This window comes from Sander vitreus, chromosome 4 (genome assembly GCF_031162955.1).
Source record: "Sander vitreus isolate 19-12246 chromosome 4, sanVit1, whole genome shotgun sequence".
Lineage (NCBI taxonomy): Eukaryota > Metazoa > Chordata > Actinopteri > Perciformes > Percidae > Sander > Sander vitreus.
In genome coordinates, this window is record NC_135858.1 from 18,713,236 (window position 1) to 18,857,414 (window position 144,179).

Here is a 144,179-nt window from a genome sequence, read left to right on the forward strand (position 1 = left end):
TCATTTCATATATTCCGACTTTCATTTCATATATTCCGACTTTCATTTCATATATTCCAACTTTCATTCAATATATTCAGACTTTCATTCAATATATTCAGACTTTCATTCCATATATTCAGACTTTTATTTGATATATTCAAGTGTCATTCCATGTATTCCAATTTCACACACACATATATATATATATATATATATATATATATACATACATCTTTAAATTGCTTGTTTTGTCTGACCAACAGTCCAAAACCCAAAGATATTCAGCTTGTCATCATATTAGACAAATAATAGAAACAAATCTACATATTTGAGAAGGTGGAGATATGGAGAAATGATGTTAACACTCAATCAATTACCTAAAGAGTTACCAATTATCTTCAGCATAGAATAGGCTAAATGTGTAGGTAAATATTGATAGTACCTTCCCATTCACAAATCCATGGGAGACTCCTCTGTCTTACCATTGTTTTGAAACAGGACAAGAGAAGACTAACAAACAAAATCTGGGTATTTAATACAGTATGTGGGCAATCATACTGTGACTCATACAATAACAACCAGCATGGCAGGCAATACACTTTTATGATGGCCTCATCATCCCATCCCATTTTCCACTCATAAACCTCTCTGTACACTGCTATGTCCCTTGTCTATTCTCTCAGTCCTTGTTCAAGAGTGATGGAGAGCTTCATCTAACTCCCCAAGGACAGCCATACGACTAATGGAAACACACACACACACACACACACACACACACACACACACAAGCCTGATAGTCTCACAAGAACTCGGACACCTACATCCGCATACACACTCTACCACACACAGAGCCAGCAGACAGGGAGACATCGTGTGACAGTTGGGGTGAACTCAGTCAAATTCTCTTTAGCTAAGCTTCCTGCATACCAAACCCAGAGGCAAGGGTAAGCAGAGGAGAAGGGGACATTGCACAAAGACAGATAGTGCAGGCAGTACATAAAACAGCAGCAAACACTCACTTCACCTATTTTCACTGAGGTTGTACCTCTTGGTGTCAAATATAGAGTTTTGTCAAAAAGATGAAGTAATGAATGAAGAATTTGTCTGTTCATGCCATATAGCTCAACATCCCTGCAACAGAAAAATCCCCTCTAAGGAGTTTATTTAAAATATATATTTTTTAAATATTTATGTCACCATATTTGTAATAATAAAACATCTGGTTTGGGCAGAAACTCAGTATTTCAAAAAGCAATAGGTAGTCACAGTATTACTGGGATTAATATGCAAAGTAGTCAAACAACCTGTGTCTTTAAAAACAGACAGACATTCTGTCATGTCCCCTATAGCATGTACAGTACATTGATTATATGACATGAAAATATGCTAGATTCGACGGACCCACGACCCTCTAAAGGGGGCCAGGGGGGATTTTTTTTTGTACATTTTAAAGTTAAACGCATCAATCTGGTGCACTTTGAGAGCAACATTAAGAGGCTAGATTTTAAGGTTACGACCGTAACCCTGGTTCTCTGATAGCATGAGTGAGGTATCTCACATATGGGGTACGCCTCCCCGCGTATCCCTCAGAAGCGCTTTCTCACTATGCCAGCCATGATTTAGCTGGCCACATCTGATGCGAGACGCACAAGGGGCAGTCCTCTATATAATCCACAGCGAAAGCATTTTCACAGCCACCTCCAATAAGGGTTTGAACGGTGGTCCCGATAAAGCTTCCAACACCAGTGGCAAATCCCATCCGGGAGACAACGATTTTGACACCAGGCGTAAGCGCCGCGCTCCACGCATGAAACGGCAGACCAGGGGATGCTGTCCCACCATCTTACCGTTTAAGCCCACAAGATATAGCAGCTAGATATACTTTAATCGTGGAGAATGCTTTTCCCTTTTCCAGGAGAGTTTGCAGGAACGTCAACACAATCCCCACTGAGCACTGAAAGGACACTTCCCCAGTACACGTGCACCAGTCTTCAAACACACACCACTTAGCTTCATACAAAGTACGCATGGTTGGAGCTCTTGCACTTTGAATAGTCATTATAACATTTTCAGGTAGACCACAAGCCATCAAGTTCAGCCCCTCACGGGCCAAGCCCAGAGGGCCAGGTGCTCTGGGTGGGGGTGAAAGATTTCCCCTTGTGCTTGAGACAGTAGGTCGATAAAATTTTTTGATTGTGTAGGAGTCAGTACACTTTTCTTTAAGTTGAATTTCAACCCCAGCAATGACAGATGTGTCATTAGGTGTTCGGTATGTGCGGCTGCCTCCTGCTGCGAGCCCGCATAGAACATATGGTGGCCATAGATTGCCGGTGATAGGTGATATTGTTTTGGATGAAGAGTCAAGAAAGTACGTCACTGTGAACACACATAAGGGGCTTTTCACATATACAAGGCTTTTGGAGTGAGTTCCAGCCCAGCCATCTTTCAGCGTACCATGGAGGGTGTACTGCAGGGAATCGAAAATGTGGCAGTATACCTTGATGACATCATTTTGACAGGAGAGAATGATAAAGATCACCTTCAGACATTGGACCAAGTGCTGCAACAATTGGAGAATGCTGGATTACGCTTGAAAAGAAGCAAGTGCCAGTTTATGAAGAAGGAAGTGACATTCTTAGGTCATCGGGTGGACAATACAGGGCTGCATCCACTGCCAGCGAAGATGAAAGCTGTGAAGGAGGCGCCCACGCCCACCTCAGTGACTGAACTCAAAGCTTATTTGGGATTGTTGAACTTTTACAACAACTTCCTACCAAATTTGTCCACAGTACTGGAACCTCTGCATAAACTGCTGAGAAAGGATGTACTGTGGTCTTGAGAAACAGAACAAGTCAAGGCTTTTGAACAGTCAAAAGAACTTTTGCAAGAAAGAACTGATTCTGTCATGTGATGCGTCTCCATACGGGGTGGGAGCGGTGCTAGCTCACCGCATGGCAGATGGAGAGGAGAAACCCATAGGGTTTGCATCAAGAACGCGTTCAGCTGCAGAAAAGAACTATTCCCAGCTAGATGAAGAGGGATTAGCTGTCATTTTTGGAGTACAGTATTTTCACAAGTATTTGTATGGAAGGAGATTTGTGATTTACACAGATCACAAACCATTGATGAGCTTATTCCATGAGATGAAAGCTGTACCACAGATGGCGTCACAGAGGATAATGAGCAGGATGGATGTGTGCTTTGGGGAGCTTGCATTGTGATACCAGAGAGGGGACGAGCTCTCATGATGGAACAGCTGCATCAGTCACACCCAGGGATGAGCCGCATGAAAGGACTGGCAAGGAGTTACATGTGGTGGCCTCAAATGGACACAGACATCGAGAACAAAGTCAAAGCATGCACCACATGCCAAGAAAACAGAAAGGCACCTGCATGTGCACTGCTCCACCCATGGGAGTGGCCTGAGAAACCTTGGAGAAGACTCCACATAGACTATGCAGGTCCTTTTATGGGTAAAATGTTTTTAGTGATTGTGGATGCACATCCAAAGTGGATAGATGTGTACCCAGTGACTTCCACTACATCGGCAGGAACAATCTCAGAAACAGCTCCAGCACACACGGTATCCCAGAGATGATTGTGTCTGACAACGCTCAGTATTTTGTTAGTGAACAAACCAAAGACTTTATGACACTAACGGCCTGGCCGAAAGAGCTGTACAAAGTTTCAAAGACCTCATGAAAAAGAGTACAGGTGATACACTGGAGACAAAGCTAAACAGAGCTTTATTCAGCTACCGCATCACTCCACTGTCAACAACTGGAGTGTCACCTGCTGAGATGATGATGGACAGGAAGTTGAGATGTACACTTGATCTCATACACCCTGACCTAAAGAAAAAGGTGGAAGCAAAACAAGCAAGCCAAAAAGCTCACCATGACAGACGTGCCAAGGTACGCAACTTTGTGGCAAGAGACTATTGTCTATACCAAAAACTATGGATGGGGACCTAAGTGGATACCAGGACTGATTTGGAGATTACAGGGCCAGTTTCCTACACAGTGTTGCTGGGAAATGGTAAAGTGGTAAGGTGACATGTAGATCAACTGTTCAGCAAGCTAGAGCAAGATGTGCCAGTTTCGATGCTGGAGCTCACAGATGAAGAGGTGTGTGCAGCACTACCACCAGTGACCAGCATAGAGACAAAGGACACAAATACTGTTCAGGTGGATGACACAGTTGTGACCATGGTGAAACATGACAAAGAGGGCACTGCACCTGGTGGTTCGCCAACTAAGGTGTTGATCCGACCTCACAGGAACAGGAGACCACCAGCTTTTATGAAGGACTTTGTAAACTGAGGGACATGTTAGTGATGCACATGTTGGTGATGCAAAGATGAGACATCATTTTGTGTAAAATGTACAGTAGATTTGCCAGATTTACCTAGCATCACGTTTTTCTTTTCGGGATAGTTGATTTGGGACTGAAATGTTCAAGGTGTCCAAGTTTATGTTTATGATGTGTTGTCGCAACAACGGACTGTGTTAGTAAACAGGTTTTGAGTAACAGAGTAGTTCCCATTTAAGGGGGGAGGGATGTTATGTAATGACTGTTGAATGCTATTGCATCCTAAGACCAGTAGGGGACTCCACTGTATTGGTTATAAGGAGTTTACAGAGAGTGGTGAGCGGCCGTAGACCGTAGAGTAAATATCCCATGTGGGTCATGTTGTAACATTCCCAAAGTGTTGCCTGCAATAAAGCTAGCTCGACAGACAATGAAGTGTCTGTTAATGGATATCTGAAGATATCACATAAATGAATAGAAAAAGGTGCATTTGGATCACACTGTCAGTACTCATATTTTCGATAAGAAGATTAACGTTATGTAGTTTGTCATCTAAGTTAACGTTTAGTGCAGTGAGGGGAAGCTAAACACCGTTTATCCAAACACCGGTGGAAAATCGACATAGCTTCCCCTTAACGTAAGCTAACGTATTTTTGACTAGATATAACATTACAAACATTATACATTACATTATACATAATTTTGTCATAATAAGCTGGAGAGGAGACTGTCAGCTAACGTTGTTAGCTAACACCTAACTTACGTTAACTTAGCTAACATTATTAAATTATCACGTTAATTATCAATAATAACTTCTTCAGTAACGCTATCCGTTTGCTGTCGTACATTGATGATGATAAAAGTGCGTCTTGACTAGTGGATAACTGCAGTGGATACTGTCTCGGATGGAGCTGTGAACTTTACAGTGCATGTCTCCTACCATGTCTGTGTGTGAGCGTGCACGCGTACAGCAGGGTCGGGTTTCTTCGTTGGTGTTTATTCGGGGTGGTGTAGGAAGCATTAGCATTGAACACAAGAGAGATATTTTGTTTAATATTTTCTCCTCGGATCTGCACAAATCACGTAGGTGACCCATTTTGATTTCAAAACGGCGAATTTTGAACGGCGAAATCTGGACAAAATGTTCAAAGGCTGAATGGCGGTGCAGAAACTGCAGAAAGGCTTGTGGCTCAGCACTTGTGGTGGTGCTGAAATATTAGTGAATGACCACGTTCCATTTTTTAACACCTCACAGCAAGTGCAAAGACAGGGGTTTTAGAAGGATGTAAAGAGTCTGGTGAGAGGTAATTGTATGTGTGAGTGGAGGACTAAGATTCACTGCTGAGACATCCAGGTCAAACAGAGCTTTTACTTTTTCTCCTCCCCACGTCAGTAACTGACTTTCTACAAAGAGATCAGTTAAGGTTACACATGGAAGGTGTGGTTGAAATGGCTAGCTCTCTACACCTGGCATTAAAATTAAAACAATTATATTCCTTTGCTTTATTTTATTTTTCATCCCAAATACAAATATAGATAAAAAAAACAAAACAGGTTTTGAGTAACAGAGTAGTTCCCATTTAAGGGGGGAGGGATGTTATGTAATGACTGTTGAATGCTATTGCATCCTAAGACCAGTAGGGGACTCCACTGTATTGGTTATAAGGAGTTTACAGAGAGTGGTGAGCGGCCGTAGACCGTAGAGTAAATATCCCATGTGGGTCATGTTGTAACATTCCCAAAGTGTTGCCTGCAATAAAGCTAGCTCGACAGACAATGAAGTGTCTGTTAATGGATATCTGAAGATATCACATAAATGAATAGAAAAAGGTGCATTTGGATCACACTGTCAGTACTCATATTTTCGATAAGAAGATTAACGTTATGTAGTTTGTCATCTAAGTTAACGTTTAGTGCAGTGAGGGGAAGCTAAACACCGTTTATCCAAACACCGGTGGAAAATCGACATAGCTTCCCCTTAACGTAAGCTAACGTATTTTGACTAGATATAACATTACAAACATTATACATTACATTATACATCATTTTGTCATAATAAGCTGGAGAGGAGACTGTCAGCTAACGTTGTTAGCTAACACCTAACTTACGTTAACTTAGCTAACATTATTAAATTATCACGTTAATTATCAATAATAACTTCTTCAGTAACGCTATCCGTTTGCTGTCGTACATTGATGATGATAAAAGTGCGTCTTGACTAGTGGATAACTGCAGTGGATACTGTCTCGGATGGAGCTGTGAACTTTACAGTGCATGTCTCCTACCATGTCTGTGTGTGAGCGTGCACGCGTACAGCAGGGTCGGGTTTCTTCGTTGGTGTTTATTCGGATTGGTGTAGGAAGCATTAGCATTGAACACAAGAGAGATATTTTGTTTAATATTTTCTCCTCGGATCTGCACAAATCACGTAGGTGACCCATTTTGATTTCAAAACGGCGAATTTTGAACGGCGAAATCTGGACAAAATGTTCAAAGGCTGAATGGCGGTGCAGAAACTGCAGAAAGGCTTGTGGCTCAGCACTTGTGGTGGTGCTGAAATATTAGTGAATGACCACGTTCCATTTTTAACACCTCACAGCAAGTGCAAAGACAGGGGTTTTAGAAGGATGTAAAGAGTCTGGTGAGAGGTAATTGTATGTGTGAGTGGAGGACTAAGATTCACTGCTGAGACATCCAGGTCAAACAGAGCTTTTACTTTTTCTCCTCCCCACGTCAGTAACTGACTTTCTACAAAGAGATCAGTTAAGGTTACACATGGAAGGTGTGGTTGAAATGGCTAGCTCTCTACACCTGGCATTAAAATTAAAACAATTATATTCCTTTGCTTTATTTTATTTTTCATCCCAAATACAAATATAGATAAAAAAAACAAAGTGTTAAGTGTTTGGATTTGTCACATGTTATTGCTAAGGTAATTCAATAATAATAATAATAATATAATTTGATTGCACTCAATTAAAAATAGCTAAATATCAAAGAATATATTTAAATCTGAAATCATTTATTTTCTTGTAACTACAGTCATGATAACATAGGGCTGTATTAATATTCTCGAAATGTGGAGATCCACATTTCTTTATTTTTTATTATTTTTTCCAAAGCATCTCTACATGTACAGTATAAAAGTCTAATTTCAACCACACAATTGCTGCAGGGGAAACCCATCACCTTGGGGATGGGGGTCTTTGTTCCTGATTGGCTGACCCCTGGGAGCAGAGCTAATTCTTAAAAACGTTAATATGATAATCTAACAAAGATGCCAGCTTCTGACATCTGTTCAGTGGGCAGGGTATTCACTGAGGTACAGACGGGAAAAGCTGGGCGTCCAAAGCCATTAATCTACGATTTTTTTTCTTTTTCATTAATCTCCTCTCCCTCTCTCCCACTCGACATATACACTCCCTCCTAAAAAGCTATATATCCAGTTCTTATTCCCCCATTTCCAGGGGAAATTAATGCCTGGTTGAGGTGAGGATGTGTGAGGATTAAGCTGTGGGGGAGGATTAATCAATCTTGCATGTCTATAAACTGGACAATTCACCATAGTTTATAAAAATACTAGAACATGCATATGAATAGATAAAGCAAATTGTATTTGAATGTAGTTCATTCATAGTTGAATATAATAGTCTTCCCAGCAAGACAGGACAACTTAAATTGTGTGATAAATACTCTTTTGTTGCAATGTCTTTTCATTATTTTCCTTATGAGCACTATTTACATAATTATCGTGTTAAATTAATTTTAAAACACGTTGTCAGATAAGGATTTTGACACTGTCACCAGACTATTTGCCCAGTATGACTATGACTTACTGGCTTTCGGAAAAAAAACAACCTAATGCTAATTTTCTCGAGGAAACTCGAACAGACGTCACTTAAAGGTTAAAGGTACTGTCTCTATACATCATATAACCCATTTCTGTTCGTTTGACATTAGCGGTGTCAGGTTTTCTGAGCCAGTGGCATGAGATAAAAACTCTAAACACACTATGATATGGGTCAATATTATTATAAAGGAACATCCACAAAGCAGATATCTGCCCTTAATATCTTCAGTCTCCTGTGTCGTATTCACACAACTAAATGTGCACTCTGACCTCCTTTTCTGATAGAGGACTGTAAAGGCCATTAGCAGCATACTAAACTAAGATGGTGAACATGGTGATCATTTCATCTGCTAAACATCCGCAGGTTAGCACTGTGATTGTGAGCATCTATAGGCCTTCACTTGGACTTTTAACAAAATTATTTCACCAACTAACAGCAACTTCTTAGTTGAGACGACTGCCATTGCAATACAAAAACGTAAACAGTAATATGTCCACTTGTTTGATAGTTCCAACTGAGATACACTTTGGCTTAACTGTCATCTGTAAAAGAAAAAAAAAATACCTTATCCCCACTGTGTTAGGAACCAGACCAAAGTTACATAATTGCTTTGGGTAAACACATGCTTTGCATTGTAGCCAGAAGCCCTTGTTTAACTGACACTGGAGTCATTAGGGTTTGTTTAAATAGGGAAAAGCATTTTCAAACTCATCTCTAGAGTATCCTAATGCTACTCACAGTTGACAGTGAACAGGTTTAAAAGAGTGTGTTCTGTACAGACAGAGTACAACACTTGGAAATGCGTCAATGTCACTGTACAATGCAATTAACAGAAAAAGTCACTGTGCTCACTACTTATGAATAAACACTAATGCACTTTTACACTTCAAACTCCATCTAAGATTAGATGTTTTAAAGTGGGGAACTTTTTAAGGACCATGTTTGGTTGAAAAAAAGGCAATTAATCAGAGCTACATTAGGTAGTTACATTGAACGATTACCAGCTCTCTCTCTACCGCCAGACATGACAGCGTAGACAGAAAGGAAGATGAAGAGGGAAATAAGAGAAGAGAAGACAAAGAGTGCTGACAGAGAGGCCCTGCTCTCCTTAACAGATCGTCTCTGACCTTGAATGGGAAAAAAGCTGAAGACAGATTATCTGAGTGCATGAAGTCCAACACCTCCACCAATGGTGGTGCCAGTGGTGTCTACAGTATTGTCTATTGCTTTCCGTCCATCTTTGTAGCTGAGAAATTAAAACCTTTTTTTTTTTAGATCAATTTTTTATTATTTTTATATTTTTGAACATACAGAACATACAAATACAAGTGAACAAGAACAAAAACCCTCGCCCACCCACCACCCTCTGTGGTCTCGAGGAAAACAAAAAAAACAAATAAGCAAAAAAAAACAAAAATCACACCTTGCTTAGTCATTCTCCTCTACTTTTTGTGATGCTGAGGTCATTAGGTCTGATATTTGTGCTGCTGCGCTTTTCCATAGGTCTATAGTTGATGATTTGGCTTTGTTAATCCTTGCTGTAGAGAGCTCAAGCATAACTATGTCTAGAAAATACGCCAATCACTGTTTTATACAAAGCGAGTGGGGGGGGGGGATTTTCTTGGTTGCGGTTGAGCCGGCTAGCCAAACTTTCCTCTGTCTCTCAAGCAAGTGTAATTTAGAGTCGTCATTAAGTAACAAAACAATCGGATCAGTAGGAATTCAACATCCTATCACATCAGATATTATTGATGTTGTTTTATTCCAGAACTCATGCACCTGTTCACACTCCCAGACCATGGGCAGAAAAGTTCCAGTTTGTTCAGGTTGACAAAACTTGCAATAGGGAGTGGGAATGACTTTAGAGACGGATCTCGTCTGAGGAGTCCAATATGTCCTATGACATATGTTGAAGTGGATCTGCTGGTGATTTGGGTTCTTGGAACAATGGGAAATGTTGTCCCAAACTGTCTCCCAATTAACTGCGTTCCCCTCAGGGCTCAGTTCTCCCTCCCATTTCCTTGCTATTGAGAGTTCTCCTATGGATGCTTGCATCAGTTTGGCATAGATCATGGACGCTAATCCTCTCACTGGCAAATCAAAAAAAAAAACATGTAATGACTAGGCGCGGCTCAAGACTGTTTCCCCATGGTACTCCATAACATTTTAGGGCTGATCTTAAGCGCAGATACAAGAAGAAGGATGTCCTGGGGACCTCAAAACTAGCTCTTAGATCTTCAAAACTCAACATACCTTTCTCATTGAATAGCTGGTTTACAGTATAAATGCCTCTGTCACTCCACTGCTTGCAAGCAAAGGGTTTGTTACCAGACATTGTGTATTGTGCCAAATTGGGGTGTTCAAATGCCACTTGTTGGTGAAGCATAGTTGCTCCTCCATCTGTTTAAAGTTAATCAATGTGTTGGTGATAATAGGGCCATAGGCTAGCATACACTTTTTTGGATATATTGCCTGCAAAGGCAAGGTCTTGCGGTCTTAGACTTCCAGTGAGGTTTTGCTCTATTTCTCTCCATGGGACTGTATTTGAGGGGTCCATCATTGAGACTATTGAGACTATGGCCATGGGATTCGCATATAAAGTATGCACCATGTCAATGAATTTGGCCCCCAAACCAAGTCTCTCCATTACTTGTTGGAAGGTTTTTGGCTTCTTCTATTACATGGAATAGTCTGCGTACATTGTCTGCAGCATGACGCTTGGGTATAAAACCTGATTGGTCGGGGTGGACTAGCTTCTCGATAAAGCGCTCTAAGCGGAGAGCCAGGACTTTGGAATAAAGCTTAATATCAGTCCCGATGAGGTTGATGGGCCTGTAATTTGAACAATCCGTAGGATCTTTGCCCTTCTTTGGCATAATGGAAATCAGCGCGGTGTTGGTTTGTTGGTGGAAAGTACCCTTCTCTATGGCTGAAGTTAAAGCTTGTAAAATGATAGGTCCTAATATGTCAAAATACTGTAGAAGAAGTTCTGATGGAATTCCATCCAACCCTTGTGTTTTCCCTTTTTTAACTGTTTTTAATGCTGATTTAAGTTCCCCGAACGTTATAGGTTGGCCCAGTTTTTCTTCCTCCTCTGGGTCAAGAAGAGGTAGGTGTAGTTTTTTTAGGAACTTCTGGCACTGCATCGGATCTGGGTTGCAGGAGGACTCATACAACTTTGAATAGAAGGACTGAAAAGTGGCGCTGATATCCTTAGGATTTGTTGAGATACCTCTGTCTGTGCGGATGCTGTTGATAGTAGCTCTGGATTCACTTTGTTTTAATTTCAGAGCAAGCAATTTGCTTGGTTTACAGCCGTTAAAATGGTAATTTTGCTTTACTCTGTGCATTATGAACTCAGCTCTCCTTCTTAGCAGATCATTCAGCTCTGTTCGACTTGTGACTAGAAGAGTATGTGTAGATTTACAAAAACAAGTCTTAAGAGATTGCTCTAACGATTTACAGCGTTCTTCCAACTCTGCTATTCTTGCCTCTCTTTTCCTCTTCAAATTGACCGCGAAGGAGGATGTAAAATCTCTAATAAATCCTTTAGTTGCCTGCTATGTATATGCAGGGTCAGAAACTGAGTTGGTATTAATTGATATAAATTCAGCCAGTTTGGTTCTAAATTCTGTATCAAAAGCTGTGTCCTGGAGAAGGGAATTATTAAAATGCCATCGTGTGATTGACCCCTGACCTATCCTGATTTAGAACTAGTACTGCGTTCATGTCTCCCCATATAATTAGTGAATATTCATTGAGAGAGAGCAATTCATTGGTTAGGCGTGGGAAAAAACTTTCATCATAAGTAGACGGTGCATATACCGAAACAAAGGCTATTTTCCTACTCCTTATTGTGGTACATATAAGAAATCCTGCCTGATAAGTCTTTACTGCTTTTGTCTACGGTGAGTGCGCATTTTCGTGACAGCAACACAATGGAGCCCTTGGTTTTGGTGTCGTCACTAGATGAGGCAGCAACCTTGAAGTATTTATTTTGTAGACAATTTATATCTCTTTTATGTAAATGTGACTCCTGTATATAAGCACCACGTCTATGTTTTTCCTTCTTAAATAGTCCAGGAATTTAACTTGTTTGATCGGCCCGTTTAGCCCCCTGATGTTGACTGAAAGGATTGAAAGCTCAGCCTCCTTCAAAATGTACACGCATACATGTCTCGAGTACCCTACCGGATTTTGCTGACAACTCTGTGGCAAAGGGTTGAACTGTTAGCTCTGAGCAAGGTGTGACAAAAACATAAAAAGTAAAATAAATCCCCTAACCCTCTGAGACCGCAGACCCCCTCCCCTATCTGTAAGATGCATGACCACATCAAAGTTTGCGCAAAACTCCAGCTCAAAACTGCACCTCCTGACTTAAGTCACAGGTTAATTGAAACAGGTCTAGTGAATTCTTATGTTAAACATGGACAATGTTATAAACACCTTAGAACTAGGTCTCAGCCAGCTATTAACTACTGAAGTGGGCTATGTGCAAAAACAATTTCTGGAATAAGCTGTGTGAAAAACACACCAATCTAGTTGGAGCAACAAGCAGACTATGAGATGAACAAACCACATCCCTCATGTTCTTTCAGTCTAGCTAAATGTTAACAAACATAGACTGTAAACTGACCAGCCAGTATTTATCATGTACTTTCAATCTGGTTAAGTGTCCCTTTAAAGCTTGTCTCCAAAACTTACATACCGTGTCCTCAGGATTTATCATGTTTTTGTTTTTTTTGGGGGGTTTCAGCCTGGTTAAATGTCCACAAAAACATAGACTGTAGACTGAGTAGCCAGCATTAATCATTTCTTACAGTCTGGTTAAATGTTCCTTCAAAGGTTGGTTCCAAAACCTACACACAGTGTCCTCCAGTCAAACTCGGTTCAGTAGCCCAAATACCGTTAGTCCACCGGTGCTGAGTCCTCCAGTCGCAGCCACGGCACCGAACACGGCACCGAACACGAAGTCCCATCGCCGCCCTCCAGTTCCTCTGTCGCTAACAGCCCGCGGTGCGGGATGGGCCGTACGTGCGGGGCGGGCTGTAAGTGCGGGGCGGGCCGTACGTGTGGCGCACCTTCCTCCACTTCCAATTCCACGGAGGGAGTGCAAACTCACTCCCTCCGTGGATCGCTCCCAGAGCGGTCAGGCGAATAAACGAGTCCGAGTTGCGTTCAGTGTGTAGCTCGTGTTGTGTCTCTTCAGGCACCCGAAGCCGCTGGATCGTGAATGTGATGCAGTCAGATTGCTCCGGCTCACATACCATAATTTCCTGCATCTCAGGTTCTGCCCCGATGTGTTGCTTCAAGGCATTAATTTCCACCAACAGTCCCTTCACTGCGTTGTAGATCACTGATTCAAGCACACTTAGCTGCTTCTCCAAGACCCGAGCGATTAAGTCCTCCATGTTAGAGAACGCGTTCACATCGGTTGCTCCGTTAGCTACCTCTCCATTAGCCACCACCATGCTAGCAACTTTCTCTTAACGAGTAGATAGTTTAGGCGACAACGAGACCTGCTTTTTCGTGTCTGCTGGCGTTTCACTGAGTCACCGTAATAACAGACAAAACGGTTTGGCGTCGAATAAAAAGTAATAGACCTGGCTATTTAATGAAATACGGAGGCGAGTGCAGGAGCTCTAGTCTCTTGCAACCATTGCGGGTGCTGGTCACGTGTTCTCCAGAAATTAAAACCTTATAGTCATTGCCATCCATCAGCCTTCTAAATTGTCAAGCAAATGACAAAAGTGAATATTGTTTAACATTTTACCCACAAATGATGTCACCTTTAGTGTAGTATGGAAAGGCAATGAGGAGTTCCCATTCGCTGGTGTCCAACATGTATGGGATTTACAGCCTGGTAGTAACACATACACTGTAGTGCTTAACCGTCATGTAATCTGAAATTTACAAATTATTTTACTATAGTTTGTCAAAAATAAAATTGATATGGGGTTAAATATCCAGTGAGATATGCAACACAAAAGTGAGCAAATGCTATACTTATCGCCCTTCCAAACATTTATTTGGGTCAGATCAGCAGCATCCACATCCAATACTGTATATTGAGCAGGATGGAGGATATATACTATAGGCCTAGACAATTAAACAAACATTGCAGTGCCAGCTTAGGCCAATAAGTGCAATTTAGAGAATGCCAGAAATGAATAATGACATGCATTATTCCCTAGAGGTGTCTTAAAATTTGATTACTGGCATGTCAGCACAGTGTTGCGGAGTAAGGTTTGGCTCCTTTGCACATAGATTTCAAGACAGGAGAAAAAAAACTGCTCTGGGTTGTTTGCATTTCTTTAAACCAATCACAATTTTCTTGGGCGGCGCTAAGCTCCGGACACAGAGATGATGGCTCTGCATGATGGTCTCGGGAAGGAACTTGTTTAGGTGGAACATTTGCACCCCGCAAAAGAAAATGGCACATACAATATTAAATGAAGTTAACTGCTGTTCACACAATACAGTAATATCAGCTATTTAAATTAGTTGGATACAAGGTTAAACGTAATTTACTCTTACCAGTGTATCACCGTGTGTATTTTGTCCATAACAAATCCCTGCCATCAGTCCCAAAATGTCCCAGTTAGAGAGTAAATGCCGTAAACATATTCTTTGTAAATCTTTACAATCATTCCCCTAAAGATCCAAGCAGACCTGCCTTGTTGCACAATCCACATTTTCTTAAAATCTTGCCATTTTCAGAGTGTAGTTACCTCTGAGGTTCTGGTTGTTGTTTCCCATAGCAAACAGAGTTTAAAAACGGCAACACAAAGAGCGAAAGGTGAGGGACATCCAGGGCGCCATTTTGTAAATGAGAAAGGAATAACAAATAAGGGGGTTTTGAATACTTTGTTAAGTCTTTTTTTTTTTCTCCACCCAAGAAAAAGCCAATGTTCCCCCTCAAAACAGCTCTAGTGCAGAAGTAGCAGACTAAAGAGGAGACAGCTCTATTTAGGCTACTGTGCTGAACGCTGACAAGAGAAAATTGCTGACAATGTGGCAACATCACTCACACAGTACTCTGAATTGTTGAGGACATTTGAATTTAGATTAAACATCTCAGTAAAGTCGACAAGACGACACGATAATATGGACTAAGAGAGAGTGAGAATACTGTCTTGAAAGAAGGCAGAGGTATGTAAAGGTATAAAACATATTTTCATAAAAAGTTTGAGCGTCTTAATTCTCAAATACTCTGATCCAATGATTGAATGTTTGGAAACTGCAATGATGGGAAAATAATCAGCCAAACAGTTTTTTCATCCTGTCAGTGAATAATTTAGTCTAAAGTTAATTGAGAAATGTGCTTAGAATTTGCTTTTGAATAGAAGAGGAAACAGAAATAAAAAAAGGAAGACTATTAATAATAATAATAATAATTATTATTATTATTATTATTATTATTATAATTATTATTATTATTATTATTAACAAGAACAGCAACACTAATAATTCACAAGGCTTTACAGAAAAAATTACTTGTAAAAGAAATATAACAGCTATGACAACACAGCATAAAAACACATTTCATGTAGTTTGTGTTTAACGGTGACTGTCACATTAATAGCAGTGTCAGCAAGATGTTGAGGAAAAGGGAAAGAGACAGAAATATATTGCAAACTAAGAGTAAATAAAGTTTTTTGTGTATGTTCATGTCTGTAAAAGACAAGAGAGAAAGCTCCACATTCTTACTTACTTTAACTGTTTACCGAGACACAGCTGGCTAACTCTGGTACTTTCTGTTAACTAATCACAGTCCTTGTCTGGTCTAAATTTTCAGTTACAATACAGTAAAGGATGAACCAGTGATGTAAGTAAGGGCAAAAATAAAATAAAAAAAGCATGAGACTTCTTACCAAATATACATCTACGGCTTGACCCAGGAGTCAATCAGCAGTTACCATCACCATGACAACATTTGATTGCAGCTGGAGACAAACAGCTGCAATCAACAACACAACAAACAGCTTTCCATTTTTACTGTTCTGACACATTCCACTGGTGAAAGAATTCCTGCCCTCAAAAAGTTCTTGTTGCTATGCAACTAATCTGCCTGGCACTAAGAAAATGCTAGCTCACATAGGCTACACAGAGTACAACCCCCCCTCCCCCCACACAGACACACACACACACACACACACACACACACACACACACACACACACACACACACACACACAAAATCTCACCAAGCAGCTCTTAGCCTACATCCTGTGCTTGTTAAACAAGATTGGGCTATTAAAGCAAGTAAGAACAAAACATCTTTACTCTGTATAGTTTCTGACTAAACAGGCGTTATGCATTACAGCGATTTTCATTCTCTCATGCTTAATGCTTTTACATTTAAACAGGCTAGAACAAATTCTATTGCATAGGGAAATACAAACTGGTACATGACAAAATGTCTCTGACTCTGTTCTTTGCTTCCTTTGTTTTAAAAAGCAAGATTATAAAGACATTTTTCACTGACACATTTAAGCATATGAGAAACTAAGAACAGTACTGTTATGTTAGATACAAATACAGTATATTAACATGCTTTAATTTTACAAATAATATTTCAAGAAGAAATGCAGATGGCTAACAATCCAAATAATTCTGCTACTTTGTTGTAATTATACTTTGATCTATGTTGGAGGACTATAATACACTATAACAACCGTGTTGCTACAAATAATAATAACTGTTAAAAAAAAAAACAGATAGAAAGACAGAAGGAAAGACAGGGACAAAGAGAAAGAGAGAGAGAGACACTAATCTTGAATGACACCTTCAAGGAAGTAATCAGACAAGAGCCCTTATCCTTTCAAGAAATAAAATGTATTACTCTGTCATTCGCCATTCCTATTTGAATGGAGGTCCTAAAAAGGAGTCCTGAATACTTACTCCTAGATAAAGGCTACAGCTGAAAAAGATTGGCCCTAATATACCATCTTGATACAATGTATGTTCGCCAGTTTAAAAAAAAAAAAAAAAGTCCATGCAATATACTTTGGCATCTGCATTCTGTCATTTTGATACTGCTTTACTTTATGAATCAAAGATGACCTCAAATCCTTTCCAGAAATGGGCTCAACAAGGCGAAGCTCTGACGATGAGCAACAGAATAAAGTGTCAGTAAATTTAAAAGAAAAAAAGTAAGATTAACTTCTAACTCCCTTCAATTGAGGAGAAGAGAGTCAGAGTAGATGATCAGGAAGTTTGTGATGAAGCAAATAATACCAACTTGTGCTGCCCAGGACACACACACACATACACACAGACACAAACACAGGCTATGCTTCTCTCACTCTCACTCTCCATCTCTTTTTCCTATTATCCGAATACACACACACTCATACAAAGTGACAGCAACTTGCTCACTCACTGCCTTTCCACTGCAGAGCTTTAGCCCATCTTTCTCACGGTCACACCAAGGGCATCCACTCCCTTGAAACAGTACAGCACAGCTCATCACAGGAGAAGAGAGGAGAGGGGAGGAGAGGAGAGGGGAGTAGGTCCCTTTAATGATTATCATCACTTGAAAATAAGGAGTACTATAAAAAGGTTCATTGTTTACCCACCTGTGTGAAAGAAACAACGTGCAAACCATGAAAATTGGTAATATGAAATTTAATGGAAGAGTGATGAAAATGGTACGGGTGAAGGAAGAAAGAAGATGAGATAACTGAAGGTGGTAAAAAGCAGAGAGAGCGCAGGACGTTGCTGGGTAATGGAGATGAGATGTTAATGTGCCTGCAAGTGATGCACTGCAGCAAACTGAGGGAAGATCGAGAAGTAGAAAGAGGGATAGGAGGTGGTATAGGAAGGGTAGATTAGAGGAAGAGGGAAGTGAGAAAGAAAAGAAGAAGAGAGGGAGGAGAAAAAAAGAAAGACAAGAAGATAAGCATTAGAAAAGGAGGGAAACAGAAAAAAGATGTTGAGATCGAAACTGATGACCTTGATTAGGCTGATGATGCAGCAAGATGCTTGAATAAACTAATTGCATGTCTTCTGGCTGTACTCTAAAAGGTATTATGTAAAGTATGTGTAGGATTTTCCTAAAAATAATTCATAGATTAATACAAAAGTAATCCCTCTCAATCATCACTTATGACCAACTAGTGTATAGCGGTGTCTGTATCTGCAGAGACCCTTCCCTCTGCCTGTATTTTCTTTGTTCTTATTATTTCGATGTGTGCAGGACGTTTATGGGCGTCAGCAAAGAGCCTTTAACAGTGTGCAAGATGTTGTTGGTTAATGGTCGATGGTGTTTTTTTGCCTCCAACGTCGCCTTCCAGGCAGCTAACCCTAACCTTAACCCTAAACATAACCATTGCCGCGCTGCCTGGAAGGCGACTTTGGGGGCAAAAAACACCAAACACCGTGCAAGGTGTGCAGCCTGTTCTCATTCCCAATACAGCCGCTTTGACATGCCCCTCAATATTTGATACCGACACACAAGGCACCCAGAGGAGACCACTGCTGTGTGTTGTTGACACACACACACACACACACACACACACTCATTCAGCGACAGGATTAAGCTATGCATTCATGCAAAATTCCATAATGCGGCATTTTTCACCAGAGGTGTGGATTTGTTTATTTGCACTTTAGAATTTAACCACTGTGAAACAATCAGAAAATACTAAGGGACGAGAAACAGAGCTCACGAGACAATACACGATATTGGGTTCACGAAAACCAGACAAGACTTTAACCCTATTTTAAAGAAAACTTCAGTGATGAAATATGACTGGAAAAAAGTCTTTTACTCAATCGAAAGTCACAAAATGAAAAACGAGCACTGTGAAAGGCTTTGTCACAAACTCAAATGAGTGGCCTCTCTCCTGTATAACTACTACTACTATGTCTGCAGACATAATAACTGTGGTGTAAGCTTCTTACTTCTAATTGAAGGTGTGTGACCTTCTAACTGAACTACTTTAGTTTCCTCAAATAAAAAATAAAAAGTTTTTTTTAGTCTTATTTTTTTAAGTGCCAATCATAATCAAAGTATTGCTCTCTCAGTAATCCAAGTGCAAACAGAAACTGACACTTTTTTTTCTTCAAGCATGATACACTACTCAGCCTAAGATATGATCATGTTCTTTTTCAGGAATATGAGCATGTCCACGTTCTCCCGCAGTAGTTGAACCAGTTTTTTGTACTTGAATTTGTCATTGTACAGCAGAGAGAGAGAAACAGCTTATTATACGATTGATTCACAGTGATTATGTTCTAAAACACAAATAAAAGATTCCACAGATGATTTTGTGGAGACAGATGCTCTTTTCTCTTCCTCTGCATTTTATTAATTGCAGCAGTAAACAAGGAAGAAAATACTTTAGTATTGATTTATGACCATTGTTTAATATCATTAAAAGTAAAGTTAAGATTAGCTGTCGGCTTCCCAACTCATTTGATTTGCGCGAGTCAGCGACACACTGACCTGCAGGCTGCAGACCTGTGTCTCGGGCGAGAGAGATGGGGAGAGAGAACGGCGGTACCCCCTAACGTTATAACGCTGGATTTCACAGGCAGCTTTTTTACAACTGCAACTCCGCTAACGCTCAGCAAAAGTTAACTCAGAGTCAACTTTGGAGAACAGGCGGGGGATCCTCAAACTGTGGTATAAGTACCACTGGTGGTACGCAAAGACCCTCTAGTAATGGTGTGTGATACTACAATATTTGGTATCGATCTGATACCAAGTAAATACAGGGCCAGTATCGCAGATACCAATACGATACCAATACTTTTTAAAAAATTAAGGTAAATGCATCATCAAATTGCTAAATCTGAATGAATTGTCATGACCTTTAAGTGGTTTTGTGATTTTAACTTTGGATTATTAATAAGTTAAAACCCAGGACAGAATTTTCATATGCTTGTATAAATTTGTTGTGTTACCACTTTATCTTACGGCCTTTTTACAAATTATACAGCTTGCCGTTGTTTCATTTTCGGCCTGAAAATATAGCCACACAGCACTCCTCTTCCTCTCTGCCATTCTTCTGCCGTCTCTGACCTGCTTGTGTGTGTGTACTGCTGGCCAGTTTAGCTGGTGATCATGTTAACTGGTGATATTTTAATAAAATCAGTGAATATTCAACAAGGCCCTGCATACTTTTTAAGAGCGTTCTGCTCTGCCTCCGCCCCTCGAGTGCCAAAGGTTCACATTTTCACAAAGTGTTTGTAAGTGAGACAAAATAATGGATATCGCTGAAAACATCACCAGCTTATGTGTAATACATGTCCGTTTAAGCATTATCCACACAAATACGACACATACTGTATGAACAGAAAAAAATAAAACGGAACAATGCACTACAGATCTAGCTGGGATTCGAACCTGTGGACAAAAAAAACTGACAGACCAGCTTCTACATCATCTATGCCACTAGACTACACACCACTGAAATATTTGTGTGACTTCTATCTATATATTGGACTTTTATTGGACTTTTAGTCTAAGTTAACACAGGTTAACATATGAGAGAAATATACGCCCATGTTAACTGGTGATATCACAATTTAACATGGGCAAATGCAAGCCTCAAAACAGTAAAGTAGGTTCATCTTTGCCTCACATACCAAAACCTAACTGATGTACAACAAACAGGCATGACCCCACTTAACACTTTATTCCGTTTTGGGGGTAAAAATGAACCACGTCAGTCATGCGCAAACGTGATCATTTATTCTTCTTCCGAATCCCAGCTAGATCTGCAGTGCGTTGTTTCGTTTTATTTTTTTCCGTTCATACAGTATGTATCGTATTTGTGTGGATAATGCTTAAACGGACATGTATTACACATAAAAAAACTGGTGATGTTTTCAGCGATATCCATTATTTTGTCTCACTTGCAAACACTTGCAGGCACTTACACAGACAGCAAGGTCGCCTCTTTGATGAAACCGCAGCAGTGCATACTGGAGAGAAACTGACACTAAAAAATCAGTCTTATTACACAGGTATTGATTAATATCAATACCAACGTTGGTATTGATATTATCGATATTTGGATTGTTCCGCCCACCACCACCCTCTGGTGGTACGTGGATGGATTAAAAAAAATAAAAATGAAATGAATTAATTTGAAAACATGATACTATAGAAATACATTTTGAATAATTATACTTTAACTATGATCAGTTAAAAGTAATAAACTGCAATATTTTTTGTTTCGATATCAGCCTGCTATGTAGTCACGTTTATGAACATCTATGATTACGAGCTGTGATGGCAAGATAGTAAGCTGAGGTAAAATGAATAGTTCAAAAACACGGCATTGCGGCTCCAAACAGGAACTATTAGGAAAAGAAGTGCGGATGAGGAGAATATTTTGAGCAGCCCGGTTGAAACTAGCGCAAGTGCTAGTCTCCACAGCACCTGCAACGCAAAATATTTTTGCCAATTTTTTATACAGTGAAAAGGCATGGATTCAAAGATACTCGCCAAAGCCCAAACGTGTTAAAGTCCAGCATAATGAAGACAGCGCTATCAAAAATATAAATTATTTAAATGCCATGAGTGTTCCATTGCGTGACACATCTTTCATGACCTCATAAAACTAAAACATCATCCCACACCCCAACAAGCAGCTCCCGCATAATGCCAATACTTAAAAAGAATGAACACCAGCATGCCTTTAACATCATGGCTATATTTAGCTATCTTTAGCAGTATAAGTAAGAACAGTGCAGAAAATATGTGCCACATTTAGCATATAGCATAAAGCATGCAAGTCTGGCCCAAAGCGAGCCAGGCTTTTCATTCACAGCTTTTTGTGTGAGTACGACATAAGAAGTAAGGTCTTTGTAGTATGGACCTTTCACATAAAATGTGAATGACTAACATCAGAACATGCTTTCAGTAGGGCTGGGCTGTATATCGACTTTTTTAATATAATAATATTAACGAGATATGGTATGAGACAATTCAGTTTATATCAATATAGTTTGATGTTGCATTACATGAACCAGAATTTGCCCAGGCGTCTGAGGTGAAACTGTCTCTGCCTTGCATTTCTCATAACTGAGTGAGTGTGCAGTACCCAGGTCAGACCCTCGTTGATGTGGACACCAAGGTACTTGAAGCTGTCCACCCTCCCCACCGAGGACCCGTTGATATTAAGGGTCCTCGGTGTCCTAGTTCCTTCCCTGCTTCTTCCCAAAGAAAAAAATGTATAAGGATAAAGTGAAAGCATGCAAAACACTATTTATATATGTACTGTACTGTAATATATTCATATATATATATGAATATCAGATAAAAACTGAAGAAGATACAATTAATTCACCATTATTTGGCAGCAACAGAGAAAAGTAAAATTCAGAGCTTTTCAAAGGTCCGAATCAAGGTGACTGAATGACAAGTCAATCCGGACACAGCCCAAAGTACCTCATGTTACGAATACAGTACGTTATGAAGTGTAACTTTTTCTATTTTGAAACACATTTTCTATTGATCTATATATTGTTGGTGCCGTTCAATATACAGTAGTGGTGTAACGGACCGTATCCGTGATCCGTAGGGAGGCCCCCCATGGCACGAATGTGAACCGCAGATTAAAGTTTAACCATCATAACGTGAAATAGTTTTAATTATTTTATATTACACTAAACTAATGATTAAAAAAAACTAATTATAACACTACTAATATATTAGTAAACATTATAAATCATAATTTCATTGTTAACAGTATAATACCTATTAACTAAAGTTTAATTAACTATCAATTTACCATTTATTAATAATGGTTAGTAAATTAAAGTGTTACCACATCTTTATAATAGCTTTGCTAAGAAGCTGCCAACATTCTACAAGTTACTTTAACCTACCACTCCACTGCATTATGAAAACCATATTACAGTGCATAAATTAAAAGTTAATGTAAAAAAATAAAGTTAAAGAGGCACTTACTCAGTAGTCAACTGCTTTTGGCCTCCTTTTGGTACTGGTTGCATCCTCATTTTGTCTTTGAATTGGCATAACTGATAGTCAGCCTGCGTGTACTGGTGACTAACCTGCCAGCTAATTGAATAAGTCAACTGACTATGGTACATATCTCCCGGCACCATCTCTGTACAAATAGAGATGAAATGACTTTCACAAACACACATAAAAACAACACACAACATGTATAAATGGCATACAGGGGGTTAGATTAGGAGGAATGCACTATGTGTGATTGACCTGGTTTAAATCGTAACCATTACATTCACTACTTTTTCTTTCTTTCAAAGGCAGGGCGCTCTCCATAGGTGTCCTATTAATTGTATACTATAAGAGAACAGTCAGCTAGAATAACCTCTCACATAAGGAAACAGGTGTAATTGTGTCTGATTCCAAAAAAGAGTATACTGTCAAGTACCATCAATAAGCTGCTGAGGGCCAATAATGTGGAACTTTCACATTATTGACTTATTTTAATGTAACCTTAAAAAATATTTTTTTGAAGCTGAATTTTCCTCAGGGGCATGGCCCAATTGATTAACACTTAATATTCAAATTATTTTAGGTCCCAATTAATTGCATGGTGCATTTGGGAATATGGACCTGCAGTATCTCAATTCAATTTCAATTCAATTTTATTTATAGTGTCAAATCATAACAGGAATTATCTCAGGACACTTTACAGATAAAGTAGGTCTAGACCACACTCTATAATTTACAAGGACCCAACAATTCCAGTGATTCCCCCAAGAGCATGCATGAATGCGTAAGTGCGACAGTGGCAAGGAAAAACTCCCTTTTAGGAAGAAACCTCGGACAGACCCAGGCTCTTGGTAGGCGGTGTCTGATGGTGCCGGTTGGGGGTATGATGAACAATGGCAATAATAGTCACAATAAAGATATTGTAATAGTTATAATAGTTCATGGTGTCGTAGAGCACAGCAGGGCGTAACAGGGCGTGGCAGGGCGTAGGGCATGACCACGGCGACAGCTGCCACCAACGTATCTCTGAAAGTACCTTTCCTACTTTCAATCAGACTATACCGCTTGGCTGGTACCATCAACATAGTGTATTAAGAGGATGTCTTCTCTACTGCCACGCTAAACCTTTTGCATTTTAACTAAGTTATTTTAAAGGACAATTCCAGCACAAAATGAACCTAGGGGTTAATAACATATGTAAATCACTATTTGATACCACTAACAAGGCTCGAAATAGCACCACACTTAAACGGTAGCATAATGAGGGTCCCTATATGTAAACCAAAGCATTGAGAACTTTGTAAGTGTACAGACAGTTTATTACAAAGATAGATTATAAAGACAGTAGCGTTAATGTTTACATGCGGCCGCCATCTTGGATAACAGTCATGACCAGTCGAACGACGAACGCCGTGCAACCAGTAACCAGTAACATAGCTCAAACACAGCCACGTCTGTGAGTCACAATTACAGCTACAAGCTAAATAATAATATGGTGCAGCCCTAGTGGTTATAATGACCAAACAGGCACTGGCACTCATGACTTATTTCACTCTGCTAATACAGAAAATTAAGTAATTTAAAACCAATAAATCCCTTATGTAAATTAAACTTTAAAGCAGAGCCACTGCTGGGGACAACTGCACAACGAATGCACAATGCAGAGACTCTACAGAGGCTCCTACTGTGAAATGTATGTGAAAGTACAAAAACAAGCACAACATAACATAACATAACGTTACAGCATGTTTATGGCAGTAAATTATATGAAATTCTTTGTCTGTGCACATGAAAATTTCAGAAGCTTTTCCTCTTCCCCCTCCTCTGCTCCTCGCTAACTTCCTCTTTCTCTACCATCATCCCATTATTCCAACATATCTCCTCTTTCTCCTCCTAGCTGCAATCATTACAAGAAGCTAATTAACTAAGTCCAATGACTGAACTGAGTAACCCCATGAGTGGACTGGAGCAGCTGGCTATTTTAGGAAAAGTTTGCTGTTAAGGCATCATAGAGATACTTTGCATAGTATGGACACAATCCCTCAGCCCCATCAGAAACAAAGACAGCTGGCAGAGAAGAATATCTGTGTCCCTGTATTTCTGTGAAGCAGGAACTCTGTGTGAGCTAGGGCATGCAGGTAGCTCCTCACTATGCTCTGTCCTGCACTGTTCTTTGGTGAACTGAGTGCGTGGGTTCATTGATTGTATCTCTCTCCTGGCACTTTAATGGTCGTGGTACACTCGTCTCTGGACCCAGCATTAGCATGGTCAAGTTATTTCCTCTCAGGGGCTATTTCCACTGACCGAACAGGATTTTTCCGTTCACTCCTTCAAACTTGTGAAAGAAAACGGCGAGCTGTATTTTTCCATTATTTCCTATACACTGCCTGGTGTATACAGGGAGCACATAAAAAAAAAATTAAGGCCATGAGATGAGGTTGAAAGCTCTGGAAATGTTCAGTGAGTGGCCCTTGTGCTAAGAATTTCTTTGTATAACTACTATTTCCCTACACATGGAGAGACAAAGAGAAAAGAAAAAAGACTTAAAGCTGAGGAGAAGTGAGGGTAAGTAATGAATAAACAGAAAGAACAAATAGAGAGGGAAAATCCAGGTGGGAGTTATCCATCAAGCAGCTTTTCCCCTGCAGTAAATGATGACTTGCTTGGGGTAATTCTACACACATTCACACACACTATCCACTGCAGATAATTGGTGCCATGAAAACTAGCCTGTCAGTCCACCTGAAGGCAGAAGTGCTCTCTTACACCCCGACCCCGCACCTCACCCCATCATCTTCCTGCCCTCCACCCCCATCTCTCAGGTTTATTTGGTGCTACACTTTTTGAGCTTCCTCAGTCCTTATACTACTTAAATCTGTCTTTAACCAATTACTTTTCATGGCACTCAATAAGAAAAGATGAGAATCCTAAGAAAATAAACCTGCCTGGCTACTTGTAGAGAATTAAAAGTATGTAAAATGCCATCCTAGACTAAATGTGAAAACTGAATGTTATTGCTTAATAGTTTCTGTAACTTAACACCTAGGATGAAAGAAAAAACACATCTGCAACAGATGCAATTAATTACATTTTGATTAAAGGTAACTCCTGTTGTTGTTCAGGAGCCCCCCTGCAGTATACCACTGGATTACAGTAAAAAAATTGCCATTGGATTACAAAGCCTTTAAACAGAACATATAGCCACATGATGTCTCCTTGAAGGCCACAGTAGTGTGCAGCAGGTGAGCTGTGCAGAACATTGTGCAGGCACAGGCAATGAATGAAGATGCATATTGTCAATCACATTGCAACTGTCTATATAGCGGCAATATGAGACTTACACACACATTTTGTGCCACACTTTACACCTTGAATACTGACGAGGCATAAAAAGCAGAAACAAAACTCAGCTCGGGAATTTAAATTGGCCAAAATAAAGTCCATTGGCCATAGACTCAGCTATTTGCCACTTGCCAATGTATTCATACTATCATCCAACTGTGGTGTGCACTTAGTCATGTATGCACGTGTGTGTGTGTGTGTGTGTGTGTGTGTGTGTGTGTGTGTGTGTGTGAGAGAGTGTGTTCAAACCTCTCAGGAGACTTTCCAGTCCCTTCATGTTGTCACAGGGTTTGGCACTGGTCTTGTTTCTCCAGATGTTCCCACCATCCTGTCTCTCTCTCTCTCTCTCTTTTAATGTCTGCCTTCTCTCTGACTTTCCATTTTTAGGGATGAGAAACTCACTTTTAAACTTTCCATGTCTTGCTGTCTGCTTCCTCTGTCAATTGGGAGCACAACCATTGGCCAATCCCACCCCCCCTCCCGTTCCTTTGTAAGTGATGAGTAGGATAAATGTTTTCCCTGCAGAAAATATTTACCTAACTGCAGCATTTATCTATTTAAACCCATGTCAAGCATGGTGTGTTTGCAGAAAAGAAAAAGAAAAATGTCACGAACAAAGATTAAAAAGAAAGGGGCACTAAAACAAGAAATGACATATTGGATTTTTTTAACACCGCAGTCTTAAGATAGCTTGTTGGTAATATGCAGTTGTGTTTTAAAGAAAGGCTATCAAGGGCAAACTTGATCTTTGTACAGGCTCTCAAGACTTTCATACACTGACTATGTCATAACAGTCCAAATATTATATTCCACAAAGTCACTTAGAAGCCAGACTCTTATCATTGCTTTTGGACCACTAATAAAAAACTAATATACTCTTGAACCTCATGTTTCTTTCCACACCATCGTCTCTAGAGCAGTGCTGATTATTGAGCCAATTTCAAAGGCAGTCTGATACATTGAGGCATATAGTGACGTTGAATATTACCACAGTAGTTACAGGAAATATCAAGTGGAACCATATTAAAGGATTACAAAAACTTAAGTACTTCACTACATGTCAAGTGTAGTGTAACTGCTTCCAACTAATCCCTTTGTGCCTTCTCCATAGTGGCAAAACCAGACTCTGAAATTCAACAGAAATGCCATTGTTTCAAAAGGATTTACTTACAGTGAAACAGCAGAGAGAGGAAAATGTGGTGGTGGTGGTGCTAGGTACCGTTTCCCCAGGTATCCCTTTTGGTGCTGATGATAGTTGTAGTAGCAGGGTGGCCTGTCCAAGACTAAATATAACCTAGAGAGCTTGTAGCAGGAGCAGACAGCAGGCCGAATTGGGCTTTTCCACGCCACATGGACAGTGTATTTGCCATAGGCCAACTCATTCTGAACGGCTGGAAAACTGCACTGCACGGGGAAATACAGGAACAAGAAGCTTCACACTAGGGCTCTGTCCCTAGAACAAATGAAGGGAGGGAGGGAGGGAGGGAAGGAGGGAGGGAGAGATGAAGGAAGAGAGAGGGAGGCAGGGAGGGACTGAGCTGGGTATATACTGTATGAGTATATATAGGATCTGCTAGCATGACCTCTTATAATCAGAGTACTCACTGACATACACATAGCCAGAGCCTTTGGTCAATTTGGAAAAATACTGATATTGATAAATCATCAACTTTGCACTCAAAGGGATTCCTCTTGTTCTGCAAAAGATGAGTATATGCTTGGTTTGCATTTGTAGTGAGCTTCATTCGAAAATTGGACAAAAATATAGAGCAAGAGAGCGTTACAGACAGTAAGCCCTTTTTCCATACACGTGCTGGCTTTGGCTTGACTCGGTTTTGACTCAGCGTGCCAGCCCATCACGGCAGGGACTTGCATCTCCATTGTAACAGGTGTAACCACTTGAAGGTGTGTCTTTAACTGTAACTCGCTTGTCTTGAGTTGGTGGCGTTTAAAAGCAGCGGGCTGATCCATTTCTGTGACTAGTGGTCAAAGTAGCGGCTGTAAAACGGTGGATAAACACATCTCATTTCCTAAATATTATCACAATAAAAGTCCGCTGTTATTTAGTTAGTTATTTAGTTTAGTTAGTATTATGAAGCAGCATAATCAGTAAATGTTGGGTTTTCATAAGCAGTAACTCAACACAACTCCTATACAGCTAAAAGTGAACATTAAACAGTAAAATAAAGCAGATATTTGAAAGTACAAACTAACAGTTCACAAAGGACAAACTTTGTCGGGCGCGGTTTGGCCCGACTCCGGAGATGGTCCATCTTGGGCGCGACTTGGCACATTTAAACTGGTAATGGAAACGCAAATCAGCATGGCATGGTTTGACTCGGCGCACCCAAAAGGTGCAGTTAGTCTCTAAATTAAAAAATGCAAATACTATGCATTTTTCATAAAGAGAGGACAAGTTACAGCCGAGGTTGCACTTTTGGAGATAGTAGGATGGCAACCTTCTCACAGCAGGGTGGTGACAGTCCCTGCCAAAATGTGTTTTTTTCTATTTAAATGTGGGAATGTGATGGGAATCAGTCCCATCTGTTAATTAGGACACACTCTTACACTTTATTTCAGACCAACAGAGTACCGCTGGTCCAACCCGTATTGACGGCTGGTCCGATGGATGATGTCATCGTCCATCGGTGAAGACGGCCATCCTGATGTCACGACAGACATAATGATGTCCCTCCACCCTACACCCACACCAACACCGGGCACAGATTGCTTTTGCGAGTGCAACTGCAGGTGGACACTCAGGCTGTCACTCTGTTCCCAAAATCATCAGATTGGATAGTTGTTATTGTGTATTGCCTCTGGACAGCATGCACCCAAGAGATAGAAAGACAGAGAGAGGGAGTGTGTGAGTGTGTGTGAGAGAGAGAGAGAGAGAGAGAGAGAGAGAGAGAGAGAGAGAGAGAGAGAGAGAGAGAGAGGTACATGTACTGGAACAATTACGAACAACACACTTTTTTACTGTATAGAACGCACTAATTTCTAGCGAAACAACGTCACAATGTCATGATTGTGTGTTTCTGTTAGTGTTTCCTGTTTTATTGTACAAATCAATTCGATATACCAACTTGACCACAAAACAACATGTGACGACATTACGCACAGGTTTGCATTCGCTTTAAAGCCATTGGATGGAAACACACTTTCACCGGCTTTATTCACATGAGTTTTTTTTTAACCAAACTTCAGATAATTTGATTGACAAGTGGATGGAAACAGTAGATAGGAGACACAGACAGGCCAATACAGACATGCAGCGAGAGCGCACTGGGACCAAGATGCCTGAATATTGAATAAATTCATATCAAATTTGAAAATGATGTCATTGTCCATCGTGATGTTTCACTGTGGGCATCGTCATATGCCTATTCGGTAGACATTGCCCAACCCTAATTATAAATTTATTTGTCATTTCATTAAAATACCAAACATTGGCTAGTTACAGCTTCACAAAGGTGAGGATTAACTTGCTTTTTTAGTTGCCTCCACCAGAGTTAATTACTTACCTGATTATGGACACTTTGAAGGGCATTAACCCGCTTAGCCCATGGTCAATTGCCAAATAATCATTTTAAGAACATTCATTTATATGTTCACACGTTTGCAATCAAATTCTAAAGTTTTTTCAAACAACAACTTTATTTTTCAAACAGTGTTTCCCTGGTAACACGGGACAGCATAGCTGTGGTGATTATATCACAGCTACGAAACCAATCAGATTGCTTAATTTGAGCTACCTGTTTAATGATATAACTTAAACAATTGATTAATTTATTTTTATCAACTATGGTACACCTGCAGTACAGCAAGTCAATTGGAAGTGAATGGTTTACTAGCTCTTAGTAGATAGTAGGTTGTTGTTTATTTTGAGAGATTGCAGGCGACCAAGTGTTTACAGAAGGATGGTTATGAATGTAGCATTTTGGGTTCAAGTTGCTTGACTGCCTGAGAAATACAAGGGAAAGGGAAATTAATGTGAGCTAGTCTACGCTTCCACCTCTACCACTACAGCTGTTTAGGTTCCCTTGAGCATAGCAGGTAAACACCTGTTCCCATGAGGAAGGCAGTTGCCAGAAGAGTGTTGTTGGGCTGGGAAGCTAAGGATGTTTAGACACGCAAAGAGCCTCGAGCAGATCCTAAAGTGAAACGTCATTTCTTCCATTTCTATGTCCTGGCGGGGAGTTTGGGCATTTAAAGGCCCAGTGAAAAGAAATGTGTGGGCAGGGTATCATTTTGAGAAGGATTATTTTCATAATCAGTTGAGAATGACATAAAATGCAGACGTTTCATCTACTCAATCTCAACTCAATTATTTAATAACAGTTCAGTTTGAGAGTTCATTTTTGACCTTGGAAGTAGTAGTTTGACAAAGATTATTTGAACTTAAGGTCCACTTAACAAAACTTTCATCCACATCTCATAAGGTTTTTCATGAGAACTGAGCAAACTAAACAAAAAGCACAGCAAAAAGCCAGTGAATGGACATTGTGTTAGGATCATTTTGTGTGGAAAATAACTGTAATTTACATGTTCAAAAAGATTACTGAGTGGGACTTTAAGGATCTGAAGGTGGATAACTTGTTAATTTGGAAATACCTCAACACATTCATTTTTCGTGAAGTAATCAGAGTTTTGAAACATTCTTCAATTCAAAGTAAAATAAAAGTTTGTTTCACCATTTGTTTTTTTTGTTTTCTATAGCTCTCTTTCTCTCTTACACTCTCAAAATAATGAATCCCTATCAGTGGAAGAGAAAGTATTTGGCCTTGTAAACAACCAGCTGTGGGGGGAGCCACAAGGATAATCTTGTTAGACAATTTCCCCTGAACAATTGTGCGTGCATGAGCAAGAGTGTTATATTCTTTTACTTATGCATGCACACACACACACACACACACACACACACACACACACACACACACACACACACACACACACACACACACACACACACACACACACACACACAGTGCTTAAAATCCAAGCAGAAAAGGATGACACATGTGGCAGAGTGGAGGTCTTCCCATGCCCCCCCCTGCCCTTTCTGTTGGACTTGGACATCTCCCACAGGCTGAGCTGTAAATAGTCAGTACCCCCAAAACCTTCACACACAAACACAGATACATTCACAAATACATATACCCCTGCGTGCGTGCGCATGCGCGCACACGCACACACACACACACGCACACACACACACACACACACACACACACACACACACACACACACACACACACACACACACAGAGAACTATACTTAGATGCCTACTCTGGCCTGCCTCCATATATTCAAACCTCTCCCCACAGTGAGATGGAGCACATCAGCTTGACTCTTTAAACAGAGACAAAGCTACATATTCTCTCTCACTACAGGAAGATTACAATTGAAATGAACGTGAAATAGTACAACTTAAGACAGTTCTGCAAACATTGGCCTGCTTACGTTTGATAAAGTACAGCAACACAGAGGATTTCACCACATACAGGGCAGCTTCCAGCCTCGCTGGGAAGCTCATGGAACATCTGTAACTGTTAACGTCCAAACAGATCACAGTAATAATTTATGTCAGGAGGCAATACCTCAGAACAGAAACAAGGTTTTATTGAACTATTTGTCAGAAGCGAGCCACTTCAAAGATTGCACAGTAAATTTACTGTGTTAAAATACTGCAATAGCCAATCTAGAGTCAATTAATGTAATTTTAGATGTTAGTTTGTTTTGCTCTTCAGGTGGGTGTAATTGTTACCGTTGGCTGTAGACTAGGTACGGTGGAAAGATGTGTACACATGCAAACACACTAACTCACACAGACACTGCGATGTCTTGACATATGATCAGATCCCTGCAGCCAAAAAGCACTCCAAAAATCAAGAGGCAGTGAAGAAATAATTTGTCTGCTCGAAGTTGGGACATGAATGTTACAGTAAACTGCTTACATCATGCATCCTCTTACTGCAGCACCCACTGCAGCTAAACACTTTTCAAATGAACTTTAGTAGAAGTGAGGCAGAAGCTTGCAAAGTCAAACAATCAAATGACTGATTGACAATTAGGCATAGATTGGCCATCGGGAGTAACAGGAGATTTCCCGGTGGGCCGGTCTATTTTTGTGGGCTGAACTCCAGTTTGATCGGCTCATAAAGAGAAGAGAGATCACATCATTGGCCCACTTGTGTGTCTTTCATATGAACACTGGCCATTCACATCCTTGGTCTTTGACTGACAGGCCCACAGAGAGGAGAAAGATCACATGATTGGCCCACTGGTTTGTCTCTCATCTGAACACTAGCTAATCACATCCCACTATGGCCCACTTCCATCCTACCATAGAGAGGGAGCACATTTAAGTCATGTCCCCACCGGTGTCGAAAATAACACCACAAAGTGCCGGTAGCTAGCTAAAAACACGAGATTTAAGCATGTCAAATGATTACTTTAGCACCCTTTCTCTACCAGAGAGGACAAGTTAGCTGTTAGTAAGCAAATGTTGGTTATGTATAAGCAAGCTAAGGCACTTGCAAACATGCACATTCTGATTTATCCACATTCCACTATAACACAAGCTGCATACTGTTTACAAAATGCTGATGACAGCCATGTTCCACCCTCAACTTTTAGCCAGTACATTATCATACTATCTTACTTACCACTCAGCTAAATGAGAGTATTAGGGGCTGATATGCAGGGTTCAAAATTAACTTTTTGTCCACCAGCCAAATGGCTAGTGAATGTTAAATGTGAATGTTCTTTTTCTTGGCTGGTGAGTTAAGCAAATCTACCAGCCACTTGCACCATTCACCAGCATTTGGCTGGTAAATGGTGCTAATGTTGAACCCTGCTGGTATGTACATATGTTGAAGGGGATTGCAAGGACGGTTGGTGTCCGGCCAATTGTGGTGGGCTGGTCTGGGTCTCAAAAGTCCAGGGCTGATTTTTTTTTTTACCCCAGTCCAGCCCTGTTGACAATCACTTATGTAATTTGGTATTTGAGAAGACTGAGCTGAGGTCTGGGTCTGTCCGAGGTTTCTTCCCGAAAGGGAGTTTTACCTCGCCACTGTTGCAATAGCTACCGCTAATGCTTGCTCTTGAGGGAATTATTGTAATTGTTGGGGCTTTGTAAATTATAGAGTGTGGTCAAGTCCTACTCTATCTGTAAAGTGTCTCGAGATAACTCTTGTTATGATTTGATACTATAAATAAAACTGAATTGAAATTGAATTGAATTGAACCCCTCCATTTTACGTGAAATCTGCTCATACTGACAGCAGGTCCTAAGTGTGTTACCTAATCCGACAAAACAAATGTCAAGTGTCACATGCAATTGCAACATTTCGAACACCCTCTCTCTGAAAGGTTACATACTGCACAGCAGTGGCGGTTTATGGCACGGGCGAAGCGGGCAGCAGCCCAGGTCGCATTTTTTTATGACTCATGGGGGGGCAGCACGAGCACTTAAAAAAAATCCTCGAAGCGGTTTTCTACTGTATTATCTATCATTTCACCGTGGCAAATTGGCAAACTTGCGCCCCTGCTTGCTGAGAAGGTGCCGTGCGCACCCTGCACAGAGAAGCTGTGTGAGAAGGGGAAAGGGGAGGGGGGAGCAGGGGACAGTTCACCTCTGGGTCGAACGGGTTGCTAGGCATAGGCGCCGATACCGTTGGTGCTCCGCAAATACTGAGCACCCACGAAGCTGATCGCGGTTATGTGTCAGTTAAACTTTTCATCTCAATCCTATCCTGAGTTGAAAGAGCCTTGCCTACTTTTTGACTACTTTTTTTTTTTATAGGGCGTGCACCCGTGAGCATTCAATAAGGGAGCAGATTTCATACAATAACATCATTGATGATTTTGCATCAAGGAAGGCCAGAAAGGTCAGGTTTTAGTTTTAGTTTGTGTTTTCTGTTCTTAGTGCAACAGTTAGATTCTCTTTAGTGTTTTCACATTTGTGTGATGAAGGATTTGTGCTATTTAGAATAGGCCTATTTATTCTATATTTTATTTGTATATTATTCTTAATATGTTATATTATTGTTGCTCTCTGCTATTGTTACAATTTTTATATATCTGATTATATATATTTTTGGCACATTTATTTATATTTTTATTATAACAACATAAATGAAAGAGAAAATTATATTACTCAATTGCACAAATCTTTCATTAGAACATTTGAAAAACACACTTAAGAGAATCCAGTTATTTAATTATTGCAATTACAACAGGAAACATACTTTTTAAGTTGCACAATCTCCACCTCCAACATTTTCAAAAGACAATAAACACAATTCTGCACAAAATATGACAGTGTAAGTTATCAGAACTTAAAAAAAGGTTGTTTTTTTTCTGTATTCTTTCTGTCACTGCATTAAATTCAATTCAATTTGACGTTGCTGAAATCCACATCAGAATAACTACATAACCTCCTAGATTTACGAGAGTAACAAGTTAACATGAACTTAGTTATCATATTTAGTATTTGGTTGCAAATCCTTTGTATCAAAGATTCTCTATAACTAAGATACCGCATTACCAGCTGCACGATGATAAAAAACAGTACACACTTCCTGTCTCCTAAATGGGCGTGGCCTCATTTGAAAGTGTAGTGAACCGTCGTATGGATGGGTGAAAAGTTAGATTTGTATCATTTATTATTTTCTTTTGCTAACATTAGATATTTACACATCTAAAAGCCATATTTAGCATCACAAAATTTTGTTTTGTTACGGCGTTCAGGAATGTTAGTTAGCGTACAGTATCTGTGTTGCCAGATCTCGCAAGAGTTTGTTCCTGAGACAGAAACAGGTCTCAAACTCCTGATTTGTTCTACTGAAAAATGCGCGTCAGAATGTTCGGGAGATACATATGTGACCTCAGTCCAATATTTGCCTTGGTGATTATGGGGCGAAATAATTGGTCATAATCAATGTTCACGTTCACTTCTCTTATTGGAATCAATAGACCTCCGCTAGTCTAGTCTCCTAGATAGGCGTGGCAGTGGAGAAACCCATTTGACAGATACAGGAAAGTACTCTGAGTTGGGGTGTCTCAGTTCTTAACCATCTCTGTTTGAATTCAGCTTCTGCATAGTTGGTTGCAAATGCCTTAAAATGTACAACCTGTAGATATCAGGCAACATTTGGTCTCTTCCTTGATGATACTATACCAAGCTTGTACTGCAGTTATCTTCCCTTTTTGTTTTTTTGGCTGAGGGTTGATTTCAGTCTGGTCTTCTGTAAATGAAAAAATGTTTGTTGGATTGAAGTCAGGAGAAGAAAATGTTATTGTTAGACTATAAAAAGTATAAAAATAGCCTTTTATGTATGTTTAGGATTACTGTCCTGCTGAATTGCTTTAAATGGGGGTAATGTGTAAAAAGAATATGGAATCTAACAGCGCACACTGGACCGAAGTAGGGACAACCCTGACTTGCATCTATTTTGAGTTATTCAATTTGTTCTTCCACTGAGCATTTACCAATTAGCTATCCCTTTCACAAACATGATGTGCAGTCCCACAATGCAACTTAAAAATGTTCCACTCTTTTTTATGCCACACAGACATGCACAGTGAATTCTGGGGGAGTGTAACACAGAACAGCAAGTCAGGAGGAAGGAACTCAGGAGGTACCTGCTGTGCCTCATTCGTGGCAGGAATTTTAAGCCTAGGAGTATGAAAATTCCTAAAAACAATGCATGTATAAAACATATACAGAAATGTATGATACTAAGAGCATTTGAAAGTAATATATAGACGGATTTCTATTTAATTACAAGTTAGTTAATTACAAGTTTGTCACTTACATTGTTATAAAGCGCAACTGCTCAGAAATGAAATCCTGCAAGTTCCTTCAGTCTTACTGAAGGCTTTGTTGAGCAAAAGGTTTAACCTGAATGCACCCAATACACACAGCTCACTGTAAGCTCTCTAATGTGCAGTTTACCCTGGAGTCTAGATTATTTAACTGCAAGTGCTGAAAGTCCACTTTTGCCAAGACTCAGAAATCAGGCAAGTCGACCCAGCATGGTCAACAATAGCCTAATTAGACATTTTTTACATAATAAGGTAAACAGTAGCACAAAGCTGAATTGGGTAATAAAAGCTAATTAAAATGTGGCTGTTTATTTAAGGGTAAAGTGCAATCTGGCAGTTACACTTGAAGGGCACTGTTGGCAAGAAGCACTATCAGCCTTTCTAGATGGCTATTAACATAACTGCAGTCGATTTACAGGTCGAACAGCCAAATATTTTAGAGGCAGTACTGCTAACATAAAAATGGTAAAACTAACACATAACAGTTGTTAGGCTTTGGTGTGCTGCTAATTTAAAAATGTGTCCTTCACAGAATGATGGTTGCATGTATCCAGTGAACACAAATACAGAATAAGAGACAGAAGCTGCTTCAGTGTATCCTATCCATTGCATTAAAGCGGGGCTGGCGGTAGTAGAGCAGTCGCCTACCAATCGGAAGGTCGGTGGTTTGATCCCTGGCCCCTGCAGTCTACCGTACATGTCAAAGGGCAAAATACTGAATCCTTGATTGTTCCCGATGCTGCGCCATCGGTGTGTAAATCTGAGTGAATGTTCATGTGATGAAGCAGGTGGCAGTGTATGAATGTGTATGTGAATGGGGTGAATGCCTGTAGTGTAAAGCGCTTTGAGTGGTCGTTAAGACTAGAAAAGCGTTATTTACAGTAAATGCAGTGCATTACCAGTACCATTGATAAAGATGATTTTATAAAATACAAAGAGGAAACTGACATGTACACATTATAAGTATAAAAACCAAGCATAACAACCAAACACTAAAACGATTTAGAAACAGATATGAAATACTGTAGCTGTGATCTCAAGTTTTTTACTGAACAGCCAAAACAATGATGCCCTTATCATTGTGAGTTTACACCATGGAAAAGATGCATTCAATCAAGCTACTGAGCGATATGGAGAGAGGAGGAGGATGAAGGGGAGAGAGAACACACATACAACAAACATAATGAGAGACTGATTTTTCATCCATCTGTCCAGAGATTCTGTGAGGACCATAATGCATGCAATAGTGTTTTTGATTGTAAAGTGAGAATTGGTCATGGTTAAATCAATTCTAACACTGTGCCATGATATGCAAATGACAGACAGAAGGAACACTGAATCTGCAGCAGTAATTAACCATCCTAAATGGCTCATTAGAATTCATGATTTCATTAGCTAATTAAGTATTTAATGTGCGGATGCTTGTGTAAACATAATTAAATAGTTTTTTTAGTTTTACTTAAATGCTGAATTGACAGGATTGTCTACTTTTGGCCAAATTTCTACAGCTGGAACAATCGCTCTACCAACCTTCATTTGGGAACTATACTACCTCTGTAAGACAGGAGACTCACATAATAAGATGTCACCTCTTACTATGTTGCAAACAAAGTAATTTTGTACGATAGGGCTGCACAATATGAGGGAAATATGCGATAACATTGTTGAATATGGCGATAACGATATTACTTGCGATAAATTAATAGATATTACAGTGTACTATCGTATTAGTTTAAAACTAATGAAAGGAAATAATTTACAACATTTTTCTATTGAACATTAAATTAAATCACTTCAAAATAGAAAGACAGTTACATTTTAATGTGCAGTTTTCTACTGATATTTTCTTTCAACTAATAAAAATTGTCTATTTGCAATACGTTGCAGCCTTTTGCGATGTGTATATTGCGCAAGTTGATATTGCAATGACGATAAATGATATATTGTGCAGCCCTAATGTACGCATTATTAATTGACAGTGTACAAAAAACAACAAAAGAAACAGGCATCTAAATTAAATATTTGGAAGTGCAGTAACTACAGTACTTCATTATGAGGCAACTATGCAAAGCCTAGTCCACCTTTCTTCTCACTTCAAAATAAGTGGTTTAAATACTGTAATGTGTTAAACAAAAGGCTTGTCTAAAATCAGTCACATTGTTCACAGGGTTGCATCCAACCCCCTCCACTGTAAAGCTGTGTGTGGCAGAGAGGCTGTGTCTCCAAATCTCATGACAATATTTCTACTGAAACTGATAACGATGAAAAAGTTAATTCTTATCCAAATAGGAAACTGGAGAGGGTGGGGATCTACCAGCCTACCATAACTACTATACACTCTGTTAAGGGTAAAACAGACAGGCAGTTCTCTATTATGACGTTAGATAGAATGACTAAGAATCTGTTCTGTAACTACTTTTACTGTCTGGTCACCACAGTAGAGTTTTGTTAAATTTGACTACCTGTTTGATGTTTGCTGTTTGCTTATAAAGATGAGGAGCAAAAGAAATACTAGAGACTAGCAAAAAAATCGATTCACATTCGAATCGCGATTCAAGCTCTACCGATTCAAAATCGATTCATAGAATTCCAAAAATCGATTTATATATTTTTTTTAATTGTATGTCTACTGCAATCACATGGGGACAGTAACTACATTTACATACTGTGAATCGGTTTTTTTAATCGTGACATTTTCTGAATCATGCACCCCTACTAGAGACCCTAAAGGTGCATTTGTCATGGGGCCTCAAGTGAAACACTGCAACATCCTAAATGTCAACAAAGTGTACAATGAACTGCAACTACAAAAATAAGAGACTGTTTCTAATATAAAACCCTTTAGATTATATTTTGAGATGAACATATTTCTTCTTTGTGTGCAGCTGTGCATGCTCTTTTTACTGTATGTATCATTAATGTGGAGTGTGCCATCTTGATTTACATTGGTTCACCTTGGACACTATGACTGCTGACAACTGTAACACTTAACCTTGCACACAGAAAAAGAAAACACAAATACTGAGCCACAACTGGTGACAGTTACACCTACTGTACAGTAGTGCCTGAAATTCATTTCTCATAATAAATGGTAAATGCCATGGGTTCTTTTAACCCCAGAGGTGTGAAGTTAGCTACCATCAGAAAGTCTACAACAATTATCGTAAGCATACGGTTCACATAATCTAAATGTATACTTATCTAATCTTATGATTTACAGGGTAAATAAAGTAAATGTCAGCCAAAAAGACAGGTAAGCATCGATTGTATCCCTAATTACATCTTGGGCCACATTTAAAAACAGTTTTACGGGATTGCGCCTGCTTGTCGCATCGCCTGTCAAACTGCCCGCGCCCCCCTATCATCCTGCTCGCCTCTCATTAAAAATGAATTACTAGGCGCGTCAATCGCTTCTCGTCTGAAAAGACCTTTGAGTGCTACCCTTATAACAAAGTCCATAAAAGGTATGACCAATCAGTCTGTTTAGGCAGTAGCGTGTGTGTCGTGTATGGTCACGTGAGTATCAAGAGTGTAGAGGGTTTCACAGCATGCAGACATTAAGAGGAGGTTGTACAAAGTAGATTTTGTAACCTAATCACTAGTTATTATATTACACCCATCGTAAATGTCATTGTTTATAAGGGCATACAAAATGTATTGTTTTAATAAGAATTTGTATTTTTCTTATTTATTGTTCTATTTGTTTAATTTCTACTGTTGAGCAAAGCAAACATGTCTATTTTAAAAAGATTATTTTTTGTTATTCAATTTTGTAAAAGATTAGGTTATTTAAAAAAAAAAGTATTGCACATGTTTTGTGCTTGTTTGTATGTTCAAGTTGAGAAATAGCCTATACATTTCAAAAAGTTTGTATTTGTGCATTTTCCCTGATAGGCTAATCAAGCAAGTAGATTCATGATACCATTATATCGCAATCACAGTACTGTTAATCATAATCGCAATATGACTTTTTCTCCAAATCTAACAGCCCTAAGGTAAATACTCTTGCTTTGGTAGGGAATCTCCAGAGAAGTCAGGTAAGATTTCTGAAGTATTTCTGATTCACCATTTAGCCTAGCCAGCTAACAATAGCTCAGCGTTCATGCTTCTTGCAGGCGGCACACAAGTGGGCTTTATCGTTATTTAAGTCAAAACCATGATTGGTTTCCCCATAACCTACCTTCTCCCGTTCAGTGCGGTGGTCTAGGCTATACGATGCACACACACACACACACACACACACACACACACACACATATAGCCTATACACATCCATGTATTGATGTCAAATCCAAGACAGAAATTAACTTATGCTACATTTTAGTTTTCACAGTGTTTCCCATACATAGACTAATTCGTGGCGTTGCGCCGCACTATCAACACCTGCCGCCGCACATTGCATTTCGTTATTTTTATTTTTTTAACGCTATTTAAAACACGCAGCTTATTCATTCAGCTGCATTTCCTGTCCCTTCCCTCCTCCGTCTCTCTGTCACTTGCGTCTTGCTCACACACACACACACACACACACACACACACACACACACACACACACACACACACACACACACACACACACACACACACACACAGCCCCTCCCCCCGTGCACACAGCGTCTGTCTCCATGACAGGAGAAACAGGAGAAGACGGCTGGCGAAATTCATAAGTTTACGAAAGGTCTCTCGTGAACACCTTTACATAATCACACATTAAAAAGTGCTATAAAAATATTTTATATTTTGAATACAATGTTGTCAGTGTGTTAATGTTGGAGTCCCGACCCGACTCTTAGCAAACAAGCGATTGCGCCTGCTTTAGAAAGTGAACTAGTCGCAAGTTTGCAGTAAAATGCAGTTGGGTTGTCGAGGTCAAAACACTATATAGCAGCTGTGAATCAAATAAACTTATTATGAAAAATGTTATGTCATTTTTTTACTCTTACACTGAAAAATGCACGTGTTGAGGATGAGGACCAGCCTGAACCGGGGGTATCAGTCTGAAACAGAGCTGAACAGTCCGACCAGTGTAATTAGTTATGTTATTAATTTGTTTACAATATTTTCAGCCAGTGCTGCTAAATCATAAAGACAGGGTCAGGGAGAAAAATAGATAGATTTGTTAGGCATTGAAGAAAGAGTAGGAGAGGAGGACAGCATCCAACATCGTGTCCTCCTCAGTTTTTGATACTTGATTGTATGAAAATAAGTAGGCTACCCCCCCCCCCCCGCCACAAATTGCCTTCTAATCTGTGAGAAACACTGTTTCAACATATTGTGTTCTCATCAGCAACTACCTCATAGCTCCAAATGTGATCACATTCATGTAAAGCCCTAGCCAGGGCTACACCGCCTACCTGAGTGGCGCTTGTGCAACAACGGCCATGTTAACAGGTTAAAGCAGCCATGTAGCCCATGTGCAGTCACGGGCTTAAATTAAACACTCTATTATTGACGGTTATTATCAAAGGGCAAACTCAATGTAGAAAGATGGGGCTGCCAGCAGCAACGCTGTCTGTGTGGACACCATACGCGAGCCGCAGCAGTTCAGCGAGGTAGCCGTCATGCACAGGTAGAGTAGGCGGTGTGTTTTGGGCTTTACCCTTTAATGCATGGTGTCCACTATGGGCATATTACAATGTATTCTGTGTCATAGCCGCTATAAACATTTTCCAAAAATATTATAAGTGTATTGACATTAATGCATGGCGACGCCGCACTGTTGTCTCATGATGTCACACAACTATGTGACTTTTCAGTTAAGTGCAGTGAGGACAATCGGCAGAGACTGAGGCTGACCAAGTCATTGCAGCTGCCCGAGGCTACAGATAAATACTCATACTTTCCTATTTACTCTACAGTAACAGTGTTTAATCATGCCAGAGATGGAAACATTATTTTTTTTTTCATCCAGATGATTAGAGGCGTTTTTGAGGATTCTGGAAATACCTTCAAAACAGCAGTAACATACATAAGAGGCACACACTGAGGCTACTGACTAACTGAATCCTACTGCTCTCAGTGGAAAATATAAAGAACTGAAAATAGGTCACCCTATTATATCATCAACCACTCATTATGTCTTCAAACTATAATATTAAGAAAGAAGATGCACCATGTTGCATGTGCAGCATTCATCTCCACAGATAAGTGGAAAGTAAAACAGTAATTGGTTGCATGTACCACAATCCAACCTGCATCCAACCCCAATGTTCCACTGCATACCTGCGGCAGAATGCACGTTTCTGTGGCAACGACAGCAGACAGAATGGGTAGCAACAGTGTGTCAATGCTGCCGACGCATCTCACTACGGATGCCAGGGCATCTCTTATCACAGACTCCTCATCTGACAGCAGTTTCCTACCTAACAACCAGGACATACTAAACTAACTAACTAAAAAACAAAGGCAAACACTAGAATGTGAAGGAATATCCCACCCACACTAACTGGAAATGTGAGTGATCTTTTGCCAAATCGGAAGCGTGTCCTACCTGTTTCTGCTGTTCCATGAGGGAGAGGAGGAGGAGCAGCAGCAGGCGCATCAGGATGAAGATAGATGCCGCATTTAGAAGATCAGGAGATAACGGAAAGCGAGCTGTAGCAGAAACGTGGTGCTGCTGCTCCCTAGCTCGTTCAGTACAGCTTCTATACTGTATGCAGGCGAGGAGCACCATTGTTGCGCAATATTATCTTAACTGAATCCTCTTTTTCCGAAAAGCTTCTAACCAGTGATGTTATTAAAGTAGGGCTAACCATGAATTCGGTTATTATGGAGGCAAACATAGCTAACGTGACCTGTAACTTACATCATCATTACATCGCGTTGACAACTGACTTTAACTTAGGCATTAACGTTATAGACGCTAAGCCCGCCTTAAACAGTATAACTACTTCAACGAAGCATTAGCGTTAACTTAGTCTGACATTGCCAGACCTATCTCCACTGTAGCGTAGCGTTAGCTAACTAATTGCAGTACAGGTGTATGGTAATGAATTCCAACAAGTTGCTTTATCCATTCACCTTTTAATAACAACCACAATAAACTACCGTCCCGCATTGCATTATCATCTGCATTAACGTGTAGATATATTGTTAGCTTGCTAGCATTTCGTTTTCTCAACAATAACTCCAAGCCAAACTTTGAAAACAACACTTTTCGGAGTTAGAAGAAGAAGAAGAAGAAGAAGAGTGCTTGTTGTGTTGAATGCATTGACTGGAAGACAAAAAACACATTAAGATTAATAAAGATAAATTAATTGTACTTAAAATCCGTATTTGTAAAATCCTAATATCCCAGGTGACAATTTTTGGTTGCGGGAACGTTCCCTGAAGGTTAGTTTTTGGTTCCCATGGAAAGTTGCAACTAAAAACTAACGTTCCCTAAACGCCAGGAAAACTTTCCATGGGAACCAAAAACTAACCTTCAGGGAACGTTCGTTTTTGGTTGCGGGAACGTTCCCTGAAGGTTAGTTTTTGGTTCCCATGGAAAGTTTTCCTGGCGTTTAGGGAACATTAGTTTTTGGTTACATCGACCGTTCTCAGAACGTTCGCCTAACGTTGCAACCTTTAGAGAATGTTCCCCTACCGTTGTAACCTTTAGAGAACGTTCCCCTACCGTTGTAACCTTTAGAGAACGTTCCCCTAACGTTATTTTTTACATTCCCCTAACCTTTAAATAACTAACAACTGTGGTACCAATTTTATTATTAGTTTAAACTGTCTGTACATAAGCAGGAATGAATTATTATATATTGGCAGGAATGAATGAACAGGCAAACTTGATGGGATTTAAAACTTTAATATAAAATTAACAAAATACAAAAAATATAAAAGGCCTAAAAAAATAATATAACAATCAGAAACTATACAAATAAGAAAAGAGAGTGCAAATGTAGTGTGCAAAGATGCATATTGGAATGATAATGTAATGAATTATTATATATTAGCATATTAACACATACCTGCAAACTCAGAAGTGCTGAAAAAGGTGACACATCTCTGTAATAACAATAACAGGAATTTACTGGTGAAATAAGTTAACGACAATAAAAAACACTGGATGGGAAAAGGGTATTTTACAATTAGTTTGAATGCAGCACGAGGTTGGCGAGGAGAGGCTGAGTCTGTGTTGTTTTTCAGACAGCGGCAGCTACAGTTATTATGGAGGCAAACATAGCTAACGTGACCTGTAACTTACATCATCATTACATCGCGTTGACAACTGACTTTAACTTAGGCATTAACGTTATAGACGCTAAGCCCGCCTTAAGACATCATCATTACATCGCGTTGACAACTGGTCAGTCCTCTAAAGTGAAATACAGTCACACGTTTACACCGTTTAGCTGTCAGCATTTTAACCGTGTTTACTCCAGCTGCTAGCTAACGATAGGCTAACGTTACCTGCTGTCAAGTGTAGCGTTAACTAGCGTCCCGTGCGGCGATGTTTCTGTTGCCTCTAACGTCCGTTTTCGGAGAATCAGAGAGAAGCGCGGGCATTTAAGAGGCACCTAAATAAGGCACCGAAATCCGCGTTGCTATTCGGTCCGGACGATAACGGTCGTTAAGGCACCGGTGCCGTATTAGTACCGGGTCTCGGACCCCCCGTCCAAATAAAAACTCTTCGGATCTACACGATTCACGTGGATGACATTTTCCCATTCAAAACGGCGATTTTCACCGAAAAGCGACTAGTTTGCAGGTATGTTAACAAATACAATTGCTTTAATAAAAAAATACAATCTGCAAGATGGATGGAAAAAATACAAAAAAAATAAAGAAATAGAGCTCCATGGTTTGGCTTATAGTCCTTCTCAGCTAGCCTAAAAAGAAAGAAACAAAAGTTTTATATGTCATACTAAGAATCAACACGTTGACAAAAGCAAGACTAGTTGCCTTACTAACAACTCTGTTTTTTCACATCATATAGAAGCATTTCATTGTACCGTCTGTGTGGGGCAAACTTCAGCGCTTGCCCGATCAAGTCCTCCACGTCTGCTGCAGTCAGCGTGGGGAAGTTCTTCTGGGAGGCCGCTAGAGTAGAAGTCAAAATGAAGCAAGGTTACAAGTCAAATTAAAACCTCTTATCAGCCAAGCTAAGCATAATACTGTGAACAATAAAATAACACCTGCCTGTTATAACCCTGCATATAGTCAGGTCCTCAAAGGCCTTCTTTGCCTTTCTTCCCCGCAGGCTATGCTCTTTCAGCACATTATTAGTTGCCACTCGCCGTAGCATGCGTCGGACTGTAGTACCTGTGGTCGAACCTCCAAGCGTTGTCAGGAAAAGTTGCTGTAAAACATTTAGAAATACAAATTATACATGTGGAACAAAGTGGAGAGCTTGTACAATCTCATTTTGTAAGAGAAGTCAGTTATGTTATGATGATATTTGAATTCATGCAATGATATAGTGTTAATCTTAGGGCACTTAATTACCATTTTTATCCTCCTCTCCGGGTTGACCCAGACTCCGGTCAAACTCCTCCAGCTCGGTGACTGTCGAGCAGGGCGACACCAACATGTCCTCGCCTGGAGCAGAGGGAGGGGACTGGGAGGTCCTTAACAGCATGAGCAGCTCATCCAGCTTCTCATCCATCTTCTCCTCAAATGCATTCATCCGCTGTGTCAGGCAGGCAATGGATGTCCTCACGGCTATGGAAAAAATTATGGTGTTAGTTTTAGTTGTTATACATTACAACTAATTACAATTACAACTTAAGTGAGTCTTACCTCTCATTTCCGTCTCCCTCTGTGTGACGACTCACCTCCCTCTGTGTGATGAGGTCTGTTGTTTACAACAACAAAAAAAGTTATGTTACTCTCAAGTTCCTTGTCATGAAATTGTATTTAATTGGAAATGGAAAATTCAAAGCCACTGTACCGTCAACCGGGTCCCAAGAAGTGGCAGGCCGAGCTTGCGTCACAATAGACCCATCCAGCTCTGGGCGACCGGCAGGTTTCCTGTACGGCAAAAAAAGTAAATATGAATATAGGTCAGTTCATTTATGGTAGGTTTCTTGCACATGCCATTGCAAAAGATGAACCTATGCTGTTACATTATACAATCGCTAAAAAAAACCAAAACAAAAAACACTTACATGCAGGTGGTGGAGGCAGTAACATCTGCTGACCTGAAAAAGGGCAGGAAGGGACAAACGCATCAGAACAGTCACGTGATATGCATCAGGTTGAATTTCAGTAGTTCCATGGTAGGAAATATGACTCTGGTTTCTTAAATGCATGCATAAATGTTAACTTAGGACAGGGCTTCCAGACACACGCTCCGTCCTGGAATGCTTTCTTGCTTGTGGAATGGATTCATCTGAAATAAAAGACCATACAATTTGTACTGATTGCAAAAAGAATATTTGAAGTGTAAATAATAATACCTAGTCTGTACTTAAGGTCTTACCATGATTATCTAAATAAACGATGGATGTATTTAGACAACCAAGGAGATGTAATCATTATGTCGTGCTAGGTTAGCCTGCAGTTTCGTGAATAGAGCTTCTCTTAATACATCCATGGCTTTATCTCTCATCCACGTTACAGGCTTTACAGCATACAGCCCTCGGATGTAGCTAGATAATACCATGGATGTATTAATAGAACCCGTGGTGAATTACAGCCTCCAATTTGGACGTGCATTCAGTGAGTCCGACTGAGTTCAGCTCGACTCGCTGTATAACGCCTGCAACCATGTCGGAGCTTTCTTTAAGTTGTTTACCAAAATCTCTCACCTTGTTGTCCAGGTTCCTTATGGTGGCTAAAACATCACTAGCGATGGGGCTAGCAGCGCTCGCAGCATAGCTAGCTGTGGAAAGCTAACTTGTTTTCCCGCGTTAGCATACAGGCTAGCAGTCTTGAGCGGAGAAAAGTCTTTACTGTTGACCGCCGACAATGTCTTTCTTGGTATCTTCGTCCTACCTTGCATTATAACACCGTCGGTGAAGTATAGTCAGCATATGTTTTAGTCAATGGCAGTATTTCAGTTCGAATTTGGGACCAAATGAATGGATCTTTTGTCTGCCCTGTTTGCCAGGTGTGTACCGGTGTTTTATACGGAAGTCAGGACAGGACTTGAATCGGTCACCTGAAAGCAGAGGCTACTGGCGTGGGGGTGTAACGGTTGGATTTGTACACTGAACTGAGCCACTTGTTAGAAGTGAAATGTGAAATGAAAGAAGTGTATTTTCTTAGTTGTGAAAAACTTTCTATTGATAGATTCTTGTTTTAAGTATTTTCACATAATACAGTTAAAAAAACGAAATCAAGCACAAAAGTATTGTTTTTAACAAAATTGTTATCAGCCTAAAAATAAATATATTCTCTTGCTATGTTGTTTATCTTACTTTTTAAGATTTTTTTTGAGTGAATCTAAATCAAGTGATTGCAAACCTTTTATATGCTACTTCAAAAACTTAAATGGAGCTGGTATAAATAAACATTTTCAAAATCGCACTCAGAACAACCAAAAACAACCAAATGGGAACGTTGTGTGGAGGTAGGCTACAGTGCAACCACAGGAGAACGTTTCAGTTGGTTGGTTCCCTTAACGTTTAGGGAACGTTATAACCATGAGGGAACGTTCCCTTAATGTTAGTTTTTGGTCTGGTTCGAACTAACCTTTAGGGATCCAGAAACTAACGTTCCCTAAACGTTCTGTGTTAGTGGGGGTATGCCTACTATATAAAACTGGATATATTGTCTATTTTTGTTTTCTTTTTTTTTTTACATAAACACAATTATTTTCATAATAGATACCAATTACTTTTTTGTAAACCATTGTGACCACAATGTGTACAGTTCAAAAATAAGCTCGTCGTTGCTTTCCTATGAAACGGCAGCACTGTTTTTGTAATGACCTAAGATTTGGTATTTTGGGCATTTTGGTAGTCTAGTGCCATTTCTTCTTACTTAGCCCAAATATATGCTGATACAAATATATCTGCAATACGCTTATTGGACAGCCTAATGTGTAATACAAGAAAAGCAACAAAATATGTCACTTTTGGCATTTTATGTGGCACAGAGGTCACATTATGTGGACCCCTGGTCATAGAGATATTCTGGGCAATGTGGACATACTGGCCAAACAAGCTGTTAAAAGAGAAAATGCACTGCAGATGTCAATATTGCACTTTCAAAGACAGAGGGATAGGGTATAGTGTATTATTTTTGGGGCTTTTTTGCCTTTAATTGATAGGACAGCTGTAGACAGTAAAGGGGGTAGAGGGGGGACCTGCAGCAAAGGGCCACGGATTAGAATCAAACCCAGGCCACTGCGGTAAGGACTGAGCCTTGGTACATGGGGCGCATGCTCAACCAGGTGAGCTACCAGGGTGCCCCGTATTGTGTAGTTTGTAAGGCAATAAATGTACATCCTCCAAACTTCACTTTGACAGCTATTTGCAAGACAGCCTTATAGAGACAGCTGGTTCATTAAAAGCTGGGAAAACCGAGCTTGGGTGTTTTTCCCCTCCACTATTGTAATGGTTTTCTAAATTTTAGAATGCCATAAATGGTTATACTTGTACGACATTGGGTGTCAGGTTAATTTCTGTCAGATCACAGACCTTTTACAACCAAAACAACATACATGCCTATTTCTTTCACTCTCTCTATTGTGCTTGCTTGTTTGAGGTAGTATTTGCTTCGGTCATTCTGCAGTGGGCAACATGCAGGGCGCTGAAAATTGATTTACTGGCAGAGATTTAGAATTTTCCATTACACAGCACACGTGTTGCCAGGGTGGGTTGGTTGGAAACGGACCTTATTGGGCTATGTATTCCTAAAACCACTCTGTCTTTGTGTCAAAACTTTTGTTCTTTGCCCGCTGTCACTGCAGCACACTGTAATGAGTTGTGTTGTCCATTATTAGAGATAGATGACAGGTTCATGTTCACTTCACCCATACTGAATACTGTATTTCTGTGATGTCTATCAGCAGATGGGTCGCTGACCTGCTCTCTTACCCGGGCCAGGGTGTGCAGAAGTACAAATTGAGCAGCAAGAGCAGATGGGAGCGAGACGGATGAGAGGAGGATGATACAAGAGCTGTGTGCTTAATATTTAACCAGTGAAGCAGCATGTTGCTCCGCCCAGGGGGGTGGGGAGGGGGGGTATAAATAAAAGCATCACACTGAAGTGACACCGATTAAGTGTTGGGGAGACTACACTTTTACTCTACAGTATTTCCAATGACAAGTAGTTTACATGTAATGTTGTGCTGGTACCAAGGGTGTAGCAGCCTGTAGTAAGCAAATGTTAAAAATGTAAATAACAATATTAGTATAGTATAACATTAATAGTGTATTTATGTGTTATGCAAATTAGTAGTAAATTGTGCCGTAAAGATCCAAGGAGAAGAGAGGAACTGCAGCAGCGCCCCCAATTGAGAGATACCTGAACTGCCAACAAGCAGTCCCCCCTTCTGGCCCCTTCATTAATCAACACACAGAGGACTAATCGCAATATTGGCCACACCGCACCTTTGTATTCTTGTCAAAAGTTCTGTTAACATTTTTATAGTTTTTAAGTGACTGAATTCAAATCATGTCTACAGCGAATCCCCTGTTCAGACATGCTGCTACAACTAAAAACTAGAACTGAGGCACCGTTACAACAAATGGAGCTGAATGACCCAGTGGATGATTAATTATTTTATCCATGGCCAGCTTCTTACTGGGTCAGCCACAGCCTGAACATAATATTAAACAGTAGCTTTTCATCACTCAAACCTAAAACTAGAAAGAGCACAGTGCACACTATCAGTTGAAACTAAGAATCCTCAGGTCACTTAGAATAAGATCCTCTAGTTAGGGAAAATAGTACCATCATGTGGTATTTTTACATTGGGTAAAATATTGATTTGCTGCTTTGTTGAGGCTGATTTATTCAGAAACCAGGAAAACCTAGGACCAGTGTCAAGTGGCCTCATTTCTACCAGTAAACGACAATTCATCTTCTCACAGTAGCTTCTTTTTCAACATGAATTTTGACAAGTCTAAATTATTTTACAAAAGGAAAAACTGGCTGTTCAGTTGTACTGCACACATTATTTTGAAGGGATTGTTCGACATTTTGGAAAATACGCTTTTTCACTTTCTAGCCGAGTTAGGTGAGAAGATAGATACCACTCTGCAGATTGAGAGTGGTATTGATCTTCTCATCTAACTCTCGGCAAGAAAGCGAATAATCAAACCAAATTGTCAAACTATTCCTTTAAATTAATTTACTGCCGCTGAAGGCATATTTAACCCCTTTGTTGTATTTGTTCCTTGACCTTGAAGTTAAAGTACCATGAGTCAGTCAAAATGGCTCAGGCAACCAGATGAAAAAAGGCACACACATTTTTTCATATCTGCAGCTAAGTCAGTCACAGACTTGATGTGTCCCATGTCATACAGAGGTTTGAGTGAGCAGTAAGAAAGAAAAAAAAAAACATGCTGATTATTAGTCACCTTTGATTTATTCAATTTGCCACTTAATATAGTACATTATAGATTTCTTTCTCTTTTTATTAGAGAACCTTTTTGTCCTTAAGGTACAGCAGCCCGGAAATCCATTTCACCTTTTAAATGCCTTTACAATAGTCAAATCCTCAATGCAATGAACAGAGCAGGTTTATCTGTGAAATTCAAAAGTGTGTATAAGCACAATAGGCCAAATTGGTTCCCCGATTATGAACCACAGCAATAATTACTCTGGACTAAGCTCACCTCAAGTAAGCCTTGAAGAGAAGTAGCTTGCATAATTTTTAGCATTAGCATAATAAAGACAAAACATCCATTGGTTATACTGATGGCTAGACAGGTCCCTGCAATCTTTATTTTGGCATTTCTTTCCCTCCTTCAGACAATTCCCAATTTCCATGAGCACACTTATACATCTATCAGGCGGGTCTATTCAACTGTTGTGTATGAACAATCATTCTGTTCTTGAAGCGCATCAACTTTCTAGTGTAGATATTATGCAAATCTCCTCTCCTTCCAGAATAAATATAGCCTAGCAACTGTCACTTATAATTGGTGACAAATTAAAGACCGTACGAGGGAAAGAAACTGTCTCAGGGACAACAGTACTGTAAGTCTTGGCTAAATATGATGAATAATAAGAGCTATCCTCACATCTTGGAATACATTGCAATACAAATCTCAAGAACTCTTTCGGCAGGCTCATTTTGTGCCTGAAGACGTCTTCACATATTTCAAGACATGGGTGATAGTGACTCTATGGATTAACAGTTGTAAACTTCACAGACAAGCCTGCATTGCATCAGGATTTCCAAAAAAACATCTAAACAAATGACATAAATCCACTGTGCATCAAAGGGGTTATTGGTGGGATTTTACTGGTAAAAAACTTAATTCAGGGAACCTGTGAGACATCTAAGACAAATGTTCCAAAAGAGGTCTTCTCTGGATTTATGCTTCGGCAGTTGTTGGAAGAACTCTCACAAACAGAGTTTTGGTGTCTAATGATTTTACTGATGAATCAGCTGGCAGCTCTGAAAAGCATAGAGAAACAAACAGTTACAAAGTATGTTTGTTTATATTTATGGCTAAAATTAAATGCGGAAAAACATTTAAGCAATCACAAAAGAAAAGTTTTTTTTAAAACACTCCAAAGATCTTAAGCTGCTCAAATTGGGAGGTCAGCTTAGTTTATTTAAATGAGATCATTAAAAAAAGATACAAAAATATGAAGAAAAAAACACTTCTGAAAGGAATGTGCTGCAAAGTTTTCACTATAATGCACAACTTTACTGCATCCAAATTGTGCCAGCATACCATAGCCAGTTACTCACTGACCTGTTTATGGAGCTAAATCAGGGCCAAATGTTTTGGTAATTTGAAAAAAATATATATAGTTGAAAAACTAAAGCTTGAAATTGAAAATTTAAGTTTTGGTCTAAAACCTTAAAAAATAAAGCCATGTATTCAAACTAAAAATAAGTGTACCAATTTTTCTTTCAGTTTGAATAAAATTTAGATTAAATTCTGGAATTATTTTGAATAAATTATTCATTTTCATTTTTCACTATTATATTTGTTTTCAGTTCCACATTTCATGTTTTCAGATTCAAAACTTATATTTTTTTTTAACGGCTTCAAATCTTTTTTTCAGTTTCAGATCAGTTTTTTTCAGTTTCAGACTTTTGGCCCCGATTTTGCGTAGGGGGCGTGGCTTCAACTCAGAGGGGCGTGGAATTATGAGTGACAGCCTAACAAAGAAGGCAGAAGACTCCTCAGTCATGTTGCCTTCAGGAAATTGTGTTACTGCGAGAACTATGACTGAATGCTTTCTATCCACCATATACATGTGATTTTTACTAAACAAACTGATGCTAGTGACAAAGTTCCATTTCAAAAACTGTTTTGGACAACACGTGGTACCAATTACACTATAAGAGCAATAAACTGTGCCAGATTGTGCAGTTCAGCAGGAACAATGATTTCTCCCACTTCCACGTACGACTTTGAATGTATGCACCACAGTATTCACTCGGCTGTCAGCATGGCATCCGCTCCGCCAAGGCAACCCTGGCGCCAGCGCACAGGTAAGACGTGAAAGATATTAGCATTTTTGAATAGATACTTTGGGACATTATCCCCGCAGTGGCATTTTTTTGTCATTAACACATAAAGGGAAAATAGGTGGACAGCTGGACAAAGGTGGAAATGAAGTATCGATAGCACTAAAGTTAGCATTAACTAATGTCAGCTTCACACTAGCTGGTGTTTTTACACTAATTTCAGTGTCCAGCTCAAGTTTTTGGACTTTAACGTGTAGTGTCTTTGTTAACCTCTGTTTGTCAGAATGACAAAAAAATCACATGTATATGGTGGATAGAAAGCATTCAGTCATAGTTCTTGCAGTAACACAATTTCCTGAAGGCAACATGACTGAGGAGAGTCTTCTGCCTTCTTTGTTAGGCTGTCACTCATAATTCCACGCCCCTCTGAGTTGAAGCCACGCCCCCTACGCAAAATCAGGGCCAAAAGTCTGAAACTGAAAAAAAGAGTTGAAGCCATAAAAAAATAAGTTTTGAATCTGAAAACATGAAATGTGGAACTGAAAACATATATAAAAGTGAAAAATGAAAATTAACAATTTATTCAAAATAATTTTATTCAAACTGAAAGAAAAATTGGTACACTTATTTTTAGTTTGCATACATGGTTTTATTTTTCAAGTTTTAGACCAAAACTTAAATATTCAATTTCAAGCTTTAGTTTTTCAACTATATATATATTTTTTCAAATTAACAAAACATTTGGCCCTGATTTAGCTCCATACCTGTTCACTTATGGATAACAAGACATCTGACCTTCCTCTAGCATGTAATTCATTTTAAATGTAACCTATGTTGCAGGCCACAGAACTGAAATGCATGTTGGTAAAGTATAAGTGATATTTATAGTATCTCAAGATTCAAGATGTTTATTGTTATTCAAGTAAAGACGTGTGAATTGCTTCTGCTGAGACAACACTCTCACAGCATACGCAGCTACAAAGTTACTGTCACTTGCATGTTTTGCATGTGGGCCCCAATTTGTGAAGTAAATCTTATATTTGTCTTTGACCGCAAAAAACATTTAAATAAATAATATGGCTTTATTAGCTTAAGCTGATTTTAACAAACTGAGATTAAAAAAAAACATTTGCCAGCTGACAGAAGTAGACATTTTTCTCTTAGCCAGGAATTAAAACATAATAAAAAACCCACTCTCTAAACTACTTTTATTATCAATGACATGAGATGATGAAGGTAAGAACTATCAAATCAGATTTTCCCCTCACCGCCGATAATTAATTGCCTTAAAATCCGTTTAAAAGTCTTCTAAGTGGATGCTAAAGTCAATATGATAGCCATCATCTTTTCCTCTTACCCTCAGTGAGGTCCTGGTCCAGGTAGAGTTTGAGCCGTCTGCCGCGGAGGCCGAAAACTTTGGCAGCCTCAGATAGCAGGCCTGAGTAGTCGAGCCCATTTTGGCCCACTGGGTTCACCACCAGGAGGGTGCCCACCTCTCCTGTCTGGCCCTCTGAAGGAGATAGGAAGAGTGTTGCAGAAAAATGAACCAGACAGACTTTATTTCCTTTACAAATTAAGAAATGATTGGCTTGTTAGTGAAGCTTGTTTACAAGTCCTGGAAAGGTAACAATCCTAAGCCATGGGAAAAGGGAAGAAGACAGAGAGAAGGAATGATAAATCAAAAAGAAAGGTAGAGAGAGGGAGCCAGGCTGATCAATTGATAGAAGTAGGGTCAAAGGGGCAAGGTGAGGGGTTTGAGTGTGAATGACTTAAAGGATAAAACTGGATTATGGTACATTGCCTTCAGTATAATGAACAGAGTGGAACACACAATGAGTGTATTTGGAGGTGGAAAATAACTAAGCACATTTATTTAACAGCTACAGTTCCTAGTTGCTGTACAGATTCAGATTTTATACACAAAACATATGATCAACCTGTAAAATATGAAGATTAAAGGAATAGTTTGACATTTTGGGAAAAACACATTCTATTTTTTTCCCGTATGGTAAATATAATAGACTAAAAACAGCTGGCAGAGATGGAAGCATAGATCTAGAGCAAGAAAGCAAAATAAACAATCAATCAATCAATACATCAATCTTTTTTCCAAGTGGGAATTTGTTTTGAGGCCAGATGACACAGTGAACAGTGAAACAACAGGCATACAATAATTATTTTCCCCAATGTCTAACTATTCCTTTAAATTTAGCTCCATCTTAAACATGAATGCAGGAGTTTAATTTGTGATTTCTGTATAGTGGTATTGCTAATATAACTTATATAATATAACTTCAGTAAAAGATCGCAGTATTTTTTCCACTTAGAACTATTGAGAAATGTACAGTGTCTGGGTCAGACTGTGATCAGTGCGTCTAAAGCAAAGGGTCTGATCTGTTGGAGCTATGATGCTCCATGCATTAAGTTAAATAAAGCTTTTGTAAAAGATTTATTGATTATAATTCAAAAGAGTAATGGCAGCCTTATAACAGCGAGAAGGACTGAAGGACTTATCATCTGTGCATGGCTGTATGTACAGTAAATGTGTGTGTGTGTGTGTGTGTGTGTGTGTGTGTGTGTGTGTGTGTGAGAATATCTCACCAGCTGGTTGTGCATTGCAGAGCAGCAGGTTTACATAAGGACACAGGAGGGTGTCGGTGGTGGGGCCAGGGGAGGAAGAGCCTGAAGTCACTGACAAAGTTTTACCGCTCAAAGCCTGAAGGTCCATTTTGCTAGTCAACTCTGTAATAAACACACAAATGCACACACAAGCACACAGAGGAGTTTTAGAATTTCATCTGGGTTACTATGGAGGCGCTAAACTGAGTAAATCATCAGACAAAGTAGCATTACAGTTGTAGCTAGCTAACTTTGATAGGGTTAGCTCGTCGGCTTAAATGCTTAACCTACATTTGCAGGAGTTTATTCAATGATGCTACACCAGTTATACTGTATATCATTGAGAACATTTTACAGGCTCCATAGTTAACTACAATCATTAAAAAAAATGCTACAACAGTAAAGGTTAGTTACTTTAGTCTTTACATGAGGATGTAGCAAGAAGGTGGCTGTAGATGACCCACAGTCACTCAAATAATATGAGATGGCAGATGTTTCTACCATAACAGTGATTCGTTGCATTTAAGTCTTTCTGAGGGGCCAGAACCAGTTCTCACCAGTCCCGCCGTTGAAGAATCTGAGCTGGGTGTTATTTGTTCCAAAGATGCCGCTGCACATTCTCTTCAGCTTGTCCAAGTCAAGTCGGTTATCCCCTTTGGGGTTCTCCAACAGCACCACCCCCTCTGAACAAGAAACCAGTCGGACAGGAATTGCAGATAAGATAAGGAAGAATGGTGTGGTACATATCCTATTATCTCCACTATAAGCAGATGTTCAATTTCCCCAAAAATGTAAAATAACCTAAAAGCAACTTCTATTGACAGATAAACGGTTTAACGACCAACCCATGTGCTACCTTGTTCTTTGTTGTTGACCTTCACCCTGACGTTCACATAGGTGCAAGCTGGTCCATTTAGAGGAGGCCGAGGGGCGGAAGATCCCTTTACTATGGTTAACTCCAAGTCTGAGCCCTTCAGCTGCAACAACAACAAAAAATTGTATAAAAAAAAAAGTATTACTAGAGTATGACATAGGCAAAGAGAGAAAGACGTGCTGACTTTTTATGTTCTTTAAACTAAAAATCTAATTGTGACTTGTAACACACATATTCAGAGTGGTAATATAGGAACCACTTAGAGGAAACTTTTGGTATCACTCACACTTACACATTGTCTGTTACCAGCATGTTTCAAAAATGTTGAAAGGCTGTGGTACACAACAAGCTGCCTGTTAAACTGAACTTGTATCATAGTACAGCGAACAATTATCCTGCTTGCCCTGAAGTGTCCTGTCATACCTGAGTCTTTTCTTCTATGATGACGCTGGCAGTCTTGGGGACAGGAAAGGGCAACAGTGGAGCCTTGGTGGTAGCCAGGATAAAGTCAGTGTGAGCCTGGATCACAGAGCCCAAGTACTCCCCCTCTGGCTGGCAGCGGTAGTACACAGTTATCTCATCTGATGGCACCAAATGACCCTGTGAGACAAGAGATTGAGAGACAGGTCGTGGGTTTTCATATGTAAACAAATACCAAGCACAGCATTTTTCAGAAACAAAGTAGTAAAAAAAAAAAAAAGAAAAGACAAAAAGATTCACCAGCAAAATAGCTAAAATACATCAGGAACCATAAGTGAGGAAATATGCTAATAGTACTGCTTGAATAGCTCTTCAAACAACGATGCACCATAATAGAAAAACCTGTTATCTGATTAAAACAAATGATTGCCAAGGAGGACGCAAAGAATCACAATTTCGCGACAAGTTATTCCTGTCAAAGCTTTTTTCTCCTCTATAAGAAAATAATATCGGGAAGACACAATCACCTGCAAGAAAGAAGGGAGGATGGGATGAACAAAATGGAAGGGTGGCCAAAAAAAGAGAGGGTGGGGATTAAAAAAGTCAGGAACAAATAAAGGCAGTAGAGAAAATGGGAGATTTTTTTTGGAAGCCTGTCTATTTTGGCATTGTGTGCTGACAGCTTCCTCTAACCTTGACACATTCAAACACATTGATCTTATCCTAATCTGCAGTGTGCACAGCCATACACACATATATTGACTGTATAGTACACACACACACACACACACACACACACACACACACACACACACACTCTGCAGTATGTAGCTCAAGGGCAGAGAATAGCATTAGCTAGATACATGAGCAGTCAATCAATATGGGAAGGTTTATAGGCTTTTCCTGCCAAGTCAAGGTACTGACCGCACCTAGCACAGTGTGTGTGTGTGTGTGTGTGTGTGTGTGTGTGTGTGGGGGGGGTCAGAACAACAGAGATCTTCAGTTTGTGAGCAGTCCAATAACAAAAAGGAACTGCTGACCTCTGTTTCTAACACACAAATATCCACGCAAACACTGATAAAGACTTGCATGCACACCCACAAACTACTACCAAACATGTCAAAGAATTGTTAAAAATTAATTCCCATCCCCGGGGTGGAAAATTCCTAACAGATCTCAGTTTGAAATAACTGGAGGAATTTAGCCTGGCCGAAAGCCAGTGCACACCACTGCTATAGGGGGACGGAAAAAACAGTTTGTTGCTTGTGAAAACAAGGGGCTGTTGGCTAATCCGTCTTTACTCCCCAAACCACTTCAAAGCTCCAACATTAGAATCTGAAAGGGGCCAGACTGTAATTAAGCTTCCATTAAGCCTGCCTTATGATGGAGAAACTTCTAACTGTGACGCTGCAGTGGAAAGATTTCAAAACTGCCCTGACAAAATTAGCATGGGACATAAAGAGGAAGGGGGGAGCACAGGGTGATCAAAGGGGGGGAAATGTAACAAAATAATACAGCAAATTTTCTATGCTTGGTCTACATTGTAGGGCTGCAACTAACGATTATTTTCATTTCAATAAATCAATTCGAAGTTTAGTCTATAAAATGTCAGAAAAGAGTAAAAAATCTTTTCCTACAGCACAACACAATCAAATTATCAAATCATCAAATCATACTTTTTTGTCTGGCCGATGGTCCAGTATGGAACCCCGAAACTGACAAGTCAAAAATATAACTGAATGCACCAATAAATGATCATAATGATAATTAAAATGGAGTGTGAAAAGTGATATGAAACTTTATACTCTACAATTCCACTTTATAACTTAAAATAAAATTATTATTATTATTATTATTTGACTCCTCTATTTCGCTTTCATTAGCAAAAAGATTTTTTCCACATGTTCCAATGCATAAATAATAATGAGATGGGTGGACACATTTAATGAATCACTCAAACGATACATTTAAATCTTTTAACTCTACTATATTGATCAAAATATATGAGGAGGAAGGGGTGTGTGGTAAAGATATTTTTAAGGGTATTTTGTCTTCCAGAACAACTCCTCAAACTGCCTCAGCGGCATGTTATGCTCGACCTGGCACAGCCCTGATTACATGGGTTGGCAAACGGTTTAATATGTCATATCCTATTCATTAGACACTGGATTGTAAAATTCACTAGTAGTGTGTTATGTGTCACTCTAGTAGTGCTCCTGAAATAATTGTCCCACCTTCTTGCGTAGTTTCTGAATGCGGTTGATGACCTCTCGGGCAACGCCTTCATCCATCATGGACTGGTCCGGGGTGACATCCAGCAGCACCAGGACCTAAAGGACAAGGACAGGGTTTTAAGCTACATATTGAACTGATCATAAAAGTGATCACAGACCTGATGTTTCCAAAGACTAATGGCACCAATAAAAACAATGATAGTTACATTTTAAAGTGCAGTTTACTACTGATGCTCTCTTTCAACTCCAAAAATCCCCGAGTGCAGTATATCGCAATCATTCGTGATGTGTTTATCGCGCAAGTTGACACAGAAAAAAGTTGCGACGCCGATAACTTTTTTTTAGATATTGTGCAGCACTACTTAATTTTCATAACCTCATATTCGTACGTCATATATGTTATCCTTTATATAAAGTGTTTAAATACCAAATGTATGGATTCCTGATGATTAATCACTAGCAATCATTAAATAAAATACCAATTTCAATAGGGTTCTGACAAATAAGTAGGGGCAAACCAGGATGATTCAGTATGTATTTGAGCACAAATATACATGTTTTCATCAGGACATTAAGTTTTAATATTTGGACAAAGAAAAGTATTTTTTACTCCATACTTTATTTTGAAATTATTTAAAATTCTTTTATCAATCAACTAAGTATGTAAATTAGCCAATTCTAGGCTGGCACACTAAACACGAAAAACCTTGTTGACTTCCGAGCCATAATGATGAAGTTAAGGTATGAATTAAATATTTTTCTGTTACTGTAACAACAAACTGCACTGTGTGCTCCTGGCAGCAACACTTTAATGTTGACAGGTTGTACTCTAATCACGTACAGCCCACAATTATTGCAATATGCATTTGACAGAATAGTAGCAGAGAGTGACAGAATTTCACATGGCATAAAGACCTTCGAGTTTACTGTAGTCACTGAGTAACCAGACTCGGTCAGACCAGCACTACAAACAACACAGTTAAAAAGGCCGGGTCAAATCCAGAGAGCAACATTCATGAGATAAATCTGCCTTACATTTATATTTATGTAAAAGTAATAAAAAAATAACCAACCAACCAAGCACCAATAATGACAATATTGTAGTTTGTGTGAGTCGCTAAAGTGAAATGAGTATCATGCTGTGTAAGGCTAAGCTGCTGCCTGCCCCGAACACTTTACCAAGGGAAGGAGGGAAAGGGATGACAGGGTGACAGAGAAAAGTACACGAAAGCAAATGAAAAAAAGAATATGAGAGAGAAAGAACAGAGAAACAGAGAGATGGGAGCTGGAAAGTCAGTGCGAGCGAGTGAGAGTAGCAGAGAGAATTAAAAAGCCAGCTCAGTAAACTGGTATTAAGGTGCAGCCATGTGGTGTGTATACAGTTGGAGGAGCACTGATTAGAGAGGGCCTGTGGGAAACACATACATGCTGGTTTCCACTTAGCTGTGAAATTATTTCATACATCAAGCTTGCACAGTAAAGACAAATAAATGCATTTACAGTATACAGCAGCTTGGTGCAGGACCAGCAGCGGAGAAGCATTTATGTTTTTTAAATCAGGTTACATTACACTTTGCAGCTCAATCTATAGTATAGTAATGTAGCAGTAAGGAGAGAGGGTACTCTGTGTGAGTATGTGTGTGTATTTCTATACCTTTTGATGTGTTTTAACAAGTGACTAAAATTTGCAAATTATTCATTACCCTTTGTGTAATAAGAGTACACAAATGACCTGTCAATAATGACAAGGTATGTGAGATACTATCCACAAGCATTGGTGCAGCAAGTTTAAGAAAAGATAGATACAAAATATTTTATAGTTAAGAGAATAATGTAATAATAATAATAGTAATAATTTAAAACATCAAACCAACTAGACAAACTAAAATCAAAATATATTTCTTCAAAATAACGGGATGCGGGCCCCTGGTTAGCTCACTTGGTAGAGCTGGCATCCAACGCAGCGGCCGCAGGTTCGACTCCGTTCCCCTTCTCTCTCCCCTTTCAAGTCTAAATTGTCCTATCCAAATAAAGGCCTAAAAATGGCCAAAAAAATAATCTTTAAAAAAAGAAAATAAAAAATAAATAAAAGGATGCGACTGCTACCAGGTCCCAGGAACAGCATCACATTTTGGGTAATACGTTTATTCTCTTTCTTGCTGAGAGTTAGATGAAAACGATATCACCCTCATGCCTGTACTCTAAATACAGAGTTTCTGCAGGTTTTACCAAGTCAAATTTAAGACTTTTTAAGATATTTTTAAGACCACTATGAATGAAATTTAAGACCTATATCACAACGTAAAAAAAAAGAAAAGAAAGTAAACATCAGATGTCAGAGTCCGGAAACATCGTCTGAAACAATTCCCCGATTTCCTAATTCGCATTATAGGACTGGTGTCTCGTCACCGTGTGGAGAACCCAGAGCATCTCCGCTCTTAGAGTTGGCTCTGATCCAAAAGTGATACAATGGTCGCTTACGGAGTTGCGGAGCTGCTGTGTGGTTCTCGCCTAGGCAGTCTCAATCGCCCCCTGGTGGCTGGCTGCAGTATATGTCATAAATCCCACCCACTCCATGTTAGTGGATGGGACATGGGCCAAACTAAAAAGTCAAAGAACACGTCTCTTTCCTCAATGACGGTTTCGGTCATTTTAGGTAGTTCTGATCTCGCTGATGTTTGTTCAAATGTTCATTTTTCTGATAAGTTTGTTTTTTATTAGTTATTTGATGCTATAAAAACAGAGTGAAACGTCATGATTGACAGCTGTGATTGACTCACGATTGGTTGGGCGGGTGTATGGGTGGGACTTTCCACCACCCAATCACTCTGGCACTCAAGTCTATGCTCTGGGTCAAGAAAATAACCCCCTTGTAAATCCACAACGAGATGTTGCTACACTTCGGTTGTTGTACAGAATAAACAAGATTTTGTGTTATTTAATAAGCTTTAGCGGTAGCTTCTCATTTCCCATACAGATATAAGAGTGGAATCGATATTCTCATCTAACTCTCAGCAAGAAAGCATATAAGCGTATTTCCAAAATGTCAAACTATTGCTTTAATAAAAGGTTGTTTTTATAGTCTCTTAAAAACTGGCACTTAGAAATAAAAATGCATTATTAAAGAGAAGAACTTTCTTGTTAAACTTTTGTTAGACTCTTCCCATTTTCTGTACAAAATTGAACAGAAACTGGCACACACACATTTATGTCTAAAACTTTGCAGAGAAATCATATTTTTTTGATCTTCCACTTTTCACAGTGGAGGCCCATCTATTCTTAAGCAGTCCTGTCAGGAGGAGCCCAATATTGTCTTGCAAACACACTACACACTTTATTCCTTTACAGGGAAGCTATGTTTGTCCACAAAATCATTTTTTATACCTGTGCATCAGAGTGTGCTTCATACTGTGCTGCTGAGCCAGAGCTTTGGTCAAAGGTGTACATGAGCCTCAGGTCCTCCTCATGAAGCTCATGACCATCCACCTTAATGGATCCTTAGTTAACCAAAACAATATGAATTAGTCAGTTGTGGTAATTAACCTAAACATATAAACAGTGTTATATGGCAGCATACTATAACATTGATCAGTTCATAGAAAAACAGTGTACATATGCTGTTCATGTGGAACTCCACACCATGGAACCCTATTGTGTCTCATCATAATCAGACTGTATAGCTAAACAACTATACATTATACAGTCCATACAAAATTCACCAGGGGGCCAGGAGAAAATGAGTCAAACCATATTTGATATACACTCATTAAAAGAGTTTGCAACCACAAGATTTTCCTCTTGGATTGGGATACTCTCAGCAACGATCATGTAGGACAAAATGATGTGGTAGAGCCTACACGAAAAATGGTTTGCTACAAAGTCAGTTGGATGTTGAGTGACATGTCTGAACTGTGTGGAACTGGTAACATTTTACCACTTCAGATCACTCACGTCAGATCACTTACGTCACTAAATTATAATTAAAGTAAATAATATAATAATTAAACTAGACACGTATAACACTCATTTTCAGATGTGTTCCTGTGAAAATCTTAAATACCACCAGTAAGCTGAGAGGATGAAAATAATTTATATTGATGCCCATTATGATTAAATCAATGCTGACTGACAACAGACTTTAATGCAAATGTGATGATGAACTATTTAGTGCCCCACTATTCTCCTTATTAAATTTGAATGAATTGCCAACTAATTGTGTGAAATGTGTCTTTATTTTGCTGTTCCGTCTCTTGAGAAGGATTCTAGAAATGGTTTTAATTACATCCTATCATGCTGAATAAAGTGCTCTCTTAACTCGCATGCAGGCCGAGGCTTTGTTTTGAATTAGCTGGGGTCTGGACCAGTGTTTGCTTGCATTTTTGAGATTCCTTACATTGCAGTCTTCCTGGTCACATTCACACGATATCTGAGCTTTAAAATAATACAGCCAATCCAATCTAGTCAGGTTTATATTTCCAATTTGCCAGTGGCAGCAATTACCCACATCTGTGTTCTGACTAAGAACCGTGACCGTGTTCTCCTCTCCTCTTTACTTCTCCACACCCAGAGGCTGGGTGAAACAGTCACTCCGTTTCTCTCTAATCCTAGATTTCCATGCTTTGATTTCCTGTGTCCCTCCCAGCTTCTTTGCTCTTTCCCCCCTTTTCTCTTAACCTCTTTTCTTCTTCCCTGTCAAAATGATGGGATCAAAAGGTAATGGTAAGGAATAATGAGTAATACAACCAATGGCCATGAACGCACAATCAGTTTCTAGCCAAACTGCCACCCTTCAAGGCTAAAAAGGGTTTTTGAAAAGCTAGAAATTGCTCAAAAGGTTAAAAGTGGACTCTCAACTGCTGGTGTATGCTGGTAGCTTTCTGTAGATAAATTATTTCAGAGACTGCTTCACAGACAGTAGAGTACCTTCCACCAACTGACTGATTTGTTAACAGATGTTTATTTTGTTTTTTTATTCCAACTTTTTTTCCATCCTTTCTCCTGATTTTGTTACCCTGGAACAGAGCCAGGCTAACCGTTTCCCCCCTGCTTCCACTCTGTCTCTGTGCTAAGATACTCAAACTGCCTGCTAGCTGTAGCTTAATACTGTGTTGAACCATTCCTTTTAAACAAAAACACAGTTAAGCATCTTAAAAGCAGGGTTTGTACAGTACACACAAATATTACAGTGCATCTCACCTGTGATCACAAGTCAGTGAAATGTTACTTGGTACCGCTGTGCACATTTTCATCTGTGTGTTACCTTTCTCCATAATTCTTTACCACCCTGTACCACAACTATCGCTTTCCTGCCATCGCTCATCCTTCTTTCCTACCAATTGGCTAGACTTCAAACATCTGAGTGATTGGAAATGTTAAGTTCCCACAGCCCAGCTGACCTCCACTGATTCCTTCCCCAGAGACTCTAGGGCCTCTCTTCGTCTTTCTATAATTGGAGAGACAAGATACCTTGCACTGCTTTGATCGGTACTCAAACTCTGATTATAGTTATAGAGGGGTTAGGGTTCGCTTTCTGAGGATAAACTGGCCGTCTGTCTGTACTCAACTTCATTGAAAGGATTCATAGTAGAGTTTTTGGTGAAAGAAATATGATTTAAACACAGCAATTGTGTAGTTGTGTGTACATCCTAACACTAACCTACTTCTCTTTACTAATTAACTATTTGGTAAACAAAAGTCGTTGGTATGTGTGTTCATGTGTATACAGAACACAAGTACTTGGTGAAAAATGAATACAAAAAAGATTTCTGGGATGTAATTTCCTTTGCATGAGTGGAATTTTTTAAAATCACAGATTTTTTTGCACACACAACCAGACAGCCACAAACAGCAATACCTGTCTTCTGGAAGGCCTCTAGCTGTTCGCTGGTGAGCTCCTTGATAGAAGCAGTGATAGCTTTGAAGGCCCCCTTTAGTCTCTTGCCCAGCACCATGTGGTCTGGCTCGGCTCTCAGACGGATGCTGTACTTGTCCTTGTCTGTTGACATCGTCAACTTTCGCACATTAAGCTCCTGGAGGATGGAAAAAAAGAGACAGCCTATGTCTTAAAAAACAAGTCACCGTCTTGTAGCTTCCTGTGTTAATATCCCAAGTATACTGATGAGTGCCAGTCACCAGGGTTATTACAGTTGATAAAAACAAGTAATTCAAAAAAATGAAACAAATCAACTAAAATGAAACTAATGTGCAATGCAAAACTAACCAAAGTGAAATTAAATGATGCATAAAATTACGTTATGATAATGAATGTTAAGTGATCCAACTGAATTTGTTCAGTACTTTACAATGCTCGTCCTGCACCCAACATATCTCCACCCCAACCAAATGCAATGTAAGACTTAACATATATGTCAGTTACATTAACACTGTTTGCATTTATTAAACTGTGATTCTGATTCAGCATTCCTAACTATTGTTATCCTGTTCTTTATTAGTGGGAATGCTGTTCAATAGCATTCCAACTATTGTTATCCTGTTCTTTATTAGTGGGAATGCTGATTCAGTAGCATTCCAACTATTGTTATTCTGTTTGGCCATTTTTATTATTCCGTACATTTTTTGGCTCTCCGTAACTTCTGCATACGTTCGGCTATTAAAACCATTCAACTTTTAAAATGTTCAGCTCTTTCAGCTAATGATGGGACTTCAACGTTTTTTCTACTATTTATACTTTTTAAAATATTAAGCTTTTTAACACTTTTTTTTTAACATTGAAGTCAATGAGAGCATGCTTCAAATCCTTAAAATCTTCTTCCGCTCCCAAAATGTTCAGCTCCTTCATACTTTCACCTACAGACGCCAAACAAACTTTAAAGTGTTCACAAAATATTCAGCTATCCGGCTATTCAGTTTGATATCTTTTACAGTTTTTGTGAAAAAGCTGTTTAAGTTTAGTGATCATTTCAGGATTTTTTTTGCGTTTATAATGAGTGTGTATTGCGCGAGCTAGAGTTGATGATGTCATAGCCAGAGCACCGAGCCTTGAAAAAATTTTATATTTATTTTATAAATTATTTATAAATTGCTCTCACGCCTACAATATCTACTTGTCATACACAATTTATACATCAAAACATAGGTATTTTTGTCTAGTTTCAGGCAATGTGCTCAGTTTTGTGATACGCCTTTTACTTTTGGCTCGTTGAGCTTCCAAATGACAAGAGTCCCACACCTTCCTCCATTCGCTGCCCTGTTTAACATTCTCCACATTTCCGAGCGAAATGCAGAGCAAACCACTTTTTAAATCGCTGATATGCCCACATTTTTAAGTTTATCCACATGAATTTTATACCGATACGTTCACAAAGGCCTTGTGGTGCTCAGGATGACGTCATTTAACTACCCCTTATCGTTTTGGCAGTCTGAACCTTTATTTGAGAGCTTGCTGTCAGTGTCTTTGAAAGCTGCTGTGTGGCACAGGTGGCAGTTTGTGTGCATGTGGCACAAACATGCACACACACGCACACACACACACACACACACACATATATGCACACACACACACACACACACACACACACACACACACACAGAGAGAGACACACACACGCACGCGCGCACACACACACACACACACACACACACATACACACACACTGGGTCTCACTCATTAGCATCAGCAGGTGTGGTAATTACAGATCAAAGATTAACACAATAGTAGCAATTGGAAGTCCCTTCTCTCTTACCTCTTGTTCAGCCCCCTTCTTTTCACGCAATATATTTCACTTCTCATCTCAGCTAGATTGATGCTTTTTCGATCTGTGCAAGTATTTCTTCTTTCAGCCTTTTCAGACAATTCATTTCAACTTTCATCTTTGACAGTATTACAGTTCAGCTTCAAGCTTTTCTAACAATATATTTTAGCTCTTCACTTAGGTAATGCAGTTTCACTTCCAACTCTGGCAATTTTCCAGATTTTTCAGCAGTGCAGTGCAATGCATTTGAGCTTTAATATTTTTCATACAATTTGTTTCATATTTCTGCATTTGTGACTTCAGTTAGAAAATAAACTCAGACCTCAGAATGTTCGACATCTTTTGTCATTATTCAATTTAAAGCCAACAGTTCAGTTTAGCAAGCTTTTAACTTTTTAAGGAAATTCATACTTATTAAAACGATTTAAACTTTTTCAACTATTATCACTACTTCAACTTCTTCTTACGGATTTAAGCTATTCATCCAGTTTAGCTTTAGCAATTCAGCTATTCAGCATTCCCATGCATTTTCTGCAGGAAATGCATTTTCTAGTACTGTATCTGAAGTCTCTTTCCTGAAATTTAGCCTTGGTGCAGAATTACAGCCACTACGAGCCAGTCCCTAAGCTTTCCTTAGGATGTGCAATTTCTGTCTGTAGCTTTAAATGCTATTTAGGAGGAGGCGGGGCAACGTGGAGGGTGGGGGTGTGGCCTTGACCAGCTTGTGGCCACGGTTGTAGCTCTATTGCCTCATGGGCGGGCCAAATTCTCTGGGCAGCTGTGGGTGGCAGGCAAAGCAGAGAAAGAGGAGGTAACCTTTCCCCTTATGGCAACATAAAGGGAAGATTCCAGATCGGTCCATCTGAGGTTCATTTTCCCAAAGGCAGAGCAGGATACCCAGGGCTTGGTTTACACCTATCACCATTTCTAGCCACTGGGGGACCATAGGCAGGCTAGGGGAACTCATATTAATGTTAAAAAACTTCATAAAGTGAAATGTTCATGCCATGGGACCTTTAATGTTGATGGTATCCGCTTCTCTATACATTGGAAAAAGCAATTCTGAGGGGTCTCAAGTTAAGCTAAATGCTTTGTCACATCCTGTAGGAGTCAAATTAAAAACTGTAATTGCTCCAGACGTGCTGAAAGAGACAATCAAAAAATGTATTTCACTCAGAGAGCAAGTCAGCCATGAAATCAACCAGTCAGTGCCCGATCCGTGCACATTCAAGTAGTGGTAAAATAAATGTACCAGTTAAATAACTATAATTACAGAATAATACGCTTTTAAATGCTCAGCTCAACTGAAACTACATCAATAGTAAGAGAGATTGAAGGTTCTTCCCTGGGCTGCAGGACATAGAATTTCTCTCAATTCTGATCAAATAAACCTTGTTTACTGGAGGGAAGCTAGAAACCAAAAATGAAAGATAAGAAGTGGCTCAAACTAAGATTAAGCTTGTGGGATCCAACAGGAGGGTGCACCAGAAGCCTTTCTCCACGTAATTCTCAATCTCTATATGTTGTGTCAATTTCCCTGGTCAGTAGCATATGGGAACAAGAAGGAATCAATTTTCCATCTAAGACGCATCAGTCATTTCTCAGTTTGGGATCTAGTAAAACTTCACATGGCTATAGCGGTAACAAAAGTAGCAACATTTCCAGCAACATCTGAAAGGTTGAAGCTTACTTAAGAGCATAGCGGTTATCAGAGTCAGCTGTAGAACAGCACTGACTTCTTGAGTTTTGTTGGTGACAAAGACAAAGGGATAATGCCAGTTTAATGGCTTCCTGCACTAAAAGGCTATGACAATTAGTCTGTCTACTGTCTGAGTATTTGTTATTCCTGTTTCTTGGACAGCACCTAAATAGGCCAGACAAACTTTTGTAATTTATTTGCACTCTCCGTTACATAACCATACACTGATGATGGTACTTGACAAAAATGACACTTAACATTGGAAACACCCAGTCCTTGACTATATGATTTTGTTTTCATATAGTAAAACACACAGCACGTTACCTGGAAAGTTAAACAAACAAAGGCAACGACTCAGTAACGTTGGCCGGCTCTATATTTGAAACGAGAGCTAGAAAAGCTGCATGTGTAATGATGCATATTATTGTGACTATGAAGTACACAAACACATTCACATTATTATAATGTTTCCGTGTGCTGGAGGAATCTATATTTGATGAAGAGTTTGCATGTGTGGCAAATGGGAGTATATCAAAAGGTATCTGCTCCACCCCCTTTTTAAATGAACCGAGCACAGACATTTTTATTACAGCTGAGGATTAAAAATTCTATCCCATCTATCAAGTCAAAAAAAACGGTTTTGGAGTGTCAACAAGGTTCTAGAGGATGTTTTTCCTTTAACTTAGACATTTATTTGCACTGATCAAAGCATAGTAAACAGAGAAAAATAAAAACACTTAAAGGAAAGATGAGAAGAAGATGCACCTCTCATCTTGAAGCAGAGCACTGGTAAAATAACACTTCACCAAGCCGACTTCAAGACAGATTACCACACACTACAACCAATGAGCACTCTTGGTTTACTTACTTCCAGGATGTATTTCTGCAGGGACTGAATGTCTTCCAGAGCCTCTGGGTCCTGATGAATAACTACCACCTCCTTTAATGGGTACTGAAACACAAACCAACATTACAGTGGGTCAATAGCTCCAGCCAGTGTCAGTTGTCAGTGCTTTTTGGTGGACAAACTGTCTGTGCTGCAATTGCTTGTTACTAAATCGGCCGACCTCGCTACATCTGCAATTATCTAATATCATGCCGATATATAGTATGTTTCCTTGAGTTTTATTTCACTGTACCTCTTACACTTTGAGTAAAATTAATGATTCACCTTAACGGGAAGGGTCTTCCTGTCTCGGATCACTCGGCCCAGCTCAATCACAGACTGCATCTGAGAGACAGCACTCTCAATGCGCTTGTCAATTACCCTCTCCCTGAAAAACAGAAACACGAATAAAGAAAATCCAAGAATCACCACATCATAAGTAGCGTCACACGTCATACACCAAACGCAGTAGCACGGACCTGCCGATGCGCATTCAACCTGTGTTTGACCCGTTTATAGGAGTCAACTCTGTCAGAGAATCCAGTCTGCAGTGTAGTTCATTCACTTGACTGATACACCAGGGAATTGTACAGCAACATTGGGCTTTACGATCAAAGAAAGTTCATATACGCATGCTCCCTCTCTCTCCCTCTCTCTTTCTTTCTTGATGGAGGCACTCAAAAAAAGGTTGAAAAGTGCAGTAAAATTTATGTTTTGCAGTATTTATTTAACATATGCGTAAAGGCATCTAAAGTAAGCTTTGTGTTGGAGTCTGTGTTATTCTAAATTTTGACACCAAGGTTTCCGTTTTTACTGCATTAATAATAATCAGTATCGACCCTGAAAAAATGTAATCTATTGATCCTTAGTCACAATGCCATGGTATGAGCGTTTGAATAACCATAACTCTGCAGTTTGGGTCATACAGGAGAGAACTTTGTTTTTCTTTTCTTTTTTATCAGAAACTCTATACCATGTGAGACTTTAGAAATTGCAATGGGTGCCACCTGAACGCACTGCCTTCTTATAATAAGTGAATTTAGGGGGATGAGAGGAACATCTTTCAAAACAACCCACATTCTTACGAGAATCATTCTGTATGCTGTAAAATACTGTACAATTTCAAGGCACACTTAGAGGACGCAGGTGCATTTCTGCCATAACTCACAGCCAGCAATCGTCATTCTGGTTAATCATTGGTTTAGAAATTCAAATTGCTATTCTATTGAGGAAAATGAATAATAGAGGGTGACAAGGACAGTACCACACGTCTAACTAAATACAGAGTTCAGAACCACCAGTGCCAGAGTTTAACTTAGGAGCATCCACTAATAAAGTACACTGAGACTTCCACCCCTGAATCCAAATTAGAGCTGCACAGCCACTGATAATCACACATAATTGCGATATTAGCCCTAACTGTCTGCAGGAACACAGACGCTGTGTGTGTTTTTGTGTGTGTGCACAATGCTTGTTCACTCGAGCAGTCTGCTTCTCCATGTGTGCACACAACAGTGGAGTAAAATGAGAGTGGAGAGGACTCCAGGGACAGCCAATCATTTAATGAGCTGATTGAGGAGCAGCTCTTCCCACCGCCTGATTGGTGTATGACCTTTGGGAGGGGGGTGAAGTACTCCCATTCGACAGGCGGAAGGACAAGCGGCTAATAAAGCAGTAGCACTGAGTGTTGCCAGAGTGACAGGGGAGATTATATGAACCATTACACAAACTTCTTTTCCTTACGCTAAATCAAATGGATATTTAATCATGTCCGAACTTCTTTGTAGTTAAAGATGATGCAATTAAGTTTGGGCAATTAGAAATTCCTCCCAGGCATTACAAAATTAATTGAATTAATTAATTGAATTGAATGAATGAAATTATCATATTTTTTTTAGCAATATCCTTATGCAGTGCTGACATTTAAAAACAGGCCCTGTGCAGTTTTGTGTGGGTATTTCTCTGCTAAAAGTACACAAACACTTCTCTTAATCTATTATCACTCACTAGAGAAGGGATCAACAGTTTTACCCCAAAAAAATGCAAACAGGGTTAGGCTGCTTTAAGAGAAGATAGCAGTGAACTTGAGGAAGGCTGTGCACAATGATTTCAATGTCTCTCTCTATAACAGATGACCTGGTTGTTGCTTGGAACTAACATGGTACCAATGTGGAAAATGCATCATCTGTGATTAACTTTTATCACCCAGAAACAAAGAGCCTTACATTTGACTCATGAACAGAAAATCTGGTCAGAAACTAATCAACCGCAAATCTTTGTCTACGGTACCAATCAATCTCAAGAAATAACATTACTAAATATTAAAATGGAAAATTCAATCAGAGGGGTGGTGTATCTTCAGAATGAAGAGGATAAATGGTTAATACACAAAAGGAACAGCTGCTGTAAAGCCATACTGTTATCTAGAAACTACTGTGGACTCTTGAGCTTCAAAAGCTTCTACTCTGAGGAGTTCAGAGTGTGATATGATTGGGTAAGGCCAGGCACTCTGGCTGAAACTGATTAGGCTCTGGATCAGCAGTGGATATCCTGTGAGAACACAAGGGGGTTTGCTGTGTGAGCTGCAGGGTGACTCTGTGGGAAGAGCAGCAGTTTTTAAACCAGATGACCTCGAAAGGTTCTCTGTTTTCCCGACATTTGATGTGAATTGTGCGTATGTCGATTTTTATTATTATTATTACTGTAAAGTGCTGCTCTAAATAATTACTGCAACGCGAAAGTACGATGGGATGATCAATCAATGTCACCTTTTGAGCTCAATCAGATCCTGATGCATGGCATTCCCTGATCAATTTTTATTTCTAGAATATGTAGCATTTACTGAGTGAATTAGCGCCTCTGCTCGTTTTCCCTAAAGCTTCATACATTTCACAAAAGTGTAATGGTTTCTTCTAACGTTAGCATAGGCGACCTGTATTTCAGGTGAGGCAGCAGGCGTCTCGACACTGTGGGAAACTCTGTTTAAAGAGTACGTACATCCTCAATTTCTGCCTTGCTCTTTTCAGCCAAAATATATAAAAGGTGTGCAGAGCGGCTGGGGGAAAACAGGTGACACATTGACCATCACAATCGCTTTCAGCTACTTTTAGCCAATATCGATAGCTACAACTCTGAGGGCACTTTTTTCCTATATTCGTCTTTAATATAAGTCGCATAAAGCAGTCGATGTCTGTAGAATTGTAACTTGATTTAAGGACTTTTCCAACCTGACTTGGGGCAGCATGAGATAGTGGATGCTGCTGCTGTCCTTCTCTTCAACAGAGGCGGGGTCGATGAGGTGACATAGATTCTGGTACATCATCTCTGTAATGAAGGGTGTAAAGGGAGCCTGAGGGGAAGAAGGGAAGAAAGCAAGTAGACATGAGAGAAAAGGAAAGAGAAAAAGATTATTATATGTTCTGTAATGTAGTTAATTTACATTTTCTGACATAAAGGTCTAAAAGTCAGAAGCAGCTGTAAAATCAGCATAAAAAACACATTATTACTGTAGGTTTTTTTTCCCTCAAATGGTGCAAAAGTTCAAAAACAATTGTGCCAGAGTGAGGTTGCTTCTAATGTAATCCTCTTCCATTTCTACTATGGCTAATTCATTTGTGTAGCTCACAGCTGATACTTATTGATCGGGGTTAGGCTAACTGGCTCTTAGTGTGCATCCCGCCTCACATGCAAACATCTTCAATGTGTTATAAATAAAAACTCCTACTGCTCATGCATAATTCATAGCCATGCGCACACACACACACACACACACACACACACACACACACACACACACACCAGCATTATTTCTTTGTGTCTTGCATACACAAAAGCAAAACCTCACCACAAGAAATGTCCCCCATACAATCTCTTTTCTCTCTCGGTCTCAAACACACTCACACAGAGAAACAGTATGACTCACCATCAGCCTGCACATGGAGAACAGAACACTGAAGAGGGTTTCCAGCGCCCACAGGCAGTCCTCAGTGCCACTCTCTCCCTACAAAGTACACACACACACACACACACACACACACACACACACACACACACACACACACACACACACACACACACACACACACAGTCAGTCAGTCAGTCCCCTTGGAACAGTGAAAAGATAAAAGTGCCTCAGCACACATCAGCGAATGTATCCACAATTCCCTTCAACCAAATGTTGACTAGGAGGGCCACAAACGGATTGCTATAAAATGTCCACAGAAGGAGGCTATGATGAAGAGACTTGGTGATAGCTTAAATTACTGTTTCCATTAATCAAATGAATAATTGATGTGCCTGACAACAAAACAACAACAAAAGAAAGATGTAGCCGTTATCTCACCTTTAGACGGCGTCTGTTGGTCCTCACATACCAGTTGGTGAGCATGTCCACAAACTTGACCAGGCGAGGCACGACGGTGTACAAGCGGTAAGCTGCAACAAGAAACTGTCACTTTATTTACACTGAATGTAGAAACAACATGAACAGGTTACCAGATGGGATGGATTTTAAGATATGAAGTAGTTATCTTCTTTGCCACTTTCAAAGTCAAGTGATGATACATGTGCGTGTGTTTTGAGGATGCCTGTCTCACCGTCCATCTCAGCCTTGAAGAACTGGATGAGGGACTGTGTGAAGGACTGAATCCATTTGTCCATGATGTTGTCACTCTGCTTTGCGGTGTTTTCATTGTACAGGAACTCAATGTCATCCTCCTGACACACACACACAGTTAAACAAAGGATTAACACAAAATATCATTTTTAACAAAGTTTTTTTAGATACTGTGTGTGTGTGTGTGTGTGTGTGTGTGTGTGTGTGTGTGTGTGTGTGTGTGTGATGTTGTTTGACATATTATTGTTTTTGAGCTCTTACATATATGTTGCTCACTGGAAAAACTGTTATTGATATAGTTATGAAATAGTTGACTGCTTCGCTGAACAACTATCACATATGACCCATTGTCTGATGGCCAAGTGCCTGAAATGACTTGATGTTAAGATTTCATTTATACAATCTTCAAAAACTAATATCTGGTGTTTTTAATGGATTTTTTTCAATCTGAACCCAAATACCCAGCCATTATCCGTTAACCAATCCCATAGTGACGTTAGGGGAAGGAATTACTGCATTTCACGGCACTAACAAAAAATAATTTTCTATTTGTACCAATAATGAACTGATATAATGATAGTAACAATCTGCTATACTATCAAGCAGTGCTGTGTTTTTAAGACCAGGAATAGCTAAAGGAACATAGGAGTTGTGGAAGGAATGAGCTTTTTATTCTGTTCATTACCTTCTGTAACCTTTGAACGTTCTGCACCAGGAAGCGATAAGCATTGTACCACGGCAGGAAGACATCCTTCAACACATCTCGCACACCCTCCTCTTTGAAACGCAGATTCTCTGCTCTCACTACAGGAGAGTTGATGAGGTATAATCTACAAAGAGATACAGTGAAGGAGTTGGTGAGTGTGGCAGGACGAGTCAGAGCATACAGTGTGTACATACACAGGTAATAACTTAAATGTGTGCATAGATGTGTATGAGTGAGTAAGGGTTTGTATTAAGTACCAGCCTTTGAGCTTCAGTATGTTGCTCATACAGATACAGAGACGGTTAAAATCCGGTGTAGATATGGTTAAAACCCTGATCAAAATGTCTTGCAACAGTCCAAGGCAAACACTACTCTTAATATTATATTATATTATATAGCACTACAAAAAAAACACTTATCGGACACCATTAAAGGAAAGCTGCTAGTCCGGCTGCATTTTGTTATTCAACTGTCAAACTTATCCGAAATTGATTAGCTCCACCAATTTGTCGAAATGTCCACCTTGAAAATGTTCTAAACACATTTGTGGGCCAAAACCTAATTTTACATACAGCATCTCAGTGCAAATTAATCTCTTCTCTTTATTAAAGCCCAAAAAATACAGCGTTGACATGACAATAACAGAAATTCAGAATAATCCGTATCAATAGAACAGTTTGTGGCAGGCATCAGCACACTGGGTTAGAGTGGTTGGAAAAGGTTTTGATGATGATTCTGGAAGCAAGCTAACATGATGCAACTTCCTGCAATAGGCCCTGCGCAATTTTAATAGAAGCAACTATTACAGATACATTGAAATAAAAGGCAGAATAGACAGAACAATCAGTTGGTTAAATACTTTTGGGCACCTCAGAATGAGCCAACATGAAGAGTCATTGAAAAAACTTCAACAAAAAAACCTCACAGTCTATACTGGTTCAGTTTCAAGCTAATGTATATCAAAATACTTACAGAGCTCACTGTACCATAATAGCTATACTGTGACTGAAGTTTCAAGGCAAAGTTTCTCTCTTTAATTCTGCAGCTCTCTCTTCTTCAGTATATATGTGAGCATATGGCGCAACTGCATAGTGCTTTATTCATTAGGCCATATGGCCATGGCATTCTCACTGCTCAGGGCAAATGAGTGAATGTACGAGGAGAAACAATGTGTGTATGAATGTGTATGTACAGTATGCGTGTGTCTATAGTGTTTGTAGGACAAAGCCTAGCTAAGCGTGAATATCGATTCAAACCTTTTTTTAAACCATGCCTGCTAATTACATAAGGTAGACTAACCCACAGAACCCTGCCACCGGCACACAGGCATTCATGCTTCAGAAACACACACACACTTATTCACATTCAAGCACAGAGCTGACCTGAGGGCATCAGCTCCATAGTCCTGCACTATCAGTCTTGGATCTGGGTAGTTCTTCTTGCGCTTGCTCATCTTTTGTCCATCGCTGCAGGAATGAGACAAGCAAAGGCATCAATGCACATACACACGCATGCATGCACATAAGTGTACGTTGGAAACCATGCACTTGGTATTCAAATTAGTCAAGTCCTTCCAGGTCAGCAGGCTTGTGAGCACAGCGCTGCATTGAGACCCCGGGGCTGAGGACAAGTAGCCCTATTGTAGAGCAGCTCTAAGGGCTAAATGTTACAGCCCACATACCACACTGATCATAAGCAACTGCAGAAAAAATAGGAGTTTATAGGCAGGTGAAGGGAGAAGAAAAGGAATATAAAAATGGTAGTAAACAGGAGGGCAAACCGTGGATTAGTGGAGGCAAGGAAAAATTAGGTCTCAGAATTGAGTATGAAATTGACTGACTGACTGTGTTTTTCTTACCGTCAACCAATCTCATTAAAGACAAAAAACAAAAATGGCTTCTGCTATGAGTATTACCTGTGAAGTCACAGCCTGATTGAAAAATTGGAAAGTATCGAGAGACACGTTGGTTTTAATCATTTCACAGCACTTCTTGACAATAAGAAAAACATAGACCAGCCTTAATCTTTAACAAAAATAAATTTTATTTGCAAATTAAAGAAAGATATGAAAGACGGGTTGGTTAATAAGTCTGTACTCACCTAGCAAGTACCAATCCGTTTACAATGACATTCTTGAAGGGCGGTTTGCCAAACAGCGCTGTGGAGAGCACCAACAGGGTGTAGAACCTACAGTAGGATACAAAGAGATAATACACAAGGTCCATCTTTGATATCTTCCTCAATCCTACAAACAAACAAACTAATTTAATCGATTCATTTTTAATCCGCCATTTGCCATTATTTAATCATTATCCATTTAATTTAAACTAGAAGTACTGCGGTGTAAGTCTCCGCCAACCAGTTGTTGCAGTTTAAATTCTCGTCAATCCAGACTCATAAAATATATGTAATGAAGACTTTGAGGCAATTTAATAAAAGGTATTAAGTGTATTTTTTGGCAAAACATGGATGCTTTGCACACATCTTCAACCCGGCCATGGCTGTCGCCTGCGGAGGCATAAAAATGATAGAACACACTCATCTGGCTGATTGTATCTGTGTCCATCCATTCACGCTCTACTCTTGTCAATTCCCTCAATGAACTCAGCAGGAAAGGGCTCTATGTCAACATTCCTCCTCTGTCAACCTCTTTCCATCTATCCATTCATCCACAGCTTACCATCCCCTCGTCTGGTCAATGCCTTCAGCGATGAATTCTGCTGGAAAAGTGTCCTCAAACTCCTTCCTGTTTTCAAAGGGGTAGTGGGCCTGGGCGTAAGGCATGCTGCCGCTCTCAAACCAGCAGTCAAACACCTCTGTGACCCTCCGCAACACGCCCTTACCACACCGTGACGGGATTGTCAGACTGTCGATGCTGGGCAGAGAAAGTGTGAACAGAAAGAGGGAAAGAAAGAGAAAGGAGGTACAATTGTTTAGAAAAACAGAAGTAATAACAATTTGACCAGTCTGGTTTTATTATTGCCATGGGGAACGTTTTAAACATTTTGTTTGCTTCATGGGTCTATAGGCTTTTTGGCTGCAGTCCAAAACAACGATTTTAAAATCCTTCACCCCTGGGAACAAGTTTTAAGAAAAGAACAGTGGTGCTAACATTCTGCTGACACCCACTAGAATAAACCCGGTTATTGCTTTGGGTCATAAGCTTCAGACACAAGGATATGGATTAATTTACTCCATATAGCTACTCACTCAGATTCAGCCCAAGAACAAAATCATTGTTTCTACAGTAAAGTTATAGATGAACCTGGCTGTAGTAACTACAAAGTATTAATTAACCTGTGAGAGGTGCCCACTAAAACTACATTAAATGCATGTGTATGGAAAGTTCCCTCAGTTGTATGAATAGAAAAACAACAAAACATTAACATATATTATATCAGAAATTTGATTAGCACACATTTACCCTTTTCCCCTCCAGCAACAACCTGCTACACATTTCTAGAAATATTAGGCCAATGAAGGGCAGATTACACCTTTAGTAACCTGCTGTTGGCCACTAAAGCTGCTCCGCTTAAGTACTCTGCTACTAGGCCTATTGAGGAAAGGGGGAGCGTTAAGCAGGAATATTCCAAAAAGAAATGCACTGCAGTACACTTTGAGTAGTTTATTATGTCTTTTTAGTGTGTGTTATTAAGATTTTGATTAAACGTTCGCAATGCGGGCAGGGCCATTATCTCTGGGAGCTGGCCACTTCACACCTTATAAATGGGATGTTATAGTCTGTCCATTTAGTTGTTAGAGATCCATACATAATTTGTATTTAGTAAAGTTCAAACCACTGCACACTTTTTCAAACTGCTACATAGCTAATCAGTTATTCTTTAATTACATGAGTTGCTTTTTAATCTTGAAGATTGCATGAATCATTTTCATGACTCTTCCAAGTCTTCCAGACATGTACAGGCACCCTGTAAACACAGACCAAACACAGAAGCAGGACAAAGGTGACCTCTTCCTCCCGCATCAATTAAAGATTGCCAACCCCATTGAAGTGATTAACGGTAAATAGCGGATGAAGAGCATAAGAGTAAAGTGATCTGTTCCACAGCACACGTCTGGTTCAGGCAGACAGGACATTAGAGTGGCAGAGGGCAGATTTTTCATGGACAAAGTCATACATCGACAAGCAGAGACACCATGTCATAAAGTTGTCATCTCATGTCCACCGATGTACACACATATAGCCTGTGAATCTGAGGGTTTCACACTACCACAGCAGACCTACACCACTGAGTACATGCTCAGGTGGTGGCTGGCTGATTATCTCTGTGTTTGATCAGTGACTCACTTCTCCCGATGCAGATCAGTTACTTTGACTCCGGTCAGTTCTTCCAGTTCAGCCATGGACCCTACACACACCACCTGATGAACAAGCGCGCGCACACACACACACACACACACACACAGCTTGAGTGAGCATTGTCACAAAACAGCATTCACATTTGCAAGTTTCCTGAAGACAAAAATGTATGATTTTTGCTGAAATTATAAGTCGATAATCAATTAGTTGATTGTTAGTTGACCACCAACACTTTTATATCATAAAATAACAAATTAACTGTTTAAATCACCAAGCAAAAACACCAAACATTTCCTGGCTCCAGCTTCTCAAAATGTGAGCATTTGTTGCTTTTCACTGTTTTGTATCGTTGGACTGTTGGCCCAACAATACAAGCAATTTGAAAATTCTACAATTGATCAGTTAATTTAAAAAAAATAATTAACATTGCAGCCTGTATATAGATTATTGGTTGATGGTATGTGTTTATGTTGAATAAAATTAGTATTAGTAATTTTTAAAACAAATATCAATATCAGTGTTGGCCTCAAAAATGTCATCGGTCAGGCTACACTTTGCAATGAGTAAGTAAAATGGATTAGTGTGTACAATGATATATGTATATGCAACCTTTTACAATGTTGTGGACAAATGCAATTTTGTATTTGCCAGTGTAAACTAGGCAACTTAACCCCTTTATTTCGCACAGTTCCTTTTATTTGAGGGAATTTATGACATTTTGTTTTATTGTATTTTATTTGCAAAGGACCATGTGGAATAATAAACACGTTACCATTTTAATGTATTTCATTAAGCTAATGATGAGAAAATGTGCAGATTAAACAAATGAGATACATGTTTATCAGTGAGCTTTAGAGGTGATGGTAGGTGGATTTTGTTACATTTGGACAGAGCCAGGCTAGCTGTTTCCCGTTTCCAGTCTTTGTGTTAACCTAAACTAACAGGCTGCTGGTGGTAGTTTCATATTTACTGTACACGTAAGAGTGGTATTTATCTTTTCATCTAACTCTTGGCAAAAAGCATATTTCCAAATATGTCAAACTATTACTTTAAACCCACAGAAATTGTAGCCAGTTGTACCCTAATTTAAAGTTATTTGTCATAAAAGTAGTACTACTTCAACACACTTTCTGAGTAACTTTATCTTAGAAAGTATGGAAAAGTGTGTTATCTGGTCTCCTCAGAGAGTCAACCTGTAGGCTCTGCTCTAATTTTACCACAGCAGCACCAGGTAACATGGCCCAGATACAGCCCGATACACCACCATCAGATACACAAGAAGACAGAGTAAAAGAAACATATCCAGAAAAGACAGGTACAGAAAGTGAAAGCGCCAAAAGAAACATACTGAGAGATAAAAATCATACTGCCACATACAGACTGACACCCTCGTTTACAGCTTTAGTTTTGGGTGTGTGATTTGCTGCTGAGGGGTGTGTGAAAGAGGCACAAGGGAGCATGAGTATTCTGGAAACAGTCACAATGCTATTTCCAGCAAGCAGGTCACTGGATGTCCCTCTTTCAGACAGGGGACCAACACTTCATTTTTCAAATGCTCAAACAACCCAATTCTGAGATCTCTATTCAGTTCAGTCTACTTCACACAGTCGGCCGGGTTTGGCAATGAACATCCATAACCAGACAAACCTTCATACAGTTTGGCTGGCTTCTCCACTGTATGCTTCTTTTTCCTTCTTCCATTTATTTTCCTCCCCCTCTTTTCATCTCTCACTTATCTCTCTTCACCGACTAATTTATTCTGACCCCTTTCCTCCTCCCACTATTTTTCGTGTCTTCCTTCCTTTCCTTCCCCCGATCGCTGTTTGTCTTAAGGACCTTTGAAGTCACCTTAACCGGCACGAAGAGCAACCAAACACATTTGGGTTCATGTTTATTTGCTGTTTACATTAATGAATCATTCATGTGTTGAGTAGACAATGGTGCCTGAGGGGAGCTGACTCTGACTGCAGTACGGAGTCAAGCTACACTCTGGTTTGACACCATGGTCACCTCACTCTGCCACGCCAGAAAGGCTCTTCTACACAAGCCTCCAAACAAACAAAGAGAGTGTCAAAATGAGGTCAGTGTGAAAGAATTTCACTCTGCCAATTTATGAAAAGAGTTGGATTTCTGAACCCCTGCAGCAAACCAATATTCCTTTGGAAAGACATAAGACATGTTTCCCAAACTAATTTCTATGGTAAATAAAAGCGAGAGTTATGGAGGGTTCAACTTTTCAATTATGCCAAGATTGATTTGTGAGTGCTGCCAACGCTAAGAAAAGAGTAATTGGTATAGTAGTTGGTATTTGGTCATGACCCAGACAAATTGTGTCGCCTCCGCAGAGTACAAAGACACATTAGAATCATTAAGTACTCTATTAAAGGTGCTCTAAGCGATGTTGGGTGATGTCACTTCTTGTTGACGTACGAAGTATTTTCAAACAAAACGGAGGCTAGCTCGCCCCTCCCTCCTCCTCATCCCGTCCCCTCCCCCTCCCTTTTAACACTAACCCCCCAATCCCCACCCCCAAATCCTTCTTGTCGGTTATTGGCTGGAACACTGTTTGTTATGTTTCGTGGTGCAGGTTGGCGGTTTGTTTTTGTTGCCATTTGTGGAGCCTGGGCTGTCTACAAAGTTTTTTTAATTTTTATTTTACTGTGTGTTCAGGGGACAGGCAGCTAGCAGATAGTGAGGAGATGTTTGCTGTATGTGACAAAAAATGTTGTAGCCTAAAAAAACGTGTGACATCGCTTAGAGCACATTCAAAGCACAACAAGTGCTTATGTGTGTGTTTTTCTGACCTCCTCAAAGTCGTCGCTGACCCAGAGAGGGATCGGCGTTCCCCAGTAACGGTTCCTGGAAATCGCCCAGTCTCGTGCGTCTCTCAGCCAGTTCCCGAAACGCTTCTCACGCACAAACTCTGGAACCCTGCAGAGACAGACATTATGGTGTGTGTTCTGGTATCAGTTATTCTTTTAAAATATAGAACATCCTTTCAACCACAAAGAGATTCAAGTCTGCATGTAGGATAGAGGTCTACTTGAAATGACACAAGGATATTGCCATTTTTAAACCTCCTTTAACAGCCATTTACAACCCTTTAATCAAGGTTTCTGTGGGGTTCACCAAGTTAAATTGAAGACTTTCTAAAACCTTTTCAACACCACATAGAATGCAATTTAATAGCCGTTTCACTGTCAGTAGGAACAATATGGCCTTGCATTATTTATTATTATATCTAATTTGTTCTGTACTTACCAGCAGTATACTAATAATTCCTAATGATATAATACATTAATTAGGGCTGGGCGATATGGAGAAAATCGGATATCACGATATTCGTGGCCAAATACCTCGATATCGATGTTGCGGCGATATTGTAGGGTTGACAATTGGTGCTTTAACAAAATATCTTCACACTTAGATTTTAGATAAATAATCATCAGTAATGTGGACATAATGTCTAAGTGGGGAAAAGGCAAATAATAGAACAGCTAGAACAGTCTGGTAAGTTCAGAAAAGTACATCGCTTTACTGTAATGCAGCCTTTAAAACCAGTAAAAGACAACACTTATGTCATATCATGATATTACGATATCCAAAATCTAAGACGATATCTAGTCTCATATCACGATATCGATATAATATCGATATATTGCCCAGCCCTAACATTAACTTAACGCAACCTGGACTCGGATAAGCATTACAAATAGATAAATAGGCATAGATAGATGTATTAACCAATTAAAAGTGATTTATTCATTTAGGTTCATGCCAAATGAATGAGCTTCCTAGATACTATAGCTGGCAGTAGTGACAGTGTTTGCTCCAAGTCTGAAACAAAAAAAAGACTCCCACAGTCCCACAATCCCTAATGTTTCCCAACAGCCTGGAATCTGACACAAACCCATTTTGTAACTGACGTTACAAGCAAACAAAAGAAAATATTTCAGACTTTTGATAATCAAATTTAAGATTTAATGAATACCTTCTAAGGCCTTTTTCCAAAAATGAAGTGCTTTGTAAGACCTGCAGATGCACTGCTAATTTAATGTGCAATACATTTCCTCGCAACAAGAGCAGGCATTATTATGATGTACATTAATCTTCCTTATTCCTATTGAGGTGGCTTATTTTCCTCTTCCTCCTCGTTTTAGCCCTAAAAATAAAATTGTGCTGCTAGTTGCTAGCTACTTTTTATGAAGCTCAACTGCAAAGGTTAACATTCCCTTCAAGGCATCTTCTTCCTCTGCACCCCATTTCTGCTCTCCCCTTTTCCCATTTTGCATCGACCGATATCTAGCTTTAATCCCCTATCTCACAATCTTTTCCCTTTCCTCTCATTTTTTCTGCCGCCCTCTCTTGCTGTGCCAGGCAGTGTTGCTCAGGAGAACAGAGCAGGGGGGGTATAAATTGTCGCCAGGATCCATGCACTAAGCAACGAGTTCATCAATTCCCATTTGTAGAAGGCATTTCTATTTAGGCCCCTAATATATCAATTTAATGATTTCTTTTTTCTGCTGCTGCTGCTCACCAGTCCCCTTGAACACTCCTCCATCCCTCTCCCTCCCACTCTTGCTTCATGCTAAATGTAGAATTTAAAGTGTGCTGTCTTGTGCTTGACACACACAGAAGAGCCATTTAACATTTACAAGCTTCTTTTATAAGTCAGAGACACTAGGGATGGATACAAGAGGGAGACAGCGGAACAGAGGTTGTGGATATTGAGCGTGTGCATGATTAAAAAAAAAGTTAAGGAGGACAGGAAAATTAGCAAAACAGAGGGAAGAAAAAGAAAAACTGATTAAGGACAACATGCAACTAATAGGGCAATTGACTGTTCGATAAACCCCTTCTCCTGAACACTGATTGTCCAATCAAGGCTTAGTAACTGTAACTATGCACGGCAGGTCTGTCAGGCTTTGGATTCATCCACATGTTGAAGCAGTGTGCACAGGCCTGTAGTGAGAGTGACACTCGTATATGAAGAGTTTGGTTGGTTTCTTTTTTCAACCCTCTCTAAAACCAAAAATACAAGAACAAAAGTGTTGGGTTAAATTGTGTGTCTGTCCGCCCGAAAGTTAGCTGCAAATGTTAACATGTCTGGCTAACTAGCTTACTCAAATCTGTTAGCGACAGTTGTCATTTCAGCCGACAGAATTGACAGTTGCCTGCTAGAAATGAGAAGCCTACTTTTGTGTACCACCGTCTGAAAACAAGGACCAGTCATTGTAGGACCACCTAAAGGTCACTTAACACCAAAATCTTTTCTCACTTATGGTCAAGAAACTACGTTCTGAAATTAGGCGCCGCTATGACCGAGCTTCCTGCACCTTGGGCCTCAAAAGAGACCAGCTCCCCCTGCGAGCACTCATTAATTTGGTCCTTAATTTATTCAGACAGACAGACATCTGGAGAAATCAGTCTGAACTTGCTCAAAATTAGCCTGAGTCTACCCACCGCACCATTTGAGGAAAAAGAAATAAAATGAACAAATCACTTTGAGAATATAGTAACGAGTTCTTTGCTTTCTGAAGGATTAATGTTGGAGAATAAGCTTAATTAGAAAGCTGCATAAGAGCATCACCCTCACTGTGCAGCCAAACAGACACAGGGAGGAAATATGTGTGTAAAATGTGTAATGTTCTGACGTAATATTTACTATTATATATTATACAGCTAAACGTATCATCAAAAAGTATAATTAATTAATGCCTTCTACTCTAGAGCTGAAACGATTGGTCGATTAGAAATGTGATCAGTAACAATTTAGACAAGTCATTGTTTAAGAAAAATTTACAAATTCATTGGTTCAAGCTTCTCACGTGAATATTTGCTGGTTTTCTTAGTTTTCTATAAAAGAAAAATGTAATATATTTGGGTTTTGGAGCTTAAATCAGACAAAAGATGTCACCTTGGGCTCTGAGAACCTGTGATGGGCATTTCTTGCTAACTGATTAGTAGGGAAAAAAAATAAAAGGCTGATTAATCAATAAAATGATCCAATTCTACTGAGAAAACACAATACAACATACTGTAAATTACTTCAATATACATATGGACATGGTCGTCCTGTATTAAATGAATCACTTATATCCCACAGATAACAAATATAGCCTTTAAAGTAGTGTGTGCGTTTGTGCTGGTCTGTGTACATGTCTCTCTGTGCATGCGTCTTTACCTTCCTAGCGGCTACTCATTCATCTCAGTTTGACAGTCCCATTACCAGAGGCAGCTACTGTGGCTCAGAAAGGAGCACTGGGAGCACCAGGGTAATACCACTTAGCAAAGCCATCATGCTGACGCTTTCTTTTGCTCCACGTTCTGCCTTTACAATTAGCCTCATGCTAATGTTTTATCCCCATTTAATGGCTACAAATACAAACGAATTGCATTTTAAATCCAATATCTTCAACTTTAAAATTGCTATGCCCAGTAATACAAAGCTGTCCTACAGAGACAAACAACTTGACGTGGTCGTGCAGAGTCGCAGCTGTGATTGTTTTGGGACTGCGAATGCGGTTCGTCTTGTCTTGAAATATTTTAGACCACTTGACACTTAAAGCTGCCAATTCACTGTCACTTAGCATCAAGCTAGTTATCACCCATCTCAAAAAACAGCTTACCAGTAGCATTTGCTGTTGTTCTCCAGTAGTTTATCAACCATGTGCTCCACTCGAACAAACCAACTGGGAACGGCTTTGTAGATCAGGGGCGTGTCAGACCTAATGGTACATAAACACATTACATAAAACACAAGGCCTAACATACTGACTTAAAAGAAAGTTAAGAAAAAATAATATTCCAAAGAATTGATGGAAATTGCATTTCTAAGACGAATCATAATTCATGAAGCAAGCCCTTTGTTTTAAAGTTGGACTTTAACAATTGCCATTTACTTATGCATATTGTGTATTTTGTTATACATTTGTCCTGCTGATATGCTGTATTGACCACTGAATACAAACTGGGCTGGTTCAGTGGCAGTGTTTTTTAGCCACGCTAGCAGCATGGCTCCAGGAATGTCGCTCGGCCAGGCAGTCCACCACTTTGCTTTTTACCGCAGACTGAAATATCTGAACTATTGGTCATTCATGGTGCAGAGACTAATTCCTAATGATTTTGGTGACCCCCTTTCCTTTCATCTAGTGCCATCATCAGGTCACAATTTAAATGTGTCCAAATATCTGCAAAACCAACGACATTTCCATCAGTCTCAGAGAGACCAGCATGGCTGTGGACAAAAAGCTATTCTTTCTCAAGCGCAGAAAAACAGCGGAAAATATGATCCAAATCAGGGGGGGAACGGATCTGCATGTGCCTAAATAATAATAATAATAATAATAATAATAATGTGGATACTTGACTATGTGTGTCGCCTTGCTCTCATTTATTGGCATTGTGAAGAGACCACAAAACTTCTAATGTCGTCTTGTGCTGATGCTGAAGAAAGAGGCATGGAAGTACCTCAAACCTCTGCATTTTAACACTGTACTGTACGCTAAACTGTACATTATGTCCTCCAACACTAAATAAGGCTGCCTGTACAGAAGTAGAAAATATCTATATATATTTAAATATAATATATATTTAATGTATACAGGCCTAACATCTGTGATCTCTAACCCTGATCTGCAGCAGGTAACCATTGTTTTAAGGGTCCATGGTGGAAGACAGAGTGAAGCTGTTAGTTTAAGGGAGTTGTTAAGGAGCCACTTTAAGGCTGCGTTCAGACAGGGACACAGCGATCCAGCGATTTGCCACAGGGTTGTGTCGCGGGGGGAGTGACAATGAAACGGACCATTTCTTTGGCATCCTGTTGTGTTCTTTAACCTCCCAATGTAGCACAAGTAGACTTTATACATATTTCACAACTACTGTTTTCCGCCAGATCGTTTCGAGATCTCAACGTTTCCGACCGCACTTGAAGGCAGCTTCACGGAGAAAGAGAGAAAGAAAAGAGACGAGGAAGACAGATCGACTGTGCTTGGTTGTTTCAGCTTTTACACAAACTCCTGGACAGTTCGGTGCTTTTCTTTTGTGTTTTAAAACTTTCTTGTTGCAGCGATAGAGGCAGTGATGTTTCCCAGTTTACCGTACGGGATCCTCACACCGCCTCGAAATCGAGTGATAAGTCTGACCGCCGGTTACATGATTGGCCACCGCAGCGTGACGTGGGGTTGCGTTTCTCCAAAAGTTGAGTCGGTCTCAACTTTTCACCTCAGGCCTGCTGCGCTTTTTTGCCTGTCCCGCCTGTGGTAAACCCGGTCAAGCCCCACTGCAGCATAAACGCACTAGCCCCATTGAAAATGAATGGAAGGACTTGTGTTTCTGCCGTCGCAAAATAGGGTAAATTAAAAAAAATAATTGCTTTTTTTTTTTTTCTTTTAATAGCTAGATAGAGCATCAGGTAAATTGGAGTAGTATTTTAAACTGTCTGTTTAGTTTACCTTATTGGATTGTGAATTGTGTCTATGATAAATTAGTTATTTGTTTTATTATTCTTTTATTCATTATATAATAAAGAATTCAATTCATTCATTCATTCATTGTTTGTCTCACCTCCAGCAGAAGGGGTAACTATGTTTGAAACTGCTGGCATTGACGAGGCGACCCTTCTCCTTCAGCCACTTGATAATATTCTTGTCGGCATCCTATAAAAAACACCAGAAGAAAAGACATGATTTACAAAATGCAGCGTTAAAGAGTAACGTAAAACTAGGCTGAAAAAGTGGTGTTTTACAGTTCTCTGTGGTTAAACTTCCCATGCGGTTGGGTGTGGTCAGAAGTGTGCAGTGTTGCACCTATTACTACACCCAGCTGTGATGTCATAGTGTACTGAAACACCCTTGAGTACACATGTACATCATTGCTGCAAGGTGAGAAGTTAAAGCAAGGGAGGTCAGTCAGCAAAAACAAGATGTTAAGTTGTTTAAACATGTCAAGTCTTCTTTTTACCATCTTTTTCACATAATATTAACTAACCCTAACCCAGAAATGAACAGAATTTTAACAGTGTTTAATTTAAAAACATTGTTAACACTTACACTCTTAAACATTTGTCCTTTACATATTGTTTTGTAAAACTCGTCGAAGAAAATCATGTATATTCATAATGTGCATATGGCTAGAGCTTTGAAAAAGAAAAGAAAAATTATTACTAAGTTAACATTTTTTATTTTTCATATTATGTTCTCCTTCAGGTAGGTAAGCACTGGATCCTTGAATGCACCATGGCTTTATGCTTCCCTCATTCATGTATGATAAATACCACCAAAAAGGAAGGAATTGTCCGCTTTGGCATCTGGCTCCTTGTTTACGGCAAACAATCTAATATCCAATCAGCCCTGTGCCTTATTACGCACAGCGCAATTCACAGGAAGCTCATAAATATAACTTTTCAGCAAGGTGTTTGGCAGACTGTTGGTCGTGACCTCTTTTTAGAGAGAGAGGTTTTAAAACTTCCTCAGCCAGGAGTACATTTTGTTATGCCCAGACCAAGGCTCATTAAAACATGAAAGAACACCTGTGATGTGGAGATTCATTGGAACTTTGCCTGCAACCAAATGAGAAAATGTCACCAGCTGGCCAATTTAGTATAAACAAGGGTTATTCAATATATTTACTTGATTACTCACACATATTTGTGACTGCATAGCATAATTACGCAGTAATGTTTCCAGATCCAAAACAGTCAGTTTCTTAATTTGAACCATCCCAGCTAAACCACCGGACCCAGCCTGCCTAGCAACCTAAGGCTGGATTTACACAGCAATTGTATGCCTTAGTGGCACATTTAGTATTTAGAAGTTATATACAGGGTAAAGCAAAATACTAAAATTATTATTATTTACTGGGCCTGACTCAGAAAAAAACTAATTTTCATTAGATTTATTGTTTTGTAAGTTATAATAAGGGTAAGAGAAGGTAAAGAGAGACATAGATAGAGAGCAGACGGAGAAGAGGCAAAGTAGACCAGGAAGTAAAGACACGTCATTAAAGAGTACAATAGGCAGATCACAAGTGTAAAGAAAATCATCAATGCATTATTTTGTATGCACTCACTTCAATCTTTATTAAGTAACAGTTGGTCAACATTAGAATAAATGGTCAATGGTTGTGTCTTGTCGAAAGATTTGGAATAATCAGGGGGTACTGTAAAGACCAAGCAAAACACTGATGATATCGGTTCTGCTGTGTTTAGGTTGAGATGGGACACATCACAGCAGGACAAAGGTGTTTTTTTTGTAAAGGGGTGAAATGGGATCCTAAAGTTGGCTCAAGAGAAGCAGTGCCCGCGAAAAGTGAGCAGATGTAGCAAAGGAAAGTGAAACAAATGGTGAAAGATGTAGTGGGGTTGATTTGGCAAAAAAGGGAATTTTGCAAGGGTGTTGTAGGAAAAGGAGTATAGGAAAAGAAGGAGCAACTAAGGAGACCAAAGGCCCACAAAAGGTGGGAGAGCTGGTTAGGAAAGGAGGAGGACAGGGTTGTTTTGAGAAAATTATGTAAGATTTGAAGTACGAAGGACTGGGAGAAATAGGGAGGCAAGCAGACACTGTAAGCAAAGACGTAAGGATAATGGGGTCAGGGTGTGGCAGGGTAAGCAATAGGTTAAGAAGGGCTGAGTATCAAACCTCAATACTTCTGTAACACAGAGTGCCCCTAACTGTCGAGTACAGAAAGCTGGTATCAAATGTTTGGTCAGATTCGTAATCTTGTTTGCTTATTTATTTGATCAGACACTTTCTGATTTGAATCCAAATTTTGGAGGGAATGAATGCCTTCAAGCCAGCCTTTCACTATAGTAGGCATGCGTTTTCCCCTCAGTTTATTACAATTTTAGAATATTATATTTACATACCGTGTTTAGACAACATTTTAAATTTTATAGCATTGTCCCAGTTTGTTAATTGAAAAAAAAGTTTTGTAGATAAAACATATTTCTCAAAGTCAGTATCATTTTAGCATCTGTACTGAAACTCAGGTGTCAAACCGGCACTGGTGTCGAAACATTCCAAACAATACCCAGCCCCTTAGAGTAAGAAGGGTAAAGGGGAAGAATCGGGTAAGATAGGGAAGCATTCTCCACAATGCTCTGCTGGTCTTCTCTGTGGCTGCTTTGGACTCTCCTCTCATCCTGGATATTTAGACATCTTTGGCAATTCCAAGCCTATGCTCCTCTCCTTCCAGCAGCTTCCTGTAGGTGGCGATCTCCGCATCCAGCTTGAGCTTAATGTGCAGCAGTTCCTGGTAGTCTTGGAGATACTTGGTCATCTCTAATTTGGTTTCGCAGAGCTGGGCCTCCAACTGAGCAATGACACCCTCGAGGCTCCCCACCTTATCCATGTGGGACATCTCCATGTCCTCCAGCTGCTGCTCAAGGGCTGCGTTGCGAGCCCTCATCCCGTCAATCTGGTTCTGCAGCTCTGTCACTTGGTTGTGGAAGGTCGTGATCTCGTCTTTCATGGTTTTCATTTGCTCTTCATGTTTGCCAGCATGCTCCTTGAGGGTGTCAAACTTGCTCTTGTACCACTTCTCAGCTTCCTGGACGTTGCGGGCTGCGACAGATTCTATCTCTGCACGCATGTTGCGCAGATAAGCAGCCAGGTCAGGCCGATCGCCATCCAGCTCCGCGGTAATCTTTGCGTCCTCAATCTGCTTCATGAGGTCAGCCACCTCTTCATCATGCAGCTTCTTGAGGAACTCTATCTCGGCCACTAGTTGCTCTATACGCTTCTCCAGCTCAGCCTTCTGCAGAGTGGCACTGTCAACATCCTGGCGAAACTCCCTCAGGATCATCTCCGCCTCTTCTTTGAGTGCTAGCTCCTCCTCCAGCTTTAGTCTCCAAACTTCAACCTCTTCTTCAATGTAGCCTCGTTCGATATCAGCTACTCCCTTCTCATTAGTCAGGGTCTCAATCAGCTCCCGCACCTCTTTAAACTTGAGCTCATATTCTTCTCCGATGCCTGTGGGGCCTCCCTTGTAGCGGCCCTGCAGTGCAGCTAGCTCAGCTTGAAGAGCGGCATTTCTCTGCTCTAGTGCCTGGACCTTCTCGATGTACCCTGCAAACTTGACATTGAGTTCCTGCATCTCCTCTTTCTCGTTGGCATGCTGCTGGTGGATCTCTGTGCCCAACTCAACAGCAGTGCTGCGATAACCAGCGCGTCCACGGCTGTCATAGGAGGATCCACGGCACCGGGAAGGTGACGGGCTCTGAACCCTTACTCTGCCGCTGGAGCCGCTAACCTGCAGACTCTTCTGGGTGTAAGATGCAGCTCTCATGTTGTGTAAAATACTGGGTTTGTTTTTTCAGTTTACAGAGGAACAGCTGCTCTCTCGGCTTCTCTTTGTGTGTAGCCCACTTCGCGACTGACGCTCCCTCAGATCACCTCCGAGTTTTTATGCGGCAATAAAGAATGTCTCAGACAGCCATGAAACTCACGCTTGGTTTTAACATATTTCAAAAGTGGATTATGACAGACTTTCAGAGAACTGTGGCTGCATGCTCCTTATTAGCTAACGCTGTACTGTTACTGACCAAGCGGGTCAAGTCCACTCCCTGGCATTTGAGCCAGGATGTGAAATAGTGATGAGATCATGTTTGACTGCTATTTTTCACTCACTATCCACTTAGGATGGTAATACAGTTGGGTGTGCCAGGGAGGGCACCCAGTACACTGGTAAACAGTGAAAAGGTGCTTTGGCAGCAGGTTTTCCTACACAACTTTGTAAAACTGCTCTGACGCGGATTCCCTTAACTCTCTCCACATCATTGTCAATTGACAATGTCAAACTCATGCACCTAATGAAATAATGTAAAATTACATGTGAAAACATTATAAAAATGTAATATTCTCATCTCAGTTACCACATTATAAAAACCATTAAAACTATGACCAAAATTAAAGGGCATGTTTCAGTTCAACTGTTCAGAATGAAAGAGGAAATAAATCATTATAGAAAGATGTGTTCTCCAGAGATATAAAAAGAGGAAATGGAGAGGAATAGCAGAGTGAGTGCTCAGAAAGCAGTAAATGAAATGCTGAATTAACACAGCTATCAATATCGTTGAGGGTTTTTAATATTGTGTATCAGTGGCTCTTACCACAGGTGGAAACCCAAAATGTCTGCTAACCTATTCTACATATAAATGTCTAATGTGTCACTCACTTTGACGTACTGTCCCGCAAAGTCAGTGACCTCTGAAGTGAAGCAGCCCGAGGCGTCGACAGGGCAGATAGGAGCCTGGTCCCTCTGGATGATCTTGTATTCGGTGCACACCCTGTGATCATCCTACAGAGGGAATAATACAGTTGAAAAGGCTTAGTGAGTGAAGGCATTTGTAAAAAAAATTGTCATCTATGAAAATAAACTTAATTCCTTTGGGGTTGGGACTGTTTGTTGGACAAAACAAGCAGTTTGAAATCTCAGCTTGGTCTTTAGGAAATTATGGACATTTTTGACAATTTTCTGGCATTTTATAGATCTAACAATTAATCAATTGAGAAAATAATCGCCCGGTTAATTAATAATGAAAATAACTGTTAGTTGCTGCGCTAATTAAAACAAAGTCATGTACACTAGCCATTTACTACATCCAGAGTTTGTAAGTAATGAAGTTACATTATCTTGATACAGTGACCATTTATTTCAAGCGGTCGCTGAAAATAAGTAATTGTCTAACCCCTTCGGCAGCCAGTTTCACTTGTTTAAAGATATGTTATGACTCCATATTTAAGTCATTGCTGGGCTGGATACTTTTTGCAGTGTTGAAAGAAGCACTACTGGCATGTGACAGCTATGCATGAAAGATTGGACTACTGTCCAGCAGCTGTAAATGTATTTTGTATTCAAACACCCTGTCAAGATCCAAGACAGATGGTTTACAGGGTCATTTCACATCCAGTCATAACAACATAAAATTTGAAAAATGTACTTTGGCAGCGCATTTCTTCTCACTATATCTTCAGAGGAAATGCATTTGTGTTCATATCAAAGTAAATGTGATCACTAAATAACAAAACTGTTGCCAAATAAAAATAAAAAAAACATTTAAATGCAAATGTATGTGGGATGTTTATGTGAAAGGTTTATTTTACAGCCCCATATGGAGTGAGCTGCAGTGAAATAGCCACAGAGTGCAGAAGAAGAAGCTAAGAAAGAGAGAAAGACTGAGTGTGTATCCGCAGCTGGCTACAGCCACCGGGGCATCCATCTGCCCTTGACAGGGGCATTTAACCTATTAGCAATGATCCAATACATCTGATGGCACTGTAGGAATACATTGATACTGTAGCATGCAATACAAATATTCCCTAACATTAAACAATAACAATAAGCATACACATCAATGTGAAATGAGTCCACAAAATCATAAGGAATCAAGACGGAGGGTATGGAAAGACATAACCCTTAATTAAACGATTTCCCCAAACAGGGTCATAGATCTTAAGACCACTGGGTCCTGATTAGTCTTGATGAAATGCGTTGGCCTTGAGCTCAAATGTTGAAACACCAAATGTATAAATAATTAATAATATTATTAATTGTTATTATTATTAATCATTTATTAGTGTCAAGAACAAATCTTGTTTCGGGTGAAGTTTAGTCCTACACTTGTGTTGGCTAAAGGCACTCAACGCAGTGCAACTGGAGAAAACAAGCAAATCGACCACTTTAACAACAACAACAAAAAACTCTGCTAATTCAGAAAACATAAGGAATAGAGAAATAGAACATAATGGAATTGTATATCGGTAAAGGCAATGCTTCTAGGAGGGACATGGACGACTAAACAGGTCTGGATGCACTTTTGCACCATCCATCCACAGAGTTACACCTGACAAAAGCTGACCTCGTTTTCCTCCAGAGTGTGCTCCATATGAGCATCTGCAAGACTGGATAACAAGCGTACTAGAAGCAGCGTTTCAAAAGCACATTTCTCAACTTCATTCGAAATCACTCGAGGAAGAGAAGTACATTATAATTAAAAAGGGGGAGGCTGGGCGTAGTTAGCCTGACAAGAGACAGGTGGAGCCTCGTGACAGTGACAGAAGGGAGCAGGATCAACGGCAAAGACTGCACACAGTACATTCAGCCACACTGTATATCTGTATGTGTATCTGTGCAATTCTGAATTTTGAATAGGCATAGTGGTTTATATCTTACACCATGTTAGTCTTGTCTTATAAGTCTTGGTCGGTATGAGTCTTGATTGAGAGTCTTGACCAGGCTTATGCCTAAGACTCTGACAAACTGCCAAAGAACATCCATTATTCATTAGTATCTGATAGAGTGCGGATCGGGCCGCATTTTTCTGTCCAAGCCCGGCCCGCGTCCGACAGAGCAGTAACCGAAGCTCTCATTTATGTCCGAGCCCGACCCGAGCCAGTAAAATCTTGTTTTTTTTCTCATACTAATGACACATGTACGTTTGTTTGTGTGGAAAGCCCGCTTTTATTAAGCAACTGTAGGAAGGCATTCAGAAATGTCAACAGATGAGCGGATGAGCACATCAGCGCACACGGGGCAACAAGCGCACGTTAACACAGGCGCACAGTACCTACATAATAAGCTTTTTTAAATTTAAAATGTTCAATGCCTTATCGCGCTGATGTGACCGAGCCTGACCCGAATCTGAACATCCTTTCTAAATATCTGTCCAAACCTGGCCCGGCCCGGCCTGGCTCGGTTCAGGTATCCATCCTCTAGTATCTGATTGATCTGGAAATGTATCACAATATTTTTAAGACACTTGTAAGTAGTTGCTAATCCTCGACTTCAGTTAGCAGTTTTTATATCTTGCTATTATACACTTGTGTACTTTTGGTAAACTACAGTAGTGAAACAATTAGTCGATTGACAGGTTATATACTATTAAAGGATAATTTATCAAGTCATAATTGCTAGTCTGTGCTTTTAAAAATTGCCATTTCAAATCAGTTTAACTTGAATATCTTAGGATGTCTTTGGTCACAAAAAGAATTGCGATGGGTAATTTAAATTTTTTTCTGACATTTTATAAACCAAAAGATTAATCTCTGCACAAAGCAGGAGAACAGTGAAAGACCACTCACAGCTCCAAAGTAAGGTGCCTGGTGGACTACTCCTGTGCCCTCTTCCTCCTTGACGTAGTTATCCATCACCACCTGGAACGCTCCTTGCTCCCCACACTGAAGAGAAACAAAGATGAGGAGAATTAGATAAAGGAGGGCTAGTGGTGCAAGGAAGCAAAAGAAACAGAGCCACAGATAGTGATAGACCGAGAGTGATTAAGAGACAGATTTAGAGAACGTAAACTGAGATGCCAATTTGTAGTCAGACAGGTAATTGACTGATTTCATTTTGTGGCAAACGATACATAAGCCAGTGAAACAGCCAGGAACAAGAACAAAGACTACTAACCTTGGCAAAGTACTGGAAAAGAGGCTTGTATTTTTTCCCTTTCAGTGTCTTGCCGGGAAATCTAAAAACACATATAAAGTCCATGTTTCAATATCTGTAATTCACCTTCATCAAATTTACTCACTCATATTTGTCTAAACAGTATCCTCTGACTGTTTAGTTGTTGATACTGCCCAACCCTCAGATTGTTGAAAGGTTGTTGCAGCCCGACAGAAAGACTGTCAACACAACTCCTCTGCATGTTTGAGGGTAAAAAAAACAAATAACACAATAAGAGTCTTACAGTCTAAAGCCATTGGTGCAATCCGCTAAATGTGATGTCGGCATGATAACATGCTCACAATGACAATGACATGAACCTATCTATTCTGGGATATGGGAAAACGCTCTGGTTTGTTTGCATTTCTTTAAGTAGGGCTGTCAAAAATAACGCAATAATAACGAATTTCTTTGACGTGCGATTAATGTACATGTGTTCTGTGATTTGGGCCTTGGGCCTCCTTGAGCAGAAATGGATCAAGAAAAGGGTCTTTTAAATGGCAAGTTCAGTTTCAAAGCCCTTCCAGACGGTTCTCTCGACAAGACTAATGTTATTTGCATGTACTGTTGATTTTTATTGAGTTACCACTGGAGTACACCAAGTCTCAAATACCACTTGCTGGCCAAGCATACAGCTGATGCAGAGAACACCCCCCCACCAAAGGCAGGCCATGCTGGATAGTTTGCAACTCTATATAGGGTCTTGTGTACTTACTTGTCCAGGATAGTGTACTCGCTCTCTGACTTAAACAGAGCTCCAAGCCTGGCCTCCATCAAAATGTAGGTCTTCTCTGTGGCGCTATCTGAGAGATGAACAGAAAAACACAGGTGAATGCTTTTTCCAGACTCATCCCAAGGCTCCTTATATTAAATCCTGTAATCGCTGTTACCTACTACTCTTTTAACAACACATCCCATTTCAGGACACAAACAGTAAGAACAATGAGATGAAGACAGATTAAAGAGCACTGACATGACATAAAAATAGAGTTGTGACGAAATCTCGTCCCACTGAGTGTCTTATCACAACCCTACATAAAAATAACAACCTTCACTTTTAATGCTTTTTACAACAAATTCCAGTTGTACGGCTAACCTCTGAAATGTGTCATTTTTAAAATCAGCAAAAGAACTGTAAAATTGTAGAAATTAATAGTGCCTGACTGAAATAAGCTTTTAAATTTGAAGATCACTTTAAGTTATAATTTATTCAATATTATGTTATTTTGTTTGTGCTTGTTTATTGTCATTTTTAGAAGGGAAGCACCAATCCAATACTATATGTAACTTATTAACTTACTTGTATTTTACTACTAATTGTTTGTTTTTATTCCTTGTCATTTGAATATTCATTGTTTCATAAAGCATAAAAGAGAGAAAGTAGGTTACGAACAAAAGACAAAGATATAGACAGTACATCCACAGACGCGAGGCCAACGAAACTGTGGGTGCTGCTGAATAAATAAAAACAACATTGATTTACACATCACACATGATGAGGGTGTCCAAACACTTGGTGGTTAAGTGCACATCATTTTTGAAAATAAATAAAAACAACATTGATTTACACATCACACAACTATTTAGCAACAGTTTTTAACAGTTGAAAATAGGGGCAGGGTTGCTCGACTTTGGCTACATTGAACGTGTAACGTTTGCGGACCGTTACCGGAGCGTATGTGCTACGGAATGTATGTTTTAACTGGCTACACCAGCTGCGCACACACTGCGTAGGATTGTGTGAGTCACAGGCGAGAGCTTTTGCTACGAGATTGTTGTTGTTTCTTCGATTTTGGAGCTGGCACAGCGCTGTGAAAACGTCAATCTACTGTCAGCTGTTATCAGAGGGAGCAGGTGAGGAAAACAAGAAATAAAAACAGAAATTCTCAAAATGAAACGTTTCCTGTATATCAGTAGTTTAATTTAAAAGGTCATATGACATGCTGTTTTTTGGATGCTTTTATATAGGCCTCAGTGGTCCCCTAATACTGTATCTGAAGTCTCTCTCCCGAAATTCAGCCTTGGTGCAGAATTACAGCCACTAGAGCCAGTCCCACAATGAGCTTTACTTAGGATGTGCCATTTCTGTGTCTGTAGCTTGAAATGCTATTGAGGAGGAGAGGGGGGGGGCAAGGTGGAGGGTGGGGGTGTGGCCTTGACCAACTGCCATGCTTTGCTTGTTTTCAAGCCATCTCTCTCTCTCTCTCTCTCTCTCTCTCTCATGGGCAGGCCAAATTCTCTGGGCGGGCAAAGCTGAGAAAGGGGAGGTAACCTTTTCCCCTTATGATGTCATAAAGGGAAGATTCCAGATCGGCCCATCTGAGCTTTCATTTTCTCAAAGGCAGAGCAGGATACCCAGGGCTCGGTTTACACCTATCACCATTTCTAGCCACTAGAGGACCATTGGCAGGTTAGGGGAACTCATATTAATGTTAAAAAACCTCATAGTGAAATGTTCATGCCATGGGACCTTTAAAAGAAATAATTACACTTTATGATCCATTTCTGTGTAAAAGTTGCCACCAAAATGTAGGATAATTGCCTGACATTTTAGAAAACTGAACACTTCTGGAAAACTGGCCAAATGGGGATTTTAGGAAAAATAAGAGAAGAGAAGTTGAGAACAATAGGGACAACAGTTGTGAAGAGGGCAAAAAACCAAACGGCCTGAGACAGTGAGACACAAAAAGAGAGAGAAGGGGGCAGCATCAATAAAATATGTTTCTTCCCCTCAGTGGTGTGACAAATTATTGCACAGCTCAGACCTGCTGCTGCTGACAGCCCTCAACTCAAACAGCAACAAAGGCAGCGAGGGAAAGAGACAGACATAAGAAGAGACAGAAAATAAGAACAACGAAGGACAAAAACAGGTGGATGTGGAGCCAAAGAGAGTGATAAGAAAATGAGGGGGGAAAAGATGGAGCAAGAGAGAGGATGGGAGATTAAAAAAAAAACAACGACTGAGCTGATACAAAAAAAAACAACATTCATTGGTATTCCAAGGCAGTCTCCCATGCAGCAGAGCACAGGCGGTGCAGTTAGGATGACAGACTGTGCTTCAACAGTGCCCCCTGCAGGATCAAACAGGTCATGGCACACTGGTATGAATCTAGGTCATCCTTTTAAAAACCCACCAGTTTGTCTCACAGGGAACCAAAAACTAAAGCAGGAGGGTTACAGAAAAGCACTAGCCACCTCTCTGGAGTATTTAGTTTTTTTTATATTTGAACAAGGACACTTTTTTAAGCGACCTGATTTCAGGCACATCCACATTTCTCAGGTCTAAATCACACACCAATGTAGAGGACTTTGAAAAAAAATAATAAAATCAATAACGGCAGAATTTTATTTAGCTGCTTCAGTTTCAGGGTCCTGGTGTTGTGTTCTTACGAAATTAGCTGATAAATAAATTATACATATTGGGATAGAATGTATGACTATTTTCTTTGTTAATTAGTTTTTAATTGGCTTTAACATGGGAAAGAAATGAAGTTTTGTGCTCTGTGTATCTGAGTCTCAATTTTTCAGAGCCCGAAAGGACATCTTAAAAATCTTCACTAATTTGAAAAGCCAAAAAAGTCAAGATATCCAATTTACATTGATATGAAACCTGCAAATGTTTTCTGTAAAAATGATTTAAGCAATTAATTGAATATCTAAATTGTCATACATCAATTATTTGTCAATCAGCTAATCAACCCATCATTTTAGCTAACTATAACACACTCAGTGACCAGTTTATTCAGCACACCTCGCTAAAACCGGATGTAGTCTAATACAACTAGGGCTGCAAAATATTATGTCCATTATCGATAAACAGATTAATTGTTTTCTCTAGATTATAGTTTAAATGGCCATTATAATTTCCCACTGGCTAAAGTCACACCTTCAAATGTCTTGTTTTGCCCTTCCAATCATTGCAGCTCTGAATACAACATCCCTGTAAAAAGTTGATTTCAAATGAATGGTGGTGGACAAAATATTAGAAATACCCTCATTATAACAGTACAATTCAAAAAGGACCACAAACTACGGCTTTCAAAATGACCAGAAAGTTGAATCAACACCTCTCTGAACATTATAACTTTATGAGGGTAGGATTTAATGCAGGGCTGTTGTATTTGACTGCATTAGTTTTAGCTAGGTGTACCTGATAAACTGGCAACTGTGCGTCTATTGTATATACACTACCGATCAAAAGTTTGGGGTCACTTAGAAATTTCCATTCCACTCCATTACAGACAGAATACCAGCTGAGATCAGTTGCATTGTTTTTTTAACCAGGGCAGCAGTTTTCAGATTACATTATGTGCTTACATAATTGCAAAAGGGTTCTCCAATGTTTTCTCAGTAAGCCTTTTAAAATGATATCAGATTAGTAAACAGAATGTGCCTTCGGAACATTGGATGAATGGTTGCTGATAATGGGCAATGTTGATATTGCATTAAAGATCAGCCACTTCTTTCTACAACAGTCGAGAACCCTTTTGCAATTATTTAAGCACATAATGTAATCTGAAAACTGCTGCCCTGATTAATAAGCAATGCAACTGATCTCAGCTGGTATTCTGTCTATAATGGGGTGGAATGGAAATTTCTAAGACCGCAAACTTTTGACCAGTAGTGTATATTATTGTGTCTATTGTGTGTGTGTGTGTGTGTGTGTGTGTGTGTGTGTGTGTGTGTGTGTGTGTATATATATATATATATATATATTTATTATTGTGTCTATTGTATACAGTATATATTATTGGTCTGACAGCAGTGTAGTCTTGAAGCAGAAATACTTGATAAAAGGCACCTTCTTAACATTCTTAAAATTAAAGGAAACCTAATATCTTAAATTTGCTTTGTTTTGTTAAATTTGCTTTAGAATTAAATATGAATGTTGTCTCGTGTTGTGTATTAAAAGTCCTGTCAATTTGAGAAAGATATTTTCAGGTTAAATTTGGATCACATTTGTGCCTTTACAAACGATCGATTTGAGATGGTGCCGTAAGAAGTCATCAATACAAATTGCAAAAAACTCTTGGATCAGTGCAACCTGTTATATAGAAATCATTAGCAAAGTTATTACACAACTATATTTAATTGTCTTTTGTTTAAATCTGACAGGGCCATTTTACGTGGATGAGTCTACATGCACTTGGAGGTAGGCCTGCACGATTAATCGTTATAAAATCGCGATCTCGATTCACCCTGTTCAGAATTTAATTTTTAAATAACTTCCTTTTTTTAATTTAAAAAAAGAAAAAAAAATTTACGAGCCGACTGCATCACAAACGCTACTACTTTCTTCTGTGAGTTTTAAACATAGACTGTATAAAATGCAATGCCCTCCTTTCTCTTCATTGAAGCCTCTATGTCTACAGGCTTGTGGTGATGCGCAATGTGCTATAGGTGCCAAAATAAATCTATGTTTGGTACTGCCACTTTGTTTTGTTTTGTCATGGTTCATGTGTGCAATAAACATTACACATTGTGCGAAAAAAAATCGTGGCAGAGAATCGTGATATCAATTCTGAGCTAAAAATTGTGATTCATATTTTTCCCCGAATCGTGCAGGCCTACTTGGAGGACAGATAATGTTTTTAATGTACCCGCATCAGTTATGTGTAAGCATCAAGTTAGTGCTCATAAATGTGAAGCATCTGGTTAGATGTAGATAAAAACAAAGTCCCAGTCACTGAGAGTCTCTTGTCATATAAGGAAAATAAAGTCTCATTTCATCAGCTAAGACTCAGCTAAGCCAAAGGCTAGAAACTCCAACGCATTATGGTACAGAAATCCCTTCCTCTGGGTGCAAATTTGTCAAGGCAGCACTCCCTCTCTGTTAATTAGTTTTTGTTTGTTCTTTCTGAATAAAAACACACATCAGCTGATACTGTAGTCCAGAACAATCAACCCACAAGGGAAACAACATTTTCAGCCAGAAAACTCTGGCCTTCGGCTACAGCATTTAAGCAACATCGTTCAACAAAACTATCACTCCTGGTAATTCAAGTAATCCACAACACAAACAAGTTTGAAGGCAGGATAAGACAGCAGATATTTCCTCTTTTTTTCCCCCTACAATGACTTGAAGAAAGTACAGACGACAGCAACAAAATAATGGCGTTTCTTGACAACAATCAGAAAGTATCCTGACCACAGGATAACACACTGGGAGCAGATTCTATTTGTACAAAAACATTTCAGACTAGGGCTGGGCGAAGAAATCACGATATTCTTGACCAAATACCTCGAAATCGATGTTGCGGCGATATTCTAGGGTCGACAATTGGTTTTTAACAAAATATCTTCACACTTAGATTCTAGATAAATAATCATCACATTATGTGGACATAATGTCTAAGTGGGGAAAAGGCAAATAATAGAACAGCTGGAACAGTCTGGTAAGTTCAGGAAAGTACGTTGCTTTACTGTAATGCAGCCTTTAAAACCAGTAAAAGACAACACTTATGTCATATCACGATATTACGATATCCAAAATCTAAGACGATATCTAGTCTCATATCACGATATCGATATAATATTGATATATTGCCCAGCCCTATTTCAGACCAACAAGTTCCACAGAGAAGCATTCAGTCCCAAGCAGCACATCAGGGTTTTTTTTATGTCGGCACGAGTGACCAAATGTTAATTTTCAAAAACCTACGCTGTTGCCCAATTTCGTACTACACACCAGTTCTAAGCAGGTTTTGAGTATGTAGTGTGTTCACAGTGGAAAAGTGACAAAATAATATATTCTCAAAACAGTTAATATGCATACTTAAAAAAAAAATAACTTGATCTTTGAGGGTGCCGCTGATGGACACTTTTCTCACTAAATCAAATGCACAAAGAAATAGAGGAGCTATGGAGCAGCTAGAAAAAATATTCTAACTAATTGGAAATGGTGGTAAAACAGCTCCAGGAACACGTGAGAAACATGAAGTCACAGTTTGATTGACATCTAACTGCACAAGCATCATACAAAAACAGTATACTATAAAGATTAGTTTGTAGTATATACTGTATACAATTAGTATGTAGTATGGAACTGAGACACAGCACTTGTGTCAAGCTTCGTCTCTCACCTTTGACCTTGACATACAAGAACTCCGGGTTAACACAGAGGGCCAGGTTGCTTGGGAGCGTCCAGGGCGTGGTCGTCCAGGCAATCAAAGCCACATCCTCATTTCCAACCAATGGGAAGGTGACAATCACAGATGGGTCCTGAACATCCTGGAGACAAGAGTGAAACAGAGATTAAGTCAATTCAATATTTACATCCACACAATAACCTTTGTTACTAGGGCTGCATTAGACCACTTGAGGTGTCATGGGGGTTGTGATTTGTGCCAACCTTGTAGTTCTGGTGGGACTCAAAGTTGGACAGGGGTGTGTTGCAGGCAGTGGAGAAAGGCATGACTTTGACACCTTGGTAAACCAGACCCTTGTCGTACAGCTGTTGGAACACCCACCTGAATGAAAAGAAGACGCACACAAAAAAATGTAAAGAAGGAAGGAGAGACAAACTGCACACAATTGGACAGACTCGAGACACGGATTAAGTCTGATTTGTATGGCATTTCTTTTTATTATATATTGCTTTAAGTGTTTTACTCTATGTAGATTGTTGTTATTCATTATCATGTGTGTACTCCTGTGACCTAAGTGTTTAAAGCCTGGCTGAAAACTACATTTCCTTCGGGATAATAATCAAGTTAAAAGAACTCCCTGATGACAAGTACTTTGTGTTATTAGTATATCAAATAGGGGCTACCTTTATTTCCTTGCACTGTATACAAGTAAAATACAAATGATGTATCTTTAAGCCAAAACTTGTACGTATAAGATGGTAGATTTGACTTTCATACCAAGGGTTGGGTACCGAAACGCGGTGCCAATAGGGCACCGGTTCCGACGTAAACGGTAGTAACGAGACCGAATAAGAACGAAAATTTCGGTGCCTGACTTTTTTTTTTTTCAGAAGCATCGCTGCACGGGACGCTACGTTACTATTAGCTAGTAGCTGGATTAAACACAATGGTTAAAATGCTGACAGCTTACGTTAGGCAGTGTAAAGTGTGACTGTATTTCCCTGTAGAGGATTCCAACACCGAGACGTAACAGTCTGACTGCAGTTGCCGTTGTCGGAAAAACAACCCAGACGGTGCGTTTACTTGAAACTCGCCAGCCTTGTGGTGCATTTTAAGTTATTGTAAAATACCCTTTTCCCATCTGGTGCTTGTTTTTGTCATTTACCAGCAATTTACTGGTGAAATAAGTCATTGTTATAAGTTATTGTTATTACATTATTAATCAATCATTTAATTCTGACCATATGGCCTTAGCAATAAACAAGCCGTTCTTTAATGTCGCCAACTGTCGTTTTGTGCTCCTTTTTTTATATTTATATAAATTATAAATATATTTTATATATATAGATATATATTTTATATATATATATATATATATATATATATATATATATATATATATATATATATATATATATATTTCAGTTCAGGCACAGTTTTAAAAGTATCGTTTTAGCACCGGTATTGGAAAAAACCCAAACGATACCCAACCCTATTCATACCAGACGGTCTCCATGAACCATGGGTAGAGAGTCTTGTAGTCATTCTTGAAGTCAATCCACCTTCCCATTCTCGTCACTGAAGTCTAGGAATAAAAAGAAACATACACATAGCAAATCAAAAGCACATCATAAGTATATGCTAAAATTCAGCAGGGAAATTCGTTTTAAATTTCTTCTTTTTTGTCCATTCAGTCCATATCAAGGCTCACATAAAACCTCCCAGACAAAAACACATATATTGCACATGTGAGATATACAGTCATGTGAAAAAATTAGGACACTCATGCTAAAGTTGACTAAAAAGAGGAATAAAAAAAAAAAAAAAAAATCATCTTATGGAAATAGATCTTAATGCCTTAATTAAAAAAATGAGGAAAAATCCAATCTTTAAGGACACCAATTTTCTTTGTGAATGAATAATGTATCGTAAATAAATAAATGTTCTTCCTTAAAATACAGGGGGCATAAGTAAGTACACCCCTATGTTAAATTCCCATAGAGGCAGGCAGATTTTTATTTTTAAAGGCCAGTTATTTCATGGATCCAGGATACTATGCATCCTGATAAAGTTCCCTTGGCCTTTGGAATTAAAATAGCCCCACATCATCACATACCCTTCACCATACCTAGAGATTGGCATGGGGTACTTTCCATAAAATCATCTCTCAATGCAAATCAAACCAGCTATTAGGCTAACTGAAATAAAACCAGGTTCAATGCACTGTTCTAAGTTAGACAAGCTTTATTTTGATTGATACATGAAATTAAAAACCCAACTTTTCTTAGAAGTATGGTTACAAAGCTCTCTCACATATTGATCTTTCCTGTATGCTCACCTCCCACTCGGTGGAGTATCTCATGACAATGTTTCTGCACTGCTTGTTGTACTCGGCAATGCCCATCTTGGCCACATCTGCAGGCCCTTTGATCCCCAAAGTCTTATCAATCTCATACTCCTATAAAGAAAGAACATGGGAAAAATAAATAACAAGGATGAATCTGTAAATCTAGGCAGAACTTAACAATATTGAAGATGACAGATTCCTACCACAGGCAGGCCATGACAGTCCCAGCCAAAGCGCCGGTCCACATGGAAGCCGCTCTGGTGGGCGAAGCGAGTAACAATGTCCTTGATGGTGCCGGCCAGGATGTGCCCATAGTGGGGTAGACCCGTGGCAAAAGGAGGGCCATCGTAGAAGGTGTACCTGGTTGGGAAATGGGAAGTAAAATATTTGTTTAGGTCGACAGTATCTTCTCAGTGAAAAAAAAAAAAATTTAGATATGAGACGAAAAGTCTACGATGTCTGGAAACACTCAACCAAGCCTGCACGATAACAGACACACAACACTAAGACTGCTCCGTTATACAAGAGTATTCATGGTTGCTTCATACAGGGAAAACAGCAGCTTCACTACTCTGTGTATCTCTGTATATAACGAACAGTAAAGGTTTCGAGGAACAGAGAGGGTAACTTGGTAGTGTCTAAGCAAACATCCTGTTAAATCTCTATAGTGTTGGTGAGGTGGCAGAGTGTCTGCTTGTGACCAAAGTTCTGAAATTTTGCTTTGTTTAACAAATGTCATCATGACATTGAATCTCTTGTTGGCTTAAAAGGAAAAACATCTATATTATTTGAAAAGTCCTGCAGTTTAGTAAGATATCTGAGCAGAGATTTCAAAATGTAATTTCACGGTCAATGATTTTTTTTACACACCCTTTTACTACTTATTGTGGTTACTTTACTTCTAAAAAAAAAAAAAAGAAATTTCTTGGTACTTAACATTTAATGTTTGGGCTGACAGACTTTTAACACACAATGACATTGCTATTTACCTATTTAGCTTACATCAATGCCCCATAGTTGCTTACTACATGTTTTCATGTGATGGACAAGTACGGATAATCACAAAGATCAAAATCTTTAAGTATGTAATGGAGTCTGACAATAACTGGTTAGCCAGGAAATGCAACAACAATGCATAACAACTTTAACCAATGACAGCATTTATATACAGCAATATAATTATGGTGCTGTTTTGAACCACTTATTAAGTGTTCATAATAATTTCACAATACATTTTCTTAACAAATATGTAAAGCATATTTTACCATCCATTACATTTCAAAAGGAGTCATGCTAATGTAATTCATCTGTAGATAATGTTTTGCAATGTTTTATTTGATCCTAAAACAGATACATTCTAAAAAAAGAAAATTGTATGTCAGCTGTCATGAGTGAAAGGTTATTCGTAACAGCTTTCCATGGGAACACATTTTGCATAGTACATAATTATAAACAAGAAAGTTTGATTTACTTGGGCCTGTTCTTGGACTGTTTGATGCATTCCTGGAAGCAATCCTTTTTTCGCCACAACTGCAGAATCTTCTCCTCCTCAGAGGGAAAGTTGATGGACTCAGGGACTGGCTCCACCATGGCGTCTGCCAAAAACAGAAACCAAATCAGAAAGTCAATTCATGAGAAGGAAGAAACTGAAATACATCACATTCTACGTGTCACAAAGAGCCCATGATGATTTTTTTTTTTGTATTTTTCCCTACAAATTATTACCCATTAAAATATCAATGATTGGCCCTAATACAAATAACTGATCCAAGGCTGAGTCACACATTCATTGACCCACAATGCTACGTATCGTTTAGGACAAGTTAGGAAATTATACCTACATTATATTTAAATATTATGTGTCTACCTCAGGGAATGTCTCGCACCCTCCTCAGACCCTTTTGGATCTTATTAATAACTTGTCAAAACCTGTCGGTGCTCGACAGTTGTCAACAGAACATGTAGTCCTTTTCAACATTTTATGCGCTAAAGTCAAGGCTATCTAATAAATTATTTCCACGTCGAACATGCACACGCAGAAACTTTGCCCAAACTAGTTTATTACGTCCAATAAGTCACTTTTCCACTGCAGTTCGTTCACAAGAATGACACCTCCTTGTTGTTAGCTAGCAGGCTAAGCTAGCTGGTCAATGCTTTAGTTGCCGTTCTTTAGCTTGTAACGTTAGCTAAACGGATAGTAAAGTTTGTTAAAGGGTGCGTCTGGACGCTCACAAATGCTATCAGATATACAATGAAGTGTGGCTGTAATCAAACCTTTAATTTATAAATATAGAGTTTGAATGGTCCTACTCACATGTTATCTGCCCCCGAGAATGATGCAAGCTGGGGAGTCAACGTGAGCGGAAGTGACGATATAACGCAAACTAAGGAAATCTTTGACGAAAATAAAATGCTGCTGCGTAACCAAATAATATATCCATCTGCATAACCAACATAATAAATAAAAGAAATGAACATTTTATACTACCTTACCAGTGTCGTTTTATATGGAATGCCGTTTTATTCAATAATAACTGAATAAATACATAAATAAATTAATAAATACATAAATAAATTAATAAATAAATAAATATGCCTTTGAAATACATCATGAAATAAATAAATGAGGCAATAAATACATAAATAATTAAATACATGTAAATAATTATATAAAATGAATCAATTAGTTAAATAAATATATTATTTCACGCTACTTTTATTTCACGCTACTTTTAGTTCATAAATCCACATTTATTTATTTCTGTGGAACCTTTATTTCCTAATGCCACATTTATTTATTTCCCTCTCTATTTATTTGCATTTCTTATATGCAAATCAGGGGGCTTGGCTATCTCTCACATTCAGAACAGAGCCGTGGGCACCATGACCGCAGCAGCGGTGCTCTTTACCCAGCTCACAGTCACCTATTCTGGGGTAACTGGACCACCAACTACCGCTGACCTGACGGAGCACCAGACTGGCTATTTATGTGGACGTTTCTGTCCTTATTCATCTTGTTTCCTTCTTGCACAGCCGCTGCAGTTGACACACTTGTAAACACAATGTTATATAAAATAAACAATACATACAGAAACGTCCACATAAATAGTCCCAAAGAAGTCCCATTCACCTTGTCTCACTTCACCATCAACGGAAACGTTCAGTTAATGTGAATTAGAGCAGTCGTTTGCCCGCTAGCTCACTTAACAACGCCTCAGCTAATGTTGTGTCAACCCACAGTGGGTACAGAGCACCGCGAACTGCAGCGGCTGTGCAAGAAGGAAACGAGATGAACGAGGACAGAAACGTCCACATAAATAGCCAGTGTGGTGCTCCGTCAGGTCAGCGGTAGTTGGTGGTCTAGTTACTGTGTGCTGGCTAAAGAGCACCGCTGCTGCGGTCGTGGTGCCCACGGCTCCGTTTTGAATATGAGAGATAGCCACGCCCCCTGATTTGCATATAAGAACTGGAAATAAATAAATGTGGCATTAGGAAATAAAAATGTGGATTTATGAAATAAAAGTACCATGAAATAATCAAAAGTAAAACCTTTTAATATATTTATTTAACTAATTGATTCATTTTTATATTCATATTTACATTTAATTATTTATGTATTTATTGCCTCATTTATTTATTTCATGATGTATTTCAAAGGCATATTTATGCATTTATTCATTTATTTATGTATTTATTCATTTATTTATGTATTTATTCATTTATTTAATATTGAATAAAATGGCATTCCATAGTTTTATACTTCTACTTTACTACATTTTAAAAAGACAATATTTTACTTTTCACTCCACTGCATTTATTTGACAGCTGTAGTAACTAGTTACTTTTGTACATTCGGACAACTAAACATAAATCAACTAATGAATCATGTAGATAGCCTACTATAAAGTGTCTGAAACTGAAACTAACCCGACCATTAACAGCTGCAACATTAGTGCAGCACATTATGTTATGTGCTGTTCAGGATAATGCATCACTAATTATAATCCAATATTATATCATTCTGAAATTGTCCATTCTGCATAATTAGTACATTTACTTTCGATACTTTAAGTAGATGGTAATACTTAAACTTTTACTAAAGTAAGATTTTCAAGGCCGAATTATAATTAAGAGTAATTCACCACTGATTTTCTGACATTGATAATAGCTGTTGCAGAATGTATATAACAAAGACTGTTTACTTTGATTGTGATCCCCACTCAAAGACATGACTTATTCGAAATAGTTGGGGAATTTACATGCTGAGGACGTTTCAAAGTTTTATATTTCTCATCACCATCAAACAAGCAGCTAACATCCTTTTAATAAAAAAAAAACACAATCAACGTGGATCTTATTAGTCATTAAACGTCTTGAGTAAAGAGCTTGTGATTTTTTCACTAGCCTGTAAAAGTCTCTCCTTTATCTCGCTTTTTCATTAAATGAAATATAAGATTCAGCCCCCCTCCCTACACAAATAATTTCCATACGGTCCCTAATTCTTGTTTACACCGGAATTATTTTTTTCATTAAAACGGTTATCTTTATGTCACTGCAAAGTACATGAGTTAATCTATCATGCAGGGCTACTATGGGATGCTGGGACAGAAAACCTCAGTAATGGCCACTTTTAGTGGAACCAGTGGTGGGAATGTGTAATTTACCAGTAGATATGTACCCCAAGTTTGTAAATTAATTGTCTAGCAAAGAAAATCCAAAAATAGTGGACCAGATAATCACCTTAAATGACCATTTTCTATAATTTAACAAGTAAGACCTATCACTAGGTTGTTAGATCATGCAGGTAGGCAAAATGGACTTATGGCCTAATGTATCAAAAGCTCTGGAAATTAGGCATCTAGGACGTTTGAGAAATAAACTCCCTTTCGTAAAGGCGCTTTTCACGGAAAATCCCTACTTCAGCAAGGTTGTCTCCCAGATAACTACAGTTCAATCATGTATTTGAGATAGTACTATCCAAATCTGACAGATTAGGATTTCCAAATCATAGAGCAGGTCTCTTATAACATTTAATTTGCTGTACGTAAACAGCTTGGTGGAGTTCCACATGCGACAAAGGTCCTCGGCTCGGCCAGAATCAAACCGGGGACGTTGCAGTTATGGTACGCATCTTAAACACTCAGCTACCAGACGTGCTGTGAAACCATTTGAATCCTCATTCCCAATTTTGTGATTTTAATGAATGATGAACCAACACAGCTAACATCGCCTTGGAAAAATCCCAGACATCCAATCAAGTGATTGATTACATATGACCAGACTGAGGCAGTTACAATAAAAGGGAAAAATCAGATGTTGGTTCGTTAACAAAGCATAGCTTTATTGTGATGGTGGAAACAGTCTATGAAACACTGACAAACATGGAGGTGACCGGATGGCGGTTTATTTCGCTGCTTTTGCGGCCACTGCCTTCGCCGCCGCCTTCATGCCCTTCTTGTTGTGTTTCTTGGCAAAGCGCATGTTCCTCAGGAACTTAGGGTCCACCTGCAGCAAAGAAAGAAAACAAACAGTTAAGTGAGCAGGCAGGACTAAAGCGTTAAAAGAATTATTTTTAAAGCAACTTCCAGCACAATAAATGACACAAGGGCTTAAGTTGGAATAAAGCAAACTGTAATATAGTAATATAGTTTTCATAAAAAAAAAAAAAATAAAAAAAAAAAAAAGGATCAGTTTTCTGTAAGTGAAAGCACAGGGTATCTTGAGGGGATGTGCTTAAGTTGAATACTTCAGTAAACAATGCTTCAGTGTCAGCTAAGAAAAAAATCATTTCACAAAGCTTTGATAACAACTAGCTACACCTGCCCACCAGTAAGCTCTGGAAAAATAAGCATGGGTTAAAGCATGAATCCATTTGTGAGCCTGAAATGCTGCCCAGCATGAAATGTGTACAATGCAGTGTTTCGGCTATATACATTTCTTAGTGGTGTTTTATGAAATGTTATGAAGTCGTAATTATGCGACTCTGCAGAGCTCGTTTGCTTCACTGAACTCAAGTTGAACGGTCATCTGCTGAGAAGTTAACGTTAGCAAACCCTGTGGTCTCTGCCTTTGACTTACCGCTGCAGGAGACAAATTACTGACACGCTGTATTAACGTTAGGGTTTAAAACTTGTTCCAGGTTAGTGGGAATGTACATTGCTCAAAACCAACATGAAAAAACATTTTGTTTTGTTGCCAAATTGTATGTAAAATGAGCAGAGACGTTAAATCACCCATTTCCCGTATCCTAAGGTGGCATCTATTTGCTGGATTTTTTCTTAGCGGTTATTAACTAGTAAATAGGCCCACTGACGGCGATGTTATTGTTCATATTTTGGCACTTTTAATAATGACAGTAGTAGTGGTCATAGTAAGTGAACATGTGATCAGACATGCACATTGGAAAATGTGTTTGTATCTGGAATTGTTCATTAGGTCTATTAATTCTCAAAACTGGATGGACTCACAGTAGTAAAACTGATTATATTCTGATCCAAAGACTGTAAGAGGAAAGACACTATCTTGGAATGTAATTCTAAGACATATGATGCTTTTAAGAAACGATTGCAAATGAAGCACAAAAAAAGCTGCAAACTGTTGCAAAAAACTTCGACACCCGCTCCCCTCTGCTGGAAAAAATCCTAGCGGAAACACTGCAATGTATTGAATTAAGTATTATATAAATGTAAAACTGCACAGGCATGGTGCTTGAAACTTTAAGCCCTGAATAAGTCAATTTTCCCACAATACGGTGAACAACTACCAACAGGAGGACGACATCCAAAGAGACTTTCAGCATGTGAGGCTATGTTTAGACGGAAACGATCTGAAGAGAAAACGTTAAGTGGTGTTGCGTTCTCACTTTTTATTCCGCGTTTAGACAAGCGTTTTGGGAGGAAAGCTGCGTACATATGGTGACTCAAAAGTGTGTGAAATTCGATGTAGTATGGTTAGGTGGTAGTGTGAAGCACTGCCACACAACACCACCAAGTCCGCGCGCCTGCGTAGAACCTTCCTTCTACTTCTCTCCCTCTCCTCCTCTCCCTAGTAGCGCGAAACCACAACATGGCGAAGCGAACAACATAAGCTGACAATTTTGTCTGGACAGACAAGGAGGTGAAGTTATTGCTCCAAACAACCTTAGATTACAAAGCCACAACAGGGCATGGACTGGGAGTCCTGCCAGTCAAAATATATAGACATATGGACCAAATTTCTTCAGCAGAATCCCATACCTGGAGGGACGTCAAATCCACATAAGAAAGCCGCTATCTGTAAAAGTCAGATATCATCAAAGCTGAAAGCCATCCGGACCAAGTATAGGCAGGTTGTGGATACCCAATGGCAGAGTGGCCATGGGCGAGTAATTACTATATTTTGATTTAAGTAAAGACATATGGGGTGCCACCGTGAGCAGACTGGAGCAGACTTTTTGTTTGTACCCTTTAGATGGGAATGCGACGGTGGAGCATTTAAGATTTCCACTCTGGAGGGTGGTTTCACTTTTTTGTCAGTCGCCGTCTAAACGAAAGGCACATCTGATCAAATATTTGTCGTTTTCACCCGCGAGCGTTGTCGTGTAAACAGGGACTTAAATTCTTGTCAATTTCTCAGCTGCTTGTGTAGCAGAAACATTTTCTAGAAAAAAATTAAATCTAATTAGGCAAAATCTAAAAGTTAATGTCAATCAAATGTAATCAGTCTTAAAGTCTGCCTTGAAACCAATTTCCATTAACTTTTCATATAAGACAATGGATGTCAATTTTGGATTCAACAGCATTGTAAACAGCCCCTTAGCTGAAGACTTTACAATTACTAAATTACCTCTTAAAACACACTGCTTGGCTAAAAGGAAAATATAACTCATTATTCTCCAGACAAGTCTTGACATAATCACAGTCCCAAATCATAAAAATGGGGACATGAAACTAAAGACCTCCCTGTCACTCAGCACATTTAACCACATTTTACACACACTGCGACTTTGCAGTAAGCAGGTTACCACCGCGCATGCAAACACGCCTGATTTACTTCATAACTGATTTCTCAGAGTAAAGTCAACCTGGTTTCTTGTGCACATGCAAAACACCCTATCAACACAGAACTGTACCTACCCCCTTCAGTGACTCATAACGATCAGATCTGGGCTTCTTGATGCCATTCCGGTGGGCTTTACGAGCTGTTCAGACAAGGGAAGAAACCCCAAAACAGTTAGTCCATTTGTCACATTTCTTGCAACATTCACCTCTGCAAAGTCCACGTTAATATATATGTGTAATAGTCATGCATGTAAAACTAAATATTGAAATATTCATGACAGTCTGCCTTTATTGGAATAGCTTGTTATAATTTTAAATGTTAAGCTCCAAAATGAGTAACGTTAAACTTCACACTTTAGTCATACTTACACTGGTTGTGGGTTGTGTGATTCTTTGACTTGGCCATTTCGTCACTGGTTAATCTGAAGAAAGGAAAAAAAAAAAAGACGTTTATCTTCATTTAGCATCACTTATTTGCATCCACTTGCATGTTGGCTAACGTTTGAATCGCTAGCCGGCAACCAAGAACGTTGTCGTGTAACGTTACTATGTAAACAAAGATGAGTTTGTTAAATGACAACTTCGTGGTGTTACAGTAGCAGTCAAGGGTCGATGTAAAAGTGCATATAAGACAGACATACTACAAGTAAGCCGTGTTTTAAGTGGTAATGTTGCCCAGTAGCTGCCTTTAGCTACTTTGCGTCAGGCAGCGTTAGCACTTTTCAAATGTGAAATTCAACCATTAATGAGGATCAAATCTAAAATATACTGCGGTGGAAATATGAGCAGTAAGTTGATTTATCACAATCATTTACTGTTTTTGTGCGGGAATGTAAAATACAAGCAGATTGACTCAGATTTTAAAAGTCCACATAGGTGGAAAAACGGGGTACCTGCAACACGAACAGACGACAACCGGAAGAGAAAGAAAATCAAACCCGGTAGATGAAAAGAAGAAGAGGGAAGTCAAGAGAGGAAGTAAGTCTGATCTGTTTTAATGACAGCGCCGCCATTTGGTGGTTTCTGGAATGACGGGTGATAGACCACAGCTGGCCACAGGATGTCAGCCTCTGTTCATATGACACCTTTACATGTATGACAGCCATATGAAATTAAGTGTGTGTGTGTGTGTGTGTGTGTGTGTGTGTGTGTGTGTGTGTGTGTGTGTGTGTGTGTTTGATATTATTTTAGTTCTATACCCTTTATCCTTCTTCCATTTTGCCTTCTTGAAGAATACCAAACCATGCTGTATTTGAGCAGCGTACTGTATTATCAACAGGCCCTTCTAATTATCCCCAATTGAATAAGGTTTGTAGTTACACAAACCTTAAAAGGTTTCATATTTTGTTCTATTACATAATTTACTTCTCTTAATATCACACCAGCTGTGTAATGTTAGCCTCTTGACTTCAATGCATGCGGTTCAGAATCATTTAGTATGTTGATTTGTGAGGATTTTCTTTTAGAACAAAAATGATAAATTAAGGTGGCCTCTAAGATGAGTACACGCTACATGAGTGTCTCTCTGAGACGGGGAAGATGGATATCTAGCTTCTAAATGCAGTGTGAGGTCATTGAAAATTGGGTAATTTCATGACATGATGTGAGGAAAAACATACATCAATATTGTCATTAGCTGTTGACCCCAAAATGAATAAAAAAAAAAAGTCAGGAATAATTAGAATAAAAATACTCAAGGTGAGTCAGAATTATAAAATAATCTAATCTGTACATGCCATGATTTTGCCTTTGTAAGTTTCATTTTAATTCACACTAGCAGTGTGGCTCTATCAATGGCAATGTTGTGCTGTCTGTATTAATTGTTTCCAGACAAAGTGTCCTAATGACTCTGGTGATCTGCTGATTTTTCTTCTAGCTACACCATGCTGTTCACATTTGTAGTTTTGAGTTATATTTCTCAATAAATAATTTGCCATATAACTCAAACCCAATTAACATGTTAGCATTATCATTGTGAGCATGTTAGCAGGCTGGTGTTAGGATTTAGCTCAAAGCATCACTGTGCCTATAAGTACAGCTTCAAACAGCCACCAGCATGGCTCAGGAGTGTTTTTGATTTATTATCTTATCATTTAGACTTAAAAACAACATTTTTTACTTTGTATTCTTTGTAAACTTCCTATCTCATATTGCTTACTTAGTGGCTTATAACTTGGACTCCTGATAGAAATGGGCTTCCATGTAATCCCCTGTGTGTATATGTGATATGATAATAAAGTATAACTACTACTACTGTCTTGTGTCTTGCCGACAATAATATATATATATATATATATATATATATGGCATGTTGATACATATTGGGCAGCAAGATATGCCCACACACACACACACACACACACACACACACACACACACACACACACACACACACACACACACACACACACACACACACTTTTCTCAACATAAACTAACTTTTTTCTCTTTCCTTCTCTTCTCATTCTCAGCTGAGGTTGGGTGAACCCCCTGCTCAAGCTGAAGAATTCATGCAGCAGCAGCATCCTATATTTAGACCCCTGTTTGATCATACGAGCCTCTCCGCTCCACTATGCAGCATTCGGTTCTGCTCAGTCAATTGCAGATTTGGGTACATGTGTTATTTCATGTGATAGTAGTCAAGAGAGGATTGGTTTCCATGTCCTGTGAGATTCTTCACACATGGTAGTTTTGGTGGTACACATCTCTTTGAATATTTTCTCAGTACTATCTGTGTGAAATCTTCATTAATAAAGCGAGATAATCTTACTTTGTTCACTGAAACTCACAATTATTACAACGCTCCCCAACAAGTGGTGCTATGGGAACATTCCTCAATATGTGGAATATGCTCATTGTTGTCCCTTGTGGTTGTTGGGGGGGGGCTTCATTGCAAAAAATAAATGCACATGCAAATCCATTGTGGTTTATGTTTTGTTTATGTTAACGTTTTGCTATATTACTTCCCTGATATTGCATTGTGCATTTCATATCACAGAAAAGTACAATTACATCTTCATTTGTTACCATGATCGGTTTGTCTGTGTTTGTCGTAATTACATTTTTTTCTCTGTGTTGAACGGTTTAAAGGCCTCTAAAGTATGATATAACGTCAGGAGGATGTTCACATGTATTATTATTATTATTATTATTGTATGTTTATTACTGAGGTCATATTTATTAAAGGTGGTGTTGTACTGGACTACATTACATTGTGAGGTGTTTGTGTCCCATTCACATTAATTTCATATAATGCAGTCAGTACAACACATCCCTAGTTATGATCCTCAATGGAACTGAATTAACATCTCTATGAATTATCAATGCAGGACTTTACATTGTGGTATTACAGTGCTGTTGTCTCTCACCAATTATTGGTTATTGGTTATATTTGTCTTATTCTAACTTCTCTCTGTTTTATTGCATTAAAAAAATAAATCCCCCTCTACTCTCTTTTTTCTTCATTCATCACGACCCACCTACTTTCTCATGCTATCTTTTTCTTAAACTTGAACTCAGTCTTTAGCTCTTTTCTCACTTTGCACCTCTCTCTCAGTTTTACCCCTGAACTCCCTGTGTTGCTCTCTCTTTTTCACTGCTCCCACCCATTTTCATTTCCTTTTCATCTGTGAGAGGAAATCTTGTCTTTGAGCAGCACAGAGTCAGTCCCTCAGGGTTTGACTTCACCACAGCACATGAAAGAGGATGCTTATTATGTCTCTGGATTTTGGAGACATTATACGGAGGCACATCCAAACTGAATGAAAGATCCATTAAGTGTCGCATGCACAAGTGCAAATGAATATAACACCAGGATATTGAAAGCTTGAAGAGTTACAGTGATTATCAATATGTAATGGGTTCTGTCTTTGGCTTTAATGTAAATAAGGGGTTGAAGTTTTACAAGCCCATAAACCAATGGTTAGTATTTCTGTATGATATTGTTTACTGTAAAGTCTGTACTCATACTGAATGAAGGGGGCAAATCTTACTGCTTAAAGATTGTTGTATTTTGTGTGTGATTAATCAAATCAGCTCTGTAAAGTTGTAATACTCTTTTTTTATAAGTTTTCCAAACATTAAAGACTTGTTTCATGACATCTTTCCGATTTAGTAAAGTACATGGGCCCTTCTGACAGAAGTGTACATAGATTTCTAACTTAAAACAACTATGACATGATGATATGTTAACAATGGATGAAATGAACCTGCAGAGAATTATCACTGAGTATGCATTTCATCTCAGCTATGCATAGCATTTACATAACATCCTTCTTTCAGCTTGTTGTTTTGGTTTTCTGGCGCGTAACTTTACTTTTGCTTCACTCTCACTGCTCTCATCAGTGTCGTTTGTAGAGGCTGCAGGCAGCTGTTTTTGGCAAAAAAAGCTCAGCGATTCAAATAGGTCTGATACTCTGCTCTATCTCCACTGGTTATCCTCCTCCACAGCTAGCTAGCTTCCTTGCTACAACTATGACAAATAGTGACAGAAAATGGCCCCAGAAATGGTAACGAGCATGTGTCAGATAGATACAGGTGTACAGGTTGTGTAAGTCGATTCACATAACTCTTAAATCAGCATATTACAGGATATGGCAGGTTTACATGCAGAACATTTCTTGTTACAGTAGGTCAGAAGAATCATCAAGTAAACAGATACATGCAGCAGATGTAAAAGCAGAACTCTTGAACTACAAATTGCAAAGCCCTCTAAAATAGCAGGTGACAATCTAAACATGCCCTTCTTGAACAGCTTCTGCAGTAGTGCCCTTGAGCAACATAGTGAATCACAGAAGTTTAGCTGCCCAGGAGAAAGAATCTGCAGCAGTTGTCGTGTGTATTTGTGCAAATCCAATATCAATATTTTCCTGCCTGGAAAACATGACTACAATGGTAATGCCCTCTTTTTTGTAAGCTTGCAATGCAGACCGATGCACAACAAAACACTGACTGTGCTCCATCAGAGAAAATCACTGGTACATAACACTTGTAAAGTCCCTCCACTTCTACATCAAGCTGGCATTGACATTTAGTCACTGAGTGATCCACTCGCTCTTGCTGTGTGCATATGTGTGTGTATGTGTGTGTGTGTGTGTGTGTGTGTGTGTGTGTGTGTGTGTGTGTGTGTGTGTGTGTGTGTATGAGCTTGTGTTTTGCCTGAATGTACATTATATTCTGAATGCTTAAATACTGTACAGATATTGTGTTTGAGTTTTCTGTGCTTATGACCTGCAACATAGGCAATAATCAAATGTGCATAATCTCTCGTTTTATTCGTATATCTATCCATCTTTCTATTTATGCTGGCCCTGACTCCTCGTGTGCTTTGCTGCACTGACTTAATTCATTCTGGTCTTAGGACAGAGATCACTATACGAGAATGAAAGGCAGAATGAATGAATGAGAAAGTAGAGGAGGGAAGCAGAGTGTGTATGTTGATGCTGGGAGAAAACAAGTGGGTGGTCTTGGCTAAGATTTAGCTCTCCTATTGGTTAATGGGAGGGGATGAATGAATCTATCCATTCATCTCTCCTCCTTCCATTCTCCACATCACTGTGGCTGACACACACACTAGAGTGCGGATCGGGCCGCATTTCTCTGTCCGAGCCCGGCCCGTGTCCGATAGAGCAATAACCGAACCCGACCCGAGCCCGACAGGCATTAAGATATTTATGTCCGAGCCCGACCCAAACCCGACACAGTTAAAATCAAAACATTTTCTCATACTAATGACACATGTACGTTTGTTTGTGTGGAAAGCCCGGTTTTATTAAGCAACTGTAGGCATTTGGAAATGTCAACAGATGAGCACATCAGCGCACACGGGGAAACAAGCGCACGTTAACACAGGCACGCATCTACATAATAAGTTTTGGAATCGGGTCCCGATTCAGGTATCCATCCTCTAACACACACACACTTTTACCACATACTAAAAATGAAGTTTCTATTTTTTATTATTACTGTATTATGTGTTTTTGTATGTATATTATTATTATTTATAAAAAATTTTTTTTGGCCACTTGGGGACAGCAGAAATAAGTTGTAAACACAACCGGACATAGACTCACTTTTAAAAGTTGATATGGTGAACATGTTAGCAAACAGTTTCCCATTTATTTTTGTAACAGATAGCAATAAACTGGGTTTTCCCGTGTGAATGCAAAGATAAATAACGTAAGTCCCTGTAGAGAGATCTCATTTGTTAAACATCAAAATGTTTTCAAGAATCAAACATTTTCTCTGAAAATGTTATCAACGTGATATCCAACACACTCAATATTCTTGGAAATGTACCCAAGTTATAGCTTTTCCTCTGTTTAAATGACCTAAAAAACTGAGACATACTGTTATTCCTTTCAGTATTAATTACTGAAATGTACTTGTCTCCGGCTTCCCCGCTCTGCTCTCAATCAAACTAATTAAAAACTCAGCAGCCAGAAAATGAATGTGAGCCAGTAAATATGATTACATTATCTCGGTCTCTTTTCATTGGAGCATTGTGAATGCAGATACTGATTATAAAGTTCTGTTTCTAAAAGCATTACATTCCTTCACCACACAATAATATATATTACTGATTCACTTGCAGTCTCTTCACAGGATACACATTTACTGTAGCTTCTCGACAGACTAGGGAAACACATAAATTAGAAATGTATACAGCTGTATATAGAAACTATATACAGCAGTGTGTTATGTAGGCCTAATAGCTATGTGCAATATACAAATATACTGTAGGCTATATAATACACACACAAATACAACTATAGTAATAATAATAATAAGCAACACATATTTGCTAAATAAACATTTAAACGGCTAAATATCAGGCTAAACACACACACACACACACACACACACACAGGAGGCTAAACCCAAGCACATCATTCACACAGAAGAGACAAACCATACACTAATAGTACTAATATGAACTAAAGCAGCTAAAGTAAAATCCAAGTTTTTCACAACCCCTGATGCACGGTTGGATTAATACTGTTGGGTAACCCTTAATTTCTACTCTGTCCAATATGTGTGCATTAGTTATTAATGTGTAGTTTGTTTGTGTCAACTTTATTAGGCACATGCAAGGACAAAATAAACTGAAATAATAATTCATGATTTATCATTTCTTGGCTGGTTTGGACTTGTAGGTTTTTTTATTACAGTGCACATGTTTACAGTGTCCACAATGACAGCGATGCGTGAAATGCTATGCTAGCTGGCTATGTTGGCCAAATATATTGCAACAACATTTATAAGACTTATAATTGCAATAAAACAATTGCAATTATTTAAAAGGGCTTTATGAAGATATTTAACATTCCTTATTAGCACCAACAAGTCCACCAAGAATAACATTTAGTGTAAATGTGGACTGTTTGTTGGAACCATGAAACAAACAGTTTAATGTGTATAAAAAATCCAATGTTTTGTTGACCCGACCCGCTTTGTCATTCTATGATAACGTCACTTGACTTCCTATGGTCACTGGAGGGGTTTGAACGTGTACACGTTTTGGAGCTCTTGTTGAAACGACTAACGACTGCCGTTCTTCTTAGGAGGACCGTCACCTTATCACACATGACATAGGTTAATGTAAAGCGATTCGCTGGTTGAATAATGGACCAGAAACTGAGGTAAACAAACTGTATTAATCATATTCTGGTGACTCACTTGTATCACTGCCACACTCACTCACATTCACACAGTGCATGCACATATATTTGACACACACACATATATGTGTTTTCACAACACACCTACGCTCACACTTGCACAGAGTGAAGCTCAGCATTTGGTATTTTTGAACACTGTTGTTGCCTGTTATACAATATGTGTCTCAGGGACAGCCAATCTTAGGTGGAAAGAGACTTTAAAAAGGCACGACTCACTGTTGTCCTTCCAGAGAGAGAGAGAGAGAGAGAGAGAGAGAGAGAGAGAGAAAGAGAGAGAGAGAGAGAGAGAGAGAGAGAGAGAGAGAGATATGAAGATTAGATTAAAGGAGAATTCTGGTCAATTTCAACACGTAGCTCTGTTGTTTGGAAATTTGGAGTGCTGGCAGTAGCAAAAAAAACAAAAACAATCGGTGCTGCCTACACCATGTTATCCTCCTGCTAGCGTTAGCACCCAACAGGCTTAAATAGGGCAAGTTTTAAACGTGTTTTAAGCCTCTAAACATGCTTGAAATGTCATTACAAGTGCCTACCCATGTGCAATGATTCCTTCCGAGGGAACACAGCGAATCTGACTGCAGTAGCTGTGACAGAAAGGCATAAAAGTTGTGTTAATCCAGCCAGTGCACATACCTCTGTTTATTTCCTGTTTTCCGGTCAAGTCCACACTAGTCGATTGTCGAACTCATACAATCCAATATTCCAGTAATATTTGCTGTGTTCCTCGGAAGGAATCACTGCATATGGGTAGGCACTTGTAATGCCATTTCGAGCATGTTTAGAGGCTAAAAGCATGTTTAAAACTTGCCATGTTTAAGCCCTGTTTTAGCCTGTTGGGTGCTAATGCTAGCAGGGGATAACTCGGTGTAGGCAGCACTGATTGTTTTAGTTTTTCTTGCTATGGACAGCACTCCAAATTTCCAAACAATAGAGCTACGTGTTGAAATCGACCGGAATTCTCCTTTAAAAGTTATCACCTCTGGGCATTTCTACTGAATAACTGACGAGATACTAGAACAGAAAACACTGAGGGGGTGTTATGATGTGAGGTGCGTTTGATATGAAAATGTAATTTTGATGCTCTAGAAAAGAAGGTTTTGAATTAAACATGACCTTAAAGGGATACTTCACCGATTTAGCATTAAGCTTTGTATCAGTAGAAACCCGGTTGTATTTTTGAATGACTGTGCTTCCCTCCCTCATGTCCCCCTGAGACGAGAGATCTCTGTTTTGTGGGTCTGGAAAAAAGCCTCTTATGACGCAAAAATCGTAATTTTGCATCATAAGAGTCATTTTTGCCCAGAGGCTATGGACTACAGCCAGTAGTAGGAGCTACTTCCGCATGTTTCCAACCCGCCCATAGACTGTCGGCTTTCCCCGAGTATTCCCAAGGCAAAACGAAGGTCAGCCATCTTGAAGCATCGCTAACAGGCTCCGTCTTTTCAACAGAAAACTTTTACAACAATTATGTGCATTCAAACTACCGCACATGTGTACCACCGGGATACATTGGTACAGATCGAAGAATATCCAGGACACTTTATTACAGATGGAATACTCAACACACTACGCAAGCTTCGCCTGCCTCACCAGCACCTCAGCCTCAGCCTGCGGTGTCGCCCGATGCCGCTAGCCGGGGAAAGGGACCTCGACAGCAGTGTGCAGGAGTGGAAAGCAGCTAGGTTTGAAAGCTAACACTAGCCGGCCACCTGTTCCATCAATCCTGCTTGCAAGTGTCCGCTCATTAGACAACAAACTGGACTACATCCAACTTCAACGAAACTCCCAACGCGAGTTCAGAGACTGCTGTTTTGTTGTTGTTGTGGAAACATGGCTGAACAACAGTGTACCGGACTATCAGACAGACGGAATCTGCAGCGGAATGGGACAAAAAAATCTACCGGGAAATTTCCTAGACCACCCGCCCTCAGGGGGCGGGGGAGAGATGAATGTTCGGAAATAAGAGGTTGCTGTGGCCCGCCGTACAGGTTAGTCTGACCACCGGGCAGCAGCAGTGGCCGGAGCGGGCAGAAGCGGTTGCCGGAGTGGGCAGCAGCAGCTTCGGCGGCCGGAGCGAGCAGTGGCCGGAGAGGGCGATCACGGGGGGACATCCTCAGCAGTGAAACGCGAACGGGGGCTGGAGTATAACCTAGCTAGGTGGAAAGCTAATGCTAGCCGGCCACCTGTTCCATCAATCCTGCTTGCAAGTGTCCGCTCATTAGACAAAAACTGGACTACATCCAACTTCAACAAAACGCAAGTTCAGAGACTGCTGTGTTTTTGTTGTTGTGGAAACAACAGTGTACCGGACTATCCAGCCTGTTTCTCTGTCGCCGGGTAAGAGTGGAGATGGGCTGTGTTAACACGGACTTGTGCAGAAATGAGCTGCTTGTATCCAACGAAATGCTAACTGCTGGTGGAGTTTGTGACTATTAAATGCCGACCATTCTACATTCCACGCAAATTTACGACTGTGTTTATAATCGTGTTTACAGTCCACCAAGCGCTAATGCTAGTATGCGTTAGCTGAACTTTACGGAGCATATGTGTGTGCACTAGCTAAATGTAGCCTGTTTTGTATGTCGTTTTTATATATTTTAAATGTGTAACACCACTAGAGCCATGGTGAAACGTTGTTTCGTGTATATGGTTGAAATGACAATAAAACACATTTGAGTTGAATGCTGCCTCACTGTCTGTCTGTAAACGGTAGGCGTGGCTTGGGAGTGGAGTCTAAAGCAGCGAAGAAAGTGCATTCTGGGATTTGGTGTCTTTCATCCATATGAGCCAAAAACACATTTTCTGGCTTATCTCGGCCTAGAAGGCACCAATTTCTATAAATTTTTCACATTTCTACTACATAAGTGACCCACTTTAAAGATATATTTGTCATTCCAATGGTGAAATATCCCTTTAATGAGATGATGTTAACATGCTGTGATGAGATCTTTAACTATATATATTATTATTATTATATATATATATATATATTTAACTATATATCATTGCTGGAATACAACATTGATTTATTTATTTAAGTCCTAATTTATTTAGGACCTGAAGCAGATCACTCACTTTAAATATCTGGCAACAATCATTGACAATAAACCCACCTTTTAGACTAATGCAGACTACATCTACAAAAAGCAAAGGCAGCTGCTCTCTCTCCTCAGGAAATTGGGGAGCTTCATGACATCAACCGCAACCTTACCATGGTCTGTAGGTCGCTCACTGAGAGCACTCTTACCTATAATATTGTCTCCTGCTATGGGAACCTCTCAGTTAGACACAGGAACAAGATGACTGGTTAACCATGCCAGCAAGATCTTTGGAAATAAACAATTGCAACTACAGAACCTATACAACCGGTCCATAACCAAAAAGGCAACCCTGTATCATAATGACCCCACCCACCCCCTTCACTCATCATTCCATCTGATGTCATCTGGCAGGAGACTCAAGGTCCTAATAGCCAATAAAAAACGATTTACTATTCCCTACGTAGTAAACACTAGCTTCTTGACTCCATAGCTAGCATAACATTGAAATTTCTGACACTTATGAATCATCCTCAATATGCTGCAGTTGTTGTTTTGAATGATTCTAATTCTAAAAATAAAAAAGGCGAAGCATTGCACTGTGGTTGCAATTAGAAGCGTGCAATGGACACTACTTTTTTCGTTCCTTTGTGGCCATTTTTTAGGGGAATTTTTTACATTTTTCCTGGTCCCAGTACTTGTCCTGAAGTCATGCCTCTCCTGCCCTCTGGTCATCCAAAGTGAGTTCTTTCTCCTCTGAAGATCACCTGCCTCATCAGATGTTCATCATTCCCTCATTAGACAGCTTTTTGCCACTAGTGTGTCATAATTTCTATGTTGCCATATTCTGGGATGTCTCAGCCCTTGTGTGGTATATTTTTATACCTAAAAAGTTTGCCACCCTACCCCCAAGGTAACTTAGAACTAAGAGCTTTGTTTCTATGGTAACAGGCAGTGACACCTGCTGACAAGTGGAACCGAATGACAAAAAAACATGGCTTCATAATTTGTGGTTTGTTAACAATGTTAATGAGCGGGTAATGAGAAGGGAAAAATATTGCAGTAACTCGTTGGAAATATACAGCAGTGAGGACATCGTCAGTCGTCTTCATTTCTGCACTGTGTTGAGATGTTATGTTTCTGAAAGTTTTTTGCACTGCTACACTCTTCTAAATTTCTCCCCAGGAAAATGTCCTTGTAACTTTTGAATCCTTTCAGAGGGCAAACTGCTGGACTGCGGGGAATCTCAGCAGTTTGATACAAGCACTTCTTTACCTAGAATTCGTATAGCAAATTAGTCGATAGTCAAGAACTAGACCGCTTTGTTCTGAAGTCTGACTATTAGTTCGATCTAAGCCATTGTCAAAGTCTATTTTTGTAAAAACAGCCACAGGTGCTGATATGTTGTATGTACACCAAGCTAAACGTACCAGCTGGGCACAAGTTTTGTATACAATAATACAATCTGCATTGATTTGAAGTTAGTACATAGACCAGTTGAACTTGTGTTGTGGGGGTCAGGTATCTGGGCAATGCCTACCATCTTTACCATCCAACCCTGCTGCCATGTCTGCAGTTGCTTTCTGTTGCCTGTTACCAGAACAATGACACCACCAATAAGAAAAGTGGTTTAAAACCACTTTCTATCCATTTCTAACACATATTTGAAGTAAATACACAGTCTACATGTATAGTTATAGCAACCTGCCATTATTTGAAATCTTCCCCTTGCTGTGCCAGTAGTGTCAATCATTCCCCGCACCTCTTAAGTAACAGATACATCTTGTCACCTGTGCTGTGGGATGTGATGTGGAAGAGTTAATTTCAAACATGGCCTCCTGACACACATTAACAGGATGATCTACTGTGGTTCAAATGTAGTCAAGAGGCACAAGAAAAAATTGTTTTATGTGTATTTGTATTTTAGGTCTGTATGTTTTCCACCCTAAAGTCTTTCACCTTAGGAAAAGCAGCATGTAGTCCACAAACGGCTAAGACTAAAGATGAGGGGTCTAACAACTGATTTTTTATAATAATAATTTTTATTTTAATAATGTGGCTGTGTCTTATTCTCTTCTATAAAGCTAGGTAGCCAAAAATGATTTAAATGAACAATGTTTTTGCTCTGAGATGACTGGTAAGCCTATGAGTTCAGCTATATTATTGTGAATCAATGTCAATTGCTGTAAATCCTGTATATTTTTTTCCACTTTCGATTTCTCCTTTGACACTTACATCTTACATCTTGTCTTACATTTCTGGTTTAAAAAAACTTATAAAAAAGCACTGTTATGCAAAGAATGGTCCATTGATGGTCATGCATTTGTTTTTGACCTTCAATATTCTTTGTTGGGTAATGTGAAGAGATACAGTAGGCTAAAGAGAAACAAATACACAGCGTCTATTACAAGGACAGGATCCTCAGAGAGTTGAGTGATGTATGTTGATGGGCTTGTTTGTCTCTGGGTTTCTTCTGATTACTATCATGCTTCTTTTCTTCAGGCCTGGACAAAACCACTACTGGATCATTTTCTAATGATTTTGTTTAAACAACTTTGTAGATCAATGTGTAAGCATCTAGTCTGTGTCACTGTTTAACTTTGTGTTACCTGTGCACAATAAACCAGACAAACGAGGTATTTTGATTACCTTAAAGCTCAAAATGAAAATCACCACACATAGTCGTTATTTAAACAGAACTCTTACTTGTAGCACACTTTTACAAGTACAATAACTGTATTTTACGCTGCTATGACTGCTCTTTTCAGACCCAAGACACTTTCCCAACACCCAATTCAATTCCCTCAAGTGCAATATTTTGATTTTCTTCTCCTTTCACTCTCGCTTTTTCATAGCAGGAATTAATGTGCTGTCAAGGTGTGTGTAATGCCTGGTGTAATTACAGTGGAAGCTCTTGGTGGTTGGCCTGTACATGTTGACACAAACACACACACACACACACACACACACACACACACACACACACACACACACACACACACACACACAATGCAGAGTGAGAGCGGTGCTTACAGCTGGAAACCCGCTGCTCTCTGTGTGATGGGGCAAAAGTAGGTCTCTCGTCTTGTTAATCACACATTTGCAGTTTGCTGCTAGACGAAGGTGTTGATTAAACACGGTGGCAAAAGAAAAAGAGAGCTGCAGCTCTGACTGAGGCTTTTTTTGGTGAGGAAATTTTAAGGTCAGCCCAAAATCTTTGTGCAAACACTCTCTGCTGATCAGATGTGTTTTCCTGCAGGTCTTAAAATCCCTCTTGAAGGGTTGAGATACTCACATATACCCACTCAACCAACTGCCTGTTGGGTGCATTAGACACATTTGAGCACTGCAAAGAGATATACACATCAGATATACAGTATTCAGTCTAATGTAGGCAAGAGCAGGAAGTCAACATCACCATTGAAATTAAATCTATATCACCTATATCAGCACCATATGCACTAAAAATTCCTGTTTAGTTTGTCCTTCACTCTCTTGCACTCTATGTGTAATATACAGTTACGTAAACTTCACTCAAACATCAATAACCCAAAAAAACAGCCATCCCTTATTGTAATCTGATCTCCAAAGATAGTAGCAAATGCCGCTGCTTCTCGGAAATCAGACAATCCAGCATCTGGTTTGTATCTGCTGCTATGGGAAACAGCACAAACAGAGAAACAGGGACCTGGCCCATTACATTTTTATCCAATTTTAGGTCCCACAGCTTCAAGTTTAATCCATAAGGTCTGCATGTGTCTTGTTTTCTTGCAGGGTGAGGTAGACATATTGCCAGTAAAACACTAAAAGAGTTGATGCATCTGTAGGAGTTTGAGCTGCAATGAACAGAAATCCTGCAGGATTGGGTGAAAAAACAGTCCGTGGTCCTAGTTGAGGATTGTTTTCAGTTGATTAGTTATTGCTGTAACCATTAACAATATAACATCTCCCATTTACAACCAAAGATAATTTGTAACAAAGCTGATGAATACAAGCCCACTAAAGTGTTTCTAAAGAAAATCCTGACAGGGTGAGATGTGATTATTTTCCTCTGCACTGCCACTGCCTCGTGTGTTATTGACCAGAGGCCATGTGACAGCAGATCCCAGCAAGCATACAGGTGGCGGAGAGCAACTGCATAGACAGCAATGCACAGGAGCATGCATGCACAATTATGCATCCATTCATGCACATGCTAATGTATCTCTCCATGCATAAGCGTGAACATGCTTTCTTACCACATACTCCTATAACAATAGTGTCTGTGTATGTGCAGACAAAATGTGTGCATGTACTAGGAAAAACAACTAATTGAGAGCATACACAGGCATGCATGCACATACACACGCCCTCGTTCTATCTCCCTCGTCTCTTTCACTAACTAAAGGCCAGTGATGTGTGAAACTGAGATGAGTGAGGGAGTGCAGCATTAATTAATGAATATCTTTCAGCATAGCATAGAGTGTGTGTGTCTGTGTGTGTGTGTGTGTGTGTGTGTGTGTGTGTGTGTGTGTGTGTGCGCGCTTGCAAATGTGTATGCATGTCTTGAGTGGAATTAATACTCCCTTTGATCCCCTCTTGTGGATCACTCTGTACTGTGGATAGTTATGCATGTGTGTGTGTGTGTGTGTGTGTGTGTGTATATGTGTGTGTGTGTGTGTGTGTGTGTGTGTGTGAGAGAGAGAGAGAGAGAGAGAGAGAGAGAGAGAGATAGATAGATAGATAGATAGATAGATAGATAGATAGATAGATAGATAGATAGATAGATAGAGGGAGAGATTGCAGAAGAGGGGGTGATAGCAAATCCTTTTCATTCAGCAGCTAGCTACTGTTTGATATATCATTCAACAAAGAAAGAGTCTTGGCGGAGGAAAGGGAGGGGTGAGGAGAATGACGGGATGAAGGCAGAAAAGCGGAGCTGACAGAGATGAAGCGAGGTGGTATGAGACAAATTTGGACAAAAAACGATACAAGAGAGGCAAATAAATGAGGGAGGAAAGAGAGAGAGAGAGAGAGAGAGAGAGAGAGAGAGAGAGAGAGAGAGAGAGAGAGAGAGAGAGAGAGAGAGAGAGAGAGAGAGAGAGAGAGAGAGAGAGAGAGAGAGGCCACTGCAAAGGATAATTAGAATCTAGGATCTACATTTCCTCTCCATTGATTAACTATGATTGGAGCTCTGCATTGCAGTTCAGCAAGGCAAATGTGGAGCACTCACTCTGTGTGTGTGTGTGTGTGTGTGTGTGTGTATTTGTGTGCGTGCATGTGTGTGCATGCCTCAGTCTGGCCTCCATTGTGTACCCGCACACACAAACGTGGTCGAGCAGAATCGCTGGCTGTGTCCAAACATCCTGAGTGAAACACAGTGATCTGTGAAAAGTCCCATGATTTGTTGTTCTGCTCTAATGAGCACACACACTCTAGTAGTCAGTACTGAAGCACCAGTAGCATTTCTCATTGTTTTTTTTACTTTATATGAATTACAGTAACTTTAGTCTCGCATTGCCAGACCTATCTCCACAGCTTTTGGAGTAAGGTCTGGTTACACCACAGATACATTTTGGGATAGGACAAAAAAAAAAACGCTCTTTGCATTTCTTTAAACCAATCACAATTGTCTTTGGTGGAGCTAAGCTCTGGACCCAGCGACAGTGGCCCTGCAAAACAGTCTTGTTTTGGTTGAACATTTGCACCCCGCAAGAGAAAACGCCACATACAATATTAAATGAAGTTAACTGTTCACACAATACAGTAATGTCAGCTATTTAAATTAGCTGGATACATGGTTAAACATAATTTGCTCTTACCAGTGTATCGTCGTGTGTGCTTCATCCATAACAACCCTTACCAATAGGTCCCAAAACGTCCCAGTTAAATAGTAAATGCTGTAAACCTTGTAAATCTTTACAATCATTTCACCAAGCAGGCCTGCCTTTGTTGCACAATCCAACTTTTCTTAAAAACTTGCCATTTTCAGCGTGTAGCTTGCTAGCTTGAAGTTTGTTGTTGTTTCCCGTAGCAAAGGGCGTTCAAAAACGGCAACACACAGAGAGAGGAAGGTGAGGGACCTGTTGTGGGCCCTGTTTTTATATTCAATATTGAATACAAAGAATATGGATTGAGTACTGAATAAAATGCTGAGAATGAGCCATCCGCAGTTTCACTGTACTGGCCGTGTTTACTTGCACATGCATGACTTAATCTTTGAGAAAAGCATATGCTACTGGCAGGTTCTCCATCCGGTGTCCATCGGGTGTGTGAGCCCCAGAGGAGCTTTCAAATTGTGAAAAAAAACACAGTTGGGGCCCAGTTACACCTGCTGTCAAAAGAAGACGGATAATTTATTTCATAGGACAACTGGGGCAGACCTGGAATCTCAGTCTTGTTACCAAGCTGTCGGCCCGGGTGGAATGCAAACACGCTCCTGGCCATAGAGGCGAACCTGCAGGCCGGAGGAATTAGTCGTCCAAACACCAGACAGCGATTTTGTTGTCCTGGTATTCTGTCCTGACTTCTGAAAAATCTGAGTTCGTGGTCATCATACTCTGTGCTGAAACTTGGTGGTCCTAGTACCCTGCACAGATACTTTGTGGTCCAGGAACTCTGTGCTTACATTGAAGTCCATCCCCTTCTGGTGTGCCCCATGGGACCTTGTTCTGGAAAAAACATGTTGGGTAGTCAACCTTTTTTTGATCCTGTTTGAATTGAGCCTTGAATTACACATACCTTGTCTGTCAGTTTAAAAGATAATTTTGCCAATTTAAGAAAGTTGCAGTTTGCTGTAGGTTTGTTGCAGTACCATTTAGTTTTGTATGAAACCGCTCAGTGAACTACATCGCTTGTTTTGCACAATAAACATCACCTTGCTTGCTAAGCTAGGTAACTTAGCTTTGTTCCACGAATAATGTAACATTATCTTATCTGACTCTTACTCCTACAAGCAAGACACTTTGCTCATGTGAGCTACATCCTGGTACGAAACACACATGCAACTGTAGCTTCAGAGAGAGAAAGTTATGACATCACTTGTGCGACTTTGGGGTGTGTAGTCTTTCTAATTACGTAATTTTACAGTCTTACTGTGAAAAAGTTCTTAGTCTCAATGTGAGATAACGCTCTCATTACATAACACATTCCAAATATTGCACTAGTTTGCTACTTTACTTCATATTTAATGTTATACATATTTTATTTTGTTATATATACTATGTATGTAGGTTGTACATTTTATTCTACACTTGTATATACATGTACATTGTTTTCATTCCTCTAAGTACATTTATTTTAGTAGATGTTCTGGTATTTTGGTCTTTTGTTATCTTATTTTATTTTATCTTTAATTATTTATTATTTCTTGTATATTTCTTGTATTTTCTGTATGTGTGTGAGTGAGTATGTGTATGTCCTTGTAACGTGCTGCTCTAACAGAGTAATTTCCCATTTGGGATTAATAAAGTCCATCTATCTATCTATCTATCTATTACACTTCAACAGTTCTCCTACAAACTGCGACTTATTTGACTTCCAAAATTATCTTTTAAATTTACAAACATTATATTTGTAATTGATGGCACAATTCATAAGGGATAAAAAAAAATTGTCCCTCGCCATTAACTACTGTACATATATTTTTCCAAAATAATATCTCATGGTGGTCCACCTGAAGGGGAGTGACTTTGTCTCTCTATTGTATCCAAAAAACCCAGGCCATCACAGTTTTTTTTGCAGAAGGTACATATATTTTGTCTGACAATATTGATGACGAGTCTAATGCTTTTTGAAAGTGAAACACAATCTGTTGTTTTAGTCAGAGCTGTTCCGTAGATCAGGCCTATGTGCTTCAGATCCCATGAGGGACCGGTCCATAACTCTGACTGTGAGCCAAGGCCCACAAACTATTGATTCTCTGGTGCACTTTAGATGTAACCCAACTCTCAGCCCCCATCAATCCTCTCAGCCCCCTCTGCATCCAGCTGCAGCATCCAAAACTACCTTCTAAGGTACCGGGTCCAACTGGAAATTATTGATCCTGGCATGGACCATCTGATTGTGATGTGTTTTATGACTCTCTGGATGGGAGCTTTATTGTTTTAGTGGCCGCATCTGGTTTCTGATGATGGACTTGATGAGGTCATTGTTAGTTGGAGAGGAGAGGAGAGGGAGGCAGAAGTGAAGAGAAAAACACAGAGAACAATAGAAAAAGAGAGAGACAGAGTGATGTGTTAAAGAGCAGGGTTTAATCGATACTCTAAAGCATGACATCATCTTTTAGCCAGTCTGGAGGGACATCAGGCACTCTGCCAGTAACCGACAAAAACCAAAACCCGGCCATGAATCATTAATGTCATCCACTCATCCATTCCTCTACGTTGGTTCAGTCCAGTCTGAGGGCACCTTCAACACAACAACAACAACAACAACAACAACAACAATAACTGATTTCAAACACTGTTGTTGGGTTGAACTAATTAAGAGAAATGGAGCTGTACAGTAGAGGATGGATACCCGAACCAAGCCCGTCGGGTGCAATTGTTGCCCCATGTGCGCTGATTTGCTCATCTGTTGACATTTCCGAATGCCCTACAGTTGCTTAATAAAAGCGGGCTTTCCACATAAACAAAAGTACATGTGTCATTAGTATGAGAAAAAAAAAAGAGATTTTAACTGTGTCGGGCTCGGACAGAAATATCTTAATGCCTGTCGGGCTCGGGCCAAGCTCGGTTACTGCTCTATCGGACGCGGGCCGGGCTCGGACAGAAAAATGCGGCCCGATCCGCACTCTACTGTACAGCTGTACACTACCACTACTACTATACTATGATTGTGTTTTAAATATAGTGTTTTTGCCTACATTTTTTATGTCTATCTTGTTATGTATAATTTTGGTATTTTTATTTGTAATTATTCTTTTCTTTTTTGTGAGATTTGATTGTATTGTTTTTTATCTTTATCATTATTATACTGTATTTAGTAGCCGTAGAAGTAGTTGTAGTTGCGCTGAAATCAGTTAATAACAAAAAAAAACAGTTAAAAACAAAATAATTTTAGATATTAATTAATCATTAGTTTATCAAGCAAAAATGCTAAATTTTCTTTAGCTTTTTGTCTGTTTTATATCATTGTAAATGTAATTCATTTGGGGTTTTGTACTGTTGGTAAAACAAAACATGATATTTGAAGACACCACTAATTGTATATTAAATGATAATGAAAATAATTGTTCTAGCTCTATTTTGCAACAGCAAATATGCTTTGAAGTTGATATTGAACTTAGCTGCAAAATGTTCACTGATAATGTAGGGCATTTAATTAGTTTCAGTATAGTATATACAGTAAATGAAAGAAAATAGACTTGAGAGGTAATAATATGCTTTGGGTTGCATTTATGCTTATATAGCACAAGTATAACATAAGCCGTTGCGTGGCCTGTGGGGGCCGCTAGATTGATTAAAATAGTGTTGTAGAGTGTTTGTCTTTCGTCAGAGGCATGTGAGGCCGAAAACTGAAAAACGCAGATGAAACGCTTTGTAGACACACTGTTACTGTTACTACCAACATAGTACTACTAACAATCCTACATCAATCCTACTCTTACTCAAGCGAATTACTCCAGGGCTGAAAAATGAAGCCGGAAACGGCAGTTCCTCGAATAGCCACTTGAGGCTTGCTCCAAAAGCGAGTCAATCCCCATAGACTCCACCATAAAATATACATCACCACTTTGAACTTCATTGTGGTTCTTCAGAAACCTATGCTAGAAACAACTTTTTTTCAAGTCATTGTTGGGTGTAAACCTATAACTCATCATCTACAAAATCAGTTTCAATAATTGAGAAATGAATATATGCATTTTTGAAATAATACAACATATTTTTCATGTGACCCCACATTTTAGGAAATAAAAAAAATTAAACATGTTGGAGATGGAGGAAATCCACACAACACTAACCACTAAGTTAAGCAAACCTATTAGGTGGTGAACAGGAGACGTCCTCTACTTCCCTGAGCTGACCTCCAGACAGGACAGGATGACTAGACGTCTTGAGGTCATTTACATGCATGCACGCGTGCGCACGCGCACACACACACACACACACACACACACACACACACACACACACACACACACACACACACACACACACACAGACAGAGAGAGAGTCTGTGAATGGGGAAAGGAAGAGGTTAGTTAGTATTCCAGTTGTCTGGAGGTGAATTGGTCTCCTGTAGATTATTAATGAAGCAAGAAAAGCCCCTTGTAACCCAGTACCCTCATCCATTTTAGCTTTAATGATCCAGGCACATCCAAACTGCTGTATATCCTTACAGAAAGAGTTGAACAGACGGGCAGGCAGGTGCACAGAAGGTCAAAATACAGTAGATACAGAAAAATACTGCATATCATATAATCTAAAATCCTTCTTTGTTTGACAATTCCAAAATGTGTTTATTTATGGTAGTGTTCAAAGAGCAGACGTTACATCATGGTTCACAAACAGATCAAATGCATAACCAGCACTAAAACAATATCACATTTAAACATGAACTACAGACATGGTACAAAAATGCTAACACCCTACAAAAGAAAGTTTAAACTGGTGGGTCTTGAGCTGCTTTTTGAAGGTTTCCAATAATCATTTTTCTCATCACTGCTAACTTCTACTGTTGCCCTCGGAAGGTGTGCATAGCTAACTGTCTCCTCTGATATACACTCTGGTGCTTCTTTTCACCTGACAGACAGGAGGTTCATTGGCCATACAGACATGATCCCTCACCGGATTCCCACCCATGAATATTTTGAATTGATGGAGAGAGATGAAGTCAGTGTCATGGATGTATTACGTAAAATAACTTAATACCAGACCTTCTTGGATAAAGACTCTATGGAATATTTAATGAAAACCCCCTCAAATATCCTCTTTACAGGCTTAAAGAGAGGTGAGATGTTGCTGAATATCCATAAGTTAATCAATGCCACACAGACGCAGACACCTAAACACATGAGCACATGTTTATATGCACAAACAAATGTGGACATGCATAGACGTACTTATACTCTCACACATAAACACGCTCACGCACACACACACACACACACACACACACACACACACACACACACACACACACACACACACACACACACACACACACACACACACACACTAGTAATTGCTGTGCCCCAGTTGCCATAGTGATAGGGTGATGTTGAGTGTTGATTTGTGAGGATTTCACCACACCTGGTGTGTGTGCGCATGCAAATATGTGTGGGTCAATCTTAGTGTGTGCCTTAGCTTGTGTGAGATACTGTGTCATTTTGTGTGTGTGTGTGTGTGTGTGTGTGTGTGTGTGTGTGTGTGTGTGTGTGTGTGTGTGAATGATAAAACAGAGGAAACACTTGAGCTCGTCTGTCAGCACTCCAACCAGAAATAGGCCCTATGAACACCTACTCACCAGATAAGGGCCTCTTTTCCATTGAGCCCCAGACTTAAAATTACTCTGACCACTCTGACTCAAAAATTACTCATTTCTCCTCCTGAGTCAACTAGTTGAGAACTGACTTTTGCAAATGATGGTCTATAAATTGCATTTGGAGAAAATACTAAACTAGGCGAGTTATTTAAGTTTAGGCACGAAAACGACAAGTTAAGATTAGAAAAAACTCCCCCGCTTGAAAGCCCTGTGTTTTATGACCCACCCATCCATCCCGACCACCTCCCCATGCTGACCACGGCACTCTTATACAGCAGCAGTCAATGTAGTGCATGCAGCAATACATTTGTGGAATACATGCAAATTACAGTGCATTACTTTTCGTAGCTATATGTACAAATGGTTCATGAGAACAGCCTGATTATGCTCTGCGCTCTGCCTTGCGGTGAGCGAAGAGCAAATTTATTGTCACCTACAAGCAACTTTTGGTTTAGGGCTCAGTACAAAATGATGATGATGACGATAATGATGATGATGATGGCAAATTTTTGCAGTGTGCTCTATTCTGTTCTGTTCTTTCAGTTCCTTAATTTGCATTTTCTTTTTATCTTTAAAGGTCCTATGACATGCTGCTTTTTAGATGCTTTTATATAGGCCTTGGTGGTCCCCTAATACTGTATCTGAAGTCTTTTCCCAAAATTCAGCCTTGGTGCAGAATTACAGCCACTAGAGCCAGTGCTACAATGAGCTTTCCTTAGGATGTGCCATTTCTGTGTCTGTAGCTTTAAATGCTACTGAGGAGGAGAGATGGGGGCAAGGTGGAAGGGGGGGGGGGTGGCCTTGACCAACTGCCACTTTGCTTGTTTTCAAGCCATGATGTCTCTCTCTTTCTCATGGGTGGGCCAAATTCTCTGGGCGGGCAAAGCACAGGAAGGGGAAGTAACCTTGCTCCTTATGACGTCATAAGGAGGAGATTCCAGATCGGCCCATCTGAGCTTTCATTTTCTCAAAGGTAGAGCAGGGCTCGGTTTACACCTATCACCATTTCTAGCCACTACAGGACCATAGGCAGGCTGGGGGAACTCATATTAATGTTAAAAAACCTCATAAAGAGAAATTTTCATGCCATGGGACCTTTAAAAAAAATCTAGGACTGCTGTATCACTGTTTATTCTGGATATTACAAAAAACTTAATAAAATAAACAATTAAAAAATGTTGTTGAAAATAATTGAACTTTTATTTATCAAGACTGTGGCTCACAATTATCAGCGCTGTATTATCTAAGTAAAATTGTGGTCATATCTGATCTGGATCCTCATTCATTTCAATAAGAAAAGATGTGAGATGTATAAGCTTTCGCACACTGATCCAGAGGCCTGTCTCACAGCAGACATTTTGACTTGTCATACTAGGAAAAGCACAGTTGTTACTAATAACACAAACGATGGCCCTGTTCTATTTAAGTGTCTCAGTGAGAGTGACAGTGAGGCAACATGCACAATATCAGCAACCTGAAATCAAAGCAGCTAAATGGAAAACAGCAATCATTAATTTAAGTATGTATACTTATATATGGGCTTTTCTTACTGTGACAAGTGAAAATGTCTTCTGGAAAAAAGGATTATCTGAATTTAATCTGATTGAACCTTGACATGGGAACTCATTCACGTGGCCCTCCACTGTCCAGCCAGTTCAAGAGAGGGATTCAGAAAATACAGATGCAGATTGTTTGATTATTGTTCTTCTTCATATTCTTCTTCATATAACTACATGTCAAAATAATTCAAGCAGAAAAGAAGGATGGATGCTGCTTATCTGCAGTGAAGTAAAATACAGACAAGACAGGCAGGGACAAGAAGGCTGAACCAGTAAGACTGGGTTGCACAATAGATGATCTGGCAGAGAAAAAGGGCAAAGGGGCTGGTCTATACACTGACTGAGGTAATGAAGTGATTGCGGGCAGGTGTGTAGGTGGATGTGGAATTCAGGTAAAGAAGAAAGTGTGAGGAAAACTGGACGGGTGAGAGAGAATGTGGCTTTTTCGTATTGACATGACAGTAAGAAAAGCACATGTAAATAAAACGAATGATGGCTAAATTCTATTTAGCTGTTTCAGGGTATTTTTAAGTGAAAGTCTGTGACATGAGCCTTTTCTATTCTATTCTATTCTATTCTATTCTCTCTGTTTGACCATAAGTAGTATAAGTGGTTCCTATGTTCTCTCTGTAACCCAATGCTTCCATCATTGCTTTAACAGGAAGCTTGATGGTTAGCATGTTGGATGTCGATGGTCATAGCATCTATTTTCAGACTGAGCGCTGCAACCTGAGAAGACAGGCAGCTGTGTGGACCCGGACTGGGCCACTAGCCCTGAGCACAGGACAGGAAGGCAGATTTGACACTGGGGTTTAGGTGTCAGTATGTGTGTGTGTGTTGTGTGTGTCCGTCAGGGCAGGAAGCGGACGTTGACACCCGAGTCGTCTGATACGTAGGGAATCTGTCGCCTCGCATCACATGGTGGAATCTGTTGTACCAGGCCAAGGACAGGCCAAGACTTTCCCACAGTCAGAGCATTAGTCAGAGAGAGACAGACAGACAGAGTCACTTCTGTCAGTCCAAAACACAAGGACAGAGCAACACTTCCTGTTACACTGCAGCATGTATTAAGACATAAAAGCCCAGTTGTTGACCAAAATATTGACTCAAATACTAACAACTCGGCACCCTCTCAGAACAAAACTGAATTTAATATTTATTTGGGGAATAATTGACATAGCCAAAAAGAGCAGCAAAATATGTCCGAGCATGTCACAGACTTAGGGAAAACCAGCAACACAGGAAACTGTACTGAGCTGGATTTTTTATTGTATTTCTTTTTTTCCCACGGCCCTCACAATTATCGGAACATTTGCTGTTAAACTATATAGTAAGTAAATTATATATATGATTTCAACAATATTAATTTTCAACAATGTTCATTTTACAGAAACTTCCTAAGTCTGAAATCCTATTTCTAGTTTAGGATGACATTTAGGATTTTTGGTATTACAGAAATATCTTTCCTAACTGCATTTAGGTAAGAAATCCTTGTTTTGATAGGAATTTAGGGATTTCCCGAGGATGGCATAGCTCCTGTCCTAAATTCCAAAATACTGCCAAAAATGGCAGCAACACCGAAATATCATGATTTAAAGGCTACTCAAACCGTATGATGAAAGCCTAACATTTCCACGGACGTTGAGGGAAGTGAAGAAGAGTTTGGTTGTAAAGTTAGTAGGCTATATCCAGCGGTCAAAAACCCACACCATGAAATACACTTAGCAGAGGAGTTAATTAGGTATTCCAAGTAGAAGTATTAATCACAGGTAGCCCGCTGCCGACGAAATTTTTAATAAGAGTCCAACAGGCCGAGATACATCGGATGAATGTTGTTTATCGAGATATTCAAATGACAGAAACACTCACACACTCACAAAGATTCCTTTCTTTAAAGTTAGATATATTATGGTCATGTTGTTGTGTATTTAGTATGGTCTATATTGTATACTGTTGTGTAATGTATAAGTTTTGAATTGTTATACTCATAGTTCATTGTAAATGTTTCTTAATTCCTGCCCACAGCAGAAAATCTTCAAATCAAAAAGTCTTTTCAGCCCAAAGAGCACACACTATGTGTAACTCTGTGACTTTTTAGCTGAGAGAGTGAGAGGGCTAATTTGACTTTACCCTGTCACATGCTGTCACTAACACAGCGAGGCAGAGAAGATATCACAACCATCAACCGTGTGAGAGAGAGAGAGAGATAACAGAAACTCAGATTCATGTGTTGTGCTGCATCATTATCAAAAAGCCAGGCCATTCAACATGTATTACAAAGTGTGAAATGTGTGAATGCCAATGGGATAAGCAGCAGGTCTCCTCAGATACAGTACACGTTCCAAAAAAATGTATGCATATTTTTAGGTATTGCATTAGAAAAGATGAATGGAAACGTCAAAAATCGAAAAAAGAGTTGATTTGCCAAATGGGATATGGAAACGCCTTTGCCAAATAAGTTCTGACGTAGTGTAAATTACACTCACATGACTGATCAAACTGTTTCTGCTGTCGTCGTCTTTCCGGATATTCCCATAATGTGTCTTCGTATCAGGACGACATGAAACACGGCTAATACTAGCTGACATTGAAGAAGTTCAGGACCCCCATGTTGGACACAGAAATAAACAGAAAATACTGAAAGTGCCAGCTAGCATGACTTGGAATGCTGAGGTTAACTGAGGTGAAAACAAATATTTGTGTAAATTCACCACTTGGACCACAACGCCATTACTTTGCACAGCACTATTTCATTCAATATCAGCCTGTTTTCAGATTAAGCTTTTTCATTATGAAGAACACATTCCTATTTTCTGTATTTTAAGACACTGTTGTCATTAAATGTTTTTTTTTTCTAACAGGCTAAATTTAGTAAGTGTAATTGAGCTAGTGCAGGAATCCCTCTTGTATTCCCTCTTGGATTCCACTTAGTGTGATGATAGAAACTAATCTGTGTCCATGTGTGTGTGTGTGTGTGTGTGTGTGTGTGTGTGTGTGTGTGTGTGTGTGTGTGTGTGTTTGTGTGATCGCAGACATCTCAGCTGCTGTGCTGTAAAGCCCAGATTCATGTTTGCCAATAAGTACCGCTGACACGGAGCCTGGGCCGCAACACAACCACGGGATTTGTAGATCATTAGTAGCCCCAACACACGCACGCACGCACGCACGCACACACGTACGTACACACACACACACACACACACACACACACACACACACACACACACACACACACACACACACACACTCTGTCCTGTGTCTCTTGCAGGAAATGACTTGTTGACATCCTGATTCTGAACGCTGCATCTTTAGCTCTCCCCACAGATAATGGACCCCACTAATGAGGTGAGACAGACAAGCAAAGACTCACGGGGAGACACATAAAGAGGGGGACAGATAAGAAGAAAAAAAGAAAAGAGAGAGGATTGAAAAAAAGCATTAGCCACATGAAAGAAAAAAGAGACATGGGATACATTTGCCACCGTGACAATTAAACATGTTTGAATGAGACAAGAACACCCTGTCAGCACATAATGAGATTACAATATGGAAAGAACATTCCTGATTATTCTGAATCAACCAAAGAGCACTCATCCCCGTTGATACAGAGACACGTGTATTCCTCGATAATTAAGCACTTGACATGCAGTGGGCGCACGCTTGCTAAGTCGAAACAACAAACGCACACTATGTCTAATGATTAAACCTTTATAGTGGATTTATTAAATAGGTACAGTACAATATGGTTTGGTCTAGGGACCTTCATCTGACATTTCACACATCTATATACAGGTGTGCAAAGATAACTTCTGTGTGTTTAGGCACTTAGTTAAAGTCAGGGAAATATCCTTGTCTTGGTTTAATGTTGAAAAAGTCAACAGTGACTTGAAGCATGAGACAGACAAAACAATAATTTTGAGCACTGATTTTGATTTAGTTTTAGTCTCAGTCTTTTGACAAAATATACATTCATTTGTGATTTGTTGTCATCCTGATTCTGAACGCTGCATCTTTTGAACACTAATGAGTCTATTATCTGTGGGCATACAACACAATCTTTACTTAGACCCTCGATACGAAACCTCAACAACAACAGAATGGACAGACACGTAATATATGTACAGAGTAGACAACAGAAATAACAAGAGTAAAAAAACACTGAATGACACTATTCAACACCGACTAGACTAACACTGAATGACAATGTTAGACAATTTTGTACAGTGCACAGGGAGTGGAAGGAATGGAGAGTTAATGGGTCTGTAGGACTGTTGTTTTTTGCCCTGTGGCCCCATAGCAGGTTGATCCGACCATCGACTTGTGAGACAGATAAAAAACAACAACAAATAGTTAAGATTGATGCAGCAGAAAACGAGATATTCTGACTTATAGTCGTTAATATAGTGATATACCCCCCCAAAAGCTGAACACTTCCCATAATGCAACTCTGTAGACATCTTTAAAACTCCACACCCCCAGTAGCGCAGGCTTTCACAGGCTGAGTGGTACTACTGAGGTAAAAATGACTTTAACATTGCTGGAATATCCCTTTAAATGAATTTATATCTCCTTCATTCATACAGGCTTGTCATGTTGAGACTCAGTTAAATCTCTGTCTAACAGCCATCTACATCTTGTATGACGTTTTTGGCAAGTGGAGCTGAGAGATCGATGGTTACACAATACTTTGTTTCTTCATCAGAGCTGCTATTTTAAAACAGAACTATGAATAAACAGCCTTAGTCTTTCTGAAAGACACAGCTTTCTGTCAGTGCGTTTGTTACTCTGAGCAGTTGTTAAACAGTAAATCTAAACCTAAAGGTTTCATTGCAGAATAGGCAGAGCCAGGTTTTGCTCTCATTTGCAGAGCAAATTTTCAAGGTTTTTAACAACCATGGAACTTAACCTCCTGAATATGATTTTATTGAAATCTGCGAGGAACAGAGGACAACACTAACAACACTGACATGTAGCTCAAGTCTTCATACAAACAACAGGGCATGGTTAAATACATTTATGCCAGAGGAGCAATGCTTCCTCGGCTTCAGCACATCAGGGAGAGGTGCTTATTGGGAGAATAAAGAGGAGCTTTATTCAGTCAGCCGGCTAATTCAACTCTTTCTAACTGTCAATGAGTCAATGAGCAAGGCCTTAGGAGAAGCTGGGTGATAAGTGCCTTGCTCAAGAGTCACTCAGCAGAAGTTATAGGAATAGCTCCATATTCTGGTAAATATGTTTATTCGCACTCTTACCAAGACTTCACAGATCTGAAAAATAAAAACACACACACACACACACACACACGCACACGCACACGCACACGCACGCACACACACACACACACACACACACACACACACACACACACACCGCACACACAAACACACACATAGTGCGTCTCACTATCTTTGTGGGGACCCGTCATTGACATAATGCATTCCCTAGCCCCTTACCCTAACCTTAACCATCACAACTAAATGTCTTACCTTAACCCTTACCCTCACCCTAACCATAACCTAATTCTAAATCTAATCCTAAAACCAAGTCTCAAACAGCCCTTTAAAGTTGTGGGGTCCAGCATTTTGGCCCCACAAAGGTGTCCGGACCCCACAAGTATACTGGACTCCCGGTTTTTGGACCCCACGAATATAGTTAAACAAGAACACACACACACACACACACACACACACACACACACACACACACACACACACACACACACAAAACGACTGCTCAACCTGAAGAATCTTCAGTCAACTCAGGGGTCTCCGACTGATGATTCTAATCTTCGACATTCAGGGAGCAGTCCAGAAGTGTATATATATATATATATATATATATATATATATATATATATATATATATATATATGTATGTAGTCGGCAGTAAATGTGATCCAGTAAATACAGTAGATGGATACATTCATGCTACATTATTGATCCCTGAAAAGAGAAATGCATCTTTTTACTCAATCTACAGTGTGACCAAAGTATCTTTCTGATACACCACACTTGAGCTCAAAGAGATTAATTGTCTTGCTCAAGGACACTTCAGTAGGGTGCATTTTATCTGTGAAGGAAGGACTGAATCACTCTGCCAGCCTGCTGACCACTTCTATAATCAGGGCACAGTGTGATGTGTCTTTTCAGTTGTTTTGGGTTCAGTACAGTGCACTTCAGGTCAGTTGGAGCTTGCAGAGGCTGATTATGCAAGTTAATAGATAATCTAATGGGGTCAGATAAGACTCTGCTAGAGTCCACAGCTTGATGATAAGAGCTCATCAATGCTACCACTGCAAGCTACTATGCTAATAAGTAAGACAGTAATAGGAGACTTTCCACTTGTATCTTTTACAGTTGTGCAGTGTTTTGATATAACACAAACACACACATAAAGGATCTTCTACAAGCTGTAATCACGTATTGTGGTTTCTGTCAGTGGTTCAGCTGGTCCTGCTGAGCTTTGCAACAATTCCACTTCCTTCCTGTTCCTATGTTACCATGGTAACAGTAAAGGAGAACTCAGTTATCATCAGATAGATTGGGCAGCAAAAATTATTTTTATCTCCACTTCCCCATTTTCCTGCCCCGAGCCAGGGGAATGAGTGTCCTCACAGGTTTCAAGTTGCAGTTGGAGTTTGCAGCCATTTCAAAGAATGTGCGACAAGTTAAAACGAGATAACAGCATATAGACAAGGTCATTGCACTCAAGTTTATTTTGGGTCAATCCCATACACACAACTGCTTATCTACCCAAATCTGCGACTGAAAATAGTCCCCAACAAATTATGTACTCCTGTTTGAGTAACGTTTGTTAAAAATGACAGCGTCCGGTTGTGTTAGCTTTTTTGAGCCTATGAACGATATATTTCAATGATTCTTTAGTAGGAATCAATGGACCTTGGGCTCAGTGCCACATACAGAAAGTATTGAAAGATGGACTAAGACATTGTTGGTTTTGGTCTTTTTATGGGATTTGTCGATTATAAAAACATAGACCTTTTTCACCAGACTTATACTGTACTTCAAGTTCAGGCCTGGTTTATTTGTGTGGTTACAGGTGGTAAAAAACCCCCCCCAAAAAACGGCACTCCTTGCAACACTGACGGCGCATCATGGTCTGATATTTGAGCAGCATACAAATGCAGCCATTATTTCCGATGTAAAGCTCATCCTCATGCAGAGGCTAATCCCTGTCAGTGTCTGCTGCCTGTCTCACATCTGCTAATAATTTCTAATCGCTGTCTCAGAGGAGCAGCGGGGTGAAAGAGGAGCGCTGAGGTGGTCTAACACCATTAAGGTGCTCCCGAGACAATCAAGGCAATTTAAAGGAGTCAAACGTGCTAATGGTGTGCTAATCCCACTCTGGGGAGCACACCACAGTGTTTCATTCGTCATTCATGAATGCCAGGGTAGAGAGCATGTCTGATCACTGATTATTTTATGGGTGCATGTTACCTGTTGGCTGAGTGTATAAAGTGAATAGATGTAAATGGGTGAATGCTGTGAGACAGGTTTAAAGAGGGTTGACAAAAAGACCTGGCTGTTTGGGATATTAGCACAAGAATAAAGTGCAAATTAGCAGAGGAGGCTGGATGCTCCTTTTTTTGAAAGTATGCCACATTTCAGTCCT

The 144,179-nt window shown here is 39.5% G+C and overlaps 3 protein-coding genes across 3 annotated transcripts; all 3 read right to left on the minus strand.

The window, feature by feature from the left end:
- Nucleotides 1-50,716: 50,716 nt before the first annotated feature.
- On the minus strand, nt 50,717-107,145 carry iars1 (isoleucyl-tRNA synthetase 1). The gene is made up of 34 exons (XM_078248848.1): nt 107,084-107,145; nt 106,241-106,364; nt 104,973-105,129; nt 104,761-104,880; nt 103,925-104,007; nt 102,686-102,803; nt 102,417-102,564; nt 96,050-96,137; nt 95,296-95,356; nt 94,968-95,063; nt 92,062-92,184; nt 87,454-87,545; nt 85,518-85,616; nt 81,693-81,819; nt 78,877-78,950; nt 77,248-77,442; nt 76,668-76,754; nt 75,950-76,033; nt 74,547-74,691; nt 73,842-73,962; nt 73,589-73,680; nt 73,169-73,246; nt 72,474-72,595; nt 69,532-69,634; nt 69,229-69,312; nt 64,804-64,978; nt 62,334-62,446; nt 58,950-59,045; nt 56,719-56,895; nt 56,278-56,398; nt 55,979-56,104; nt 55,404-55,544; nt 54,160-54,312; nt 50,717-51,773 (listed from the first exon to the last, which is right to left on the minus strand). The coding sequence occupies exons 2-34, from the start codon at nt 106,357-106,359 to the stop codon at nt 51,691-51,693; spliced, it is 3,801 nt and encodes a 1,266-aa protein (XP_078104974.1). The 5' UTR covers nt 106,360-106,364; nt 107,084-107,145; the 3' UTR covers nt 50,717-51,690.
- vimr1 (vimentin-related 1) lies at nt 89,268-91,327 on the minus strand. Its single transcript, XM_078247482.1, has one exon. It carries the CDS (start codon nt 91,171-91,173, stop codon nt 90,037-90,039), a length of 1,137 nt encoding a protein of 378 aa, XP_078103608.1. The 5' UTR covers nt 91,174-91,327; the 3' UTR covers nt 89,268-90,036.
- A 2,944-nt stretch (nt 107,146-110,089) lies between the features above and the next one.
- Nucleotides 110,090-113,758, minus strand: rpl29 (ribosomal protein L29). The gene is made up of 4 exons (XM_078248849.1): nt 113,702-113,758; nt 113,178-113,230; nt 112,884-112,948; nt 110,090-110,274 (listed from the first exon to the last, which is right to left on the minus strand). The coding sequence occupies exons 2-4, from the start codon at nt 113,212-113,214 to the stop codon at nt 110,173-110,175; spliced, it is 204 nt and encodes a 67-aa protein (XP_078104975.1). The 5' UTR covers nt 113,215-113,230; nt 113,702-113,758; the 3' UTR covers nt 110,090-110,172.
- Between the last annotated feature and the right edge of the window lie 30,421 nt (nt 113,759-144,179).

What these genes read in the sequence shown, in the direction of transcription:
- rpl29 (XM_078248849.1), bottom strand. Translation starts at nt 113,214, where the DNA reads ATGGCCAAGTCAAAGAATCACACAACCCACAACCAGT. An exon ending in TCACACAACCCACAACCAGT is followed by an intron (nt 112,949 to 113,177) that starts GTAAGTATGACT and finishes TTGTCTGAACAG; the next exon opens with CTCGTAAAGCCCACCGGAAT. An exon ending in GTTATGAGTCACTGAAGGGG is followed by an intron (nt 110,275 to 112,883) that starts GTAGGTACAGTT and finishes TCTTTGCTGCAG; the next exon opens with GTGGACCCTAAGTTCCTGAG.
- vimr1 (XM_078247482.1), bottom strand. Translation starts at nt 91,173, where the DNA reads ATGAGAGCTGCATCTTACACCCAGAAGAGTCTGCAGGTTAGCGGCTCC.
- iars1 (XM_078248848.1), bottom strand. Translation starts at nt 106,359, where the DNA reads ATGGTGGAGCCAGTCCCTGAGTCCATCAACTTTCCCTCTGAGGAGGAG. An exon ending in TCTCCATGTGCAGGCTGATG is followed by an intron (nt 72,596 to 73,168) that starts GTGAGTCATACT and finishes TCTTCCCCTCAG; the next exon opens with GCTCCCTTTACACCCTTCAT. An exon ending in CTCATGCTGCCCCAAGTCAG is followed by an intron (nt 69,635 to 72,473) that starts GTTGGAAAAGTC and finishes TCTGTTTTTCAG; the next exon opens with GGAGAGGGTAATTGACAAGC.